Genomic DNA, 144,179 nt, shown 5'->3' on the forward strand with positions numbered 1-144,179 from the left:
GATCAGGAGCTACTGAATGGGACACAGCATGGAGAATGATCCTTGCTGCCAAATAAAATACATTTTGAATGTTAATGAAACTCCAGAGTTTCTGCTGAGGATTTCTGAGCCAAATTCCATGTTTGAAATAAGACTTCATCGACCAAAGCAAAACGCCTTTGGCCATTGAAGAGGCCTCAGTGGGTCCATGAGAAAGAAGAAGAGGTTGACATTCACCAGTGACACCGATCTCTGGTTGTTATCACATTATATTTGGATTAATGAATTAGGCTTCAGGTAAACGAAGGACAACTGAGTATCTTCAAATGTCAAGAGGCTAGACACTTTAAATCCCACCAGGCAACTAATTTCAAGGTCCCCATTCCTGACAAGGCACTCTCAACTTTGGGACACAGATCTCACAGGACCACAGGATTGTTATGACCCAGAAGGAGGCCATTCAGCCCATGAGTCCTAGTGCAACAATCCTGACTATCCCCCGTTCTTTCTCCATAGCCCTGCACGTGAGTCTCTCCAATTGATTTCAGACAACAGTGAAAGACTCTCCTTCCTAATGCCTGCCCCAATCCCTCCCTCCCTCCCTCCCTCCCTCCCTCCCTCCCTCCCTCCATCCTTTATCCCTCTCTATGGGAATCAGGGATGAATTAAGTTTGAAAAGTAAGAGCCTTGTTTTTTATTCACTGATGGGGCATGGGAATCCCTGGCCATGCTCAATGTTCAACTCTAGCTGGGACGTTTTGGAGGCCAGTTAAGAATCAAACACATTCTACCAGGTTTGGAGTCACATTTGGACCAGACTCGGTAAGGTTGGCAGATTTAGAGCCACAGAGTCATACAGCACGGAAACAGGCCCTTCGGCCCAACTTGTCCATGCCGACCAAGATGCCCACCTAAGCTAGTCCCATCTGCCTGCATTTGGTCCATATTCCTCCAAACCTTTCCTATCCATGGACCTGTCCAAGTGTCTTTTAAATGTTGTTATTGTATCTGTATTGTATATACTACATTGTATCTCACCACTTCCTCTGGCAGCTCGTTCCACGTACCCACCACCCTCTGTGTGAAGAAGTTGCCCCTCAGGTTCCTTTTAAATCTTTCCCCTCTCACCTTAAACCTGTGATCTCTAGTTTTTGATTTTCTTTCTCTGAGAAAAAGATGGTGCGCATTCACCCTGTCGATGCCCCTCGTGATTTTTATACATCCCTACAAGATCACCTCTCAGTCTCTTACGCTTCAGTGAATGAAGTCCAAGCCTGCCCAACCTCTCCCTAAAACTCAGGCCCTTGAGTCCTGGCAATAATGTCATAAATCTTTGCACTCCTTCCAGCTTAATGATGTCTATCTTATAACAGGGTAACCAAAATTGAACACAGTACTCCAAGTGCGGCCTCACCAACATCTTGTAAAACTGCAAACATAATGTCCCAATGCCCTGACCGATGAAGGCCAGCGTGCCAAAAGCCTTCTTCACCACCCTCTCTACCTGTGACACCACTTCCTGTCTTGCATGACGCTTATTGAAAACAGACTGAGACTATATTTTTTAAATCCAGATTTATTTAATTAAATTAACTTAATTGCCCATCTGTTGCTGTCGGAGTTAAACTCCGGTTTTCAGGTCATCGGTCCTGGGCTTCAGTCCGGTGACCACTGTCACTGGGAGTAGATTTATCAGATTGATCCCAGTTCCAGGAATGATGATCTGGAAGTGTAGGTTTAAATCCCACAGTAATAGCTCAGCAATTAAATTAATTTAATTGAATAACTCTGGAATATAAAAAACAGCCTCAGTAATGGCAACTGTGAAACCCAGTAGTTTGTAAAAACTGATCTGGTTCAAGAAAATGTTGTTTACAGAAGGAAATGTGCCAACCTTAACATGTCCGGTCCATATGTGACTCCAAACCCCAGCGATTCACACAACTTGAAGCAAGGCCATTCAGCCCACAATGCTAGCAGCACCAATTAGTCCTGTTCCCTCCTCTTTCCCCAATGACCGTTACATTTTCCTCCTTTAGGTATTTAACCTGCTCCCTTTGGGAGTTCCCTCTGAACCTGATTCCACTGCCCTCCCGTTGCAGATCACAACAACCCGCTGTGTAAAAAGAAATCTCATCTTGACTCTCTGACATTTCTGCAAAAGACCTTAAACCTTTGGGAGCAGATGAAATAGTTTCATCTTATTTACTCTAAAAAAACCCAACATCAAATCTCCTCTCAATCTGCTCCAATTCCAGCTTCTCCAGTCTCCCACGTTCTGCTGTGTTTGGTAAATAATAGGTAAATCGGTTTATTATTGTCACATGTACCGAGGTACAGTGAAAAACTTTGTTTTACATGCCATCCATACAGATCATTTCATCACATTGGTACACTGAGGTAGTACAAGGGAAAACAATAACAGAATGCAGAATGAAGTGTTACAGTTACAGAGAAAGTGCAGTGCAGGCAGACAATAAGGTGTAAGGCCATAATGAGGTAGATCAAGAGTCCATTTTACCATACTAGGGAACCGTCCAATAGTCTTAAAACAGCGGGATAGGAACTGTTCTTGAGCCTGGTGGTACGTGCTTTCAGGCTTTTGTATCTTCTGCCCAATGGGAGGGGGGAGAAGAGAGAATGTCCGGGGTGGGTGGGGTCTTTGATTATATTGGCTGCTTTACCAAGGCAGCAAGAAGTGTAGACAGAGTCCATGGAAGGGAGGCTGGTTTCCATGATGTGCTGGGCTGTGTCCACAACTCTCTGCAGTTTCTTGCGGTCACGGGCAGGGTCGTTGCTGTACCAAGCTGTGATGCATCTGGATAGGATGTTTTCTGTGGTGCATCAATAAAAATTGGTGATGGTCAACGGGGACATGCTGAATTTCTGCGGGAGGAACTCAGTGGGTTGAGCAGCATCTGTGAAGGGAAAGAATTGTCAACATTTCAGGCCAAAATCCTGCATCAGGACCCGAACCTTCCAGCAGATTGTTTGTTGTTCCAAGCTTTGCTTGATGTTGGTCCTGTGACAGTGGTATATAAATGCAGGTTTGTGCATCCAGATCAGGACACGAGCAGCTAACTGAACCTCTGGCTGTTTCTGCAGAGCAGTCCATGCATTCTGTTGGTGGTGGGGGTGGAGGGGGCAGGGGTGAGGGGCTGTGTGGTTTGCACATTCTCCCTGTGACCCTGTAGGGTCTGACCCAAGGCCATGCGGGATGGTTGGTTAATTGGCCACTCTAAATTACCCCTGGTGTAAGTGGCAACCGGATCAAAGGGGATTTGGTGAGCACGTGAGGGGGAATAAAGTGCCACGGAGCTAAAGAGAAGGGGAGTGAGGTTCACGGGACGACACTGCTGGGAGCTAGCATTGACTTCAAGGAGAGAATGGCCTCATCTTGTGTCTCAATAAGCAAAGCCAGCTGCTATGCAAATTGCAAATCGAGTGTCAGTCACTGTGGTCAGAGGAACTTTGCTGCTTTGGTCACGAAAAACTGAGCTCCTGAAGGACCATCTGTAACGCACAAATGATCAGGTTCTCTGTTGGAGGAATCTGGCTGGAGGTACCTGCTGTTTCATTTCCATCACAATTACTGTCAGCAGAGACTGCTGTAGGTTTGTGGATCTGTTGAACTCTGCCTCATGTTGAACGGTGTCACAACAAGCATGGGCTCCTACATTCTGAATCATTTTTGCTGGCAATTTCCCTTCAGGTGTTACCTTTAATGAGAAAGCCTCTGATTCACATGGCCCGTCTTCTTTGGAAGCAAGTGATTTATGACATGCACGCAAATTGGGTTGGACAGAGGTCAAGCTGGTGATAACAGGTATAATGACAAAGGTGGCAGTGTTTGGTCAAAGGTCATGATTTCAAAGGGAGCCATTGGTTCTGAGTTGCTTGAGGCTGCTTTATCTCAGCAACGACTGTCAGGAGCAGGACACGGACCAGCTGAGCTGTAAACTGCCACCATTGATCCACGGGGATGTGCTGTTATGACCTGTCAGCTCAGCCACACAGACCTCAGTAACGTGGCACTGTCATTGATGAGCACCACACAATGTTATACCAACACCTCAGGCCTGAACAAGCACCGAGAAAGAACCTGCATTTCTAAAGCGCCTTAGTGCCATTTCTATATCCCTTATAGGGGATCGGCGGTGGAGAGAGCCAGCAGGTTTAAGTTCCTGGGCCTTAACATATTGGATGTCCTGTCCTGGGCCCTGCACATAGGTACAATCACAAGGAAAATGTGTCAACGTCTTTACTTTCTTAGGAGGTTAAGGAGGTTCGGTTTGTCACTGAACACTCTAACAAACTTCTACAGATGTACTGTTGAAAGTGTCCTGACTGGTTGCATCACGGTCTGGGACGGCAATTCAAATGCACGAGAACAAAAGAAGCCGCAGAGAGTAGTGGACTCAGCCCGATACATCATGGGCACATCCCTCCCCACCATCGGGAGTATCTACAGGAGGCGCTGCCTCAAGAAGGCAACATCCATCATCAAAGATCCCCACCATCCGGGCCATGCCATCTTCTTGCAGCTACCATCGGGCAAGAGGTACAGAAGCCTGAAGTCCCACACCACCAGGTTCAGGAACAGCTACTTCCCTTCAAACATTTGGTTCTTGAACCAACCAGCACAACCCTAATCACTAGAGTTTAGCAACACTGTGGCCACTTTTTTTTTGTTGTAATTATGTTATTTCTTGTAAAAATTGTGCATAAATTGTTTTTATTTATTTATTTTATAATTTAATTTAAGTTTTTCTTGTGAATGCTGCTTATCTGATGCTATGTGCCTGTGATGCTGCTGCAAGTAAGTTTTTCATTGCACCTGTGAACACATGGACTTGAGCATCTGACAATAAACTCAACTTTGACTTTTGTGACCTCAGTGCATTGCAGTGGTCCAAGAAGGCAGCTCACCGCCACCTTCCCCAGGGCAGTTAGAGAGGGCCAATGAATGTTGGCCTTGCCAATGAAACCCTCAGCTTGTAACACAAATGTGGCAGCTAATTTGTACACAGTAAGATCTCATGAACAGGAAGTGAAGATGACAAGATAAGCTGGTCTTTGATGACATCAAGGGCTAACTATTGACCTTGGTGGACATCTCAAGCCACTGGAGGGATGCCATCAATTCTGTCTCCACAAAACCCTACAAATTCACTAGAAGAACCAGTGAGCAGATCAGTATGAATGTCCTCCCCCAGCCCAACGTCTGTTGAGGCTCTGGTTTTACTCACTCAGCTCCATTGGGCTGACCACATCGTTTGCACGTCCAACATCTGTCTCCCGAAACAGACCCTCTATTCCCAGCTCTGTCACGGGAAAAGCTCAATGATTGGATAGAACAAAAGAGTCAGGGGATGTGCTCAAAGCCTCCTCGAAAGCAATGCAACATTCCCGCTGTGAATCTCCAGCCCATGACCACGCGACATGGAGAACGAGTACCTAGAGTCGCATTGAGACCTTTGGTCCACGAGTCGGATGTGCACAGAAACCTGGAGTAAATGACGGAGGGAGTGCATCATCTCACAGACTCCCCACCTGCTCCATCAGTTACCTCCTGCCCCATCTGTGGAAGAGTCTGTGGTTCCCACATTAACCTCATCAGCCACCTCCAAACCCACAAAACCAGAGTGGAACCAAATCATCCTCGATCCTGGAAGATTGAATTTGAAGGCAGAATACCAGGTTAATGGCAGGGCTCTTAGCAGTGTGGAGGAACAGAGGGATCTTGGGGTCCACGTCCATAGATCCCTCAAGGTTGCTGCGCAGGTCGATAGGGTTGTTAAGAAGGCGTATGGTGTGTTGGCCTTCATTAGTTGGGGTATGGAGTTCAAGAGCTGCGAGGTGATGAACTCCGGTTAGACCACATTTGAAGTACTGTGTTCAGTTCCGGTCGCCTCATTATAGGAAGGATGTGGAAGCTTTAGAGAGGGTACAGAGGAAATTTACCAGGATGCTGCCTGGATTGGAGAGCATGTCTTAAGAGGATAGGTTGAGTGAGCTAGGGCTTTTCTCTGTGGAGAGAAGGATGATGAGAGGTGACTTGATAGAGGTGTACAAGATGATAAGGGGCATAGATCGAGTGGACAGTCAGAGACTTTTTCCCCGGGCGACAATGGCTAACACGTGGGGACATAATTTTAAGGTGATTGGAGGAAGGTATAAGGGGGATGTCAGGGGTAAGTTTTTTTACACAGAGAGTGGTGGGTGTGTGGAACGCACTGCTAGCAGGGGTTGTAGGGGCAGATACATTCGGAACATTTAAGAGACTCTTAGATAGACACATGAATGATAGAGAAATGGGGGGCTATGTGGGAGGGAAGGGTTAGATAGATCTTAGAGCAGGATAAAATGTCGGCACAACATTGTGGGCCGAAGGGCCTGTACTGTGCTGTAATGTTCTATGTTCTATGATTCCACGGGGCTGCTGAAGAAGAATTGACTGGGACTGGTAAGAAACACTGGACTCTTCTTCCAACTGGTGCTCTGGGACCCTTGTCCGTTGCCCAAGACAGTAATCATTCATAGGAGATGTTAAACCAAAGCATTGCTATAAGTATCAGCCACCGACTGGTGTAATGCAACAACAACTTCCAATAACATTGCACCTGTTGAAGGCTCTTTACTGGAGTACTATCAAAGAAAGATTGATGCTAGGCCAAAACTTTTTATTTATCTATTTTTATTTGTTCAAGAGATGTGGGCTCCACAGGCTGATCCAGCATTTAATTGTCCATCCTTAGCTCCCCCTGAGAAGGTGATGGTGAGCTGTCTTCTTGACCGCTGCAGTCCTTGAGGTGTGGGTGTACCCACAGACCTGTTCAGGAGGGCATTCCAGGACTTGGACCCAGCGACGGTGAAGGAACGGTGATATATTTCCAAGTCAGGACGGTGTGTGTGGACTGGGGGGCAACTCCCAGGGGGTGATGTTCCCTGTGCTCTTGCCGCCCTTGTCCTTCTAGCTGGTAGAGGTGGTGGGTTTGGAAGGTGCTGTCTGAGGAGTCTTGGTGAGTTGCTGCAGTGCGTCCTGTAGATGGTACACACTGTTGCTACCGTGTGTCGGTGGTGGAGTGAGTGAGTGGTTGTGGATGGGGTGCCGATCAAGTGGACTGTTCTGTCATGTACGGTGTCGAGCTTCCTGAGTGTTGTTGAAGCTGCACTCACCCAGGCAAGTGGTGAGTGTTCCCTCACACCCCTGACTTCAGCTTTGTAGATGGTGGACAGACTTTGGGGAGTGAGGAGGTGAGTTACTCACCGCAGGATTCCCAGCCCCTGACCTTTTCTTGCAGCCACGTTGTGTACATGGCTGCTCCCAATAACCTCTACTTATCAACGAGGTAAGGTTTGAGAAAGCTCGAAGGGGCGAAGTGATGTTAATGGAGGGAATTTCAAGAGCAGAGGACCCAGACAGCTGGAGCTATGCTCACCAATGGTGCAGTGATTCAATTCAGGGACGATCGACAGACCAGAATTGGAGAACACAGAGTCCAGATGTATAGGTTTGTCCTAAGTTTGAAATATTTAAATGTTATGAAAACTCCTGAGCTCAGTACATGGGGCAGTGGTCCAAATGGTTAGTGCCCAGAGCGTCCAGGGCAAGTTGGTAAGTTGGATCCAAAACTGACTTCATTTGAGGAGGCAGCAGGTGATGGTGGAGGCCTGTGACTGTGATATATCACAGGGATCGGTGCTGGGACCCTCACTGCTTGTTACGTATGCTAACAGGTTGGCTACGAATAGTTTGTCTACAGGTGAGATGAAAGTTGGTGGTGTAATCAATAGTGAGGAGGGTAGCTGTAGCTTATAGGGTGATATTGATCAGTTGGTAAGATGGACAGATGGAATTTAGTCCAGATAAGTGTGAGGCATTGGATTTCGGGTGGACTAATAGGGTAGGACACACACAATGAATGGTTGTACCCTGGGGAGTATTAATGAACAGAGGGATCTTAGTGTATGTTTATCGATCCATGAAGGCTGGAGCACAGGTAGAGACGGTGATGAAGAATTCATATGGGATACCTACCTACATTACCTGCTGCAGAGAAAATAGGAGCATTGGTTAGGCCACAGCTGGGATGAAAGCTCACCAGCTCCTCTACTTCCTCAGGAGGCTAAAGAAATTTGGCATGTCCCCTTTGACCCTCACCAACTTTTATCAATGCTCCATAGAAAGCATCCTATCTGGATGCATCACGGCTTGGTACAGCAACTGCTCTGCCCAGGACCTCAAGAAACTGCAGAGTGTGGACACAGCTCAGCACATCATGGGCACCAGCCTCCCCTCCATGGACTCTGTCTACACTTCTCGCTGCCTTGGGAAAGCAGCCGACATAATCAAAGACCCCACCCACCCTGGACATTCTCTCTTCTCCCGTCTCCCATTGGACAGAAGATACAACAGCTTGAAAGCACGTACCACCAGGCTCAAGGACAGATTCTATCTGTTATAAGACTATTGAATGGTTCCCTAGTACAATAATATGGACTCTTGACCTCACAATCTACCTCATTATGACCTTGCACCTTACTGTCTACCTGCACTGCTCTGCACTTTCTCTGTAACTGTTATACCTTATTCTACGTTCTGTTATCGCTTTAGCTTGTACTACCTCAATGCACCGTTGTAATGAAATTATTTAAAAAAAGACAAGATTTTCACTGTACCTCGGTACAAGTGACAATAATAAACCAATTTACCAATTTACAGTTCTGGTCATCACACTAAAAGAAGGACATGGTTGCACTGTAGAAGGTGCAGAGGGATTTGTCAGGATGTTCCCTGGAATGGAATGCTTCAGTGATGAGAAAAGACTGGACAGACTGGATCTGTTTTCCTTGGTGCAGAGCAGGCCGAGGGGGAGGGTAGTTAAGCTTATGAGGTGTTCGCTTTCATAAGTCGTGGGATCGAGTTTAAGAGCCGCGAGGTAATGATGCAGCTCTACAAAACTCTAGTTAGACCACACTTGGAGTACTGTGTCCAGTTCTGGTCGCCTCATTATAGGAAGGATGTGGAGGCGTTGGAAAGGGTACAGAGGAGATTTACCAGAATGCTGCCTGGTTTAGAGAGTATGCATTACTAGGAGAGACTAAAGGAGCTGGGGCTTTACTCTTTGGAGAGAAGGAGGATGAGAGGAGACATGATAGAGGTGTACAAAATATTAAGGGGAATAGATAGAGTGGACAGCCAGCGCCTCTTTCCCAGAGCACCAATGCTCAATACAAGAGGGCATGGCTTTAAGGTAATGGGTGGGAAGTTCACAGGACATATCAGAGGGAGGTTTTTCACCCAGAGAGTGGTTGGTGCATGGAATGCGCTGCCTGGGGTGGTGGTGGAGGCTGATAGGTTGGTCAAGTTCAAGAGATATGTTAGGTAAGCATATGGAGGAATTTAAAATAGAGAGATATGTGGGAGGAAGGGGTTAGATAGTCTTAGGCAAGGTTTAAAGGTCGGCACAACATTGTGGGCTGAAGGGCCTGTATTGTGCCATACTGTTCTATGGTTCTATTGTTCTATGGGACCAGATGGAGGTGTACAAAATTTTGAGGGGCATGGATTGGATGGATAGAAACTTCGCCATATGGCAGATCTGTCTAAAACTGGAGAGCATGGTTTGGGGTAAGTGATAAAAGGATTAGAACATATAGAACATAGAATATTACAGCACAGCACAGGCCCTTCGGCCCACAATGTTGTGCCAACATTTTATCCTGCTCTAAGATCCATCTAACCCTTCCCTCCCACATAGCCCTCCATTTCTCTATCGTTCATGTGTCTATCTAAGAGTCTCTTAAATGTCCCTAATGTATCTGCCGCCACAACCTCTGCCAACAGTGTGTTCCAGGCACCCACCACTCTCTGTGTAAATAACTTACCCCTGACGTCCCCCTTATACCTTCCTCCAATCACCTTAAAATTATGCACCCTCATGTTAGCCATTGTCGCCCTTGGAAAAAGTCTGACTGTCCATTTGATCTATGCCTCTTAGCATCTTGTACACCTCTATCAAGTCACCTCTCATCTTCCTTGTCTCCAGAGAGAAAAGCCCTAGCTCACTCAACCTGTCCTCATAAGACATGCTCTCCAATCCAGGCAGCATCCTGGTAAGTCTCCTCCGCACCGTCTCTAAAGCTTCCACATCCTTCCTATAATGAGGTGACCAGAACTGGACACAATACTCCAAGTGTGGTCTGACCAGAGTTCTAACCAGAGGGGATCTGAAGAATAATCTTTTCACCGGGGATGGTTGGAAACTGGAACACACTGCCTGAGGGGGTGGTGGAGGCAGAGACTCTCACAGCATTGAAGAAGTATCTGGACAAGGACTTATCTTGCTCAGGTATTGAAGGCCTGGGCTGTGAAATGGGATTGTCCTGGATAAGTACTCAGTGGTGGGCATGAACATGGTGTGCTGAAGGGCCTGTTTCTACGCTGCAAGACTCCGCGACTCTGTGAGTACTTCCCAACCCTCATTCTCCAGCTATCTGATAGCTTAAGTTGGGGAAAGTGATGCTGTGAGGTTCTCGACCTGAAACATCAAGACCCCCTTCCTCCACGGATGCTGCTCGACCCACTGAGTTCCTCCAGTGGTTTGTGTTTTGCTGAAAGTGATGACGTATCTGGGTTTAACACCCCTGTCCCTGCCGTAATCCCAGTCTCGTCAGAACAGACATCCTTACATCAACTTTTCCCAGGATCTGCCTTGGCCGTCGTTCCCCCCACTCATTAAGTCTGCTAATTAGCCATAAATTGGAGGTGGCATCGTGCCATGGTTTCAGATTCAGTGAACAAGGTTCTTCCTGTTCAAACCTGTTCCTCATTGCACACTTCACAGCTCGTGGAGAAGTGGAGATACCAGAGGCTGCTGCTTCTTTGGTCTCAGTGGGATCTGAGCCAAGCTCTGGAATGTTGGAGGACAGTGCACCCATCCAGCAGAGTGGGACCTTTCACCAGTAACATGATCATTGCAGGAAATGGTTTCCAAGTAACCTTAACTGTGAGATAGAATATAGAACATACAACATAGAACATACAACAGTACAGAACAGGAACAGGCCCTTTGGCCAGTGATGTTGTCTGGACTAATTAGTAACTAGTAATTAAACGCCTAACTTAATTAATCCCTTCTGCCTACACAACGTCCGTATCCCTCCATTCTCTGCACATTCATGTGCTTGTCTAAGATCCTCTTAAATGCCTCTATCGTATCTGCCTCCACCACCACCCCTGGCAGCACATTCCAGACATCCAACACTCTCTGTGTAAACAAACTCGCCCCTCACATCTCCACAACTTACCTCCTCTCACCTTAAATATATACCCTCTGGTATTAGACAGATACTGGCTGTCTACTCTGTCCATACTTCACATAACCTCTATCAGATCTCCCCTCAGCCTCTGCCACTCTAGAGAAAACAACCCAAGTCTGTCCAACCTAATGTTATAGCACGTGCTCTCTCATCCAGGCGGCATCCTGGTAAACCTCTTCTACACCCTCTCCAAAGCTTCCACACAGATACATTGCAGGAAAGAGTCAATATCTCTTCCATGAAATTATATGGGTAGAAGGATTAAATCCTGGATTCCTTATTGGATTTATTATGATGCATTATATTTACCATGCTCAGAAACATGATTACAGTTATCTAGCCACCTCACATAGACTTGTACAGCGCAGAACCAGGTCCTTCAGCCCACCATATCCAAGCTGCCCATTTTGCCCATGAGGGGTTGTAGTGTGAAAACTGATTGCCTTGGTGTGACGTTACAACATGTTCCATTTCGTAAGTGCTTCATTGGCAGAGGGGACCCTGAGGTTGTGACAGGAGCTACAGAAATGCAAGTGGGACTTTGATTCAGTTTTGGTCGCCCTGTTATAGGAAAGGCGTTGTTAAACTGGAAAGAGTGCAGGGAAGATTTACGAGGATGTTGCCAGGACTCGAGGGCCTGAGTTATAGGGAGAGGTCGGACAGGCTAGGACTTTATTCCTTGGAGCGCAGGAGACCGAGAGGTGATCTTATAGAAGTGTATAAAATAATGACGGGCATAGATGGGGTGAACGCACTCAATCTTTTTCCCAGGGAAGGGGAGCTAAAAACTATAAGGCATAGTTTTAAGGTGAGACTGGAAATATTTAAAAGGGACCTGAAGGGCAACTTCTTCACACAGAGGGTGGTGTGTATATGGAACGAGCTGCCAGAGGAAGTGGGTGAGTTGGGTACATTAACAACATTCAAAAGACAGTTGGATAAGTACCTGGAAAGGAGGGGTTTAGAGGGATATGGGTCAAACATGGGTAATGGGATTAGCTTAGATGGGCATCTTGGTTGGCATGGATGAGTTGGGCCGAATGACCTGTTTCCATGCTGTATTACTCTATTAAAATGGCAATTTATCTATCCACCTCACACAGAGTCGTACAGCACAGAAACAGGCCCTTCGGCCCACTACGTCCATGCCTACCTTTTTGCCCATGAGGGGTTGTAGTATGAAAACTGATCACCTTGGTGTGATGTTACAACACGTTCCATTTCGTAAGTGCTTCATTGGCAGAGGGGACCCTGAGGTTGTGACAGGAGCAACAGAACTGCAAGTCTGTCCGTCACCAATGGAGAATAATTAAGGAGAAACTCCGTACTGTTCTCTCTCTCTCGGAGTGGGACTTTGATTCAGAGTGACCACCAACACTCACTCTCAGCTCACACCTTGCTCAAACTGGTCACCATTCAATCAATGTGCACAAATGCCATTTTACACTGATATATTCATGTGGATAATTACAACTGATTAAGAGGCCGATAGACTGTGTTTGCAGAATACTGTCAATGTGAAGAGAAAAACACTTCAAGAAATCACACAATGACAAAATGAATGACTTTGCCCCTGAATGAACTGTTGTCAGATGGACGTTGGTTGCAGTTGTAGGAGATTTTGTGGACAATAGTCCTTTGTCAGTGTGGACTGAGTTATACCTTGCTGATAGCGTGTTGTCAGCCATCGAATTCTGAGCTCAGCCCTTTGAATACCAGTGAATTAGTGCAGCCCTTGAGTATAATCTGTGGTTTGGCTACAGAGCAGACTTTTACTCTAGTAATTGGCTCTCTTAAGTCACTACATTTTAAAATGTGTCAGTTATGTCAAGCCATGTGTTCTTCTCTCTGTAGGTGAGTTGTTGAGGCAGCCAATTCCAGAGGCCATCATCTTGAGTGAAATGTTGCACCAGGAAGCCTCACAGTATGGTCAGGGATACCTGCCACCCCGGCCGTTCCCTTTTCTCTCTTCTACCTTCTGGGATAAGATACAGGATTTTGAACGCCTGGACGTCCAGACTCAAGAACAGCTTCTCCCCCACTGCGAGCAGAGTCCTGAACCATCACCTCTCTCACATCCACGTTCTCAGACTCTTAACTCTACCTCTCTCGGTTATTCCATTATTGTCACTTTAACATAGAACATTGAACATTACAGCACAGTACAGGCCCTTTGGCCCACAATGTTGTGTCGACATTTTATCCTGCTCTAAGATCTATCTAACCCTTTCCTCCCACATAGCCCCCCATTTCTCTATCATTCATGTGGCTATCTAGAGTCTCTTAAATGTCCCTAATGTATCTGCCCCCACAACCTCTGCCAGCAGTGCGTTTCACGCACCCACCACTCTCTGTGTAAAAAACTTACCCCTGACATCCCCCTTATACCTTCCTCCAATTACCTTAAAATTATGTCCCCTCGTGTTAGCCATTGTCACCCTGGGAAAAAGTCTCTGAGTGTCCACTCGATCTATGCCTCTTATCATCTTGTACACCTCTTCAGTATTTCTATTTGCACTACTTCAGATTGCACTACTATACTTTGCACCATTCTTTGTTTTTGCACATCACTGCATTTATTGCTGTATTTGTTAGTACCATGGACACTGTTTACTCTTGTGAGCTTCACACGAGCAGGGAATTTCATTGCACCTTGGTGTATATGACAATAAACTAATCTGATCTGATTAGTTTGGAGCATCTGAGCAGCAGGTCAGCTTCGCTGCACATACCCCTGGAGGTTTTATTTTCAGGTCACAGAGACCTGATCCGGGCAGAGTGAACATACGAACAGGTGATGCTCTGGGCAACAGGCGACGTGCTTGGCAACTCCAGTACATGTGTTTGAATGGAATCTCAATTCACAAATGCTCAGCTGAATAGACTGTGTGTAGACAGGAATGTGTTCATCACTTTTCCAGTTATCAAGGATACGGTGTTACTGTACTCTGGCAGTGAGGGAAGAAGACAAGTATTTATACTAAAATTTGTCTGGAAAAGTTCATATCTTTGAGACCAATTCACTGACAACAGTAAAATATAAGTAAATACATTTTTATTTATATATTACATGAATATAAGTAAATATATATACAAAACAAAAAAACGAAGTCCATTTAGTGCAAAGTGGTCAAAATGGTCACAGTTTTGCTAAACCGTAGTGATTGGGGTTGTGCCGGTTGGTTCAAGAACCGAATGGTTGAAGGGAAGTCGCTGCTCTTGAAGGTATGAGACCATATCACTTTGCACATCAATGGATTTTTTGTTAATCAACACATTTACTTGAAAGTCTGTTTGTTGCCATCACTGCGTGTAGAATAGACACTTCATCCTCCTTGTGTCCAAATGAATCTTGAAATTCTGAAATCCTTTTCATTGTCATTTTGAAATCTCATTGAAATTGCTTTTGTTGCCTGTCTTTGCAATGGATCTGCAGGTTGCTGAAATCTGATCTTTTGGTGACTGAAACATTTAGAAACATAGAAAACCTACAGCATGATTTAGGCCCTTTGGCCCACAAAGCTGTGCCGAACATGTCCCTACCTCAGAAATTACTAGGCTTATCCATAACCCTCTATTTTTCTAAGCTCCATGTACCTATCCAACAGTCTCTTAAAAGACCCTATCGTATCTGCCTCCACCACCGTTTCCCGCAGCCCATTCCACGCACTCACCACTCTCTGAGTAAAAAACTTACCCCTGACATCTCCTCTGTACCTACTCCCCTGCACCTTAAACCTGTGTCCTCTTGTGGCCACCATTTCAGCCCTGGGGAAAAGCCTCTGACTATCCACACGATCAATGCCTCTCATCATCTTATACACCTCTATCAGGTGCCCCCTCATCCTCCGTCATTCCAAGGAGAAAAGGCTGAGTTCCCTCAACCTGTTTTCATAAGGCATGCTCCCCAATCCAGGCAGCATCCTTGTAAATCTCCTCTGCACCCTTCCTATGGCTTCCACATCTTTCCTGTAGTGAGGCAACCAGAACTGAGCACAGTACTCCAAGTGGGGTCTGACCAGGGTCCTATATAGCTGCAACATTACCTCTTGGCTCCTAAATTCAATTCCATGATTGATGAAGGACAATACACTGTATGCCTTCTTAACCACAGAGTCAACCTGTGCAAACTGCTTTGAGCGTTCTATGGACTTGGACCCCAAGACCCCAAGATCTGGCTGTGTTCTAAGCTGTTAAGACTATGGTGAATTACGACCATTGCACCTCTAGCAGCTAACTGAGATGTTCTTACCACAACACCTTTCAGACTTTGTTTCACAGTCTTGGATCTCATTACACTTCTTTGACCACGGACTGCAGTGGTAGAAGATAATCCTTTTGCATTCTTGGCTACCAGTTCCATTGACTGCAACTTCATATCCAAGTGCAAAGATCAGATTTTGCATGTTCAACCGTTCATTCACCTGCCCTCACACCAAGTAATTGTGTAGCAGGGCCCTGCAAGCTAATTAGCTTAACACTTGTCATGGGGAAAGTATTAGAAGCCAGTATATATAAATGACCTGGATGAAAACGTGGATCGGTGGGTTAGTAAGTTTGCAGATGATTCAAAGATTGGTGGTGTTGTGGATAGTGTAGAAGATTGCCAAAGGATACATCGGGATATAGAGCAGCTTCAGACATGGGCGGAGAAATGGCAGATGGAGTTTAATCTGACCAAGTGTGAGGTGTTGCACTTTGGGAGATCAAATGTAAAGGGAGAGTACACAGTTAATGGCAGGACCCTTAACACAGAACAGTGGGATCTTGGGGTCCAAGTCCATAGCTCCCTGAAAGTGGCTGCACACATTGATTGGGTGGTAAAGAAGGCATATCACATACACATTTACGCACCAGTGGTGGTGGTTTGTAGATGGTGTGTATGTGTGTGTGAGATACACATCTACACACACACATACACACCATCTACAAACCATTGCCATTACTGATGCTAGTTTTACCCTTCAATATTTATTAAAACTCCATCGCCAGCTGAGATGGTAATCAAACCTTTGTAAATTAATAATGCAGAGCACAGTTAAACCTCTGGATAACTAGCCCAGTAACATAACCTCCAAATCCGACAGGGCCGATTAACATTTCAACAAAGGAACCTTATACAGTATGTAGTCACAAGAGGAGGTCAGAGGCTGGGAATCCTGTGGTGAATAACTCACCTCCTCACTCCCTAAAGCCTGTCCACCATCTACAAAGCTCAAGTCAGGGGTGTGAGGGAACACTCTCCACTTGCCTGGATGAGTGCAGCTTCAACAACACTCAGGAAGCTCAACACCGTACAAGACATAGCAGCCTGCTTGATCGGCACCCCATCCACAACCACTCACTCACTCCACCACCGACACACAGTAGCAGCAGTTTGTACCGTCTACAGGATGCACTGCAGCAACTCAACAAGGCTCATTAGACAGCAGAATCAGATCAGGTTTACTATCACTGACATATGTTGTGAAAGTTGTTTTGTGGCAGCAGTACAGTGCACGACATAATAATTACTATAAGTTACAAAAACAAATAAATAATGCAAAAGAGGAATAACGAGGTAGTGTTCATGGGTTCACGGACTGTTCAGAAATCTGATGGCGGAGGGGAAGAAGCCGTTCCTGAATCGTTGAGTGTGGGTCTTCAGGCTCCTGTACCTCCTCCCCGATGGTAGTAACGAGAAGAGGGCATGTCCCAAATGATGAGGGGTTTTAGTGATGGATGCCGCCTTCTTGAGGCACCGCCTCTTGAAGATGTCCTCGATGGTGGGGAGGGTTGTGCCCACGATGGAGTTGGCTGAGTCTACAACACTCTGCAGCCTCTTTCGATCTTGCACATTGGAGCCTCCATACCAGGCGGTGATGCAACCAGTCAGAATGCTCTCCACCGTACATCTGTAGAAATTTGCAAGAGTCTTTGGTGATGTACCAAATCTCCTCAAACTCCCAATGAAGTAGAGCCGCTGGCGTGCCTTCTTTGTGATTGCATCAATGTGTTGGGCCCAGGATAGATCCTCTGAGTTGTTGACACCCAGGAACTCAAAGCTGCTCACCCTTTCCACCGCTGACCCCTCAATGAGGACTGGTGTGTGTTCTCCCGACTTCCCCTTCCTGAAGTCCACAATCAGTTCCTTGGTCTTGCTGACGTTGAGCGCGAGGTTGTTGTTGTGAGACCACTCAACCAGCCGATCTATCTCCCTCCTGTACGCCTCCTCATCGCCATTTGAGATTCTGCCAATGACAGTGATGTCATCGGCGAATTTATAAATGGCATTTGAGCTGTGCCGAGCCACACATTCGTGAGTGTAGAGAGAGTAGAGCAGTGGGCAAAGCACGCATAAAAACCCATGACCTCTACCACCTAGAAGAACAAGGGCAGCAAAAGCCCAGGGAACCCCACCCCCTGCAAGTTGCCCTCCGAGCCACACACCGTCCCGACTTGGAAATATATCGCCGTTCCTTCACCGTCACCGGGTCAAAGTCCTGGAACTCCCTCCCTAACAGCGCTGTGGGTACACCCACACGTCGACTGCAGCAGTTCAAGAAGGCAGCTCACCACCACCTTCTCAAGGGCAACTAGGGGTGAGCAATTAAATGCTGGCTCAGCCTGCGAAGCCCACGTCCCTTGAATGAATGAAAAAATGCAAAGCTCGTCATTTTATTAATCCACAGAATGGAAACATCATTGACAAGGCCAACATTTATTGCCAAGTCTAATGACCATCAACTGTGTGGGCTTGCTTGGTCATTGGAGAGGGTAGTTACGAAGCAACCACAGCACCATTGGTCTGGAGTCACATATAGCAAGACTAACAGGATGGTAGATCTCCTCAAAGTCAAAGTCAAAGCTGAGTTTATTGTCATCTGCACAAGTCCATGTGTGCACAGGTCCAATGAAAAACTTACTTGCAGCAGCATCACAAGCACATAGCATCGGATAAGCAGCATTCACAAGAAAAACATAAATTAAACATAAATTATACACAAATTATACAAGAAAGAACACAATTAGAACAAAAAAAAGCCCATTTTAGTGCAAAGTGACCAAAGCGGTCACAATGTTTCTATACTGAGGTAGTGATTAGGGTTGTGCCGGTTGGTTCAAGAACCGAATGGTTGAAGGGAAGTAGCTGTTCCTGAACTTGGTGGTGTGGGACTTCAGGCTTCTGTACCTCCTACCCGATGGGAGCTGCGCGAAGATGGCATGGCCCGGATGGTGGGGATCTTTGATGATGGATGTTGCCTTCTTGAGGCAGCGCCTCCTGTAGATACTACTGATGGTGGGGAGGGATGTGCCCGTGATGTATTGGGCAGCTTCTTATGTCCCTGTGCATTCGAATTGCCGTTCCAGACCGTGATGCAACCAGTCAGGACACTTTCAATGGATCGTTATGACAAACCATCACCCTTACTGATGCTAGTTTTATCCTTCAATGTTTATTAAAACTCCAAAGCCAGCGGAGATGGTAATCAAACCTTTGTAAATTAATAATGCAGAGCACTAGTTAAAGCCTCTGGATTACTAACCCAGTAACATAGCCACCAGATCCTACAAAGCCAACTAACATTTTAACAAACAAAGGAACCTCATCACCTGCCCTCCAGGTGTGTTGCTGGTGTGGCAGGCAACCCTCTGCCGCTCAGAACCATTGATCAGTGACAATCAGTGGCCCCTTTCACTTGTAGCTGGGGCTCTGCAGAGAAATGAGATTACGCTGCAATTAAAGCCATTTCAGTCGCTCTGATGAACTTTTCTTGGGATCCAGATGGCTGCCTGCCAGATTCAAAAGCCTCACTTCTGTCAAATTAAAGTCACAGGTCCTTGTGTTTAATGTAGCTACAGCTGCCGGCAGGTAAACTCCTTCAGTCACCCTGAAACCAGTGGAGGACTTCACGGGAACTGAGTCACTGCTGTAATGTGGGAATTGAGGCAGCTAATTTGGAAATAGCCAGGTCCGCCAAAGTGCAGTGAGATGAAAGAGGAGGTAATCAGTTTTAGCAAATGATAAACATCGGCCAGGAACTGCAGGAGCAGTGGCCTGGAATTCTTCACAAGATCTGTCCTGGGGTTTGAACTCAAAGCCTCCGAGGACACTTGCTCAGCTCTGAGGGCGGGGCGGTGAGCAGGGGCAAAAATGTGACCTTCTACCACATGTCAGGGGTGTGTGGAGAGATCCACAGCAATAGTGTACATTTATATCTGTATTTTTTTTATTGGAACATAGGAGAATGGTGGGTGACCTTATAGAGATGTATAAAATCATGAGGGGCATCGATAGGGTGAATGTGCACAGTCTTTTTCCCGGGGTTGGGGAATCAAGAACTAGAAGGCATAGGTTTAGGGTGAGAGGCGAGAGATTTAATACGAACCTGAGGGGCAACTTTTTCACCCAGAGGGTGGTCAGTATATGGAATGAGCTCCAGAGGAAGTGGTTGAGGCAGGTACATTAACAACGTATAAAAGGCACTCGGACAGGTCCATGGGTAGGAAAGGTTTAGTGGGATGTGGTGCTAAAATGCAGGCAAGTGGGACTGGCTCAGATGGGGATCTTGGTCGGCCAGGACCAGTTGGGCTGAAGGGCCTGTTTCCATGCTGTGTGACTCTATATAGCACCTTCAGAATCCTGAGGCGTTTCACAGGAGCTGTGAACAAAATGTGCCACCAAGTTATGTGGAGAGAGAGGTGAGGAGTCCCTCAACTCAGCCGATGATTCAGGATTTGAGGATGAAGGGAGAGGTAAAGCGAGGAAGGTGATTGGGGAGAGAATTCCAGAACTCAGGGTTCAGACTGAACACAGCCACTGGGAAGGTGATTGGAGAGAAGTCTGGGCCTTGGTGGTGAGTCAGGGGCTAGAATTGGAGGAGATGGTGAAGGGTTTTGAGAAGGAGGAGGTTAAAGAGATGAGGCAAGTGCGAGGGATGAGAATCTTAACACTCAAAGCACTGCAGGACTGTGATCCCAGTGGGTAAACGGGACGGTGCCAGTTCAGAGACAGCAGAGCTTGGGGTGGGGGTGAAGTTTGCGGAGAGAGTCCCCTCCCTCTGAGGATCTCCTGCTGCCCAGGGGAAACAAGTAGTTCTGTTTTACCACCACATTGTTTCATTCGGGCAGCTAGGAGAGCCACTGTCACACAGTTCAACTCCAACCTCTGGTGCTGACCGCGTGGAGTTGCATGTTCTCCCTGTGATCGCGTGCGTTTCCTCCGGGTGGTCTGGTTTCCTCCCAGTTCCTAAAGAGGTGCAGGTTGGTAAGTTAATCAGCCACTGTAAGTTGCCCCTGGTGCGCAGGTGAGTGTTGGAATCCGGGGAAAGTTGACGGGAATGTGGGGAGAATAAAAAGAAGGGATTAATGCAGGATGGGTGGTTGATGGATAGCACAGACGATGGGCCGAAGACCTGTTTCCGTGTTGTATCTCTATTTGACTCTATACAAGGTCTCTATCAATGCTTTGTGAGGAAAGTCTCGTATCTACTATTATCTTGTAAGGATGGAATGGCTAATCCATCCTACCAAAGAAATACTTCTGCAAGGTAGTCATTGCTACAGTGTAAACCTGTGCAAGGTTGCACCAACCATAATGCAATAAATGACCAGTGCAATGAATGGAGAAACTCAACACAAACTGGGGGACTGCTTTGACAAGGTCCACCCTGTGCTTTCAGTTGCCGGTCACTTTAATTTTCCAACATATAACCAACCTAACCCATCTATCTGTAGCCTCTTATGTTCCTGAGGTCCAACGTAACCTTGAGGAACAGCATTACATCTTCCTTCAGACATATGACAGCACTGAGATTCAACAATGAATTCAACAATTTTAGGTAATTTCTGCAGTAACTTTATTCTCCTGTGAGAGTTACTCAGTTTTACTCAGTCCACAGACATTGCCTGATCTGCTGGCCTTTTTCTGCATTCTCTGCTTGGTTTCTGCAATAGCTCCAACCTGCAGTTCACAACTTTCACCTGTACCTTTATTTGTGTTTTCTCTCTCTCTAACTGCCATCGTTAATCTATTAACCAGATGGCTTCACGGACATTGGGAAACCTAGGCAGTCCCCTGGCCTCAGTTTATCAGCTTCGCCCCCACTCTGTGACTTAAAGCTAGCTGTTTCCCCACTGTCCCAGTTCTACAGATGTTGCCCCAACCACTGAATGTTTCAGTGTTTTCTGCTTTTATTAAATAACCAGATAATCTGTTTTAAATGATGTTTGCCTTTGGAGAACACAGCTCAAAAATTGTTTCAGGTGATCTTTTATATTGGTAAATTAAATTGGTAAATTGATTTACTCTTGTCACATGTACTGAGGTACAGGGAAAAACTTTGTTTTGCCTGCCGTCCATACAGATCATTTCATCACATCAGTGCATTGAGTTAGTACAAGGGAAAACAATAACAGAACGCAGAATAAAGTGTTACAGTTACAGAGAAAGTGCAGACAGACAATAAGGTGCAAGGGCCATGATGAGGTAGATTGTGATGTCAAGAGATGTACAAGAACATGGAACATAGAACAGTGCAGCACAGAACAGGCCCTTCGGCCCACAATGTTGTGCCGACATAGCTAACCCCTCCTACCTACGGAACGCCCATATCCCTCCATTTTCCTCTTACTCGTGTCCATCCAAGCCCCTCTAAAAAGCCCCCATTGAGTTTGCCTCCACCACCCTATCAGGCAATGCATTCCAGGCATCCACCACTCTCTGGATGTCTGTTCAATAGTGTTATAACTGTAGGGATAGAAGCTGTCCTTGAGCCTGGTGATACGTACTTTCAGGCTTTTGTATCTTCTGCCTGACGGGAGCGGGGAGAAGAGAGAATGTCCGGGGTGGGGGTCTTTGATTATGTTGACTGCTTTACCGAGGCAGCGAGAAGTGTAGACAGAGTCCATGGAGGAGAGGCTGGTTTCTGTGATGTGCTGAGCTGTGTCCACAACTTTCTGTGGTCTCAGGCAGAGCAGTTGCTGTACCAAGCCGTGATGCATCTGGCCAGGGTCTGTACCGGGGTCTATAGGGTCTGTACAGGGGTTGGGTGGTCAGCTGTGTTCATGGCTAAACTCTCATGATGTGGGTGTCCTCCAAGGATGCATCCCTGCAGCTGGTGGTGTTGGGAGTCAGGACACATGAGGGAGAGCCCGATCCCCGGACTCTGTGGGAGAATGCCCAGGGTCACAAAGCAACAAGGCACAGTGGGGGTGGCTGAGGGGAAGCGCCCAATCATCACCCAGGGTCTGGCTTCTGTGTAGGAAGAAGTTCAATGACCACAAGGGAAGAGCGAAGGTGAGTGGAACTCTTCATCTCTCTCCCCGACAACCAACCGCACTCCGTCCACCCAGTTTATCACCAGTCTCAAAAATGCACAGGGTCATGGGATCAGGAGCTGGTCACTCAGTCCGTCAAACCTGTTCCACCAACGGGATCTGTACCTCAACTTAATTTAGCCTCCAGTGGACACCAGACTGCTCTGTATGGCTGGAGATCTCTGCTACATTCAAGTTCAAGTTTGCTGAGGTGGAAGACCATGGCTAAAGAGGATATTCCCAGGTGAGTTACCACTAGACGTTCTCTGACCTTGGACTTCAGTGTCAGCTGTGCCTCAGTGGACAGCAGTAGATCACTCCGGGGATGTCGACACTAAACTTTAAGTGTGGTGCTAATTTCTTTGACAATGTTAATCTGAAGTCCTTCTCTTCTGTTAGTTAGATGAAAAGAATCCCATGATACTCATTCAGAGAAGTGCAGGGGCATTCTCCCTGGTGACTTGGCCCATGTTTATTCCTAAAATAGATTTCCTTAATCAGTATTATATTACCAATGTGGGAGCTTGCTGTGCCCACATTGATTGTTGTGTTGTCTTCATTGTAATAAAGATCCACTTCAATATAAGCGCTACATGGTACAGCCTGGGCGTTGTGAAAAGGACAATTTAATTCTAAGTGGAATTGGTTTATTATTGTCACAGAGGCACAGTGAAAAACTTGTCTTGCATGCTGTTTGTACAATCAATTCATTACAACGTTGCATTGAGGTAGTACAGGGTAAAACAATAACAGAATGCAGAATAAAGTAATAGCTACAGAGAAAGTGCAGTGCAGGCAGACAATAAGGTGCAAGGTCATAACGAGGTAGATTGTGAGGTCAAGAGTCCATTTTATTGTAAGATAAGATAAGATATCTTTATTAGTCACATGTACCTTGAAACACTCAGTGAAATGCATCTTTTGTGCAAAGTGTTCTGGGGCAAGGTACTCTTAATGCGAGGTATTAAAGAGTTCTTCATGAATGGATAATCTATCAGGTTTGCAAATGTTGGAATTATGTTCAGACAAAGCTCCTGAAAGACAAAGAAAATAATTTAACTTGGCACACAGTTAAGGTCATTGCAGAAATTACTGTTTAATTTTAAATGCGTCCTAATTAGAAAAATAGATAGATGGATATTAGTCATGTGTTCATCGAAACGCACAGTGAAATGCATCTTTTTGCATTACTGAGAATGTGCTAGGGGGCAGCCCGCAAGTGTCACCACTCTTCCGGCGCCAACATAGCATGCCCATAACTTCCTAACCTGTACGTCTTTGGAATGTGGGAGGAAACCGAAGCACCCGGAGGAAACCTATGCAGTCAGGAGGAGAACGGACAAATTCCTTACAGACAGCGGTGGGAATTGAACCCGGGAGGGGGAGAAGAGAGAATGTCTGGTGGGGTGGGGGTGAGGACTTTGATTATGTTGGCTGCTTTACCGAGGCAGTGAGAAGTGTAGACAGAGTCCATGGAGGGGAGGCTGGTTTCCATGATGGACTGAGCTGGTATGCAAACTCCGATTCACAGGAACACAAGAGGCTACAGAGAGTGTTGGGACTCAGCCAGTTCCATCACGGGTACAGCTCTCCCCACCATCCAGGACATCTACAACAGGCGATGTCTCAGGAAGGCGACGTCCATCGTCAGGGACCCCCACCATCTGGGCCGTGCCCTCTTCTCAATGCTGCCGTCAGGCAGGAGGTACAGGAGCCTGAGGACCCACACCTCAAGATTCAACAACAGCTTCTTCCCCACTGCTGTCAGGTTCTTGAACCCACCTGAAAAACCTTCACGCTACCTCAGACTATATTTTTCTCTCCCACTAGTGCCATTATGTTTATTTGGCACACATGCAAGGTATGTATAATTTATGTTAATTCAAGTTTACGTCAACATATTTGTCCTCATCTTGTAATGTGCTGTGCTGCTGCTGCAGAGAGCTCATTTTCATGGTATTTATACCCTGGGTATGTATGCCTGTGACAACAATAAACCTGAACTTTCCATTTTCATTTAATACCTTTAGGCATTCAGAAAGTTCCCTCTGGGTAGACCCTCATGTATGGCCAAGAGGGCATGGTGGAAGCCAACTGTTAGACCAGGTGTCTTTGAGCAGCTACATTTGGAGCAGAAATTGGGCCACAGCGTTTCTGACAGTGGAGGGGAGGGTCCAGATGTTGTAAAGTCCAGGGTTCGGGAAAGGATACACAGGCAGATGTTGCGGAGGAGAGAGTTGGGGTGCAAGGTTCTGGAGCAGTATGTAGGCAGATATTGTGGGGCAGAGCTGGAGTGCAGAGTTACAGAGGGGGTATGCGGACAGATGTACTGGAGGAGAGAGCGTTGAGGCGCAGGGTTAAGGAATGGGTATGCAGACAGATGTGGGGCAGATGTTGGGGTGCAGGGTTAGGGAGGGGGGTATGCACTTCCCCAAGTTTGGCTGCAGTGATGGTGATCACCTCAACTCAAACTGACCTGAATAGAACAAGGTCCCAAACAGATGTAGTCAGACATGCAAAGGGAGCTAACAGCTGCTTCAGGCTTCGGTAAAGGACAACATATGTTGTGTTTTCCCACTGTACAGGAAGTTTTCTGGTTGGGAATGTGTACAAGCTGCCACAGAGAGAGGTTTGGGAGTACTTAATCACACAGTTCACCAGCACCTCTACTTCCTCAGGAAGCTAAAGAAATTTGGTATGTCCCCATCAACCCTTACCAATTTTTATCGAGGCACCATAGTAAGTTTCCTATCTGGATGCATCATGGCTTGGTATGGCAACTGCTCTGTCCGTGACTGCAATGAACTGCAGAGAGTTATGGACACAGCCCAGCACAGCACAGAAACCAGATACAAAAAGACGGACTCTTGACCCCACAATCTACCTGGTTATGCCCTTGCACCTTATTGTCTACCTGCACTGCACTTTCTCTGTAGCTGTAACACTATATTCTGCATTCAGTTGTTCCTTTTCCCTTGTACGATCTGTGTGGACGGCATGCAAAGCAAAGTTTCTCACTGTAACTCAGTACATGTGACAATAATAAACCAATTTACCAATTGCCTGTCTAAATGCCTCTTGAACATTACTATCTTATCTGCTCCCACCACTTCCCCGAATGCAAGACCCTAGCCCGATGTGTGAGGAAGTAGTTGCTGTCCTATACTGTACATGTGAAGCTCCTACAACACTGAACGAGCTCGGCACCATCCAGAACTAACCAACCCGGACCCCAATTTGCCAGCCTACGTATTCCCTCCCTCCGTGGCTGGAGCTTGTGGCTGCTGCATCTACAAAAGTCACGGCATTGGGGCATTGATTTCCCGTGAGTTCTCCAACAGCCCCTCCCAAAACTGTGACCAAAGGAGTTGTCGGCTCATAGGTTCCCCTCCGGGTTATCCTCATTTGAAGGTGCATCATTGGTCTTTCATCCGCACTGGAATCCTGAAACTTCCCATCCACTGTGGGAGAACCTTCGCCATGTGAACTCCACTGGCGTCTCCTCAGGGGCAGTTAGGGATGGGTAGTAAATGCTGGCCTTACCAGTGAAGTTCACAATTGCTGAAACAATACGTAGAAATTCCCATTAGTTCCCTGTAATATCGTGTAAACCTGGAACAAATCTCACTTAAACAACTAAACTCCAGAGGTTTGGACTGTGTTTTCAATGCACTGGTCTTATCTCTTAAATAAATGGTGTGCATTTTCTGTTTGGAGTTCAGATTACTGTGTTTGCAGTTGTTATTTAGTTGTCCTTAAGACAACTTCAGCAACACATTGCGATAGGGCTAATGTTCCACTGTCTTTAAGGGTTCTGAGGTTGGTTATTTCGGATCTAGACGTGTTAACAGGAGCTCACACTAATGTGCATTTAGTTAGTACTGGGCCGCTTGAGAAAAGTCCGCACGGTGGCACAGCGGGTAGAGCTGCTGCCTCACAGCTCCTGAGACCCGGGTTCAATCCTGACCTTGGGTGCTGTCTGTGTGGAGTTTGCACCTTCTCCCTGTGACCTTGTGGGTTTCCCCAGGTGCTCCGGTTTCCTCCCACATCCCAAAGATGTGCGGATCGGTGGGTTAATTAGAACATAGAGCATTACAGCACAGTACAGGCCCTTCCGCCCACAATGTTGTGCTGACATTTTATCCTGCTCTAAGATCTCTCTAACCCTTCCCTCCCACATCGCCTTCCATTTCAGTATCATTCATGTGTCTATCTAAGAGTCTCTTAAATGTCCCTAATGTATCTGTCCCCACAATCTCTGCCAGCAGAGCGTTCCACGCACCCACCACTCTCTGTGTAAAAAAAAAACTTACCCCTGACATCCCCCTTATATCTTCCTCCGATCACCTTAAAATTATGTCCCCTCATGTTAGCCCTGGGAAAAAGTCTCTGAATGTCCACTCAATCTATGCCTCTTATCATCTTGTACACCTCTATCAAATCACCTCTCATCCTCCTCCTCTCCAAAGAGAAAAGCCGTAGCTCGCTCAACCTATCCTCATAAGACATGCTCTCCAAACCAGGCAACATCCTAGTAAATCTCCTCTGCACCCTCTCTAAAGCTTCCACATCCTTCCCATAATGAGGTGACCAGAACTGAACACAGTACTCCGTGTGGTCTAACCAGGGTTCTATAGAGCTCACTATTCCAATTGTCCCTAGTGTGTAGGTGAGTGGTAGAATCTTGTGGGGAGTTGATGAGAATGGGATTGGTTGACGGTTGGCATGGACCTAATGGGCCGAAGGGCCTATTTTCCATTCTGTGTGACTCCATGAAAGCTTTATAGCAGTGAGCAGACATAGATTTTTCAGCATGTTAGGAGAGATACCCAGTTGACTTGCACTGCGATGATGCTCCCCCATTCATTGTGTCCCCGGTAACCCTCTTCCTGCCTAACGTGGTTTCCCTCTCTCTAGTGTAACCTCTGATTTGTCTAATCCCTGCAACCCTGTTGCCACAGCAACAGTCCAGACAAGCAGGTGATGCATTGACAGATAGCAGATGGTACTCCTGTGGAGGAAGCACAATGAAACCACGTCGATGACGGTGATGCCCTTCCTTAGACCTGTGAACCTCGGAGCGGTTTCTAAACCCCCTCGTGCTGGCAGCTTGTGCGTCTCGCTTCACACCCTGAGGCATCTCCCTATGTGGGAGTGCAGGAAGGGGAGGGGGGAATCTGGCATTCCCCATTCACCCTGCGTGAAGCAAGTTGCGGGAATGCCACAACACACCAGTGGCACAGATCCCTGATTTACACTCACTCCATAAGCTGTTGGCCGGATTCATTGCCTAGGCAGGGGTGGGTGGACGCTGTGTTTCATTTCAGTGTCTGCGCAGGTGTCTCAGAGCACCCAGCCACAGTAACTCAGGGGCAGAGGCAAACCTCCCCCCTCTGTCCGTGGTGAGAGATCGAGGGCTCTTTTAACTTGTGAATAATCTGCAGACAATGTGGTGTTACAAAGCTGTCCAAACTAATGTCATAGCTCTGCCTCATCCCACCCCACAGACCACCTTCCCGTCCCTGCCCACTTTATGAAGAACAGCTTCTTCCCCTCCGCCATCAGATTTCTGAACGGTCCATGAACACTGCCTTGTTGTTCCTCTCTTGCACTACTTAGTTATTTTTGTAACTGCTAGTAATTTTTACATCTTGCACTGTACTGCTGTTGCAAAACAACTAATTTCACGACAAATGTCAATAAGATTTTTTACACAGAGAGTGGTGGGTGTGTGGAACACACTGCCGGCAGAGGTTGTAGGGGCAGATACATTAGGGACATTTAAGAGACTCTTAGATAGACACATGAATGAAAGAGGTATTGGTATTGGTTTATTATTGTCACTTGTACCGAAGTACAGTGGAAAACTTGTCTTGCATACCGTTCATACAGATCAATTCATTACACATAGTGCAGATACATTGAATTAGTACAGGGGAGGGTTATGTGGGAGGGAAGGGAGAGATAGATCTTAGAGCAGGATAAAATTTCAGCACAACATTGTGGGCCGAGGGGCTGTACTGTGCTGTGATGTTCGATGTTCTATAATAAACCTGATTCTGATTCAGTTACTGCAGCCTGGATGTTTCCAGCAGCTCTGTCCTGCAATAAATCTCACTTGACTCGTTCTCTTGTGCTTCATACAACATGGAAATGCAGGACACTGTTGACAAACTCTACCCGGTATCTTAATAATCTTACCTGTCTTTCTCTTGACTCTGTTGTGGACCTGTAACACAGCAAAGACACAAGGCCATTTTAATGGAGCCTAAAATGGCTCTGTCCTGTTTCAACAAGGCTGCTGTTCAAGGGAGAGGGGCTGGGCCAAAGCAGAGACAAGTTATAACTCACTCATCCTCCTTCGTGAATGCTCAGTGGGGACTAATGAAGAAATGCGCAAGCCATATTGTGCTGAATGTTTGATCAGCCAAGTGACAGATTAAAAGGAAATACAAATAGCAACAGTCTCAGTGGTGGCTGAGTGCTGAGGCTGTGTGATTGGCTGAGGGGAGACTTCGCTATGTTTGCACAGGGGTAGCTGTGCCTCATTCTGGCATAGGGCAGCCCAGGTCAATGCCCTTTTGTTTCCCATTTCCATAGGAAGAAATTGTCTCCTCAATAGGGGTTGGCATTTTTTTTCAGAACTATGCAGCTTCCCTGCTTGAGGCGGGGGTTTGATACTGCCCTACCTTTCTGTGTAGCAATCCCTTGGCACATCCTGACACATAACAAATGTGTTATCGAGGCTTTGGAAAGGGTGAAGAAGAGGTTCACCAGGATGCTGCCTGGATTAGTAGGTACAACCTTTAAGGAGAGGTTGGACAAACTCAGGTTGTTTTCTCTGGAGCGGTGGAGGCTGAGGGGAGACCTGATAGAGGTTTATAAGATTATGAGAGGCATAGATAGGGTAGGCAGTCAGAATCTTTTTCCCAGGGTAGAAATGTCATGTAGTAGAGGACATGCATTTAAGGTGAGAGGGGGAAAGTTTAAAGGAGATGTGTGGGGCAAGGTGTGGTGGGTGCCTGGAACAGGCTGCCAGGGGTGGTGGTGGAAGCAAATACGATAGTGGCGTATAAGAGGCTGTCAGTTAGACACATGAATATGCAGGGATGGAGGGATGTGGATCGTGTGCAGGCAGAAATGATTTAGTTAAATTCAGCATCATGTTCGGCACAGACATTGTGGGCTGTACTGTTCGATGTTCTATGTTCACAGTGAATTTCACCTTTTGCATAGTGTTCTGGGGGCAGCCCGCAAGTGTCGCCACACTTCCGGCGCCAACACAGCATGCCCACAACTTCCTAACCTGTACGTCTTTGGAATGTAAGAGGAAACCGGAGCACCCGGAGGAAACCCACGCAGACATGGGGAGAACGTACAAACTCCTTACAGACAGTGGCGGGAATTGAACCCGGGTCGCTGGCGCTGTAATAGTGTTACGTTAACTGCTATGCTTGAGAGGTCTGTTCAAGAGTCTGATAACAGCAGGATAGAAGCTGTCCTTGATCCTGGTGGTACATGCTCTCAAGCTTTTGTATCTTCTGCCCGACAGGAGACGGGAGAAGGGACAATGACCAGGGTGATTATATAAGCTGCTTTTCCAAGGACGCAAGAAGTGTAGACAGACTCAGTGGAGGGGAGGCTGGTTTGCGTGATGGTCTGGGCTGAGTTCACAATTTTCTGCAATTTCTTGTGTTCTCAGGCAGAGCAGTTGTCATACCAAGCTGTGATGCATCTGGATTGGATGCTTTCTATGGTGCATCTGCTAAAATTGGTTGTCATTGACGACATGCTGAATATCCTTAGCCTTCTGAGGAAGTAGAGGTGTTCTCAAGGGTCAATCAGGGATCGGAATTGGAATTGTTTTATCATTGTCACATGAACCGAGGAACAGTGAAAAACTTGTCTTGAATACCATTCATACAGATCAATTCATCACATCAGTTCATTGAGGTAGTACAGGGTAAAACAATAACAGAATGCAGAATAAAGTGTTACAGTTACAGAAAAAGTGCAGTGCAGGTAGGCAGTAAGGTGCAAGGCCATAACAAGGTGGATTGTGAGGTCAAGAGTCCATCTTATTGACCTGAAATGTTGACCACCTGCTTTTCTCCACGGATGCTGCCTGGCCTGCTGAGTTCCTCCAGCATCGTCGTGTTTTTCATCTAGATTCCAGCATCTGCAGTCCTTTATTTCTCTAGTCCATCTTATTGTACTAGGGAACCATTCAATAGTCTTATAACAGCAGGATAGAAGCTGTCCTTGAGCCTGGCAGTACGTGCTTTCAGGCTTTTGTATCTTCTGCCTGATGGGAGGGGGGAGAAGAGAGAATGTCAGGGGTGGGTCGCTGCTTTACTGAGGCAGCGAGAAGTGTAGACAGAGTCCAGGGAGGGGAGGCTGGTTTCTGTGATGTGCTGGGCTGTGTCCACAACTCTCTGCAGTTTATTGCAGTCACGGGCAGAGCAGTTGCCATACCAAACTGTGATGCATCCAGATAGGATGCTTTCTATGCTGCATCGTCAAAAATTGGTGAGGGTCAAAGGGGACATGCCAAATTTCTTTAGCCTCCTGAGGAAGTAGAGGAGCTGGTGAGCTTTCTTGGCCATGGTGTCTACATGGTTGGACTAGGACAGGATATTGGTGATTTTCACTCCTAGGAACTTGAAGCTCTCAGCCCTCTTGACCTCAGCACTGTTGATGTAGATAGCTGCATGTGCTCTGCCCCCCTTTCCTGAAGTCAATGACCAGCTCTGACATTGAGGGAAAAGTTGTTGTCATGACACCATGTCACTAAGCTCTCTATCTCCTTCCTGTACTCTGACTCATCGTGATTTGAGATACGGCCTAGTCTGGTGGCATCATGTGCAAACTTGTAGATGGAGTTAGAGCAGAATCTGGCCACGCAGTCGTGAGTGTATAGGGATAGGTAATAAATGATGACGCGAGAGACTGTAGAGCAAAACACAAGCTGCAAGAGGAACTCAGCAGGTCAGACAGCATCTGCGGAGGCAAAGGGATAGTTGACGTTTCGAGTCAAGACCATAATCAGGACTGAGAGTGTAAACGGGAGATGGGCAGTACAAAGGATGAGGGGGCAGGGTGAGGCAGGAGCTGGCAGGTGATAGGTGAATGCAGGTGAGGAAGGGTTGATGGGCAGATGAAGCCGGGGCCATGTCAGAAATGGGAGTCTGTCACCATACGTGAAAGGCAATAAGTGTAATGCCCAGATCCCAAAGAATAAATTAAGTCTCATCTGAAGCATAACCAGCAGACCCAGTTTCTGTTCTGTACATCTGTGGGTCCTTATAGTGCACTAATTGATGCTTAATACAGCCATCGAACCATACAGAACAGAAACAGGCCCTTCGGCCCATTGAGTCCATGCCGACCATCAACAACCCATTTATACTCATCCCATTTTATTCTACTGATCATCTCTACCCTGATTCTATCAGTCATTTGCACCAATAGGGGACAATTTACCACATCACATCAGTGCCTGCACTTCAAGAAGTATTTTGTTGGCTGTCAAGGGCTCTGGGATATCCTGAGGTTGAACAATAGGTTAGAGTTTAATTCGGATAAGTGCGAGATGTTGCATTTTGAGAAGGCAAATGAGGGTAGGACTTTCACAGTGAACAATAGTGCCCTGGGGAGTGTTGTAGATCAGAGGGACCTAGGAGTACAGGTACATGGTTCCTTGAAAGTGGCATTGCAAGTGGACAGGGTGGTGTAGAAGGCTTTTGGCATGCTGGCCTTTATCAGTCAGGGCACTGAGTATGGAAGTTGGAACGTTATGTCGCAGTTGTACAAGACATCGGTGAGGCCACATTTGAAATATTGTGTTCAGTTTTGGTCACCCTGCTATAGGAAAGATGCCATTAAACTGGAAAGATTTCAGAGGAGATTTACAGGGATGTTGCTGGGACTCGAGGGACTGAGTTATGTAGAGAGCTTGAGTAGGTTGGGACTTTTATCATTGGAGCATAGGAGACTGAGAAGTGATCTTATAGAGGTGTATAAAATCATGAAGGGCATAGGTAGTGTGAATGCACACAGTCTTTTTCCCAGGTTTGGGGAATCAAGAACTAGAGGGCATAGGTTTAAGGTGAAAGGGAAGAGATTTAATAGGAACCTAAGGGGCAACTTTTTCATCCAGGTGGTGGTCATTACATGGAACGAGCTGCCAGAGGAAGTGGTTGAGGCAGGTGCATTAACAACATTTAAAAGGCACTTGTACATGGATGGGAAAGGTTTATGGGCCAAACGCAGGTAAATGGGACCAGCTTAGATGGGAATCTTGGACCAGTTGGACAGAAGGGCCTGTTTCCATGCTGTATGACTTTATAACTTTTCTGAATTAAAAATCCATTTTTAAGTTCTTGCCTGCCCTACTTCTCTTACTTTAATTTTTCCATGTTCACTGGCTCACTTCTCTTCGACACCCCTACTGGGACTGGCATGTGGCTTTAGTTGGCAGGACTGTGGATCCTGCACCCCACCGCCTCCCACACGCCTTGGCATCCCTCGACAACCAAGCTTGAGCGACGTCAGACGAAACAACAAACCCAGCCGCCAGGCTCGAGGCTTCTGACTGCTACTGGACAATGAAAGGACATGCATTATTTGGCCGCTGTGTTGCCAATGGTTACGGCGGGCCCTAGCAGTTTCCTTTTATTTTAATTAAAAAGAGAGAGCTCGTTAATATTTACCATTGAGAAGTTTTTGTGATAACAAGCAGAACTTAAAATGCCCACCGAAGGAAGAGAGGGAACAGAATGAAAACACTTATCTTGATGATTTGATTGAAACGTCTGATAAGTTGTGCTGTTTCCATAGTTCCCTCCTTAGATTCCCCCTTTAATGTAATTAGTCCTGAAGATTTATGAATGCAATTGTTGATTCATGATCATTTTCAACTGTTGAGCTGAAAGGTCTCATTCCAGATGTCTCTGTTTACACCATTTAAACGTCTAGTGAAGGGACAAGGCGCAGTCACACTTGTTAATTCTTGATGAGGGACACTCCGCAGAGGTCTTGGCTTTGACCTCAGATGCCAAAGGACAAGGTTCACCAGCCAAAGTATCTCAATGACTGCAGGAGTGACCCTTGACCAACCCTAGGACTATATTCTACTTTGTGGGTATTTGCGTTTAAATACAAGTCAATCCTTGATATAATTCCCTCTTTTTTTTAAAATCTCAGTCCGGACATTGAGAGAAAAGGATGTCTGTGACCAGACGTGAAAGGAAAACATGCATATTGATCAAGAGTTCTGGTATCGTGGCAACAGCCGAGATGTGTTATGTTCTGGGAGGTGGGTGGAGAGAGAGGCAAGCGATTAGTTGCTGAGGCCCTCTCCCTCCACTTCACCCCCACCAGGGCTGGAAGATGCGCTGGATTTTGTTCAAGTTGTCACGGTTGCTCCTTTGGAGGCATCTCTTGATCTCCCATCCAAAACCGCTGACCGCAGCCTCCTCCCTGTGGCACAATTCTACCTTCTGTCCGACCTCTGTACTTGTGTGATTCACTGTGCTGTTCCCTGACCCACTGCAATGACATATCGATCGGCTGAATTTCAGTGTACCCTGTCCTACCTGGGGTGGGTGGGTGAATTTCTTGGTTATTGTGATCCATGTCAGCTGGTGTTCAGGTTCTGGGTTCAAGTCCCGCCCCAGAGACCTGAGCAGAGGAAATACTAGGTTAATTCTCCCAGTGCAGTGCTGAGGGAGAGCCACACTGCTGTTAATTTCCATGACTTAGAATGAGGCTATTTCGGCCCATCAACTCTCTGCCGGCTCACAGTCCCACTGTCACATTCCCCATTTCCCCCTGTAACCTATTCTCCCCACATTCCCATTAGGTGCCCCCGGATTCTGCCACCCATCTACACGGTAGGGACAATTTACAGCGACCAATTAACCCACCAACCCGCAAGTCTTTGGGATGTGGGAGGAAACCGGAGCACCCGGAGGAAATCTACTGCGTCACAGGGAGAACGTGCAAACTCCACACAGACAGCAGCGGAGGTCAAGGATCGAACCCAGGTCTCTGGCGCTGTGAGGAAGCGGCTCTACTAGCTGTGCCACTGTACCGTCCCCATGCATTGGTTCAGCAGCTAGTTACACCAAGTCCCTGTCAGCCATCAAAGGTGGATAGGTACACTCCTATGACACTGCTGTTTGTGGGATCTTGCTGTGTAGAAATCACCCCTCCTGTCTCCAACATTGCAGCACTGACTTCTTCAGCTATAAAGAGACATCTCGAGGTTGTGAAAGGTGCTATAGGAATGAAAGTACCTTTTAATCTTTTATCTTTTGTGTTTATTTCTGACTGAAACTTTTCAATCAACAGAATGAGAAGGAGCCATTGACTGGACATATCGACCCTGGGAAAAAGCTACCGGCTGTCCACCCTATCTGTGCCTCTCACAATCTTATAAACTTCTATCAGGTTGTCTCTCAACCTCCGACGCTCCAGAGAAAACAACCCAAGTTTGTCCAACCTCTCCTTATAGCTCATACTTTTGTTCAACCTTTCCTTATAGCTCACATTCTTGATTGCAGACAGTCTAATTCCCCCTGAATTCCCAATGGCCTCTCAAATATTTCCCTGTAATCTATTCTCCCTCACAGTCCTATCGTCTCCTGCAGCCTCACCCGCCTACACACTGAGGACTATTTACACTAAACAACTAACTCACCAGCTTGCCCATCCTTGGAGCGTGGGAGGAGACCAGAGCACCAGAGAATGAGTTGAGCCAAAGGTTTCCGTACTGTATAACACAATGGCAGAATGACTCTATGACACTCAAGGGGGTTGGGGGGACAACCACAGGGTGAACGTGCAAACTCCGCACAGACAGCACCAGAGGTCAGGATTGAACACAGGTCGCTGGAGCTGTGAGGCAGCGGCACTAACTGCCGCCTGTTTTTCCTGTATAATGTCCTGAGCGATGTCCAGGTGAACTGTCTCTGAAACCTCACTCTCCCTCCTACGGGGTGGGTTCTGGCAATTTTAAAAACAATTCCAGCAATCACCTTCCTTTATGTTAAAAAAACATTGAAAAAGACTCTAAAAGAACTAAGATAATTTACTGTAAGAGTACAGGGCGTGGTGGTTAAGTTATGGATGAGCAGCCATAGTTCTGGATCATTGATCTAGAGGCATGAGTTCGAATCCCACCAGAGCAGCTGGGGATTTACATTCAAATGATTAAATAATAAAAACTAATCCTAGTAACATTAACCGTGAAATGACTGGATTGTGGTAAAGTATTATTTGGGTCACTAATGTCCTTCTTGGGAAGAAATCTGCCACCCTTACCCATCGATGCACCACAGAAAGCATCCTATCCGAATGCATCATGGCTTGGACACAGCTCAGCACATCATGGAAACCAGCCTCCCCTCCATGGACTCTGTCTACACTTCTCGCTGCCTCTGTAAAGCAGACAACATAATCAGAGAACCCCTCCCACCCCGGACATTCTCTCTTCTCCCCCCTCCCATTGGGCAGAAGATACAAAAGCCTGAAAGCATGTACCACCAGGCTCAAGGACAGCTTTTATGCTGCTGTTATAAGACTATTGAACAGTTCCCTAGTACGATAAGATGGACTCTTAACCTGACAATCTATCTCGTTATGACCTTGCACCTTATTGTCTGCCTGCACTGCACTTTCTCTGTAACTGTAACACGTTATTCTGCATTCTTTTATTGTTTTCCCTTGTACTACCTCAAGGCACTGTGTAATGAATTGATCTGTATGGACGGTGTGCAAGACAAGTTTTTCGCTGTACCTTGGTACATGTGACAATAATAAATCAATTTCAATTATTACGTGACTCCAGACCAACTAACTTGGTTCATTGTTAAACTACCTTTTCAGTTACAGATGTTTTATAAATGTTTCTTATGACTTCCTGACTCTTTTTTTATATACTATAAGATATCTTTATTAGTCACATGTACATCTAAACACACAGTGAAATGCATCTTTTGCGTAGAGTGTTCTGGGGGCAGCCCGCAAGTGTCGCCACGCTTCCGGCACCAACATAGCATGCCCACAACTTCCTAACCCGCACGCCTTTGGAATGTGGGAGGAAACCGGAGCACCCGGAGGAAACCCACACAGACACGGGGAGAACGTACAAACTCCTTACAGACAGTGGCCGGGATTGAATCCGGGTCGCTGACGCTGTAATAGCGTTATGCTAACCACTACACTACCGTGCCCTATTCTATGTTTCTGTACTCCATGTTTCTGTTTAACATGCCCACGATCCCAGAATCTTTTGACCCAGTTGTCCAGTCTGTCTGACCATTACAATTAGTTACATTAGCATGTTACAGTTACATGTTGACATTATCAGCAATGTCCACACGTTGTGAATGAATAAAAAAAAGTCAGGTTGATGTAACCAGATGTCTTCCTTGCCTTTGATTGTTTTTTCGTAATTGACCCGCTATATTAATTATTCCTAACCAGGATTTCAAAGCCCATTGAAATTGGTAATTGGTAATTGATTTATTATTGTCACATGTACAGAGATACAGTGAAAAACTTTGTTTTGCATGCCATCCAGACAGATCATTCCAAGCATCAAGGTAGTACAAAGGGAAAACAATAACAGAATGCAGAATAAAGTGTTCCAGTTACAGAGAAAGTGCAGTGCAGGCAGACAATAAGGTGCAAGGGCCATGGCAAGGTAGATTGTGAGGTCAAGAGTTCATCTTTAGCGTATCAGAGGTCCGTCCAAGAATCTGATAACAGCAGGATAAAAGCTGTCCTTGAACCTGGTGGTACGTGCTTTCAGGCTTTTGTATCTTCTGCCTGACTGGGGGGTGGGGGGGGAGAAGAGAGAATGACTGGGGTGATTATGTTGTCTGCCTTCCCGACTCTCTGCAATTTCTTGCAGTCCCGGACAGAACGGTTACCACACCGAGCTGCGATGCATCCAGATAGGGTGCTTTCTATGGTGCATCTGTAAAAATTGGTTAAGGTCATTGGGGACATGTGGAATATCCTTAGCCTTCTGAGGAAGCAGAGGTGTCCTCAAGGGACAATCAAAAGCAATAACAGAATGCAGAATATAGTGTTACCATCACAGAGAAAATACAGTGCAGGTAGACAAATAAAGTGCAAGGGCCATGACAAGGTAGATTGTGAGATCAAGAGTTCATCTTTAGCGTACAAGAGGTCCATTCAAGAGTCTTATAAAACCACACAAAGTAGATACAAGGGCAGACCCAGACTTTGTCCATGAAGACTTCCAATATCCTCCATCCCATGACCCAGTGCAGTGCTGAGGGTGTGCTTCGCTGCTGGAGGAGTTATTCCTTGGATGAGATGTCAAATTGAGGCCCCTTTCAGTGAAAGGTTCCTCGGGCAATTTTTGGGGAATTCTGACAAGGATCTAACCTTCAACCAATGACTAGGAAGAGGTTTATCTGCTGGATACAATGGTGTCCATACAATGCATGGGCCCATTCTGGAGGAGACGGCCACCCATCTCTTTGCAGACTATGGATTTGCTCAGAGGGTGTGGAGACCGATGCAAGGATCCGTGTCCTGGTTCATCCCCAGCAGCTGTGTGACAGAGGACTCTCTGATCTATGGGCTGTTCCCAGAGATACACACTGAGACAGACATCAAGTGCTCCTGGAAGGCCATCAACACGGTGAAAGATGGCTCTTTGGTGTGTCTGAAACTTGTTGGTCTTCCAGTACAGCGAGATGTCCGTAGGGGAATGCTGCCGACTGGCGCATTCCAGGCTGCAGGAGTACGTGCTGTGGGACGCACTGAAGCTCGGCGCAGCCAATGCAAAAGCTCTGTGGGGAAGGACCATAGTCTGGGGTCCGTCTGCTACCGCACGTGGAGGGGCTGAGTCTGGTGGGAAAGCCCCTCAAACAATGAAAGAGTGCATCACCCCAGGGGGACACACGATTGGCAATGGTGCTGTGGTTAAAAAAATTGTGTTAACACTACTGAATGTATTGACCAAATGACACTAAGAACGTACAGGGTTTTGCATTGTGTTTATTCCTTTTGCGTATATATATATATAATTCTGAATGGTTTATTTTTGAAATAAAAGTAATTGTCCCCAGATGAGTAGCCCTGGTTCCTACAGTAATTCATTGGGTATAAAACACTTCAGAGCTTTCTTGAGATTTTGAAGAATGCCATAGAAATGCAAGTTTTTTTCTGTATCCTATATTTATCCTGCCATCTCTACTATTCCTCCAACTGTACATTTTATATCATTGGGTATTTCCTGAACTGAGGTGTATTAATGTGTTACATTCTGCAATGGTCTGATTCTTGCTCTTTGACCTCTGTCAATGATCTGCATTCCTCCGCAGTTTAACATTTACAGACTGATCTAAGAAGAGAGATTGCAGGTGATGACTCGATCACCCAGTTGAATGACTTTGGCTGAGTCAGCTCATGAGCTCCTCTCCTCTCCCTCTCTCGGTTTCCCTGCATCTCTGCAAATGTCTGCTCTTCATCCTCCTGAGAACAGAGATGAGACCACGCAGCTTGGGATGTCCACCAATCCCTCCCCGCCAATGGGCACCCGGAGACAGGTCCAACACCAAGAAAGGAAGTGTTCGCCGACGTGTTTGGGGAAGCTCCCAGCACCTTCTGAGTCCGGGTCCGGGGAAAAATGAGACATGGGTCTGTGGGAGACAACACGTGAAACTACCCCAGCCTCGCACACACGGCAAACATTTTAAACGGCCCAGGTACAGCTCAACGCAGGTCTGCACATTCAAGGTATGTGCAAAGTACCCTCTGCGACTGAACCCTGTGTGTGTGTGTGCGTGTGTGTTTGTGTGCGTGTGTGTATCTGTGAATGTGTCTGTGAAGGTGTGGGTGTGGGTATGTATGTGCATGTGTGTGTGTGTGTGTGTGAGGCTATGTGTGTGTATGGATGTGGGTGTAACTGGGTATGTGTGAGAGTGTATATGTGAGGCTATGTGTGTACACGCTTCTGTGTAGGCGTGTGGTGTGTGTGTGTGTCTGTGTAACTAACTTTAGGTGTGTGTGTGTGTGTGTGTGTGTGTGTGTGTGTGTGTGTGTGTGTGTGTGTGTGTGTGTGTGTGTGTGTGTGTGGAGGGGAGACACTGGGAAGCAAGGATCTCTAGAACACATCTGTAAGTCTTTGAAATGAATACTAAGTAGTTGTTCAGTTATTTATGGTTGTGAATGAGGCTGCGTCCCATTGTACACAAGTTCTTCAGTGAGCACAACCTCTCTTTTTGTGCTTTCTCTTTTGGTTTAAGCTCCTTTCAGGGCCAGTTCAAGGATCTGTAACATAACATTTATTCAACCTCATCTCCCTTCCCCCCCCCCCCCCCCCCCCCCCCCCTCCACCACCCAAATGTGCCCACGGTGCTGATTGCTATCAAGTTAAAGCTGAAAGGAGTGAGGGCAAATGTAGAAAACCATCCCAGGCAGCAGGGTTACTCCACCATTTAGAGTTTGCTTTGAGGTCAGAGACCCATTGTTAGGCATCTGACCTCCGATAATCTCGACTGGGCCACAATGGCCAGTCTCTCTCTGGAAGAACTTAATTAAAGACAATTGAATTTTCTTGCTTACATTTGTTTTTGAAAAGCCCTGTGTTTTACTGCTGGTGTTATTGGCCAGAAGGAATGGAGGAGCCTTTGTTGGGACTGAAAAGTTATAGCAACTCTGAAGGCTTATTTGTGGCATTCCTGATTCATTGCCCCACTGCCGGGATTCTTGCCTTCTATGGTGGAGGACACTTCTGACAGGTTTTCAACAAGGGCAGTTAATCATTGGACCTCACATACTGAGGAAAACACCATAGACCCAGCAATCGTAGAGAACCTTTCTTGCCTCTGGAACTTAAGGTCCTTCCGAGGGCTGTAGCCGATTAAAGTTGGGAATGGGGAGATGACAATGAGTGTCTCCAGAACACAACGAACATCACCATATGGATCTTAGTCTCTCTGAAGCTCTTTAAAGAAAGTATTTCTTACTTTGCCATTGTGTCAGAGAGATATGCTCAGTATTTTATGTAGAGGGCGCTAAAAGGGGAGCAGGAAAGTTTGGGGGTACACCTGTGTCAATTGTTGACAGTGGTCAGACAGACTGGACAATTGGGTCAAAAGATTCCGAGATCGTGGAACAGAAACGTGGAGTACAGAAACATAGAACAGGGCATAGTAGTGTAGCGGTTAGCGTAATGCTATTACAGAGCCAGCAACTCAGGTTCAATTCCGGCCGTGTCACATTCCAAAGACGTACAGGTTAGGAAGTTGTGGGCATGCTATGTTGGCACCGGAAGCGTGGCGACACTTGCGGGCTGCCCCCAGAACACTCTACGCAAAGATGCATTTCACTGTGTGTTTCGATGTACATGTGACTAATAAAGAAATCTTATATAAAAAAAATGAGTGAGGAAGTCATAAGAAACATTTATAAAACAGCTGGACAATTGTGTCTCGTTCTGGGCAACAGACTTTAGGAAAGATTTTAGGATTTTGAGAGAGTGCAGAAGAGAACTATCAGAATGATCCCAGGAACAAGAGGTTTTAGTTCTGTGGATGGGCTGGTGAAGCTGGGGTTGTTCTCTCCTTGGAACAGAGGTGGTTAAGAGGTGTTCGGATTTAAAGCCAAGTTGAGTTTATTATCATGTGCACAAGTACGGTGAGGTACAGGTACAATGAAAAACTTGCTGGCAGCAGCATCACAGGCACATAGGTACAGGCAACATATAGAGCATAAGTTATATGTAAGGCAGGCACGGTAGGGTAGTGGTCAGCATAACACTATTACAGTGCCAGCGATCGGTGTTCAATTCCCGCCGCTGTCTGTAAGGAGTTTGTACGTTCTCCCTGTGTCTACGTGGGTTTCCTCTGGGTGCTCCGGTTTCCTCCAACATTCCAAAGACGTATGGGTTAGTCAGTTAACATGGGTGTAATTGGGCGGCGTGGGCTCATTGGACCGGAAGGCCCTGTTACCATGCTGTGTAAATAAAGTTTCAAAGTTTTTATAAAAGGATATAGTCTGAGTAGATAGAGAGAAGCTGTTAGCTTTGATGCAAAGATCAGGAACCAGGGAATATGGAATGAAGGTGATTGGCAAAAGAACCAAAAGTGACATGAAGAAAAGCTTTTCTTTCCAAGCCAGTGGATGGGGTCTGTGGGCAGGAGTGAGGGCAGATTTAGTTGTGATGTTTTAAAGATGGATAAGAGTCTGAAAGGCTGGGCTTGTTTCCCCTGGAGCAAAGGAGGCTGACGGGCTACCTGAGAGGAGTGTATAAAATTATAAAGGCATAGATAGGGTAGACAGTGAAAAACTTTTTCCCATGGTAAGGCTACCAAAAACAGGAGGGCATGGGTTTAAGGAGCTTTAAAGGGGGTTTGAGGGGAAAGTTCTTTACATGCAGAGAGTGGTTGGTATCTGGAACGCGCTGCCAGAGGAGGCAGTGGAATCAGATACAATCGCTATGTTTAAGAGGAATTTAGACAGACAATTAAATAGGCAAGGCATGGAAGGAAATGGTTCCAATGTAGTCAAATGGAATTGGTGTAGATGGGCAAAAAGTTTGGCATGGATGTCGTGGGCCGAATGGCCTGTTTCTGTGCTGTACGTCTTTATGACTCTATGAGGTGTGTGTGCTTGGGGAGAACAGGAATGTTTGATGGACAACTGCGAATACTTCAGTATATCTCGGTAGAAGAATTGTCATTAATCTTGTGGTATCCCACATTCACAGACCGCACAAGTATTCTGCCTCTGATTGTGAGAGATATGAGCTTGCCTATAGAAATGAAATTTTGCTTTGAAATTTAATAAATGGAATTGGGAGATGCTCCACATTGTAACAGCACTTCAAATTATTTTTGAAAGCAAGCACTAATTACCTTTGCAATTTTGAATAATTGCAGCCCCATGCTTATAATCAGTGCTGTAAGTACACTGAAGCTTGCCTCATTTTATTAGTTCCCATGTACTTGCCCTCTGTCACTAAGAATGCAAGTATCTTGCATTACCACTTATGCATTTTAATGCTCTAATGAGAGATGCTTCAGACTAAATAAGAGATTCTACTTTAGGCTTTTAATCTGGGCATAGGCTTTTGTTTTCCCAGCCAGTTAGAGGCTCTGCAACAGGCTTGGCGCCGAGTTCTTGCAGAGCATGTTCTGAACTGGGCAGTAATATTGAGAGGGACAACTGTGCTAAGGTAGTGTTGGATCAAGCAATAGCATTGGATCCTATAGCCCAAAACACAGGCTGAGACTGCCAGTACAATACTGCAGAAGTGCTGCACTGTCAACAGTGTCATCTTTCTGACAGAATGCTAAATTTAGACCCCACCCGATCTCACAATCGGACGAAAAATGACAGTGTTATCTAGGAGAAGAGAGGGCCGCTTTCTCTTCTGTTCTGGCCAATATTTATCCCTCAAGGAAAGTCACTAAAAAACAAATAATTGGGTCACAATCATGATGCTACTTGTGAGTTTTTCTGTTCTACTGTATGGTCTGGATCACAACCGTTGCACACTTCAAATGTTCCTTCGCTGAGGTGAAGAATTTGAGGACAATTTGAGGTCTTCTTTCTGTTCTTCCGATTCTTCCATCTATTCTTTCTTCTTCCTATTTCTCTGAAAGTCAGGCTGTTCTTCCATGAATAAATGAGTTCCATCTATTTTGTACGATGGCCATTTGGTGTCATCAATTGAACCTCTAGACAGACACATTGGTCTTCCCCAGCAACGCCACAGGTGACTGAACTGTAAGTGAACAGCAGGCACATAATCCATCTGATTATCTTTGTGAGATCGGCAAGGTCAGATTCACTTCACACAATGGGCATAATCATTAAATTAGATTTATGTTTCTGAGGAGTAAACTTAGAGATGGAAGTTTTCCAACAACGTCTTGATTTGATGGGGAGCACACTTCCTTCTGTAAGAATCATGGTTCAAGTTCTGCTTCAGAGACCCGAGACACTCCCAGTGCAGCGCTGAGGGGGTTCAACATTGTCAGAAGTGCTACAGCTTGCACTCTGACAGAGAATTGTCAAATTCTTCCACACATGCTCGGAGGGACATTTTGAAGAAGAGCAGACAGGTTTCTGTGGTGACGAGGCTAATACGTGTCTCTCGTTCAGAAAGAGATTATCTGGTCATTATCACATGGCTGTTTGTGGATGTTGTGCAAAATAGCAACTGAGGAACTTAAAACTATAACTGAACCCAGGTCTCACGGTTCCAGAGACCTAGGGTCAATCCTGACCTTGAGTGCTGTCTAGGTGGAGTTTGCACGCTCTCCTTGTGACCGTGGATTTCCTCTGGGTGCTCCAGTTTACCCCCCCACATCCCAACAATGTGCAAGTTAGTAGGTTAATTGGCCACTGTAAAATGCCCCTAGTGTGTGGGTGAGGGACAGAATCTGGGAAGAGTTGATGGCAATGGGGGGAGAATAAAATATGGGGTTAATGTAGGATTGGTGTAAACTGGTGTTTGATGATCGGTGTGGACATGGTAGGCCATAGAGTATAGCACAGAAACAGGTCCCTTGGCTCAACTGGTCCACATCGATCCAAGCTAGTCCCATTTGCCTGCATTTGGCCCATATCCCTCTAAACCCTTTCTATCCATGGACCTATCTGAATGTCTTTTAAATGTTGTCATTGTACCCATCTCTACCATTTCCTCTTGCAGCTCGTTCCATATCTCCACCACCCTCTGTATGAACAAGTTGCCCCTCAGGTCCCCTCTAAATCTTTCCCCTCTCACCTTAAACCTCTTAGACTCCCCTACCCTGGGGAAAATAAGGGCCTGTTTCTGTACTGCATCCCTTTATCACTATGACTCTGACTCTACAACTCCAGACCCTGAGATTGTCAGTGGTCCTTTGTAAAAATCTTCTTTTCTTGTAAGTCTTTAGAACAAAGTGTGCAGAACAGAACAATACAGCACAGGAACAGGCCCTTCGGCCCACCATGTCTGTGCTGAACATGACGCTGAATTAAACTAAATCCCTTCTGCCTGCACATGATCCATATTCCTCCATGCCCTGCATATTCATGTGTCTGTCTAAAATCTTCTTAAACACCTCTATCGTATCTGCCTCCACCACCACCCCTGGCAGCCCGTTCCAGGCACCCAGTGCTCTCTGTGTAAAAAAGATGCCCCACACATCTCCTTTGAACTTTCCCCCTCTCACCTTAAATATATGTCCTCTAGTACTTGACGTTCCTACCCTGGGAAAAGGATTCTGACTGTCTACCCTACCTAGGCCTCAAATAATTATATAAACTTCTGTCAGGTCTCCCCTCAGTAGTTTGTAAGGTGCAGACCCTAATAAAACCGTTGTGTTTGCTGGAATTATTCTGGCCCTTGTACCTTTATAGTCAGGGAAGTGGTGGTATCCAAATGGTTAAACGTTACTAATGACCCGAGATTTAGATTACATTTAGTTCCCGTTGTTTAGTTTTGCTGGTGGATTTAATCACTGTGCACCTAATCTCACAAACATAGTCAGCCAGAAAGCGAGAGTGTCCGAGTCTGACTCTAAGCATCCTGTTACATCTCTGATTGTCGAGCACTCTGCAGTGAGCTGCTAGACAATCTCCCCTTGAGCTTTTTGGTGCCTTCATGTATTGTAGCAGACTACTTGTGCATGCTTTTGTAGAGGGCTCAAAATCATTAACCCCTTCCCATTACAAGCCATCTGCCATCACCCTAACTAGAGCCATGCACGCTATCTACCCCCAGCAACCTTCTCTGAGCCTTTGTTTATGAAGAAGAGGCTCTGTGCTTCACTGGAGATTCCTCCTGTTTGATTAGCTGCTTTCCATTAGCATTACACTTGTTATTTTCCCCCAGCATAGCTGTTTCTTATCTATCTGTCACTGTATATCTTCTCCCTGTGTGATGTCTGTTCCAAATGCACTTGGTTTTGCCTCCAGCAGCTGATTAGCTCCAGCGAGGTAATTGTTTTCCCAAGTACCCACAATTTGATGTTTAATTCACTCTCGTCTATCAGCTTCCATTAATGGGCCATCGTTCACACACGCTAAATAATTATGATTAATTTATAATGCCATATTTGGATGAATTAAGGAACAATCATTTGGATGAACAACTGTGACCCCCGGTCATTGAAATGATGGCCAATCACAGGGCTCTCAGCAAAGTCTGATTAAGACTTACCTTTGGCCCTTGAAGGACAAATCAGTATTTATGTAGCTTGTTCTCACTCTCATGGTAGATGGTAGAACATAGCACAGTACAGGCCCTTTGGCCCACAATGTTGTGCCGACATTTTATCCTGCTCTAATATCTATCTAACCCTTCCCTCCCACATAGCCCTCCATTTCTCCATCATTCATGTGGCTATCTAAGAGTCTCTTAAATGTCCCTAATGTATCTGCCCCCACAACCTCTGCCAGCAGTGCGTCCCACGCACCCACCACTCTCTGTGTAAAAAACTTACATCTGACATTCCCCCTTATACCATCCTCCAATCACCTTAAAATTATGTCCCCTCGTGTTAGCCATTGTCACCCTGGGAAAAAGTCTTTGACTGTCCACTTGATCAATGCCTCTTATCATCTTGTATATCAAGTCACCTCTCATCCTCCTTCTCTCCAAAGAGAAAAGCCCTAGCTCACTCAACCTATCCTCATAAGACAGTGGTGCCTTCAATACAATAATTCCAAGCAAGCTTGTCACCAAACTCCGAGACCTAAGACTCAACACCTCCCTCTGTAACTGGATCCTTGACTTTCTAACAAACAGACCGCAATCAGTGAGGATAGGCAGCAATACCTCCGCCACGATTATTCTCAACACTGGTGCCCCACAAGGCTGCATCCTCAGCCCTCTACTCTACTCCCTATACACTCATGACTGTGTGGCCAGATTCTGCCCTAACTCCATGTACAAGTTTGCAGATGATACCACCGTTGTAGGCCATATCTCCAACAGCGATGAGTCGGAGTACAGGAAGGAGATAGAGAGTTTAGTGGAATGGTGTCATGACAACAACCTTTCCCTCAATGTCAGCAAAACAAAAGAGCTGGTCATTGACTTCAGGAAAGGGGGCGGTGCACATGCACCTGTCTACATCAATGGTGCTGAGGTCGAGAGGGTTGGGAGCTTCAAGTTCCTGGGTGTGAACATCACCAACTGCCTGTCCTGGTCAAATCACGTAGATGATTTGTAGAAACTTTGTAGTACCTCAATGCACTGTGTAATGAATTGATTGTACAAATGGTATGCAAGACAAGTTTTTCACTGTGCCTCTGTGACAATAATAAGCCAATTCCAATTAGAATCAAATGACATCTTCGATGTATCGATGTATATTTTGATGTTTCGATGTACATGTGACTAATAAAAATCTTATCTTATCTTATCTATGAATCTGTTATTTGCTTTTAATGATTTTGGTTGAGGGATAAATATTGGTGCAAGGAGAATTCGCAGGATGAGAACTATTGTGGTGTCTGGTGAATTAGGAGCAGGAGTTTGGTTATTCCAGTCTGTTCCAACTTTTAATATCATGGCTGATCAGATTGTACACACAGCCCCACATCCTGTCTACCCCCAGTAACCTCTCACCTCCTAATATCTATGTATCACACCCTTCAAAATATTGCTTCCACCTCCCTTTGAGGCAGATACTTTGAAAGAAAAGCTTCGCCTCATCTTGGTTTTAAATGGGTAACTATTTAAGCATTAACTCCTACTTCTGGATTCTCCCAAGAGGAAATATCCTCTCCACACCCACCCTATCCAACACCTTCAGGATCTTGTATCTTCAATGAGTCTTCTCACTCTCCTCTCTCACCCTTCTAAACTCTCACAGATATAAGCCGAGTCTGTCCAACATTTTTCATGAGAGGACCTACCCGTTCCAGATATTGATCTAGTAAGATAAGATAAGATCTTTATTAGTCACATGTACAGCGAAACACACAGTGAAATGCATCTTTTGCGTAGAGTGTTCTGGGGGCAGCCTGCAAGTGTCGCCACACTTCCGGCGCCAACATAGCATGCCCACAATTTCCTAACCCGTACGTCTTTGGAATGTGGGAGGAAACCGGAGCACCCGGAGGAAACCCACGCAGACACGGGGAGAATTTACAAACTCCTTACAGAAAGAGGCCGGAATTGAACCCGGGTCGCTGGTTCCGTAATAGTATTAAGCTAACCACCACACTACCGTGCCTGCCCAATCTATCCAATTTGGTTGCCTCATTATCTGGTTGGATCAAGTCAGGTATCAAAAGAATTCTAATTTGTTGGTGTGTTTGGAATTGGTTTGGTTCAGTTTGTGTGTTAATCTTATACCCATGTCGATCTCTAGTGGGAATAAGTGGTAAGGTTATTGATGTGGTAAAGGAGGAGGTGTCTATTAATGTTACCAGTGGATTGAGAACACAGACAGTGCTCTGTAGTTCCTATCCATTGGAGACCGATTCAGGTAGAGTTTGCAAAGGTATGGCATTGAATTCAGCAGATGCAGTGGGGCTTGTCTCCTTCCAGAGTTATATCTCAGACGATGAGACATTAGAACCATGGCTCAGGTGGGCATAAAACTATTTTGAAGGGTCCAACAGTTCTCCCCAACATTTCTCTCTCAATCAACGTCACTAAAACAGATTTATCACGTTGCAAGTTGTGGGAGCTTGCTGTGTATAAACTGATTGCAACATTTCCTAAATTAACACAGTGACTTCACTTGAAAAAGTTCTTCTTTGGTTGCAAGGCACAAGAAAGACTCCAGATGCTGGAAATCTAGAGCGACACAGAAAAAGTGCTGGGGGAAGTCAGCAGGTCAGACAGCATCAGTAGAGGGAAATAAACCGTCGACGTTTCGGGCCGAGACCCTTCATCAGGACTGGAAGGAAGAGGCAGAAGCCAGAATAAAAGGGTGGGAGGGGGAGGAGCACACGCAGGCAGGAGATGGGTGAGTCTAGGTGAGAGGGGGAAGGTAGGTGGGTGGAGGAGGGGGGATGAGGCTGGGAGGTGATACGTGGAAGAGGTAAAGGGCTGAAGAAGATGGAATCTGACAGGAGAGGACAGTGGACCATGGGATAAAGGGAAGGTGGTGGGGAGCTGGAGGGAGGGAGGCTCTTTGGTTGTAAAGAACTTTGTGAAGTTCTGCGGTATCCTGCAAGGTGCCACAGAAATGTAAGCTCATTCTTTTTTACACCACATACTCCTCAGCCTTTTCTCAGAATGTGGCCTCATGTTACGAGAAAACACAGGCCAAAGATCAATGATCAACAATGAGGGGATCTGTACCTCGAACAAGTGGCAGGAAAGGTTGCTCTTTGGAAATTTACATTCAGGGAATACTTGAAGAGTGACTATTGTGTGCAATAACTTTAACCAATGGCTTTGGTGCTAATTTATCGTAGGTTATTAAAGATGTTCTGCCTGTAGTATAGATCTTTAGTGGGAACGGGCAGGTTTGTTTAGTTGGTTCCAAGGGCAGACATAGTGATAGTGGATTGAAGTGAAATTAATAAAAAAAGTGGAATTAATACAGGATTTACACTGGGTGGTTGATGGTCCACACAGACTCAGTGGGCTGAAGGGCCTGTTTCCATAGAAGGCCCACAACGTCTGTGCTGATCATGCTGATTTAAACTAGTCCCATATCCCTCCATTCTCTGCCTGTCTCTCTAAATGCCTCTTAAACGTTGCTGTTGTACCTGCCTCCACCACCTCCCCTGGCAGCCCGTTCCAGGCACCCACCACTCTCTGTGTAAAATATTTGCCTCGTAAATCTCCTTTAAGCTTTCCCCCTCTGTATTTCTCTATGCCTCTACGAAATGCAGAGGAACTAGCTTATCAACAGAGACAATTTCAAAGCTGTCAGAATGGACATAAGAGGTCACACTGGAATTGTCTGTAGCAATAGTGTGGCCACAGCTACGGTTCTAGTCACCCCACGGTAGGAAGGAAGTGAAGGTGCGGAGAGCTTCATGAGGACATTGGCTTGGTTGGGGATTTATAGTCACGAGGAGAGATCTTCCAGGCTGGGATTCCTCCCTTGTCAACAACAGAGGCAAAGGGGAGTTGATTTCAGGTGTCTACAGACCTTTTGGCTCACAGAGTCTGTGCCGACCATCAACCACCCATTTACACTGGAGACACAGAGACTACAGATGCTGGAACAACCACGCAATCTGCTGGAGGAACTCAATGGGTTGAGCAGCATCAGTGGGGGAAAAGGATCTGTCGACATTTCTGGTTGAAACCCTGCATCAGGACCGCTCGACCCACTAAGTTCCTCCAGCTGGTTATTTGTTGACTGATCTACCCTAATCTCATTTTATTCTCCCCACATTGCCATTAACTCACCCCCAACATTCTACCACATTCCTATACACCAGAGGCAATTTAAACTGATCAATTAGCCGACCCACCCACACACTGTAAGGATGTGGGAGAACTCAGAGGAAACCCACACAGTCACAGGGAGAATGTGCAAACTCCACACAGACAGCACTGGAGGTCAGGATTGAACCTGGGTCTCCGGCACTGTGAGGTAAAGACTCTCCAACCCATCTTCGCTCTGCTTTCACACCAGACTCTCTCTTGTAAAGTGACTGTGCTGCTCTGTGAATGTTGCACTTGGGCAGCTATAGGACTGAAGTAAAGTTGCCGGGAGCAGAGCATTCCAATGAGGCTTCATAAGCGTGCAGTTTGTTTCGGTGAGCTGGAATGTGAGACCTGTTTGATTTGTCTTTTGCAGGATCAACCGCGTTATTTTACCTTTGTGAGCAGAGTTAGACTGTGGGACCGAGGGCAGACTCACAACCACGTAAGTAAGACTAGATTTCTGCTCCCTTTCTCACACAGAATGATACATGGAAACACGATGGCGGGATATAAAATTATGAGGGGTTATAGATCAGGTAGACTGCAGGAAATCTTTCTCCACATCTTATTGTCTTATTTGCCTGCCTGCAGTGCACTTTCTCTGTAACTGTAACACTTCATACTGCATTCTATTGCTTTCCCTCGATGTACTGATGTGATGAAATGATCTGTATGGATGGCATGCAAAACAAAGTTTTTCGCTGTACCTCGGTACATGTGACAATAATAGACCAACTTACCAATTTTTACCAATTTACCAATATCAGAGGAGAGTAAAATTAGAGGACATAGATTTAGGGTAAGGGGGGGGGGAAAGAGATTTAGAGGGGATCTGAGGGGGACCTTTTTCACCCAGAGAGTGGTGGGTACCTGGAACACACTGCCTGAGAGAGTGGTGGAAGCAGAGTCACTGACAGCATTGAAGAAGTATCTAGATGAGCACTTGAATCGCCCAGGCACAGAAGGCTATGGATCAAGTGCTGGGAGATGGGAATTTGATGCCCCACTGAAGTCCCACACCACCAGGTCCAAGAACAGCTACTTCCCTTCAACCATTTGGTTCTTGAACCAACCCGCAACAACCCTAATCACTACCTCAGTATAGCAACACTATGACCACGTTGACCACTTTGCACTACAATGGACTTTGTATCTTTTATTCCAATTGTCTTCTTTTTTATATAATTTTGTATAATTTATGCTTAATTTATGTTTTTCTTGTGAAAGCTACTTATCTAATGCAATGTGCCTGTGCTGCTGTTTTTCATTGTCACTGTGCATACGTGCACCTATGCATATGGCAATAAACTTGACTTAGAACATGGAAAATGAACATAGAGCATAGAACAGTACAGCACAGAACAGGCCCTTCGCCCACAATGTTGTGCTGACATAGCTAATCCCCTCCTATCTACAGAATGCCCATATTCCTCCATTTTCCTCTCATTCATGTGCCCATCCAAGCCCCTCTTAAAAGCCCCCAATGAGTTTGCCTCCACCACCCTATCAGGCAACGCATTCCAGGCATCCACCACTCTCTGAGTAAAAAACATATCCCTCGCTTGATTGGCATTAACATGTGGGCCGAAAGGCCTGTTTCCGTGCTGTATGACTCTATGACCGGACTGGGTGTGAATGTGACATGTGAGTTGCTTGTGAGTGTCTGAGCGATGAGGAGACAGGCAGTCGTGGGAGGGTACAGGCGGACACGGGGAGGGTAGGAGGCAATGGTGGGCATTGTACAGGCAACGGTGAGGAGGGGAGAGGTGATGGTGAGAGGGTGTGTGTGTAGGCGGGGAGGTTCGGGATGGACGTGGGGAGGATCAGGTGTAGAGGGTTCAGGAGGGAGGGTGGTGTGTAGGCACAGGCAAAGAGTGTGCAGGGTGTAGGGAAAGGTGCTGGCCAGGGAGGTGAGGGTCTGTGTGCGACTATCCTTCAAACCGCACCCCCCTCCCTGCACTTCCCTCCTGCCCCTCCCTACAGCTTGTTAAGGAATATGTGGCTGGTCCAGTGATATCACTGGCGTGAGAATCCCAAATTTTATGTTGCAGTTGTACAAGAAGTTGGTGAGGTCACATTTTGAACATTGTGTTCAGTTTTGGTCACCCTGCTGTAGGAAAGGTGCCACGAAGCTGGAAAGAGTGCAGAGGAGGTTTATGAGGATGTTGCTGGGACTCGAGGGGCTGAGCTATGGAGAGAGGTTGAGCAGGTTGGGACTTTATTCACTGGAGCGTAGGAGAGTGAGGGATGATCTTATAGAGGTGTATAAAATCATGAGGGGCGTAGATAGGGTGAATGCACACTGTCTTTTTCCCAAGGTTGGGGAATCAAGAACTAGGGGGCATAGGTTTAAGGGAGAGGTTTAGTATGAACCCGAGGGGCAACTTTTTCACTCAGTGGGTGGTCTGTACATGGAATGAGCTGCCAGCAGAAGTTTGGTGCAGATTATGCTCTGTGTTTGTGTTGCTAATAGCAGGCTATGGGACATCAGAACCATTTTCCTGCACTAACCCTGTATCCCCCGCGATCCCCTCAGTTTTCTTAGGAGGATGGGATGCTCAACCTGTGGAAAACTGGAGCTCTGTCCCACAATTTTATCTACATAATGAAGCAATCTTTTGGCAATGCCGTGGTTAACTCACTGCTCCAAGCAATCCAGAAGGTCTTAACAATGATCAGAGTTCAAATCCCACCAGAGTAGCTTGGGAATTTATGTCCAGTTAGTGAGATAAATCTGAAATGAAACATCTATCTCAGTAATGGTGACACTGAGATTGTCAGATTGTTGTATAAACCCAACAACCAAGATGATTTAATCTTGTTTGTTGCCATGAGGGGGTACAGGAGCCTGAAGACCCACGGTCTACATTTAGGAACAGCTTCGTTCCCTCGCCATCAGATTACTGAACAGCCCATGAACCATGAACACCACCTTATTATTCCTCTTTCGCACTATTTATTTATCTACCTATCTATTTATTTTGTGACTTATGGTAATTTTTATGTCTTGCACTGTACAGCTGCTGCAAAACAACACATTTCACAACATATGTCAGTGATAATAAACCTGATTCTGAGATGCTCCAGCATTTTGTGTCTCTGTTGTACAAATCCAACCTGTTTTACTAATATCTTTTTGGGAAGGAATCTTCCATCCCATCCTAACCTGGTTCTGGCCTCTGTGGTGACTCCAAACCCTGAGCAAGGCAGACTGTTAACTGCCTCTGAAATGGTCCAGGCAGCTACCTCGCTGTAATCACATGGGAGATGTCAGAGGCACTCGTATCGTAATTGAAATACAATGTTAGTGAATCTTGGTAATTAGTCATTGCCATTTAATTAGGACACTTCAAATCATTTACAGAATATGCAAATCAGCTGCTGTAAACTGAGTTTTTTTGGCAAGGGACAAATGGAATAAAATGTAGGAAGTGGATATTTATTGGATTCAAACAGCTTACAAGGCTGGAATGGTAATTACAGGGTGTTTTCACTGCAGCCATTAAGTAAATTGCTTCCCCATGTATCTCCCCTGCACTGAGTCATGGTGAAGGCTTCCGCTTTGGGGCTCAGGATGTGCCTGTAACTGAAAGGTTTTTACACAAGAGAGCGGTAGGTGTGTGGAACGAGATGCCAGAGGAAGTGCGAGAGGTGAGTTCAATCACAACGTTTAAAAGACATTTGGACAGGTACATGGATAGGAAAGGTTCAGAGGGAGATGGGTCAAACAAATGGGACTAGCTCAGTGGGCACCTTGGTTGGCATGGACGTGGAGGGCCAAAGGACAGGGTGCTCCAACTGTGGGATGATCCGTGCCCAATTCCTACTGCTCCCACTGGAACCTGTGAGGAGAGGCAGGATACCATCAGTCGGAATCCCAGGCAACTGGTGGCAAATTATGAAGGGTGTTTCATTTGCGATGTGCCGCCCCAGTGGAGTGGAGCAGTGCCTCCACTCCCTCCCACCATTGGTCCACAAACCTCTTCCCTCCTATCCTCTCCTCTCTCCCACTCTTCCCTCCCCTGCCGCTCATGGTCGTATTACACCCACTGTGTGAAGTTGGTAACGCAGCAGCCAGTTTGGACACAGCAAGATCCCACAAGCACACAAAATGAAGATATTGACCTGATTGTCTGTTTTTGCTAACTTTGAGTTGAGGCATAATGTTACATTACTTCCACATGATGACTTTTACTCATTGGTACACTCCAGGAAGGCCAGCAGTTATTGCTCATCTTTAACAACCCCTGTGGAAGGTGGTGAAGAGCTGCTTCCTGAGCCACTGCAGTCCTTCTGGTTGAAGTGCTGTGGGACAGGGAGTTCCAAGGCTTAGACCCAGTGAAGATTGGTAATTGGTTTATTATTGTCACATGTACTGAGATACAGTGAAAAGCTTTTGTTTGTGTGCCAATGGTGCTGAGGTCAAGATGGTTGAGAGCTTCAAGTTCCTGGGATTGAACATCACCAGTAGTCTGTGCTGGTCCAACCACGTAGACTTCATGGCCAAGAAAGCTCACCAGCGCCTCTACTTCCTCAGTAGGCTAAAGAAATTTGGCATGTCCCCTTTGACACTCACCAATTTTTTTCAATGCACCATTCTATCTGGCAACTGCTCTGCCCGGGATAGCAAGAAACTGCAGACAGTTGTGGGTGCAGCGCATCACGGAAACCAGTGTCCCCTCCACGGACCTTGTCTATATCTCTCACTGCTTCGGTGAAGCAGCCAGCATAATCAAAGACCCCACCCACCTGGGGCATTCTCTCTTCTCTTCTCTTCCATCGGGTAGAAGATACAGGAGCCTGAGGGCACATACCACCAGGCTCAAGGACAGCTTCTATCCCACTGTGATAAGACTATTGAACGGTTCCCTTATATGATGAGATGGACTGTTGACCTCACAATCAATCTTGTTTGACCTTGCATCTTACTGTCTACCTGCAACGCACTTCCCTGTAGCTGTGACACTTTACTCTGTATTCTGTTATTGTTTTTACTCTGTACTACCTCAATGCACTGTGTAATGAATTGATCTGTACGAACAGTATACAAGACAAGTTTTCCACTGTACCTTGGTACAAGTGACAATAATAAACCAATACCAATACCTATACCAATACCATCCAGGCAGATCATTCCATACATAATTACATTGTGGTAATAAAAAGAAAACAGAATGCAGAATTTAGTGTTGCAGTTACAGAGGAAGTGCAGTGCTGGTAGACAAATAAAGTGCAAGGGCCACAATGAAGTAGATTGGGAGATCAAGAGTTCATATTTTAATGTATGAGAGGTCTGTTCAAGAGTTTGATAACAGGGGGGTAGAAGCTGTCCTTGAGCCTGATGGTTTCTGTTCTCAGGCTTTTGTATCTACTGTCATTTCTCCTCGACTGTCTTAAATATCTTGCCCCTTCTCTTTAGACTGTGACCCTTGGTCCTGTACTGTCCAGTTATTGGGGATCTCCTTCCTGTATCTTGGTGCTGACCTGTTTAAATCTTTGTAGGTTTCTATGAGATCCCCTCTCATTCTTCTAAACTCCAGTGAATATAAGCCTAATTGATCCAATTTGTCATACATCAGTCCCACTATCCCATGAATCAGGCTGCTGAACAGTTCATTAGCAATGCAAGTTTTCTCTGGAGCGTCAGAGGCTGAGGGGAGACCTGGTAGAGGTTAATAAAATTTTGAGAGGCATAGAAAGGGTGGGCAGTCATAATCTTTTTCCCAGGGTAGAAATGTCAAGTACTGGAGGTCGTGCATTTAATGTGAGAGGGGGAAAGTTTAAAGGAGATGTGCGAGGCAAGGTGTGGTGGGTGCCTGGAACAGGCTGCCAGGGGTGGTGGTGGAAGCAGATACGATAGTGGCATATAAGAGGCTGTTAGATAGACGCATGAATATGCAGGGAATGGAGGGATATGGATTGTGTGCAAGCAGAAGTGATATACTTAAATTCAGCATCATGTTCGGCACAGACATTGTGGGCTGAAGGGCCTGTTCCTGTGCTGTTCGGTTCGAAGTTTGATGTTCTATGTTCTATCATCTTTAAATAAAGAGACCAATACTGTAGACAGTACTCCAGACGTGGCCTCAGCAAAGCAAATGCCTAATGGACTTTAACTTTGTAGTTGGCCAACTTGGCAGGTGAAGCATAACCAGAGCTCTCTGTACCAGCAGTATGACCTCCTTCTTGTGATTCTTAAAAGGTTTTTAATTAAACTTTGGAGCCTTCTATTAGTTTTTTGGTGATAGAACGTAGAACAGTACAGCACAGAACAGGCCCTTCGGCCCACAATGTTGTGCTGACATAGCTAATCCCTCCGACCTACAGAATGCCCATATCCCTCCATGTTCCTCTCATTCATGTGCCCATCCAAGCCCCTCTTAAAAGCCCCCAATGAATTTGCTTCCACCACCCTATCAGGCAACGTATTCCAGGCATCCACCACTCTCTCAGTAAAAAATGTACCCCTCACATCTGTTCTGAACCTACCCCCCTCACCTTAAATGCATGCCCTCTGGTACTGGATCGCTCAATAATGGGAAAAAGATATTGCTTGTCCACCCTATCTATGCCCCTCATAATTTATACACCTCCAACAGATCACCCCTCAGTCCCCGCCGCACCAGAGAAAAGAGCCCAAGTTTGTCCAGCCTCTCCTGATAGCACATGCCCTCTAATCCAGGCAGCATCCTAGTAACCCTCCTCTGCACCCTCTCTAAAGCCTCGACATCCTTCCTGTAGTGAGGTGACCAAATTGCACGCAATACTCTAAATGCGGCCTAACCAGAGTTCTGTAGAGATGCATCATAACTTGTTGACTCCTGTACTCAATACCTCAATTAATGAAAGCAAGCATTCCATAAGCCTTCTTAACCACCCCATCTACCTGTGTAGCCACTTTCAGTGAGCCATGGACTTGCACCCCAAGGTCTCTCTGCTCTTCTACATTGTTGAGGGTCTTGCCCTTTAGAGTTTACTGCCTTTTGACATTAGTCCCACCAAGGTGTAACACCTCACATTTATCCGGGTTAAACTCCACCTGCCATTCTCTGCCCACATCGGCAGCTGATCTATATCATACTGTATCCGTCGCTGATCTTCTACACTATTCACAGCTCCACCAATCTTGGTATCGTCTGCAAACTTACTAACCTACCCATCAACATACTCATCTATGTCATTTATGTACATCACAAACAGCAGAGATCCCAGTACAGATCCCTGCAGAACACCACTACTCACAGGCCTCCAGCCTGAATAAGTCCCTTCAACCACCACCCTCTGTCTTCTACAGGCAAGCCAGTTGTGGATCCACACAGCCAATTCTCTGCTGCCCCCAGGCATCTGAACTTTCTTGATTAACTGATGATACTTGTACTTGGATCCTGAAATCTGTCTACTTAAACAAAGCTCCAGGCTTTGAGGAAAATTTGTGGGTCTGGAGAGAAGGTGATGTCACTAGTGGTGGGTCAACAACTGGGGGACATAAATTTAATGTCAAGGGCAGAGGACAGGACATAGAACAGTACAGCACAGGAACAGGCCCTTTGCCCCACAATGTCTATGCTGAACACGATGCCCAATTAAACTAAATCTCTTCTGCCTACACATGGTCCATATCCCTCCATTTCCTGCATATTCATTGTGTCTACCTAGCAGTCTCTTGATACTGCTTGTTGTATCTGCCTCCACCACCACCCCTGACAGCCTGTTCCAGGCACCCACCACTCTCTGTGTAAAAAAACTTGCCCCACACATCTCCTTTAAACTTTCCCCTTGACATCCCTACCCTGGAGAAAAGATTCTGACTCTCTACTCTAATTATGCCTCTCAGAATTTTATAAACCTCTATCAGGTCTCCCCTCCGCCTCCGACGCTCCAAAGAAAACAACCCAAGTTTGTCCAACCTCTCCTTATAGCTCATACTCTCTAATTCAGGCAGCATCCTGGTGAACCTCTTCTGCACCCTCTCCAAAGCCTCCACATCCTTCCTGTAATGGGGCGACGGGAACTGCACACAATAGTCCCAAGGGGAGGATGTGAGCCAAAACATTTTACCCAGGAGTGATGATGATCTGAAACTACTTCCTGGAAGAGTGGTGCAAACAAAGTCAGTCGGACCTTTCAAACGGGAATTGGATAGGCACAGGAGGGGAAAAAAAAACAGGATAATGAGGAACTAGGGTGCACTTAAGGCAGGGATTCATAGGTTCTTGATTGGTAAGGGGGGGGGTGAAGGGCTACAGGGAAAAGGCGGGAGAATGGGGTTGTAAAAAAAATCAGCCGTGACTGAATGGTGGAGCAAACTCGATGGGCTGAATGGCCTAATTCTGCCCCAATATCTTATGGTCTTTTGGAATGGGGCAGGAACAATTATTCTACAGTAAGCCAGCATTGATCTGATGGTGCGAACGGCCTCTTTCAGGGCTATAATAAGGCTGATGAGAGGTCAGCAATGTGAAACAGTAACACCGTTTCTCTCAGATGCTGCTGGAACAACATTCAACGTTTTCATTTCAAATTTTAATTGTGTTTTTTTGCTCTAGATTTCTATTAGTTGTTGTATTCATTAGTTATCCGTGCGCTAATTTATCTTTGTAATTCAGTAATTATCCATGTAGTAATTCCCTACACAGTAATTATCTACACAATAGTTATCCATGCAGTAATTATCTATGCAATGTGATAAATATCTGTGCAGTACAAAAATTATCCATTTATTTTGGTAATTATCCATGTTATATAGCAATTATCGATGTAATTCAGTAATTATCCATGCAATAATTATTCATGTAAAGTCATGATTATTCATGAGGCAATGCTAAACTAATAAGTTAATTATACATGTGGTAATTAACCATGTGGCAATGTTCCACGTGCCAATTACCAGTATGATAATTTCCTGCCTGATTTCTCTGGTCAACCCTGACATTTATGACCTTTATTTCAAGTTTTCGTTTGTGACTCACCCTCCTCTCTCTCAAAGCTTAAACCAAATTCTGTTGTGTTGTGATTACTGTTGGCTAAGTGCTCCCTGAGTTATAATTGGCCCATTACATATCACTAAATCGAAGCCCTCTGCTGACTTGTTGGCTGAAGAAAATACTTCTCCCAAAAACTGTACTGAATACCCTTGAGAAATTCAGGAGTATTATCCTGGTCCCACCTGTAGCCTCTGGTAGTTTATGAGGGTTCCAGTGACTTCAACTGAATGCAAGACCAGCTCAGGCTTTGGATATGCACTCCCACTAGTCCTATATGCACCTAATCCAGTCTTGGGCATGTGTACCAGAATCTAGGCCTGCATACAGCTCTATCCAGGTCTACGTACTCTCAAACTCAACGAGTGTACGCCTGAAGCCAGGCTTGTGTGTGCTTACCCTAACATGGGCCTGGATGCACTTGAATGAATGAGCCTGACCAGATGAAGTTTCAGTGGGGGAGCATCTTGTGAGTAGTGACCATAACTCTGTGGGTTTTAGTGATGGATAAGGACAAGACTGGGCCTTGGGTGAAAGTGCTAAATTGGGGAAAGGCTAATTACAAGAGCATGAGGCCGAGAATGGGGAAGTAGATCCCACCTTTGGGAGACTTTTAAAGGCTGAGACGCAAGAGATGGCAGATGCTAGAATCTGGAGCAACAAACAATCTGCTGGAAGATCTCAGAGGTTCGAGCAGCATCTGTGGGAGGAAAGAAATTGTCAGCGTTTCGGGTCGAATCCCAACGCAGGGTGTCAACCTGAAACGTTGACTTCCTTTCCTCCCACAGATGCTGCTCGACCCGCTGAGATCTTCCAGCAGATTGTTTGTTGCTGACTTCTAAAGGTCAGTTGATTAGAGTTCAGGACGAACATCTTCCTGTAAGGACATAAGATAAGGATGGCAAGGTTCGGGAACATTGAGTGACAAGAGATATTGTAAGTTTAGTTGAAAAGAAAAGGAAAGCATGTGTAAGGTTTAGGAAGATGAAATCAGACAAGGCCCTTGAGGAACAGAAAGGAACCAGGAAAGAACTTAAACAAGAAGTTAGGAGGACTAAAAGGGACCATGAAAAATCTTTGGCAAGTATGATTAAGGGGAACTTCAAGGCATTTTATTCATATATTTGGAGTAAAGTAGCCAGGGAAAGGGTAGGTTCACCTAGGAACAAAGGAGGAGATTTATCCATGGGAGTGGGTGAGCTTCTTAATGAATACTTTGCATCAGCACTGACCAACGAGAAGGGCGTGGATGATGTTTAGATTAGGGAGGGATTTGTAGATATTCTAGAGCATGCCGATACGAAGAAAGATGATGCATTGGTTGTCTTGAAAAACATTAAGATGGATAAGTCCTTGATGGGATCTATCCCAAGATACTGAGGGAAGAAAACGAGAACATTGGTGGGCCCTTGACAGAGATCTTTGTATTCTCTTTAGCCATGGGAGAGGTGCCAGAGGAATGGAGAAGAGTCAGTGTTGTTCTTTTGTTTAAGAAGGACAAGAGGGACAAACCAGGAAACCACAGGCTGGTGAGCGTTACAATAGTTGTAGGGAAATTACTGGAGAGATTCTTAAGGAGAGAATTTACTGGTATTTGGTAAAACATGGACCTGTCAGGCATAGCGTGCAGGGAAGATCATGTCTCACAAACTTGATTGAGTTTTTGGAGGAAGTGACAAAGTTGATTGATGAGGGTAGGTCAGTGGATGCTGTCTACATGGACTTTTGTAAAACATTTGTCATGGCCCCTCATGGTAGGCTGGTCCAGACAATAAAAGCACATGGGATCCATGGTGAGTTGGATCTAAAATTGTCTTACGTAGAAGGCGAAGGGTAGGGGTGTTATCCTAACCGGAGGTTTGTGACCAGTGGTGTCCTACAGGGATCACTGCTACGCCCTCTGTTATTTGTAATATTTAGATAATTGATTTGGATGAAAATGTATATGGTCTGATCGGTAAGTTTGCAGATGACACAAAAATTGGCAGAGCTCTGGATAGTGAGGGTACCATAGGATATAGATTAGTTGGAAATATGGGCAAAGAAATGGCAGATGGAGTTTAATCTGAACAAAAGTGAGGTAATGCATTGTAGGAGGTCAATTGCAAGAGGAAAGCATACAGTAAATGGCAGGACCCTTAGGAGAACTGGTGTACAGATGGATCTTGGGGTGCAAGTCTATAGCTCCCTGAAAGTAGATAGGGTGGTAAAGAAAGCTCACGGCATGCTTGCCTTTTTCAGTCAAGGCAATGAGTATAAACGTTTGGAAGTTATAAAGCTTCAGTTAGGTCACATTTGGAGTGTTGTGTGCAGTTCTGGTCACCACACCATAGGAAGGATGTGGAGGCTTCAGAGAGGGTACGGAAGAGGTTCACCAGGATGTTGCCTGGATTAGAGAGTATTAACTATAAGGAGAGGTTGGACAAACTAGGATTGTTTTCTCAGGAACGTCAGAGGCTGGAGGGGAGATGATGGAAATATATAAAATTATGAGAGGCATAGAGAGGGTAGATAGAGCTTTTTTTCCCTGGGAGGAAATGTCAAATACTAGAGAGCATGAGATTAAGGTGAGAGAGGGGGTTTAAAGGAGATTTGTGAGGCAGGTTTTTTTACACAGAGAGTGGTGGGTACCTGGAACGTGCTGCCAGGGGAGGTGGTGGAAGCAGATACAACAGTGGTGTTTAAGAGGCATTTAGACAGACACGTGAACAGGCAGGGAATGAGGGACATGGACCTTGTGCAGGCAGATGGGATTAGTTCAGACTGACATCATGGTTCCTTTACTGTACTGTTCTATGTTCTATGAACACATGTGTACGCACACACCTGAATCCAGGTGCACACACCTGAATCCAGGTGCACGCACACCTGAGGCCAGGTTGGATACTTGCCCCTTACCTGGGTCTGCATATATGCAAACCCATACCTATGTGCATGGATCCAAAACTGGCCTGGATACACCAGATCCCAGGTCTGCAGACACCCAAAGCCAGGCTTGTGTATACGCGTACACATACCTGAACCTTTCAGGCTGCAGATTGACACTGCAGTCCGTGCAATGTCAGGGGAGCCCCAGGGGTCTCAGGATGAGCCCTGCGGAAAGGTTCCCAGGTGCGGTCACGAGGGCAGGAATATATCCCTGGTCGATAATGTCTATCTGATGTGATGGTGTCAGGTGCCAGTCCCAAGGCAGTCCCGAGAACTGTCTGTAACCTGAACTGTCCGTGTCGGAAGTGAACAACAACGGTGTGTGGGGAAGAGGGTCACAGAAACAGCCGTGCTGGGGGAGAGAGCAGGTGCGGGGAGAGTGGCCGCCAGCCGGCCTCACTGACTCAGGGAGTGAGTCTGCTCAGCGCTCCCGGCCCTGCTCTGCTCCACCCAGCCCCCCGATCGTTGGGGCTCGGGGGGAGGTGGGGGGAGAAGGCGCGGGGGAGTGCCCCGCTCCCACCCGGCAGAAGATACCTGCAGCCCCGCAGCAGCCGGCAAATCCGTCCCCATCCATCCCGCCGGTCTCCCAAACACTTGTGCCCATGTACAAGGAGTCCATAAGTCAGATGTTCATAACCCGGGGAGGACCTGTGGTTCTCAATCTGAGCAGCAGCCAATGCCCCATGAACCTGATTATCGCTTTGTCACTGCTGCAGAAATCCCCTTCCATCATCACGCACCCCGCCCAGCCTGTGAGAAGTTTGAAGCCTCCTGTATTAACTATTTTGCCTTTGCAATAAACTTCCCTGTGTTGTCACTTGAACATATTTGTCTATTGACTCACCTCTGGCAGATGTACACTGGAACGCCCTTCATTGCTGCAATTAATTTACCATTGTTGTGTGGGCATTGAATATGAAAAATTGATGACAAATTGGAAGCAGCTGTTTAAATAGATATGTGTTTCAGCATTTCATTGTTGATTCCAAACATTGAGAAAGCTCTGAAAGAAGAGAGAAGGGAATCAATGTTTTATTTATTTGTTTTCGGGATTTGAGTAACACTGGTAGAATTGCTTTAACGGCTCGTTCTTCGTTGCCATAGGGGACATTGGAGTCAGATCAAAGATGTGTGATTGGTGTTGGGGTTAGGCCAGAGTGCACGATAACTCCTGTAACTCCTGTCAAACAGTTAATGCAACAGTCTTGTCACACCTTCCCACTATCCCAGACCGGGTGCTCCGGTTTCCTCCCACATTCCAAAGACGTACGGGTTAGGAAGTTGTGGGCATGCTATGTTGGTGCCGGAAGCGTGGCGACACTTGTGGGCTGCCCCCAGAACACTACACAAAAGATGCATTTCACTGTGTGTTTCGATGTACATGTGACTAATAAAGATATCTTATCTTATCTTATCTAATTACCAAATTTACTGACTTCACAAAGCAGCTTGTTTGAACTTTATTACTGTTCTTTCACTGGATGTGAATGTTTCGGGAAAACTGTTTATTTCCTATTTCCAATCACCCTTTGAATGGGTAACTTGATGGGCCACTTCAGGGGCAGATAAATGCCCACATAATGGTAGGTCTGTAGTCATGATAGTTAGATTTACCAGGATGTTGCCTGGACTTGGGGGTCTGAGTATAAGGAGAGGTTCCATAGACTAGGACTTTATTCCCTGGAACGTAGGAGATTGAGGGGTGACCTGATAGAGGTGTATAAGATCATGATGAGGCATAGACAGGGTGAAAACACATGTTTTTTTTCCCAGGGAGGGGATGCTAAGAACAAGAGGGCAAGGTTTAAGGTCAGAGGCGAGAGATTTAAAAGGGACATCAAGGGCAGCTTCTTCACACAAACGGTGGTGCGTATTTGGAATGAGCTGCCAGAAATAGTGGTTGAGGCGGGCACATTAGTAATATTTAAAAGCCATCTGTATAAGTACATGGATAGTAGAGGTTTAGAGGGCTATGGGCCAAACGCAGGCAGATGGGACTAGCTCGTTGGGCAACACAGTTGGCATGGACGAGTTGGGCTGAAGGGCCTGTTTCTGTGCTGTATAACTCTATGTAGAGACCAGACAGATAAGGACTGCAGATTTCCTTCCCCGGAGAGCTTTAATAAATCGGATGAGTTTCAGTGACAGTCTGGTAGCTTTACATTCACCTTTACTACACTGGTCCTTTTATCCCAGAAGGTTTAGTTAACGGGATTTAAACTCTGCAGCAGTTATGGTGGGACTTGAACTCATTACTCTGCAGCATTAGCAGAAGCCTCGGATTTGCCAGTAACATAACCACGATGCTGCAGTATCCCTGCCAACTGAGGACCTTTGGGTTGCTGCTCTACAGCCTGATCTGGAAGCCAAGTGTTTTTTTTAATTTCAAAAATAAACTTTATTGATAATACAAAATATATACAGAAGAATAAACACAGTGCAAAACATTTTACGTTCATGGTTATTATATTCAGTAGTGTTAACTTTTTTTTAACCATAGCACTATTGCCATTCATGTGGTCCCCTGGGGTGATGCACCCTTCCATTATTTCAGGGTCTTCCCCACCAGACTCAGCCCCTCCGTGTGTGGTAACGGACGGACCCCAGACTATGGTCGTTCCCCACAGAGACTTTGCATTGGCTGCACCGAGCTTCAGTGCGTCCCTCAGCACGTACCCCTGCAGCCTGGACTATGCCAGTCAGCAGCATTCCCTCACGGACGTCTCGCTGTGCTGGAAGACCTTTCACTGAGTTGATGACCTTCCACCAGCACTTGATGTCTGTCTCAGTGTGTGTCCCCAGGAACAGTCCGTAGATCAGAGAGTCCTCTGTTACGCAGCTGCTGGGGACGAACCAGGACACGGACCCTTGCATCCGTCTCCACACCCCCTTAGCAAATCCACACTCTGCAAAGAGGTGGGTGACCGTCTCTTCCCCACCGCAGCTCTCCCAAGGGCAGTGTGCACTGGGGATGATATTTCACCTGTACAGGAACGATCTGACTGTGAGAGCCCCTTTCACCGCCACCCAAGCGAGGTCTTAGTGCTTGTTGGTGAGTTCTGGCGACGAAGCATTCTGTCAGATGACTTGGGCAGTTTGCTCAGAGAACCACCCCACCGTATCCATAATGTCCCTGTCCTGCAGTGTCTGTAGTACATTCCACGTTGGCCACTGCCTGATGGACTTGTGTTCAAAGGTGTTTGCTTGGAAGAACTCTTCCACAAAGGGCAGGTAGTCCAGCAACGCCCAGCTTACTGGGACGTTGTGCGGCAATGTGGCTTGATCCATCCTCCACAGCGCCAGTGGTAGGTCCTTCTCAAAGTGGCCTCATCGTTGGTGTTGATGCCAAAAACCCATTGTGAAGGTGATACCCCCAACACACATTATATTAAGGGAAGGCAATAAAAATCACCACAGTTTTAATTGGCTAGGAAAGTTGCCTAGGAAGAGTCATCACTCAGTTTGATTGGCTGGAGAAGAATGGATGCTTTGAAATGCAGAATAGGCAAAACTCACCTGTCTTCTTGTCTCTCAATACCTCTGCCCTCTTCTTTTCTCAAGATACTCTTTGACATGTACATTGGTGACCAAGCTTTTGTTCCCTCACCTCAGCCAATATCTGATGTCTCACCAGTGGATCGCACTCCCAAACCACATTATTTTACCATGTTAGTGGAGCTGCATAAACAGTATGTGCACTATTCTGCACCGTTCACACAGAAATATAAACTCGACATTTGCTTGAAGGACCATCCAAGGAAAGCAAACGCGTTTCACTGATCAAAGTTACCGTTAATCAAACTTAACACAAGAAAATATGAGCAGGAGTAGGCTACTCGGCCCCTTAATCCTGCCCCAGCATTCAATACAGTCGGTATCCTTTCCCCAGGGTGGAAATGTCTAATACCAGAGGGCACGCATTCAAGGTGAGAGGGGGAAAGTTCAAAGGAGATGTGCGGGGCAAGTTTTTTACACAGAGAGTGGTGGGTGCCTGGAATGTGCTGCCGGGGGTGGTGGTGGAGGCAGATACGATAGAGGTGTTTAAGAGGTTCTTAGACAGGCACATGAATATGCAGAGAATGGAGGGATGTGGACCACGTGCAGGCAGAAGGGATTAGGCATCAGTAGTTTAATTAGTTCGGCACAACATTGTGGACCAAAGGGCCCGTTCCTGTGCTGTACTGTTCTATGTTCTATCATCATGGCTGATTTTCACTTGACTCAACTTCTCTTCTGTGCTAGTTCCCCATAGCTCTAATTCCCCGATCTTTCAAAAATGTATCTACCTCCACCTTGAATATGTTCAATGATCTAGTCTCCTGTCTCTGGAGTAGAAAGTTCCAGAGATTCATCATCTTCTGTGAAAAGAAATGTCTACGCACATTTTATCTTAAATAACCAGTCTCTAATCTTGTAACCATTCATATAGTTACAGAGTCATAGAGCCATACAGCACAGAAACAGACCATTTGGCCCATCACGTCCACACTGACCAATGGACACCGATCCATATTAATACATATTCCGGCACTTGGCCCATAGCCTTCTATGCCTTGGCAATTCAGGGGCTCGTCAAGACACTTAAACGCTGTCAGTGTTTCCACCTTTCTCTCAGGGAGTGAATTCCAGAGATTACCACTCATTGGGATTAATTCCAATAATCAATGCTCAAAAATAAAATCGTATTGTTTCCAAAGCAGGAGAGGTATCGGCTGCTCAAAGGGTTAAGTGTGCTTGTGTCTATTTAAAATCTACAGAAGTGAAGACAAAATCGCATTGTGCTGCTGAATACAAATCCCTTATTAGATCACTCCGGGTTCATTGTTCCCCGTCCCACAGAGTCACAGAGCAAACCTTGAGCCAGCATTGAGTAGGAATCTTTGTGTACTATGGCAGTGCATTCTTTTTACACTAATTAGACTGAAATTGTTTCCAATTAACTTTAAGATTAAGACTTCTTACTGTCTCCAGCACAGTTTTATTAAGATGCCACAATTCCTCAATCTGTCAGCGCACAGATTTTGCCTTCTAGTCGTCAACCTCTTTCAAAGCACCTGGCGGCATTGTACAATTTTGAGGGACAGTTGTGACTGGGAGCAGCTTTAAACGATCCGAGACCCTTCCGACTGAATGGGGAGCCACTGTGCTTAATTTCATGAAATGTACCAAAGAAAGTGTTTAACCAGATTCTGTGAAGTGGCTGGGAATGAGTTCGAAGGGCTGAATGGCCTCACTCTTGCTCCTATTTTCTATGCTTTTATTAATGTCAGTCACAGCTCAATGGATAACAGTTTCAGCTTGGATTCAGTGGGTTTAAGTCCCATTGGGGTTATCATTCCATCTGTGATACAGGCGTGCTTCACTATCAGAGTCCAGTCACTTGAACTGAGTCCCTGAATGCCTTCTCAGATAGATGTAGAAAACCTATGGCATTATTCTGAAGAAAAGTGAGGTGCTTCCATTACTTGGAGACACCAGAGACTGCAGATGTGGAATCTGGAGCAAAAAACAAGATGCTGGAGGAACTCAGAGGGTCAGGCAGCATCTGTGGAGGCAAATGGACAGTCAACGTTTTGGGTTGAGACCCTTCACCTGGACTGTAAGATAAGAGGGGAGATGGCCAGTATAAAGAGGTGGAGGGAAGGGATGGGGCAAGAACTGTCAGGTGACAGGTGGATCTGGGTGGGGGGGGGAGTGATAGGGAGATGGAGAAGAAGAGGTGATAGGTGGAGATCTGGTGGTGATGGAATCTGATAGGTGAGGAAGGTGGATCATGGAATCAAGGGATGGAGGTGGGGAGGGGACATGGGAATAGTGGGGGGAGGGGACCCAGTGGGAGGGGTGTGTGGGTGATGGGCAGATGGGGTGGGCAGAGGAGGGGAAAGAGAGGGTGATGGGGACTGGGGTGGGGGTAGGGGGAACTGGGTGGATCAGGAGGAGAGAGGAAAGGGACAGAGGGGACACTGGAGAACTCAATGTTCATGCCACTGGGTTGCAGACTACCCAGGGGGAATATGAGTGTTGTTCCCGGGGAGAGGTGGGGGTGAATGAGATGGGATTAGTGTGGGATTGGTATAAATAGGCGTTTGATAGTTGGTACAGACTCGATGGGCCGAAGGACCTGTTTCTGTGCTGTATGACTTTATGACTATGACAAAACCTTCAACTTACATTTCAATACAGAGGGTGTCCCAAAGAGTTGGGGGAGGTGCAGTTTTTGGATGAGATGTTAAATCAAGGCTCCCAAGTGGACATAAAAGATTCCCTGGCGTGATTTTAAAGAACAAGAGAGCTCTCCACAGTGCCCTGGTCAGTACTCATCTCATTTCCAGAACAGGTTATCTGGATATTATTACACTGTGGGATCTTGCTGTGCACAGGCTAGCTGCAAAACATTTTGGGACATCCACAAATGATGGGAAGTGGGAGAGGACGGAAATCTTGTCTTGTTGAAATGGAGTTGTTTGTTGGGCCAGGATTATTCATCAGGAACAGAACTCTTTAATTAGCCGAGGTAACTTGGAGTCCTGCGATACAGCAGCGTTTATGTGTGGACAGCAGACTGAGCAGATACTAAGCTGCATTATGGCCCCGTTTCTGACACAGGCTGCTAATCAGATTTTCCTGCTCAAAGACCCAGCTCCCTGACAATACTCTCCTCTGTCTGAGGTCCCTGATAGCACTAATTAGAAGGAACAGATCTCAATGATTAAACATCCAATCTGTTGTTATGGTCATTCTTTGGGATTTAACCAGGTTAGAGTTGAGCCTGATTCTACCAGCCCATGTGAGGATGATACCAAGTGAGATATCATTCAGGGCTTTACAGAAATTGGTATTAAATTGGATTGTGTCTGAAATGCCCCAATCTCACTGAGCAGAGAATTTTTTAAATCCACATTTAAACACAATACAGAACAAATATTTGGCATGTCCCCTTTGACCCTCACCAGTTTTTATCAATGCACCACAGAAAACATCCTATCCAGATGCATCACAGCTTGGTATGGCAACCGCTTTGTCCGTGACAGCAAGAAACTGCAGAGAGTTGTGGACACAGCCCAGCACATCACGGAAACCAGCCTCCCCTCCATGGACTCCGTCTACACTTTTCGCTGCCTCGGTAAAGCAGCCAATATAATCAAAGACCCCACCCAGCCCAGACATTCTCTCTTCTCCCATCTTCCATTTGGCAGATGATACAAAAGCCTGAAAGCACGTACCACCAGGCTCAAGGACAGCTTCTATCCCGCTGTTATAAGACTATTGAACAGTTCCCTAGTATGATAAAATGGACTCTTGGTCTCACAATCTACCTTGTTGTGACCTTGCACCTTATTGTCTGCCTGCACTGCACTTTCTCTGTAACTGTAACACTTTATTTTGCATTCTGTTATTGTTTTTACCCTGTACTACCTCAATGCACTGTGTAATGAATTGAACTGTATGGACGGTATGTAAGACAAGTTTTTCACTGTATCTCGGTACATGTGACAATAATAAACCAATACCAATCTCAATCAATACATGGAGCTTTACTGGTAATGCCAGTGTTCATTGCCCATTCTTAATTGAAGGTAGGGATGAGCTGCCTCCTTGAACCGCTAAAGTCTTTCTGGTAAATTTTAAATTTAAATTAAACTTTTTAAAAATTTTATTTACAGTGTGGTAACAGGCCCTTCCGGCTCAACGAGTCCACCCGGCCCATTTTAAAACCCAAATTAACCTACCCGTACGTCTTTGGAATGTGGGAGGAAACCGGAGCACCCGGAGGAAACCCACGCAGACACGGGAGAACGTACAAACTCACAAGATCACAAGACAAGGGAGCAGAAGCAGGCCATTCGGCCCATCAAGTCTGCTCCAAGGAAAAGGGAAAAAAGAAATGAGAAATGGGGGAGAAAACACCTATTCTAATCCCAATTTCCGGCCTTATCCCCATATCCCTTGATATCCTGACTATTTAGATATCTATCTATCTCCTCCTTGAACGCCCCCACTGATCTGGCCTCCACTGCTGTACGTGGCAAGGAGTTCTACAAATTCATCACCCTCTGGCTAAAGAAATTTCTCCTCATCTCTGTTTTGAAACTGTACCCTCTAATTCTAAGATTGTGCCCTCTGGTCCTGGACTCATGCACCAAGGGAAACAGTCTAGCCACATCTACTCTGTCCTTTCCTATCAACATTTTAAATGTCGCTATGAGGTCCCCTCTCATTCTCCTGTACTCCAGTGAGTACAGTCCAAGAGCCGACAAACGCTCATCATACGTAAGCCCTTTCATTCCTGGAATCATCCTCGTAAATCTCCTCTGAACCCTCTCCAACATCAGCACATCCTTCCTAAGATGTGGGGCCCAAAACTGCGCACAATATTCCAAATGAGGCCTCACTAGTGCCCCGTAGAGCCTCATCAACACTTCCTTACTTTTATACACTATACCTCTCAAAATGAATGCCAACATAGCATTCGCTTTCTTTACCACCAATCCGACCTGGTGGTTAATCTTTAAGGTATCCTGCATGAGTATCCCCAAGTCCTTTTGTACTTCTGTACTTTGAATCTTCTCTCCTTCTAGATAATAATCTGCCTGCTTATTTCTGCTTCCAAAGTGTACAACTGCACATTTCTCAACATTGAATCTCACCTGCCATTTCCTTGCCCATTCTCCTAAACTGTCTAGGTCCCTCTGCAACCTTCCTGTCTCCTCAATACTCCCTACTCCTCCACCTATCTTGGTGTCATCCGCAAACTTAGCCACGAAACCATTTATTCCATTATCCAAATCGTTAATGTACAAGGTAAGAAGGAGCGGTCCCAACACCGACCCCTGCGGCACACCACTAGTAACCGGTAACCAACCAGAATGAGATCCTTTTATTTCCACTCTTTGCTTCCTGCCAACCAGCCAATGCTCCACCCATTCTGTTATCCTACCCGTAATTCCATGACCTCTCATCTTATTAATCAGTCTCTTGTGAGGCACCTTATCAAAGGCCTTTTGAAAGTCTAAATACACAACATCTACCGCCTCTCCCTTATCCACCCTACCTGTGATTTCTTCAAAAAACTCCAATAGGTTGGTCAGGCAGGATCTTCCCTTCACAAAACCATGTTGGCTAGGACCTATCTTGCCTTGCGCCTCTAGGTATTCCGTAACCCCATCCTTGAGGATAGATTCCAATAATTTTCCCACCACTGACGTCAGACTAATAGGTCTGTAATTTCCTTTATGCTGCCTCCCACCTTTCTTATACAACGGAACTACATTTGCAACCCTCCAGTCCTCCGGAACCATGCCAGAATCTATTGATTCCTGGAAAATTATCACCAATGCCTCCGCTATCTCTAAAGCCACCTCCTTCAGAACCCGGGGATGCACCTCATCTGGTCCGGGAGACTTATCAGTCCTTAGTCCATTTAGTTTTCCTAGCACCTTCTCCCTAGTAATCTTAACTGAACTCAGTTCCATTTCGTGAGACTCCTGACTAACCGGCACATTGCTGATGTCCTCCACGGTGAAGACCGATGCAAAATATTCATTCAATTCCTCTGCCATCTCTCTATCGTCCATTATAATATCTCCTGCACCGTTATCAATTGGTCCTATATCAACCCGTGTCTCTCTTTTACTCCTTATGTATTTAAAAAAACTCTTAGTATCCTTTCGAATGTTATCTGCCAACTTCCTTTCATAATTCATCTTTTCTTTCCTAATGACCTTCTTAGTTTCTCTCTGCAGGTTTTTAAAAGCTTCCCAGTCTTCTGTTTTCCCACTAATTTTTGCTTTTTTGTACACCTCCCCTTTTGTTTTTATTTTAGCCTTCACCTCTCTCGTTATCCACATTTGTGCCTTTTTTCCATTAAAAACCTTTTTTTCTTGGAATATATCTATCCTGCATTTTCCTTATTTCCTGTAGAAATTCCTTCCATTTCTCCTCCGCCGTCCCTCCAGCAAGCTTACTCTTCCAATCAATTAGGGCCAACTCCTCTCTCATACCATTGTAATTTCCTTTGTTCCACTGAAATATCGATACACCAGTTATCAGCTTCTCCTTCTCAAACTTGAAACTGAACTCAATCATATTGTGATCACTGGTTCCCAGTGGTTCCTTTACCTTTAGTTCCCTAATCACCTCCGGTTCATTACACAGCACCCGATCCCCTTCAACAAGTTGCTCCAGAAAAATGTCCCTCAGACATTCCACAAACTCACTCTCCTGAGTTCTACTGCCTTCCTGTCCATTTCTTTAAGCCTTAGTGCTGCTCGTTCCAAGCTTTCCGTCTCTGTAGCAACAATGAGCGTAAAGATCCCATGGTTTTGTTTTAAAGAGCAGGGAGCTCTGCTCACTGTCCTGACCAATAGTTAACCCTTGATTGATATCTGAAATCACACTAATTGGTAACACAAGAAATTCTGCAGATGCTGGAAATCTGGAGCAATATACAGCAAAGTGCTGGAGCAACTCAGCAGGTCAGGCAGCATCCATGGAGGGAAATAAACGGTTGATGTTTCGGGTCGAGACCCTTCATCAGCACTGGAAAGGAAGAGGGAAGAAGGCAGAATAGGAAGGTGGGGGGAGGGGGAGGAGCACACGCAGGCAGGGGATAGGTGAGTCCAGGTGAGAGGGGGAAGGTAGGTGGGTGGGGGGGGGGGGGTGGGGGGAAGAAAAAGAAGGGGAGGGGCTACCGGAAGTTCGAGAAATCAACGTTGAGGCCGTCAGGTTGGAAATTCCCAAGGCGGAATATGAGGTGTTGTTCCTCCAACCTGTGTCTGGGCTAATTAGTAACTGGTTTATTATTGTCACATGTACTGAGGTACAGTGAAAAACTTTGTTTTGAATGTCATCTGTACAGATCATTTCATCACGTCAGTACATTGAGGTGGTACAAGGGAAAAACAATAACAGAATGCAGAATAAAGTGTTACAGTTACAGAGAAAATGCAGTGCAGGCAGACAATAAGGTGCAAGCCCATGACGAGATAGATTGTGAGGTCAGAAGTCCATCTTACTGTACTAGGGGACTGTTCAGTAGTCTTAGAACAGCAAGGTAGAAGCTGAATTTGAGCCTGGTGGTACGTGCTTTCAGGCTTTTGTATCTTCTGCCCAGTGGGAGGGGGGAGAAGAGAGAATGTCTGGGATGAGTGAGGTCATTGATTATGTTGGCTGTGTTCCTGAGGCAGCAGGAAGTGTAGACAAGAGTCCATGGAGGGGAGGCTGGTTTCTGTGATGCACTGGGCTGTGTCCACAACTCTCTGCAGTTTCTTGCGGTCCTGGGCAGAGCAGTAACCATACCAAGCCATGATGCATCTGGATAGGATGCTTTCTATGGTACATCTATAAAAATCGGTGAGGATCAGCGGGGACATGATGATTTTTCTTGGCCTCCTGAGGAAGTAGAGGTGCTGGTGAGCTTTCTTGGTCATGGTGTCTACATGGTTGGATCAGGACAAACCAGATCAGTGTAAATTAGATTAGTGTAAATGCATATTTCAGAATCAGAATCAGAATCAGGTTTATTATCACTGACATATGTCGTGAAGTTTGTTGTTCTGTGGCAGCAGTACAGTGCACGACATAAAAATTACGATAAATTACAAAAATAAATAAATAGTACAAAAGAGGAATAACGAGGTAGTGTTCATGGGTTCAGGGACCGTTCAGAAATCTGATGGCGGAGGGGAAGAAGCTGTTCCTGAAATGTTGAGTGTGGATCCTCAGACATTTTGGGCTGAAGGGTCTGTTTCTGTGCTGTATGAATCTATGACTCAATGTCCACCCAAAGGTCAGCTGGGTTACTTGTAGAATGGTGTGGTTATTTTGGGTGCTGTCTTTGGAGTTAATATTAAAGGCTTTCTGATGACATTTCTCTGTCAGTCTCACCTACAGTCAGATCCAGATGGGCCATCACTGCCTTGTCCCAGATTCGTTGCCCACATGAATACTTCATCTGGCAGTCTACAGTTGCCATGGAATTTCACCAGGAGGCCCCGGACTCTCTACCCTGGAGCCATGGACCCAGAGTCATGCACTTCCACCAGAGAAATCTGGAAGTCTGCAGGTAATCCCAGGCTTAGCAGCAATGTATATTGCTACTCATTTCTGAAAATGTCGTCAATGCAAACATAGTTGACGAAACGTCAAGCACATAGTCTGTGACACAGGAGATCGCCACGAGCTGGAGGAAAGCATCTTGGAATGACATAAGGGTTATAGAGTCACAGAGTCATACAGCACGGAAAAAGGCCCTTCAGCCTAACTCATTCATGCTGACCAAGATTCCCATCTAAGCTAGTCCCATTTGCCTGCATTTGGCCCATATTCCTCTCAACCATGTACCTGTCCAAGTGCCTTTTAAATGTTGTTAATGTACCTGCCTCAACCACTGAAATGGACCACCCGATGGATGAAAAAGTTACCCCTCAGGTTCCTATTAAATCTCTCCCCTCTCACCTTAAACCTATGCCCTCTGGTTCTTGATTCCCCAGAGCTGGGAAAAAGACTGTGTGCATTCACCCTGTCTATGCCCCTCATGATATTATACACCTCTGTAAGATCACTTCTCATTCTCCTATGCTCCATTCTCCTATGCTCCATTGAATAAAGTCCCAACCTGCTCAACCTCTCCTTATTACTCAGGCCCTCGAGTCCTAGCAAAATCCTTGTAAATCGCGCACTTAATGCAGGGAAACGTCTCCAGTTAGCTCTGAGGAATGTCATAGAACATAGAACAGTACAGCACAATACAGGCCCTTCAGCCCACAATGTTGTGCCGACCTTTAAACCTCGCCTAAGACTATCTAACCCCTTCCTCCCACATATCCCTCTATTTTAAATTCCTCCATATACTTATCTAGTAATCTCTTGAATTTGACCAATGTACCTGCCTCCACCACCGCCCCAACCACTCTCTGGGTAAAAAACCTTCCTCTGATATCTCCCTCGAACTTCCCACCCAATACTTTAAAGCCATGCCCTCTTGTATTGAGCTTTGGTGCCCTGGGAAAGAGGTGCTGGCTGTCCACTCTATCTATTCCTCTTAATGTTTTGTACACCTCTATCATGTCTCCTCTCATCCTCCCAAAGTTTGATACTGAGCCAAGTAAGGAGATCACAGAATCATAGAAGGATGACATTCGGCCCATTGTTTACTCCATCTCTGTCCTATCAGTTCCAACCACCCAAGCTGGGGAGGGAAGGATGGAGATGAGAGAGGTGACGAGGTCGAGGGAAGGAGTTGGGGAGCTTATGGTATCATCAGCATTGAAGCATTGATAACGGGGACTCAGATTAAGATTAATTGACGAAGAATTCGTGGAGGAACATGACAATTTTGTTCTATACCTGGAAGGGTGGTAGAGGCAGGTTCAACAGGAACTTCCAAAAGGGAATTGGAAAAGGACTTGGAGGGGAAGAATCCGCAGTGCCCTGGGAAAAGAAGAGTGATCCTGGAGCAAACAAATAACCTGCTGGAGGAACTCGGCAGCTTGAGCAGCGTCTGTAGGGAGAAAGGGATTCTGGAATCAGAATCAGGTTTATTATCACCGACGTATGATGTGAAGTTTGTTGTTTTGTGGCAGCCGTACACTGCAAGACATAAAAATTGCTATAAGTTACAAAAATAAATAAATAGTACAAAAAGAGGAATAACGAGGTAGTGTTCATGGGTTCATGGACCGTTCAGAAATCTGATGGCGGAGGGGAAGAAGCTGTTCCTGAAATGTTGAGTGTGGGTCTTCAGGCTCCTGTACCTCCTCCCTGATGGTGGTAATGAGAAGAGGGCATGTCCTGGGCGGTGAGGGTCCTTAGTGATGGATGCCACCTTCTTGAGGCACCGCCTCTTGAAGATGTCCTCGATGGTGGGGAGACCATAAGACGTGAAGCAGAATTAGGCCATTTGGCCCATCGAGTCTGCTCTGCCATCTGATTATGGCTTATTTATTTTTCCCTCTTGACCCTATTCTCCTGCCTTCTCCCTGTAACCTTTGACGCCCTCACTAATCAAGAACCTATCAACCTCTGCTTTAAGTACACCCAATAACTTGGTCTCCACAGCTGTCTGTGGCAATAAGTTCCACAGATTCACTGCCCTCTGGCTAAAGAAATTCCTCCTCATCTCTGTTCTAACGGGACATCCTTTTATTCTGAGGCTGTGCCCTCTGGTCCTGGACTCTCCCACTGCTGGAAACATCCTCTCCGCGTCCACTCTATCCAGGCCTTTCAATATTCGGTAGGTTTCAGTGAGACCCCACCACCCTGCCCCCCCCCCCCCCCCCCATCCTTCTAAACTCCAGAGAGTACAGGCCCAGATCCCTCAAATACTCCTCATACATTAACCCTTTCAACCACGGGGTCATTCTCGTAAACCTTCTCTGGACCCTCTCCAATGCCAGCACATCCTTCCTTAGACATGGGGCCCAAAACTGCTCACAATACTCCAAATGTGGTCTGACCGATGCCTTATAAAGCAGAGTTGTGCCCATGATGGAGCTGGCTGAGTCTACAACCTTCTGCAGCTTCTTACGATCCTGCGCATTGGAGCCTCCATACGAGGCGGTGTTGCAACCAGTCAGAATGCTCTCCGCCGTACATCTGTAGAAATTTGCAAGAGTCTTTGGTGACGTACCAAATCTCCTCAAACTCCTAACGAAGTAGAGCTGCTGGTGTGCCTTCTTCGTGATTGCATCAATGTCGACATTTTGGTTGGCAACCCTGCATTAGGCCAAATGGACTGCGGGAGTTCCTCCAGCAGATTGTTTGTTGCTCCAGGTTCCAGCATCTGCAGTCTCTGGTGTCTCCAGAGGAGTGAGACTGTTCGGTAGGACTTTCCACAGCTAGCACAGGCACAATGGGCAGATTGGTCTCCGACTGTACTGTGTGATTCCATGACCCAGTCATTTAAGCAAGGACAATAAGGCAAATCCTGTTTAATAAACTGGTAAACTGCTCCTGTACAATAGGAATCTTGTTCAAACAACGTGTTAGCCAAATACTTGTCGAGCTGAATGGCTTCATTGGTGAAGCTTGTTTTAGTCGAACACACAGGCATTTATGAGGGGCCCTTCATCAGAGATGGTGCCTGAAATTCTGTGAACGTCACCACAGTTGCTCACCATATGGTGGCTGGTGTATGTATATCTGTAGCCAAAGAAAAGGGCTAGTTAATTTCTTTGGGCCATTTACACAGCTATGACTCTCTTGACACATGCCATTCAAGTCCTTTCTGCAGAACAGATGGGACGTGGCTGGGAATTGTACAGGGATCACCATGTAAACCTACATCCCGAGCCATCCGTTTATTCCTCGGAGCGACTCTGGTCATGTGGTGCATGGGGCTGACAATCAGGGATTGTCCTCCGAGGATCTGCCGATTCCTTGGTAAAAGGCCTGGTTCAGTTTTGACCTCTCTGTTTATTTACTGAAAGGCTCAAGGTCTGAGGTGGCAGGAGGGGGGGCATTGGAAAGGTGAAGAGGGGACTGCACAGGGCCCTCTTCCAGCAGTGACACTCTGGCGTCTATCTCAGGGCCTGCTGTTGGAGGTGACAAGGAGGAAGAGGGAAAAGATTGCTGGAGAGCCTGCAGTGTTATGGAATACACTGTGACTTTCTGACTTGCCGGATGAATCAGAATTAACCCTTGCAAGAGCAAAGCACAGTCACAGCACCAGCAGGTGTTAACTTGCAACATCGACCTCTGCTGAAGTCGTAGAATCTGACAACATTGACTTGTTGGTCATTGACTTCGGGGGGGGGGGGCGGGTGGTGCACACACTACTGTTTACATCAATGGTGCTGAGGTCAAGAGGGTTGAGAGCTTCAAGTTCCTAGGGGTGAACATCACCAATAGCCTGTCCTGGTCCAACCATGTAGACACCATGGTCAAGAAAGCTCACCAGCACCTCTACTTCCTCAGGAGGCTAAAGAAATTTGGCATGTCCCCTTTGCCACTCACCAGTGCACCGTAGAAAGCATCCCATCTGGATGCATCATGGCTTGGTATGACAACTGCTCTGCCCAGGACTGCAAGAAACTGCAGAGAGTTGTGGACACAGCCCAGCACATTACGGAAACCAGCCTCCCCTCCATGGACTCTGTCTACTCTTCTCGCTGCCTCGGTAAAGCAGCCGACATAATCAAAGTCCCCACCCACCACAGACAAAAGCCTGAAAGCACGTACCACCAGGCTCAAGGACAGCTTCTATCTCACTGTTATAAGATGAACAGTTCCCTAGTATGATAAAATGGACTCTTAACCTCACAATCTACCTCATTATGGCCTTGCATCTTATTGTCTGCCTGCACTGCACTTTCTCTGTAACTGTAACACTTCATTCTGCATTCTGTTATTGTTTTCCCTTGTACTACCTCAATGCACTGATGCGATGAAATGATCTGCAAGTTTTTCACTGTACCTCAGTACAAGTGACAATAATAAACCAAGTTACCAATTTTACATAGAAGGAAGCAGTTTGGCCTATTGTGTCCACATTGTTTCATCACTTTACTTACTCATAGGATGCAGGCAAGGCTGGTTTTAGTTGTCCAGGCAACCCTCGAGAAAGTGGTGGTGAGACGTCTTCTTGATAATGCTGCTGAACTCATCAGGACGGTGAAGTGGTTTATTAGGCTGTTTCAGCAAACAATCTGCTGGAGGAACTCAGCGGGTTGAGCAGCATCTGTGAGAGGAAAGGAATTGTCGATGTTTCGGTTCGAAACCCTGCATCAGTTGACAGTTCCTTTCCCCCCAACAGATGCTGTTCGACCCACTGAGTTCCTCCAGCAGATTGTGTGTTGCTCCAGATCCCAGCGTCTGCCGTCTCTGGTGTCTCCGTTGTACTTGGGTGTTTCAGAGGGCAATCAAGAGTCAATCACGTTACAATGTACCTGGAGTCCTAGGCTGGAGTGTGGTGCTGAACTTCCTTCCCTGAAGGACATTAATCAAACAAACAGTCAGGCGATTTTATGAGAGTTGATAGCAACGTTTCATTCTAGGTTAATCTTATTTAATTTCATTAACTGAATTTAATTTCCCCACCAGCTATGAACTTGTATCCCTGGATTATTACTCCAAGCCTCTGGATCATGAGCTAAAGTCCCTCATTATCTGTTGGATTTGTGCTGGGATTTTTTTCCTTCAGAGTGCACCCTTCTTTGGTTCCAAACATCTGGTCAGTGTGTCTTGGAGACGACCTTCACCCCGCACTCTTGCACTGCTTCCCGAAAAGTCCTTCATTGTGATTTTGCCCCTGACAAGAAAGCAGCCTAGCATGCCGATATGGCCCCCCCTCCCTCACATCCCACCCCCAGCCCTTGGAATCAAAGGCCGTTTCTGATTGGAGGTGAAGAAATGTCGCACACCATTGATATTAATGACACAAAAGATGAATGAAGTCAGCAAAGATCACCGACCAACCTCTGCGAGCTCCACAAAACGCGCTGTGACCCCAATACTTTCCCTGTGTTCAGTCAATGGCGCACCAGCCACAGGCAACATATTGCAGAGGAAAAATCCTTCCCTCACAGTGATTGCTTGCATTGGGAAGGCCGCAATACATCATTCTGTTAGCTCCAGGAGGCTACAGAAGTGCTGTCTGTCCAATTTGCAAACAATGGGCACTGACAGATGAACAGATCATAAAGAAAATAGCTCTAGGAAGCATTTAAGATGCATTGGTATTGCGCACTGAGTCACTACCATGGGAGTGTGTGGGAATTTTGATCTGATTACTTTTGGAGGGGTAAATTAAACATACAGTACATGTTGTAGACTATATGCCAGGCATTATTGGGGCATGATCGTTGGGGCAGGGAAGGAGTGGGAGAGGGAGAGAGAGAGGGAGAGAGATGGAGACAGAGGGAGAGAGAGAGGGAGAGAGATGGAGACAGAGGGAGAGAGAGAGGGAGAGGGAGAGAGAGAGAAAGGAGAGAGATGGAGAGAGAGGAGACGGAGAGAGATGGAGACAGAGGGAGAGAGAGAGGGAGAGGGAGAGAGGAGAGAAAGGAGAGAGATGGAGAGAGAGGAGAGGGAGAGGGGAGAGAGAGAGGGAGAGGGAGAGGGAGAGAGAGAGAAAGAGAGGAGAAGGAGGGGAGGAGAAGAGAGGGAGAGGGGAGGGGGAGGGAGAGGGAGAGAGAGGAGAGGGAGAGGGAGAGGAGGAGAGAGGGAGAGGGGGAGAGGGAGGAGAGTGAGGATGTATAACTGTGGCAGCACAGATGTGCAGCTAGTAAGAGCTACTGCCTCACAGCTCCAGTGACGCGGGTTCAATCCTGACTTCTGGCGCTGTCTGTGTGGAGTTTGCATGTTCTCCCTGTGACTGCCTGGGTTTCCTCTGGATTCCACCTACGTCCCAAAGGCATGCGGGTTGGTAGGTTAATTGGCTTCTGTAAATTGTCCCCAGTGTGTGGGTGAGGGGTAGAATCTGGGGGCAGTTGATGGGAATGTGGGGAGAATGAAGTCGAATGGGTGTAAATGGGTGGGTGATGGTCAGTGCAGACTCAGTGGCTCAAAGGGCCTGTTTCTGTGCTGTGTGGCCCTATGATTCTATGAAAAACCCCTCTCTCTGCTGGCTCTCTGCACGTGCCCTTGATCACTTGACTAGCAAGTCAACAACTCTGTTAAATCTTAAAACCCAGAAGCTCCAGATTCCTTTGACTGTATTGAATGTGTTCTCCAAGGAGGGACCAATGAAGTCACAGAAAAATTGGCACCAGGAGCTTGGAAGATTTGATCCCTTTCTCTCTTTCCCCCTTTCACACACTCTCTCACTTTCTCTCTTTCACCCTTGCTCTGTCTCTCTCTCTCCCCTCCCCTCACTTTGACATCATGTTTGATTTCTTGAGCTAATGGGTAATCCCCAGCGGAGTAAGGGTCTTTGACTGCAATGGGCTTGCCACGTTGGGATGTAGAAGCAGCTATCGTTGTCACTTATCAAGAATTAGTAAATACTGATTGGCTGTGCTTCAGTAAAATGACAGCTCTGAGCTTAATGATGCGAGTAACTCTGGCCTTGATTCCCTGAGATCACATCTTGTGTGGAGTTCTGCTCTGAGCTTAATGATGCGAGTAACTCTGGCCTTGATTCCCTGAGATCACATCTTGTGTGGAGTTCCTGCAACAGACTGCCTGGAAGCTTCCCAAAGGTGATAGTTTTCGAAGTTTGAACACTTGTCCATTTGCCATCTCTCCTCCTTGAGCACTCTCCTCGAAATTTAGACTGAACTTTCAGCAGGCACTCGTGCCAATGACTTCTTGGCGTTGTTGTCAGAGGCTTGTCTGATAAGGTACTGCGAAGAACACAGCAGCACTAGAGTGTTGTAAACACCAACTGTTGCTGGAGAACATTAAGAGAAGTGGAGAGGCTCACTGGCTAACAGACAGGGCGAAGCGACCCAGTTGACCAGAACTCCATCCATTGCCCTAAACATTCTTTCCCTCCACCACCGGCGCACAGTGGCTGTGGTGTTTACCATCTACAGAAGGCACTGAAGTTACCCACCCAGGCTACTCCAACAGCACCTCCCAAACCCGCAGCCTCCAGGACAAAGAACAAGATTCTGATTTATACACATACTCTCAGGTCCCTTTGTTGTTGCAGAGTCTTTAGGACAGTACCTGTTGGTCTTTGCTGTCGCTCATTCTTCACTTCAAGTCAAGTCAAGTTCATTGTCATCTGCACAAGTCCATGTGTGCACAGGTGCAATGAAAACCTTACTTGCAGCAGCATCACAGGCACATAACATCGGATGCACAACATTCACAAGAAAAACATAAATTAAACAGAAATTATACAAAATTATACAAGAAAGAACACAATTAGAACAAAAAAAAGTCCATTGTAGTGTGAAGTGATCAGAGTGTTGCTATACTGAGGTAGGGTTAGGGTTGTGCAGGTTGGTTCAAGAACTGAATGGTTGAAGGGAAGTAGCTGTTCCTGAACCTGGTGGTGTGGGACTTCAGGCTTCTGTACCTCCTGCCCGATGGGAGCTGTGAGAAGATGGCATGGCCTGGATGGTGGGGATCTTTGATGATGGATGTTGCCTTCTTGAGGCAGCGCCTCCTGTCGATACTACCGATGGTGGGGAGGGATGTGCCCGTAATGTATTGGGCTGAGTCCACTATGCAGCTTCTGATGTTGCTGTACATTCGAATTGCTGCACTTCACACTCTTACCTGTGTTATTATTTCTATCTCTCAGCACATTCCAAGCACCCAGCCAGATGGTATTGTCGCTTGCAGTTTAAACCCAGCTCAAAACCTCAGCCAAAATCATCCCCTCCAAGCGAAGTATCATCAGGAGAAGATGAGGTAAAGCTGTGCGCTGGCCACAGGAAGACCCCACCTGGAACCAGTGAGCAGAACCCAGCTGAGGTGTCAGGTGCACACAGAGGGCACGCTAGCTCTGAGGAGTTCTGGAGTGATGCAGAACTGGGGGATCCAGGGATGGAAGAGGTGGATGTCCTGGGGGAAAGCTTCAGCCCCCTTCAATCAAGAATGGAAAACACTACATCACATGACAGTGGACAGGCCTTGAATGTGAGCAGCCAGGGTTGTGGGTTCAGCCTTGACAGAGACAACAACGAGACAGGTAATGTTATTGTTTGACTCATCGCTCATTGCTTAGTTGTCTTGTGACCAATGTTTGTCTTTCAGAGAAATGCTAAGCTCTGTCATAGAATCACAGAGTTATACAGCACGGAAACAAGCCCTTCAGCCCAACTCATCCATGCTGACCAAGATATCTATCCGAGCTATTCTCATTCGCCCGCGTTTGGCCCATGACCCTCTAAAACTTTCTTATCCTTGCACCTGTTTAAATGTCTTTTAAACATTGTTATTGTACCCGCCTCAACCACTTCCTCTGGCAGCTCGTTCCATGTACCCACCACCCTCTGCGTGAAGAAGTTGCCCCTCAGGTCCCTTTTAAATCTTACCCTTCTCACCCTAAATCTATACACCCTGGTTTTGGACTCCCGTACCCTGAGGAAAAGACTGTCAAAACTTGCCTTACCCCAATTTAGGATGTTAACTTGTGGACCGGTCCTATCATTTTCCATAACTATTTTAAAACCAATAGAATTATGGTCACTGGTGCCAAAGTGCTCCCCCACTGACACTTCTGTCGCTTGCCCTGCCTCGTTTCCCAACAGAAAGTTGACTGTTGCGCTCTTTCTAGTGGGGCCTTTGTACAGATTGATGTCTGATAACTTTTTACTTGGATTAGAGGGAGGCTGAGGAAACAGACGTGCACCCAAAGCGAACTCACTGCAGGAACGGTTGGTGGAATGGTGCTAGAAGTTTGCTTCTAAAGAGCTGTAACTCACAGGGTTATGGACCGAGGACTGGGATCCAGATTAATCTTAATAAATGCATTGATCGCTCAAGTTCAAGTTCAAGTTTACGTTCAAAGGCACACATACCCAGGGTATAAATGGCATGAAAATTAGCTATTTGCTGCACAGCACAGTACATTACAAAGATGACAAACATTGACTTAAATCCCATGCTGTCTTTTCACAGCTCCCGTCGGGCAGGAGGTACTGAAGCCTGAAGTCCCACACCACCAGGTTCAGGAACAGCGACTTCCCTTCAACCATTTGGTTCTTAAGGGCATGGCTTTAAAGTAATGGGTGGAAAGTTCAAGGGAGATATCAGAGGAAGGTTTTTTACCCAGAGAGTGGTTGGGGCATGGAATGCGCTGCCTGGGGTGGTGGTGGAGGCAGGTACATTGGTCAGATTCAAGAGATTACTAGATAAGCAATTGGAGGAATTTAAAATAGGGGGATATGTGGGAGGAAGGGGTTAGATAGTTCTAGGCGAGGTTTAAAGGTTGGCACTACATTGTGGGCCGAAGGGCCTGTATTGTGCGGTACTGTTCTATGTTCTATGTTCAACCAGCACAACCCTAATCACTACCACACTATGACCACTTTGGTCACTTTGCACTAAAATGGACTTTATTTTTTCATTCTAATTGTGTTCTTTCTTGTAAAAATTGTGTATAATTTATGTTTAATTTATGTTTTCTTGTGAATGCTGCTTATCTGATGCTGTGTGCCTGTGATGCTGCTGCAGGATTTTCATTGCACTTGTGCAGATGAGAATAAAATCGACCTTGTCTTTGACATAAGGTACACCACAAAATAAACAAAAGTAGACACAATGGACCATAGATCTGTGATAAACCTGCCGCCCAGAAATCCAATAGGCAATTCAGAAGACGGGCAGTGAGAATGTGGGACTCGCTCCCATGGCAAGTGCTTGGGACAAGTAGTACAAAAGTATACTGATGACTGCTTCAGGAAACACTTCCGTTCAGTTTGCAAGGGTGGCCTTGAGCTTCCAGCTGACTGTCTCTTTAATTCTCTACCTCACTGTCACACTTACCTGTCTGACTTTGCCCCCCTTCCTCTGCTCCAGCAAAGCACAAGGAACAGCACACCGCAGCCTTCCGGACCCAACACTGAGTTCAACTACTGCAGATAATCGGCCATTCTAACCGTGCATTTCACATTTCAGTGTTGCTCTCTCTCCTCACTTTGTACCTTCTTTGTCTCCTGTGATTTGCACCCTTCACTGAGAAGCCTCCTGTTGTTGATCAGCCTTCCCCACCCTCTCCCAGCCGCTACCACCACCAACCATATCACCCAGTCTCTCCTGTTTTCTCCAGAGCCAGTTACTTTTGACCTCCCTGCCTCTTGCCCCTTTCTCTTCAACCTAAGATGCACTCCATTTGATGAAGGGCCGTTGATCTGAAACGTTCTTTCTCCCCACAGATGCTGCCTGACCTGCTGAGTGTTTTCGGCATTTTCTGTTTCTTTTCCCAGATTTCCAGCATCTGCAAGTTCTTGGTCTGGGGTCAGAGACACTTTGCTCTTTGTGGGATTTTGGTGTGTGCAGGTTTGCTGCTGCGTTTGCTTGCATTATAACAGTGAACACATTTCATTGGCTATGAGCCGAGAACGGAGGACTCCTGAGGTTATGAATGGTGCCACACAAGTGCAAACCCACTGATGTGATTGTTCCATTAGAAGACCTGGCTGATTCCTTTCTCATGCTCTTGACTTGTACCTCATTGAAACTTGCAATGTCCTTATTGGGTTCAGCACACTGGATGCAAGAAGGGTGTTTCCCTTGGTAAATTGGTACATTGGTTTATTATTGTCACATGTACCGAGGTGCGGTGAAAAACTTTGTTTTGCATGCCATCCATACAGATCATTTCATCACATCAGTACACCAAGCAATTACAGAATACAGAATAAAGTGTTACAGTTACAGAGAAAGTGCAGTGCAGGTAGACAATAAGGTGCAAGGGCCACGATGAGGTAGATTGTGAAGTCAAGAGTCCATCTTATTGTACTAGGGGACCGTTCAATAATCTTATAACAGTGGGATAGAAGTTGTCTTTGAGCCTGGTGGAACGTGCTTTCAGGCTTTTGTATCTTCTGCCCAATGGGAGGGGAGAGAAGAGGGAATGTCTGGGGTGGGAGGGGTCTTTGATTATGTTGGCTGCTTTACCGAGGCAGCAAGAAGTGTAGACAGAGTCCAAGGAGGGGAGGCCGGTTCCCATCATGTGCTGAGCTGTGTCCACAACTCTCTGCAGTTTCTTGTGGTCCTGGGCAAGTTGCCGTACCAACCCGTGATACATCCAGATAGGATGCTTTCTATGGTGCATCTGAGTCCAGAATCCAGGGACACAGTTTAAACCAAGGAATAGGCCATTTCAGACTGAAATTGGGAGAAATGTCTTCATTCAGAGGCTGTGAATCTTCAGAATTCTCTACCCTAGAGGGCCATGGATACTCAATCGTTCAGAAATGAGACTGATGGATTCCTGGAGAGTAAAGGGATCAAAAGATATCAAGTTTGCTCAAGTTTATTGTTGTCACAGACATACATATGCAGGGTATAAATACCAAGAACGTTAGCTTTTTGCAGCAGCAATACAGTACATTACAAGATAAGGACAAATATAAGTTAATAGAAACTTAAATTAACATAAATTACACATAACATGCTCATATGCAAAACTAACAACGAAATAAACAAATGACATTAGTGTAAGATTGTGAGAGGGAGAAAAAATATACAGTCCAAGGCAGCGTTAGGGTTTTTCAAGTGGGTTCAAGAACCTGACGGAGGTGGGGAAGAAGCTGTTGTTGAACCTTGAGGTGTGGGCCTTCAGGGTCCTGTACCTCCTGCCTGATGGCAGCATCGAGAAGAGGGCGTGGCCCGGATGGTGGGGGTCCCTGATGATGGATGTCGCCTTCCTGAGACATCGCCTCTTGTAGACGTCCTCGATGTTGGGGAGAGCTGTACCCGTGGTGGAACTGGCTGAGTGGATAGGGCAGGGAAGTGACGCTGAAGGAGCGCAACCATCATTTTGTTGAATGGTGCAGTGGAAGCAAGGGGTTGAAAAGCATTGTCCCCTTCTTCTTTCTTAGAAGCTTAAGAAGGTTTGGCATGCCGCAAAATAGTACAGAGGCACTGTAGAAAGCAGCCTCACTGGATGCATCATGGCCTGGTACGGCAATTCCAATGCATAGGAACACAAGAGGCTGCAGAGAGTAGTGGACACAGCCCGGTCCATCATGGACACAGCCCTCCCCACCACTGACAGCATCTACAGGAGGCGCTGCCTCAGGAAGATGGAATCCACCATCAAGGACCCCACCATCTGGGTCATGACCTCTTCTTGCTGTTACCATCAGGCTGGAGGTACAGGAGCCTGAAGACCCACACCTCGAGGTTCAACAACAATTCCTTCCCCACTGCCATCAGGTTCTTGAATTGGCCTGATAAACCTTAACACTACCTCAGACTATATTTTTTGTTTCGCTCTCTCAGTCTCGCACTAGTGTCGTTATGTTTATGTTGTTGTTGATCTTGCAGGTTCAGGAACTACTTTCCAACAACCATCAGGCCGACCTGCACAACCCTAACCCTACCTCAGCAACGGAACACTACGCGCCACTTCTTGCACTGCCACGGACTTGTCTTTGAATGTGTTTTTTTGCGCAAATGTCTTGCTTAGCACAGCCTTTCTCTTCACTGTCTTGTATGATTTATGTATAATTTATGGTCTGTGTGTGGTCTGTACCTACGTGTCCGTGATGCTGCTGCAAGCAAGTCTTTCACTGTACCTGTACCTCACCGTAATTGTCCACGTGACAATAAACTCGACTTGACGACTTGATTCCTCACATCCGTCTGCTCTCCTCCCGTGCTCTAGACGCCTGGGACAGACAGCCGAGCTCAGGAACAGGCAGCAGCACCGACCTATCCCAGCTCTGTTGCTCCTCATTCTCCTGGAACAGTCGGACTTCTACAGGCTCCAAGATGCAGGCAGGGAGCAGCGCCCAGCCTGACAGGACCCACCTCCGCAACGCCTCTCCGCTGGCGGTGAGCAGCCTCTACCAGAGCTCAGTGAACCTGGATCAGAGTGCGTGTGGTAGGCACAGCACTAGTGACCCACTCCACATGTCATCCTGTGCCGCAAGAGAGTCCCCCGCGGAGAGAACTCTGTCATTCGTGGAGATCTGGCATGACCGGCTTCTCAAACACTGGCCCGTTCTCCCTCCAATCTCACCACAAACAGGTTCGTTAGAACTTATGAAGAGCCGTAGACCTGAAACGTTAGCTCTGTTCAACTGATAGGTTGAGAGAGCTAGGGCTTTTCTCTTTGGAGAGGAGGAGGATGAGAGATGATAGAGGTGTACAAGATGATAAGAGGCATAGATCGAGTGGACAGTCAGAGACTTTTTCCCAGGGCAACAATGGCTAACACCAGGGTGCATAATTTTAAGGTGATAGGAGGAAGGTATAAGGGGGATGTCAGAGGTAAGTTTTTTACACAGAGAGTGGTGGGTGCATGGAACGCACTGCCGGCAGAGGTTGTGTGGGTAGATACTTTGGGGACATTTAAGAGACTCTGAGATAGCCACATGAATGATAGAGAAATGGAGGCTATGTGGGAGGGAAGGGTTAGATAGATCTAAGAGCAGGATAAAATGTCGGCACAACATTGTGGGCCGAAGGGCCTGTACAGTGCTGTAATGTTCTATATTCTATGTTTCTCTTCGTGCAGACGCTGCTCGACCCTCTGTGTATTTCCAGCATTGTCTGTTTTTATTTTATATTTCCTGCAGGTTTTTTTTTGATCTTCTACTTGCCGCTGTTTGTTCAGAGGGAGGGGATTCAGATTAGAGCAGTCTCAGCCGGAGGAGATCAGGAGTGGGGAGGGGCTTTGGCGCAGCACAGGACGTTGGTGGGTACTTTACGTAGCTTGCCAGCCCCTCAGCCAGCACTGCAGGAGTCCGAATCATTGTCATACAGTCACAGAGTCGTACAGCACCCAATCAGGCCCTTCAGCCCACCATGTCCATGCTGCCCGTTGTACCTATCTACATTAATCCCATTTACCCGCATTAGGTCCAGAGCCATCACCAGACGTGGGCTTCATTGTCATTTATTGCTCATCCCTAAATCCCAAGAGAATTGGCGGTGAGTCACCTCCTTGATCTGCTGTAGTCTGTGGTGTTTAACGACACCGGTCCCAAGGCAAAGTGGCCCCAGTTCCCCTGGAGCAACACACAACACGCTGTAGGAACTCACAGACGCTGCCTGACCGGCTGAGTTCCTCCAGCAGTTTGTGTATTGCTCCAGATTTCCAGCATCTGCAATCTCCACTTCCCTTGGAGTTCTCCAAGTGCAGTGATACACAAGAGGTGGAAGCCACACTTGGAGTATTGTGTTCAGTTTTGGTCACCCTGCTATAGGAAAGATGCCAATAAGCTGGAAAGAGTGCAGAGGAGATTCACAAGGATGTTGCCAGGACCCGAGGGACTATGTTATCGGCAGAGTTGGACAGGCTAGGACTTTATTCTTTGGAGCGTAGGAGACCGAGAGGTATAATGAGGTGTATAAAATCTTGAGGGGCATGGATAGGGTGAATGCACACAGTCTTTTCCCAGCGAAGGGGATCTAAAAACCAGAGGGCGTAGGTTTAAGGTGAGAGGGGAGAGATTTAATAGGAACCTGAGGGGCAACTTTTTCACCCAGAGGGTGGTCAGTATATGGAACGAGCTGCCAGAGGAAGAGGTTGAGGCAGGTACAATAACAATATTTAAAAAAACATTTGGACAGGTACGTGGATAGGAAAAGTTTAGAGGAACATGGGCCAAACACAGGTGAATGGGACTAGCTTAGATGGGGAACCTTGGTAAGCATGGACCAGTTGGGCCGAAGGGCCTGTTTCCCTGCTGTATGACTCTATGACAGAATCGTTGTCATCACTTCGAACCCACACTTGGGTCGGGGGGAATGTCCCAAGTGAAAGAAAACACCCAGTAATGGTCAGTGTTACAAGCAGACGGGTCCGCTTCCAATCGCAAAACCCAAAATAAAAATACATCACATAATTGAATTTCCACGATGTGCTGAGTACAGTCAATGCGGGTGCTTTGACTAAAGATGAACTTATCCCATCAAATGTGTCCTAATTCAACTGTGGGACACATTTGTGAATTCAGGTACATAGAACATAGAACAGCACAGCATAGGAACAGGCCCTTCGGCCCACAATGTTGTGCTGAACTAATTAAGCTAATGACACCTCATTAAACCAATTCCTTTCTGCCCGCACATGGTCCATATCCCGCCATACCCTGCATATTCAGGTGCTTATCTAAACACTTCTATCATATCTGCCTCCACTACCACCTCAGTCAGCACATTCCAAGCACCGACCACTCTCTGTGTATAAAACTTGCCCTGCACATCTCTTTTGAACTTTTCCCCTCTCACCTTAAATGCAGACCTTCTAGTATTTAACATTTTGACCCTTGAAAAAGATACCAGCTGTCTACTCTATCTATGCCTCTCATAGTTTTATAAACTTCTATCAGGTGTCCCCTCAGTCTCCACTGCTCCAGAGAAAACATTAGCTTGTCCAACCTCTCTTTATAGCACGTGCCCTCTAATCCAGGCAGCATCCTGGTAAACCTCTTCTGCACCCTCTCCAAAACCTCCACATCCTAATGGGGTAACCAGAATTGAATGCAGTACTCTAGATGTGGCCTAACCAGAGCTTTATAAACTAGTGGGGTATCTTGAAATGTCTCTATTTTTATATGAAGCACCTGATTAGTTCATTTGTTTTGGGCTCGCTGCATTGCTTATGCATGTTAGAAATTAGTAGCAGACTTAAGTTGACCCCTTCTCCATCTGCCCTGGCCTTGTTGAGACTTACAGATGGACAACTCTATTGTGGCTATTTGACTTTCCTTTCAGATCTCTGTTCCAGGACTAAACAATCACTAGCTGACCCACTTTAACCCTTCTGAGCATCATCTTCAAAGTGCAACTGTCATTGACAATGAAGGAGACCTTCCCATTGTCCAGTTCGTCCATTGATATTCTGGGCCCAAGTCAACAGACTTTTTAAGTGGCTACAGGAAAAGACAAAGTGGCTTGCTGTTTCCAAATGACTTCACTTGAACTTCCCTTTCATTGGTTGCTGTGTTTGGAATAATGTACTCAGACAGAAGATGATGGGAAGGCTGACAGCCACAATATGCTTTGAAGTGTCCTGTCAAATAATTTCTTCTGTGCTAATTGTTCCAGAACACCAGAGGCAGCCCAGTCCAAGTGTTTCCTTGTCGCACCGAGAGAAAATTCATAGGGCAATCATGATGTAAATGAGGCAGGTCTTGGCCCTACATTCTGGCATTGTCAGTCATGTGATCTCCAGCCTCCAACTGTCCTGCCTCCACTCTCCCACAATTGGATACCCGACCTGTCCATCCTCAGGGTGCCTTACCTTTCTCAATGGTAATTGGAAAAGAGCAGATTTGTTTGTTACCTGATTGGCAGGCAAGAGTTATCCAATGTGATGTGTCATCCTTGGTGAGGCCGCACTTGGAGTATTGTGGTCAGTTTTGGTCACTCTGCTATAGGAAAAATGTTATTGAACTGGAAAGAGTTCAGAAAAGATTTACAAGGATGTTACCAGGACTTGAGGGACTGGGTTATAGGGAGAGGTTGGACCGGTTAGGACTTTATTCCTTGGAGCGTAGGAAAATGAGGTGTATAAAAACATGAGGGGCACATATAGGGTGAATGCACACAGTCTTTTTCCCAGGGTTGGGGAATCAAGAACTAGAAGGCATAGGTTTAAATTGAGAGGGGAACGATTTAGTAGGAATCTGAGGGGCAACTTTTTATCCAGAGGTTTGTCAGTATATGGAACGTTCCATTTGAGGAAATGGTTGAGACATTAACAACATTTAAAAGACACTTGGACAGGTACATGGATAGGAAAGGTTTAGAAGATTATGGGCCAAACACGGGCAAATGGGACTAGCTTGGATGGGGCATCATGGTCAGCATGGACCAGTGGGGCCGAAGGGCCTGTTTCCATGCTATATGACTCTATGACTTGTCCACGCCTATTTACACTCATTCTACACTAATCCCAGTCCTGATGCAGGGTTTCCACCTGAAACGTCAACAATTCCTTTCCCCCTACAGATGCTGTTGACCCACTGAGTTCGTCCAACAAATTGTGTGTTGTTCCTCATTCCCATAAACTCCGTCCGGATTTTATCACACAACTACTCACCAAGGGCAATTTAATCATCCATTGTAGGCTCTTTCAAACTGGTGACTAGGGATTCACACCCTAGAGAGCATCCTGAATCTGTTGGAGAGGATTAGTATGGGTGGGCATAAAGGTCGGCATGGACATGATGGGCCAAAGGGCCTGTATCTGTGCTGTGCGACTCTATAACTACCTGTCACGGCTGTCGAGGCACACACAGGAGTGACTGTCCCTTCTGCATCTCCTGCCCGTGAAGGCGAGCTGCTCCGTGAACAGGGTGCCGTCCATTCTCTCCGTGGGTTTGTTCCTCCCCTGCTCACAGCATCTGCCACCCTTCATTTTTAGACACCTTCAAGTCAAGCTGACTTTATTGTCATGTGCACCAGTACGATGAGGTACAGGTACAATGAAAAACTTGCTTGCAGCAGCATCACAGGCACGTAGGTACAGACAGCACACAGAAGATGTTATACATAAATTATACCAGACAGTGAAAACAAAAGTGTGCAAAACGAGACCTTAGTGCAAAAAAAAGATACAATCAGAGACAAGTCCACGGTAGTGCAAGAGGTGGTCCGTAGTGTTCCGTTGCTGAGGTAGGATTAAGGTTCAAGAATGTAATGGTTGAAGGGAAGTAGCTGTTCCTGAACCTGGTGGTGTGGGACTTCAGGCTTCTGTACCTCCTGCCCAATGGTAACTGTGAGAAGATGCCATGGCCCGGATGGTGGGGATCTTTGATGATAGGTGCTGCCTTCTTGAGGCAGAGCCTCCTGTAGATGTTGTTGATAGTGGGGAGGCCTGTGCCCGTGATGGACTGGGCTGTGTCCACTACTCTCTGCAGTCCCTTACATTCTTGTGCAGTGGAATTGCTGTACCAGACTGTGATGCAACCAGTCAGGATAAGATAAGATTTCTTTATTAGTAACATGTACATAGAAACACACAGTGAAAGGCATCTTTTGCGTAGAGTGTTCTGGGGGCAGCCCGCAAGTGTCGCCACATTTCCGGCGCCAACATAGCATGCCCACAACTTCCTAACCCGTATGTCTTTGGAATGTGGGAGGAAACCGGAGAACCCGGAGGAAACCCACGCAGACACGGGGAGAACGTACAAACTCCTTACAGACAGCGGCCGGAATTGAACCCAGGTCGTTGGCGGTGTAATGGCGTTACACTAACCGCTACACTACTGCTATACTTTCAACAGTGCATCTGTAGAAGTTAATTAGTGATTCCATTGACTGGGATCCTAAGCAGCTCCTTGTGACTTACTCACATATAGTATATGTCCATTGCCTTATAGCTGTCTTTAATCAAACAATAACTGAGAACTGTCATATTTTAATGCCCCTGAGCATTTTCTCTTCTGGCTGACATTCCTGCAGGATCGGCAGTGTGAGCCTGCATCTTGGGTCAGGAGGTCATCTTGAAATTGGGCCGTGAGCCTCGTCTTTGAGGTCACATGCCTGCTATTAGCTCGGCTCTTTGACTGGCATGTTTCGTCAATGGGGAGTCACTCTCACTCCACCCTGCTCCACGGATAAGGCTCCTGTAAAACGGAATGTGCATCTGTAGTGACAGAGCACGTTAGGCTCAGCACCTGCCTCTCCCTCGGGAAATGTGGTCGACGTTTGCCCCCAGTCAGTACGGTAAAAGTGTATTTTTTTATCCTTTGACAAGATGAAGGGATCTGTAAAAGACAAGCAGAACATGGGTATTGCTGGCAAGGCCAACATCTATTGCTTATTCCAAAAGTGTCACCTCAATTGTTGCAGAGAAGCCCCCTACACTCCCATGCACCCTACCCTTGTTGCATCTGGACTCAGGTGGAACTGGGCGATGCAATCTGCCCAAACACTTGAAACACCTCCTCCCGTTGGTGGGTTTTATGCTGTCCTCAGCACAACCTCAGAGAGTTCTATCCAACCTCAGCGAATCCTAATACATCTCTCCTTTTCTCTGACCACCACAGGAAGTTTGGAAGCTTGCTCGTATGGGAGTGACAGTGGAGCGATGCACAGCTACAGTGAGCTCAGTGCGTATGAAGAGCTGGATGAGATTATCCCATGCACTGGGTCTTCCTTGTCTCATCACATTCTGGGCGATACAGCTGAAGAGATGTCGGAATCAGGTTAGGTCATGTCCCTCATTTCACCAAATGTAACAGCTCCTCTTCCAACTCGACTCACAGAGTCATATAGCACTACAGCACAGAAACAGGCCCTTCGGCCCACCTAGTCCATGCCGGCCTGGTTTCCTGCCTAGTTTCATCTACCTGCACTCGGACTATAGCCCTCCAGACCTCTCCCATCCAAGCATCTATCCAAGCACCTAAACGGCAGCTCTTAAATGGCAGCTCGTTTCACACTCGCACCACCCTCTGAGTGAAGAAGTTCCCCCTCAGGTTCCCCTTAAATATTTCACCTGTCACCCTAAACCTATAGTTCTAGTCTCATCCAACCTGAGGGGAAAAAGCCTGCATGCATTCACCCTATCTATACCCATCATAATTTTGTGCTGTTTAAATTTGCTCTGCACTCTTTCAAGCTTTCAAGCTTCAACATAACATCCCAACTCCTGTACTCAGTGCCCTGATTTACGAAGGCCAATGTGCCAAAAACTCTCTTTACAACCCCATCTACCTGTGATGCCACTTTCAAGGAATTATGGATCTGTATTCCCAAATCCCAATCCAACAAGAACCGCACTGGTACTTCCGCAAAAAGTTTGACCCTGCTCTCACTTTCAAATTAGAGTAAATGAAGAGAGAGTACTCGTCAAATGCTTTATAAACTCTGCAATTTATCACCCCGCCCCGGACATTCTGTCTTCTCCCCCCTCCCATTGAGCAGAAGATACAAAAGCCTGAAAGCACGTACCACCAGGCTCAAGGACAGCTTCTATCCCGCTGTTATAAGACTATTGAACGGTTCCCTAGTACGATAAGATGGACTCTTGACCTCACAATCTACCTCGTTCTGACCTTGCACCTTATTGTCTGCCTGCACTGCACTTTCTCTGTAACTGTAACACTTCATTCTGCATTTTGTTATTGTTTTACCCTGTACTACCTCAATGCACTGTGTAATGAATTGATCTGTATGAACCATATGCAAGCAAGTTTTTCACTGTACCTCGGTACATGTGATAATGATAAACCAATTTACCAATTTACCTCCTCTCGCAGCTTGTTCTACCTTGGTATTTGGTTTAATGTTGCCGTATGTACCAAGAAACAGAGAAAAACTTTGTTTTGCATGCTATGCATACAGATCATTTCACAACATCAGTACGTCAAGATAGTACAAGAGAAAAGCAACAACAGAATGCAGAATAGAGTGTTACAGTTACAGAGAAAGTGCAGTGCAGGCAGACAAATAAGGCGAAAGGGCCACAATGAGGTAGATTGGGAGATCAAGAGTTGATTTTTCATACCAGTGATCCATTCAATAGAAATATAACAGCGGGATAGAAACTGTCCTTGAGCCTGGTGGCACACCCCTCCCTCTGTGTGAAAAACTTACCCCTCAGATCCCCTTTAAATTTCACCCCTCTCAACTTAACACTGTGCCCTCTAGTTCTAGCTTCCCTGGGAGAAAGATTCTATCTGCCGTATCTATGCCTTTCATAATTTTATAAACTTCTATAATGTCACCCCTTAGCCTCCTACGCTCCAGTGAGAATAAACCCAGCCTGCCCAATCTCTCCTTATAAGTACAGTCCTCCGTAATTCTGTTATGCATCTTGGAACGGTTAACTATGAGAGAGGTGGTCTATATCTGGAAGTTTGTGCTGTTGTTGTCTCACTGACAATGTGCCCCACTCTTACTCTGCAGATCTGACCGGGAGATCACCTGTTTCTCAGACACCCTCGACCTCGGCCGCTGATAGGACACTGGCTGAGGCCAGGTTGGCACTGTTAGACCACCAGGGCTTCGATCAAGGCCGTGATATCAACCTGCTTGAGGAGCTATTGGCTCAGGCTACAATAGCAGAGAGCATGGAGTCAATGGCCAGAGGGGAGAGAGAGGTGGAAGGTGGCAGGTCCAAGATTAATGGTGGGTACAATACTCGGATTACACCAGCTGTTCATAAAATCTTGGAATCTGTTGAGGAGGCCCATGAAGTGCTGTAAAAGTCCCATCAGTTTACCAATGTTCTATGGGGAGGAAAATGAAGAAGGCATTCTGTCCTTTGAGCCATTCAGTTAGATGATGACTGATTTGGTTCTGAACTCTATTAATTGCCTTGGACCCATAACCATAACATTTCCTGGCAGTCCCAGACTCCCTAGTAGTGGGAATAATTAGTCTCCATCAGTTCCACTGAATATCTTCAAGACTTTGATCAAATCACTCCCACACATTCTGCGCTGGAGAAATCCATTGGTCAGGAATTTCCTTCAAACTACTTTCTTTCCAGGACAGTAACTTAGCCAGAATTGTGATGTGCGCAACTTCTGCCAAACTGACAGCAAAGTTTCAGCAGCAAAGTGGGAGCAGATCCAAGCAAATCCTCAATCATCAGGTCTCATCCTCCACAGCACACCCAATGTCTGATTGTCCTGTGGAGGTTTCATGGAGTGTTCCACTTACTTCCCGCTCTTCCCCTGTAAACGTTCACTCTGTCCATTCATCAAATTCTCCAAATGAAGGGGATTTTGAACTTGCTTCTACCACTAGCCCAGAACTCTGGCTGCTAGCTGGGAATGTAACCACTGCACTACTGACAATACAATACCAACAACTGCACTGGTGGACTCAGGTGTGACAGTGAGAAATTTGATGCACCTGTTCAAGTCAAGTCGAGTTTATTGTCATGTACACAAGTCCAATGAGGTACAGGTACAATGAAAAACTTGCTTGCAGCAGCATCACAGGTACGTAGGTACAGACAGCACACAGAACATAGATTACACATAAATTATACAAGGCTGAAGAAAGAGATGGAAAAAGTCTGTACAAAAACAAGACAGTGCAAGAAACAAAAACAATGTTCTACACTTTTCGATTGGATCAGAACATGTGTCATATTGGACATTAGGATTGGATGAAGGGTCATTGATTTGAAACCCTGGTCCTGTTTCTATCTCCTCAGATGCTGCCTGACCTGCTGGGTGTTTCCTGATTTTGGCTCAGGTTGCCAGTATCTGCAGGACTTTTTGTGTCAGATTGACAGGTTGACATGGACAGATGATCCTTCTCTTACTGGATATCACTTCTCATTGGATAGAGTTAGAGTTTCTCACAAAGGAACAATTCTACAGATATTTGAAGCCAGACAGTTATGGAATATAACAGTTAGCCACCAGCAATAGCAAAATCATTAAATTTATCAAGCCCACATCTTTAGAATAAATCTTTTATTTACACCAGGCCTACACTAACATTCGGATCTCTCGCAACACTATTTTTACATGGAATTTCATGCTGATAACCCACTTTACAAAGACATGTATCTTGCTTTCTGGAGCTGGCTATCAATGTTTAAAATAATGGAAAACTTAGAATTTTTTTAGATTGGTAAATTTTGGATGCACCAATCTGCCAACCTGAAAACATCCCAGGCAAAGATGAAAAGAAACAGACTTTATAATCTTCTTCCTGCAGTAACAAGGTGATAAAGTTTTGGGGTTCAGTGCATTTTCGAGGCTGTGAACACTTTTTTTTCATTTCTTGGATCTGGTCATCACTGCCAAGGGCAGCAGTTATTGCCCATCCCTCATCGCCCCTGACAAGGTGGTGGTGAGCTTGAATTGTGGTGGTCCTACCGGTGAAGGTGCTCCCACAGTGGCTTGAGGAGGGAGTTCCACCATTCAGACCGAGTGATGGTGAAGGAATGGCGATATATTTCCAGGTCAGGATCCAGAAGGGAACCTGCAGGTGGTGGTGTTCTCCCATGTCTCGTCCTTCTCGATGGTAGAGGTCATGAGGTTGGGAGGTGCTGTCGCAGCAAATTGGTAAATTGGTTTACTATTGTCACATGTACAGAGGTACAGGGAAAAACTTTGTTTTGCATGCCGTCCATACAGATCATTTCATCACAACAGTGCATTGAGGTAGTACAAGGGAAAACAATAACAGAATGCAGAATAAAGTGTTACAGTGACAGAGAAAGTGCAGTGCAGGCAGACAATAAGGTGCAAGGTCATAATGAGGTAGATTGTGAAGTCAAGAGTCCATCTTATCGTACTAGTTCAATAGTCTTATAACAGTGGGATAGAAGCCGTCCTTGGGTCTGGTAGTACGTGCTTTCAGGCTTTTGTATCTTCTGCCTGATGGGAGGGGGGAGAATGTCCGGGGTGGGAGGGGTCTTTGATTATGTCGGCTGCTTTACCGAGGCAGCGAGAAGTGTAGACAGAGTCCATGGAGGGGAGGCTGGTCTCCGTGATGTGCTGGGCTGTGTCCACAACTCTCTGCAGTTTCTTGCAGTCACGGGCAGAGCAGTTGCCGTACCAGGCCATGATGCATCCAGATAGGATGCTTTCTATGGTATATTGATGAAAATTAGTGAGGGTCAAAGGAGATAGGTCAAATTTCTTTTGCCTCCTGAGGAAGTAGAGGCACTGGTGAGCTTCCTTGTCCGTGGCGTTTATGTCTGGGCAGGTATCCGCAGTGTATTCTGTAGCATTGCCAAACTGCCAGATCTATTGTGTCAGTGCCATAGACCAGTGCATGAGCAATATATCATCCTTTGTGGCAGGTTCACTGTCTCCTTGTCCACCTGACAATTTGTCAGAACGGAAGCCAGCTCCCACTCAGAGGCCTAACAAGGATGATGTGGATCTCGACTGTAACACGACGAACACCGATTGGTCATGCAAGGTAGGATGTGATCAGTATTTTTTCTGATGCAAGATAAGCACTCAACGTAAAACATTTAATGAAAACAGCATTTATGGGAACCTCATTGGTAGGTGGGAAGTTTAAAGACAACAGAAGGGGCAAGATTTTTACACAAAGAGTGGTAGGTGCCTGGAGTGGGTTACCGGAGGTAGTAGTGGAAACAGGCAGTGTGGTGGAGTTTAAGAGGCTGTTAGACAGACACATGAATGTGAAGGGAATGGACGGATATGGATGATACACAGGAGGAGGATGTTTAGTATAAATTGGCACCAAGATCGACACAACATCGTGGGGTGAATGGCCTGTCCAGTGCTGGACTATATTCCATGTTCTATGGTCTTTTTCAGCAAGATGCTTATCTAGAAGCTGTAATATTTGCACATACATTTCTTGGTTGTTTTGAGGACAGGGTTATTTTGCTTTAATAACATCCCGTACAATGAAAATGGCCGATTTAAACTCTTACCTCCTGTTAGTCCCTTCAGATCCACTTTTGTGAATCAGGAGCACTGATTGTGTGGATGTGCCTTGGTGGATCTCTGACCGCCCCCACACCGTTGCATCTCAGGGACTTGTGCAAGTGACAGGCTGATACCCCAGTGCCGTACTGAGGGAGACCTGCGACCTGCGCTGTCACTGATGGAGTCTTGTGGAGGAGATAGGGTTACAAAGTCATGCTATTGTGCAACTCGTTCCAACTTATCCATGCTGACCGTGATGTCTATCTACACTGATCCCATTCACCCTCATTAGACCCATGTCCCCTTACATCTTTCCCATCCCAAGTACCCATCCCAATTCCTTTTAAATGCTGTAATTGTACCAGCCTCCACCACCTCCTCTGGCAGCTTGTTCCAGATACTCACCACCCTCTGTGTAAAAAACCTGCCCTTCAGATCTCCTTTAAATTTCTCCCCTCTCACCATAAACCTGTGCCCTCTAGTTCTAGACTCCCCTTATTTGGGACAAAGACACTTGATTATCTACCCTATCTATTACCCTCATGACTTTATAAACCTCTGTAAGGTCTCCTCTCAGCATCCTATGTTCCTGTGAGAATAAACCCACACTAACTAATCTCCCGATGCAGGGTTTCAACCTGAAACATTGATAATTCTTTCCACCATAGATGCTCCTTGACCTGCTGAGTTCCTCCAGAAAATAGTTTGTGCTTGTCTAACCAATCTCTCCTTGTAACCACGTCCCTCCTTTCCAGGCAACGTCCTGGTGAATCTCTTCCGCACTCTCTCTAATGCTACCACATCCTTCCTGTATTGTGGTGACCAGAACTGTACACAATGCTCCAAGTACGATGCTAGATCATGGCCCTGGTAGTCTCTCAGGCAGATGTAAAAGAACCTTAACTGGTGTATGAACGATGAGTGCCTTTGGCGGGGTGAACTGTAAGGACCTCTATCTCTGCAGAGGTAGGGCAATAGCTCTTAATCAGAACTGATCATGCTCAGTGCTATGCTGGCAGTCCCGGGCTCTCTCAGTTCTGATGAAGGATTGCTGACCTGAAACAATTCTCTCCCCACAGATGCTGCTTGGCCTGATGAGTGTTTCCAGCATTTTCTGTTTTAATTTTGGATTTCCAGCATCTGCAGTATTTTGCTTTCGGGACATCTTTCCCTTGACAGAAGAGAAATCAGGGGCTGTAGATTTAAGTTAATAGAGTCATAGAGTAACACAGCATCGAAACAGACCCTTTGGCCCAACTGCTCCATGCTGACTGCGTTGCCCAGCAAGCTAGTCCCACCTGCCCACATTTGGCCCATAGCCCTCTAAACCTGTCCTATCCATGGACTTATCTAGATGGCTTTTAAACGTCACTATTGTGCCCACTTCAACCACTATTTCTGGCAGCTCTTTCCAAATACGTACCTCCCTTTGTGTGAAGAAGCTGTCTCTGATGTCCCTTTTAAATCTCCCACCTCTGATCTTGTTGTATCTGATTGCACCAGCTCCTTTGGAAGTGAGTTCCAGATGTCAACCTACCCTCAAATCCCCTTTAAATCTCCTCCCTCTTGCCTTAAACCTCTGCTTTCTTGTTTTTGATACCCCACCATGGGATGATACCCCAATATTTATTTAATTAATTTGTATTAAGCAGGTTCCAGCAAAATCGGAAGTCAATCGCGTGGTGCTGAGGGGGTGCTAACCATTGGGGGCAGCGCTGTGGGAGCACCACACTATCGGGGCAGTACTGAGGGAGATTCTCATTATCAGGGGGGCACTGCTGTGTTTAGGGAATCCTGAAGAGGGACAATCCTGTGGGAACAGGGTAGCAATGGCGGAGCAGTCCTGTTGGAGGGGAAATGCTGCGCTTTTGGATTGGCATTCTGAGGGAGTGCTGCACCGTTGGAGGGTAACGCTGAGGCAGCTCCCCTCTATTGGAGAAGTAGCTCTGAGGGAGCTTCTCATGATTGGAGGGTAATGAGGAGGGAGAACTGCACTGTTGGAGGGCCAGCACTGCTGCTCCGCTGTTGTATGTTAACCAATTGTTTGAGTGGAACAGCTCTGGTGCTGCTGTGGAATTCTGTCGATGTGCTACAGGCCACTATTCACAGAGTGACAGTGTCCAATGAATCACATTCCCATGGGCCGTCTCATTCATCCATCTGTTGTTGCATCCATCTGTCCGTTCAAGCACCCTGCCATACTCATTCTCTTGTGAGAGCCGTCCTTTTAGTTATTGTTACATTTCTTGGTTTCCTGATTGACACAAATGCAAACTCTCATGCACACACGGTGTGCATTCATCGATCCACAGAGATACACACCCCCACACACACACCCCCACACACACACTCACACACACACACATACGCACCCCCACACACACTCACACACACAAATACACACCCCCACACACACATACACCCCCCCACACACACACTCACACATACATGCGTGCACACCCCCGCACACACACTCACACACACACATACACACCCCCACACACACACTCACACACACAAGCATGCACACACACACACTCATCGCACTCACACAACCCCCACACACACAAACCCACATCCCCTCACACACACTCACATACTTACGCACACATGCACCCACACACCCAAACACACACGTGCACATCCACTCATCCACTCATGCACACACATGCACACACACACAAACACAAACACACACACACAAACACACACACATGCACACACACTCACACACAAACACACACCCATGCACAAACAAGCATACGTGCTAAAATGCATATATAGAACCGCATGCATACACATGCAAACATATATGCATACACACATTCACACACATGTGCCTACACACAAACACATGCACACACACACACATGTGCCACGCGTGCACACACACACACACACACACACACATTTCTTACTTTGAGTCATACAGTAATACAGCATGTAAAAAAGCCCTTCAGCCCAACTGTGTGAGATATAAAATTATGAGGGGTATAGATAGAGTGAAGTAACACACTTTTTCCCAGGGAAGGGGAACTAAAAACTAGAGGGCACAGGTTTAAGGTGAGGGGAAAGAGTTAAAAGGGACCTGAGGGGCAACTTCTTCACCCAGAGGGTGGTGGGTATGTGGAACGAGCTGCCAGAGGAAGTGGGTGAGGCAGGTAATATAACAACATTTAAAAGACATTTGGATAAGTACTTGGATAGGAAAAGTCTAGAGGGATGTGGGCCAAACACAGAGCACCATGGTCGGCATGGACCAGTTGGGCCGAAGGGCCTGTTTCCATGCTGTATGACTCTTATGAGTCAGTGCATGAGCAAAGGCCACCTTCACTGTGTCGGCCTGGGTGCAGCCTTGAACCCTCACCTCACGGCGCTGAGTGATCACACCGGCCCGTCCAACGCCAGCCCTCACAGGCAGCCTCTCCACCTGAGCCAGAGAGCAATTCACTGCTGGGGACCTCCAGGAGGGACAGGGGAATGCCAAGTACCCAATACAGCAGAGCACAGTGGACACCTACCTGTCAGTCTTCAGGCGATGGACCAAGGGTGTTATAACAAATCAGTGCTCCATGGATCTGCAGTGTACCAGTGTATGTCAAGAGTTAGGAAGAGATAAGATAAGATATCTTTATTAGTCACATGTACATCAAAACACACAGTGAAATGCACCTTTTGCGTAAAGTGTTCTGGGGGCAGCCCGCAAGTGTTGCCGCGCTTCCGGCGCCAACATAACATGCCCACAACTTCCTAACCCATACGTCTTTGGAATGTGGGAGGAAACCGGATCACCCGGAGGAAACCCATGCAGACACGGGGAGAACGTAAAAACTCCTTACAGACAGTGGCCGGAATTGAACCCGGGTCACTGGCACTGTAATAGCGTTATGCTAACCGCTACACTACCATGCCTGCTGTTATGACAATGTATGCTGAATGCATGTTAAGACAAATGTATGCTGAACTTTATTGCTGGGGATTTCTGACTGTAATTTTACAGAACCCCAGTGAGACTGCATCTGGAATATTGTGCACTCTCCTGCCTAAGGATAAACTTCAGTAGTAAGGGTGCAGAGAACATTCATCCAGTTGATACTGGGGATAGTGTTTTGTATGAGGAGAGATTAAGCAGACGAGCTCTTTATTCTCCTGAGTTCAGAAGATTAAGTAGTGATCTCATTGAAATGTACAGGATTCTTACAGGGCCTGACAGGGTAGGTGCAGGGAGAATGTTTCTCCTGGACAGGGTGTATGGAACCAGAGGTCACACTCAAAATCAGAGATCAGCCCTTCCGGACAGAGGTGAGAAGAAATGGCTTCACCTGGAAGGTGGTGAATCTTTGGAGTTCTCTGCCTGAGAGGGCTGTGGGGGCTCTCTCTCTCTCTCTTTCTCTCTCTCTCTCTCTCTCTCTCAATCTCTCTCTCTCTCACACACACACACACACACACACACACACACACGTCTCTCACACACCCTCTCTCACACACCCCCTCTCTCTCACTCTCTCTATCTCCCCCACACTCTCTCTAATTCTCTCTCTCTCTCACACACACGTTCACTCATTCTCTCACCCATTCTCCCTTTCCTTCTCACTCTCCATCTCTCTCACGCACACTGTCTCTCTCTCTCTCTCTCTCTCACGCTATCTTTCTCTCTCACTCTCTATCCCCCACACTATCTAATTTTCTCTTTCTGTCACTCCCTCGCTCACTCTCACTTTCCCTCACTCCCCCTTGCCCTCACTGTCTCTCTCATTCACTCTGTCTCTCTCTCACGTCTTTCTCTCTCTCACACCCAATGCGTGCAACACACCAGCAGCTGGTGAACCGTGAGCTGTCCTTCTGAGGGACGGTGAGTGTGAGGGAGGAGGCAGTGGAGTAGCAACATGAGGGGAAAGAACTGGTAAATGAATTTTTTCAGCTGTTGTTTTAGGGGGCACTTGTGTGACCTTCTTACTGTGGGCCAAAGAGAGGGTCTGAAGCTCAGAGAGAACAGAGAGATTAGGAACAAAATGCTGATTAGAAACTGACATGGCTGAATATTTATAAGACACCTGGATCAGATGGAATTAATCCAAGACCACTTCAGGGCATCAGGGACAGTGAGGGAACTGTTCATAAACATTCATCACACACAAGGATAGCACTGGATGAGTAAAATATTATAAGTGCTGCTCTGGTGTTGAATAAGCATCAAAGGTGCTTAAGAAATTGGAAATATAAGCGTTCACTTTCGGAGATTCACCAGGGGTGTCACCTGGATTGGAGCGTCACCGTTTTGAGGAGAGACGGCTCACTTGGGTTGGTTTTCCCTGGAGCAGAAGGAGGCTGAGGGGAGACCTGATGGAGGTTTATAAAATTGGTATTGGAATTGGAATTGATTTATTATTGTCACTTGTACCGAGGTACAGTGAAAAACTTGCCTTGCATACCGATCGTACAGATCAATTCATTACACAGTGCATTGAGGTAGTACAGGGTAAAAACAATAACTGAACACAGAGTAAAATGTCACAGCTACAGGGAAGTGCATTGCAGGTAGACAATAAGGTGCAAGGTCACAACGTAGATTGTGACATCAAGAGTCCGTCTCATTGTATAAGCCAACAGTTCAGTAAAAATAATGAGGGGGGTGGAAAGGGTAGACAGTAAAAATCTTTTTCCCATGGTGGGGGTGTGTAAGATGAAGGCATAGGTTTAAGGTGAGGGATAGGTGGTTTAGAGGGGACCTGAGGGGGAATATTTATCACACAGAGGGGGGCTAGAATCTGGAATGTGCTGCCCGAAGGCGTGATGGAGCCAGAGACTCTCACAGCATTTAAGAAGCACCGAGACAAGTATTTGAATTGCCAAGGTATAGAAGGCTGCAGACCTAATGCAGGTAAATGGGATTAGTGTAGTCAAGGGCGAAGTCGAGTTTATTGTCACAGGCGCAAGTCCATGTGTGCACAGCCACAATGAAAAACTTACTCGCAGCAGCATCACAGGCACAAGGCATCATATACACAACATTCACAAGAAAAACATAAATTAAACATAAATTATACACAATTTTTACATAATTGGGATGAAGAAATAGTCCATGTTAGTGCAAGGTGATCAAAATGGTCATAGTGTTGCTAATGGTGGACTTCAGGCTCCTCAAGTCAAAGATCTAGAACTGCTTGTCCAGTAACTAATCATTATACGACTGTATGCCCTTGAAGATCAGACGAAGATCAGTGCAAGGGAAGGTAAGTACTGAGATAGCTCAAGGTTCTGGCACAATTTCTTCCTAAACATGACAGGCAGTGAATATCCGAACTGACCAGATTAGATAGATCGGCAGAGGGATGGACATAAAAAGGAAAATAAGTAAATTATATAAAGGTTAAGGGAAGCACAGAGGCACAGCTGGTAGAGCTGCTGCCTCATAGCTGCAGGGTCCTCGGTTCAATCCTGACCTACGACGCTGCCTGTGTGGAGTTTGCATGTTCTCCCCGTGACCGCGTGGGTTTCCCCCGGGTGCTCCGGATCCCTCCCACGTCCCAAGACATGAAGGTTGGTGGGTTAATTGGCCGCTGTAAATTGTCCCTGGTGTGTAGGTGAGGGGTAGAATCTGGGGGGAATTGATGGGAATGTGGGGAGAATGAAAAAGTAGAATCAATCCAGGATTAGTGTAAGAACAGAGGGACCTAGGAGTACAAGTGCGTAGCCCATTGAAAGCGGCATCACAGGTAGACAGGGTAGTGAAGAAGGTGTTTGACATGCTGGGCTTCATCAGACAGGGCACTGAGTATAGGAGTTGGGACATTATGTTGCAGTTGTACACATCATTGGTGAGGCTGCACTTGGAGTACTGTGTATAGTTTTGGTCACCCTGTTATAGGAAAGACATGGTTAAACTAGAAAGAGCGCGGAGAAGATTTACAAGGATGTTGCCAGGACTCAAGGACCTGAGTTATAGGGAGAGGTTGGCCAGGATTTATTCCTTGGAAAGTAGAATGAGGGGCGACCTTATAGAAGTGTTTAAAATTATGAGAGGCATAGATAAGGTGGACGGTAACAGTCTTTTCCCCAGGGTAGGGGAGTCCAAAACTAGGGGGCATAGGTTTAGGGTGAGAAGGGAAAGATTTAAAAGGGATCTAAGGGGCAACCTTTTCACACAGAGGGTGGTGAGTGTATGGAACGAGCTGCCAGAGGAAGTGGGTGAGGCAGGTACAATAGTATCATTTAAGAAGCACTTGGATAGGTACATGGAGGGGCGGGGCTTGGAGGGATATGGTCCGAATGCAGGAAATTGGGACAAGCTGGGTGGGCACCGTGGTCAGCATGGACTGGTTGGGCTGAAGGGCCTGTATCCGTGCTGTATCTGTGTATTGATCCATGCCCAAGGTATAGGGACATGGAAAAATAAATAATCATTGATAAACCATTAAAAAAAGATGATTCATGATAGGTAGGTCAAGATGTGGAAGGTTTACAACAATAAATTTCATATTAGCAATAAATGATCTGTGGGAGGAGCTCTGCCGGTCAGGTAGCAGTTGTGGGAGGAAAGAAAGTGTTGATGATTTGGGTCATGGCCCTGCATCAGTTCCTTTTGCCTCTACAGATGCTGCTCGAGCTGCTGATTTCTCCAGCAGGTTTTTGTTCCAGGTTCCAACAAGATGTTAGGTTTTATAGTGCTAGGAATGTCCCCAGACCTTTCTGAAGAGCTTCATAGAACAGTGTATGACACTGAGTCTTGCAGAGACATACAGGCAGATGAGAGGTAGGTTCAAAGGAATGTCTTAACAAGAGAAGTGTGGCAGGGTGGGAAGGTTTTAGATTTCTTTATTAGTCACATGTACATCGAAACACACAGTGAAATGCATCTTTTGCGTGCAGTGTTCTGGGGGCAGCCCGCAAGTGTCGCCACGCTTTCGGTGCCAGCACAGCACGCCCACAACTTCCTAACCCGTACGTCTTTGGAATGTGGGAGGAAACCGGAGCACCCGGAGGAAACCCACGCAGACACGGGGAGAACGTACAAACTCCTTACAGACAGCAGCCGGATTTGAACCCGGGTTGCTGGTGCTGTAAAGTGTTATGCTAACCGCTACACTACCGTGCCTGCCCTATACCTATATCGGGGATACCTATCCCACTTGTGAGTGGTTCTGTCACCAGAGTAGGCAGACTTAAAATAATTAGCAAAAGAACTAGAAGGGAGAAATTATGTTTAATGCAGCAACTTGCTAGATATGGGATGCGCTGTCTGGAAGGGCAGTGGTCATAGATTCAGCTAGAGCTTTAAAAATATAGATAAATACTAAATATTAGTCCCGTCACTCTTTCCCGAGAGACCTTTGCAGGTGGGACTAACTATTACCCTTTCAAAGGCCAGCACAGGTAGAGTGAGCTGAATGGCTCACACACCTGTTAAATATCTGTGCTCACTAAAAAGTAGATAGTAATAGATTTTGATTATTCTCAAAAATGAGTAATCAAAGAATTACTTCTCATTTTGCAACACTACCGCTACACTACCGATTTCACAGCCAGGGGTTCTGATAGCTGAGATCTCAGCTGCCAGCGTTCATAGAGTCATACAGTCGTACAGCACAGAGACAGGCCCTTTGGCCCACATCATTCATACTGACCATTTTGCCCAATTATACTAATCTCACTTGCTCACAATAGGACATTATCCTTCTATGCCTTGCCTGTTTGAGTGTCTGTCTAAATACCTCTTAAATATAGTGAGTGTATCTGGTCCCACCACCTGCTCAGGCAGTGCATTCCAGTGCTTAAAGGTGAGGATGCAGAGGAGGCCAGACTTCATAGAACATAGAACAGTACAGCACAATACAGGCCCTTCGACCCACAATGTTGTGCCGACATTTAAACCTCACCTAAGACTATCTAACCCCTTCCTCCCACATATCCCTCTATTTTAAATCCCTCCATATGCTTATCTAGTAATCTCTTGAATTTGATCAATGTACCTGCCTCCACCACCACCCCAGGCAGCGCATTCCATGCCCCAACCATTCTCTGGGTGAACAACCTTTCTCTGATATCTCCCTTGAACTTCCCACCCATTACTTTAAAGCCATGCCCTCTTGTATTGAGCAATGGTGCCTTGGAGTTGGAGGATCTTGGAGGGGATCTTGAAGGGCTGTGGGGTTGGAGGAGGCCATCGAGGGATTTGAAAATGAGAATACAATTTGTAAAATGGAATTGTGACTGGTGTGCTGATGAATTGCAGATGACTGATAGAGATGGAAAGATCGAACAGATGGAAAGCTCAATAAATAGAAGGAGAAACAAGGGAAAGATAAAGAGAGTCAGATAAAGAGATAGATGGATAGAGAGTTGGAGACACATAGATAAGTGGAGAGGGAAATGGACAGATAGAAAAATAGTTGGAGGGAAAGACTGTGGCACATATGGATAGATAGATGGATTAACAATAACTAGACATCGGGATGGGGAGAGAGATGGATTGAGAGAGTGATAGGCATGGATGGGATACTCAATTCCTTTACATGACATGGAGTAAATTCCTTGCAATCTGCTTGATGCATGATTTTAGAGGTGCCAAATTGTGAAATGTTATCATCTCAAACAATGAAATGTGCCTTGCAGTAGGAATAACTTCTTGCTGTGTTTGCTTTGTCGAATTTTATACATCTCCACTTAGGCTGCACCACTGAGCAGGGCGATCCCATCACCAGGAGGAACCAGACGCCAGTGTTCCACTCCTGTAAAGCCCGAACCCCGGACTACAGCTCTCCCTGAGAAGGTCAACTCATCTGAAGTCACCCCCTCACCAAACGAGGAAGGGCAAGGCTCCCCTACACCACCAGTCGGTGCGTTTAAGACTTGTTTCTTTCTTATTTCATCTTTGCTTTGTGGATCCTGAGACCCTGCCTTTAAAATCCTGGTTTAAGCTTAATTGCTCAATGCTTTGGATCTTCCCGTTGTATGAAAAGCCCCACGCAAGAACTCCATCCCCTGGAGATGAATCATCTCCCAACTAACACTGGATTCAGGAGAGTTAGAGTCATAGAGTCAGACATTTCTGAAGGAAACAGGCCCTTCAGCCCAACTCATCCATGCTGACCAAGATTCATATTTAAGCTAGTTCCATTTGTCCGTGTTTGGTCCATATCCCTCTGAACCCTTCCTATCCATGTTCCTGTCCAAGTGTCGTTTAAATGTTGTTAATGTACCTGCCTGAACCACTTTCTCTGGCCGTTCGTTCCATATACCCACCACCCTGTACATAAAGAAGTTGCCCCTCAGGTCCCTTTTAAATCTTTCCCCTCTCACGTTAAACCTATACCCTCTAGTTTTTTGTTCCCTTTCCCTGGAAGGACTGTGTGCATTCACCCTATCTATACCCCTCATGATTTTATACACCTCTATAAGGTCACCCCTCATTCTCCTACGTTCCAAAGAATAAAGACCTCACCCACACAACCTCTCCCTATAACTCAGACCCTCAAGTCCTGGCAATATTCCCGTAAATCTTTGTTGCACTTTTTCCAGCTTTTCTTTGTATTGTCCCCTTTTGTGTGGTTTATTCCCTCACCCATCTGAAATACAAACAGAAAATGCTGGAAACACTCAGAAGGTCAGGCTGGGAACATGTTTGGAGCAGGAATATTTCATACCTGTTCCTCCATTCAATAAGATCACGGTGGCTCATTGATTTCGTCCACTCGATTCCCTTCCTACCCAAACCTGAACCACGAGTAACTTCAATAATTGAACATCTTCAGTGCCTCAGTGACTTCCAAAGATTCAGCTCTGTCTGAAATTATACTTCGTTTCATTCCTGAATTTAAAGACAAGCGTGGAACAAGATGTTTGCTGCGCTTCCTCCTGGGAGCAGTTCCCACAATTAAAGTGACCTCTTTAGCTTGGTTAAAGCATTGCAAGGTGCTTCTTAGGACCTTTGACAAATAGAATTTGACACCAAATCATACAAAGTATCAGGGCAAGAGTTTTAAAGAGAAAGGATCTGAGGAGCAGCTTAACAAAGAGGTGGGGAGGATTGGGGAGGATCTTCCCAATAGTTGAAGACTCTCCATATGGGGGTGGGCCACTCAAAACCAGGGAATCACCAGAAGGCAGAACTGAAGAGAGCTTGCAAGGTTGCAGAGTTGGGAGAAGTCATGGGGGAGAGGCAAAACCGAAAGACGAGGAAACAAAGATGTAAATTTTAACGCAAGAAACAATCTGCTGGAGGAACTCAGTGGGTCGAGCAGCATCTGTGGGAGGAAAGGAATTGTCGGCATCTTGGGTTGAAGGCCTGCATCAAGACAGTTAATTCTTTCCCCCCTCGTCCCCCCGTCCCACCAACAGATGCTGCTTGACCTGCTGAGTCCCTCCAGCAATTTGTTTGTTGCTCCAGGTTCCAGCATCTGCTGTCTTTTGTGTCTTCATGAGAGTTTTAAGATTGAGGTGTTCTGGTGAATGTGAAAGTGCCACCTCAACCGACAGCTGGTGGGCCTTGGAGAGCTTACGAGGCCTAGTGTCCAGCTCCAATGATTGGGCTTGGCATCGTCCTTCAGTGTTTTATTCACTGGTTTTGATTTGTTTGAATTTTGAGGATCAACAGGTTTGGAGAGAGCTATTATCCCACTGATATCCCACTGTGATAAGACTATTGAACGTTTCCCTTATACGATGAGATGGACTATGATCCCACGATCTACCTTGTTGTGACCTCGCACCTTATTGCACTGCACTTTCTCTGTAGCTGTGACACTTTACTCTGAACTGTTATTGTTTTTACCTGTACTACATCAATGGACTCTGTACTAACCCAATGACCTGTACAATCGGTACGCAAGACAAGTTTTTCACTGTACCTTGGTCCAAGTGACAATAATAAACCAATACCAATACCAATTAGAGCTATCATTGGTCAGGGTATTGAGTATAAGAGTCAGGAAGTTATGTTGTAGCTGTATAAAACTTTGGTTAGGCTGCATCTGGAGTATTGTGTGCAGTTCTAGTCGCCCCATTACAGGAAGGATGTGGACGCTTTGGAAAGGGTACAGAAGAGGTTCACTGGGATGCTGCTTGGATTGGAGGGTATGGGCTATAAGGAGAGGTTGGACAAACTTGGCTTGTTTCCTCTGGAGCATCAGAGGCTGAGCGAAGACCTGATAAAAGTTTATAAAATTATGAGAGGCACGGACAGGGTAGACGGTCAGAGTCTTTCCCAGGGTAGATATGTCAAATACTAGAGGATTTAAGTTGAGAAGGAGAAAGTTTAAAGGAGATGTGCAGGGCAAGTTGTTTTTTTTTACACGGAGAGTGGTGGGTGCCTGGAATGTGCTGCTGGGGGTGGTTGAAGCAGATGCGATGAGGCATTTAAGAGGATTTTAGATAGATATGAATATGCAGGGAATGGATCATGTGCAGGTAGATGAGAGTTAGTTTACCTGGCATTGTGGTCAACAGAGACGTCATGGGCCGAAGGGCCTGTTCCTGTGTTGTACTGTTCTATGTTCGATGTTAGCTCTCTACCCTAACATCAGCTGTGGTTCATCAGGTGAGATCATCAGAAGGTTCAGGTCCCATGTCAGACACTGACTTGGGGCTAATGAATTTGATTTATTCGCTGTGATAAATTTGCAGTGAGTGCAGTATCCAGACAAGGGTAAAAAGTTGTTGGTTTTATGCTAAAATTCCTGTGCCCAAAGATCGGGCTACTCTAAATGTGAGGATAATGAGGAGGCGTGCAGGAGTGAGACAGATCAGCTGGTTGAGTGGAGTCGCAACAACAACCTCGCACTTGACACCAGCAAGACCAAGGAATTGATTGTGGACTTCAGGAAGGGGAAGTCAGGAGAATACACACCAGTCCTCATTGAGGGGTCAGCGGTGGGAAGGGGAAGCAGCTTCAAGTTCCTGGGCATCATCATCTCACAGGATCTATCCTGGGCCCAACACATTGATGCAATCATGAAGAAGACATGCCAATGGCTCTACTTTGTTAGGGGTTTGAGGACATTTGGTACGTCACCAAAGATTCTTACAAATTTCTATAGATGTACGGTGAAGAGCATTCTGACTGGTTACATCACTGCCTGGTACGGAGGCTCCAATACACAGGATCAAAAGAGGCTGCAGAGGGTTGTAGACTCAGCCAGCTCCATCACGGGCACAACACTCCCCACCATCGAGGATATCTTCTTGAAGTGGTGCCTCAAGAGGGTGGCATCCATCACTAAGGACCCTCGCTATGCAGGACATGCCCTCTTCTCGTTACTAACATCGAGGAGGAGGTACAGGAGCCTGAAGACCCACACTCAATAATTCAGGAACAGCTTCTTCCCCTCTGCCATTAGTTTTCTAAATGGTCCATGAACCCATGAACATTACCTCGTTATTCTTTTTTTTGCACTATTTATTTATTTTTGTAATTTAGAGTAATTTTTATGCCTTTGCACTGTACTGCTGCCACAAAATAACAAATTTCATGTGTTATAAGTCAATGATAATAAACATGATTCTGATGTGAGTTAAAACTACAGTAAAACCCTGATAATCCGCTATCTGACTACAAAACTGTGTAATGTCTAAAACATTGAATTAAAAGTGTGTTGGATGTTAATAAGAAAATCCACCAATCCAGCACCACTTATGTTCTGAGTGTGCCAGGTTATTGGAGTTTTACCGTATTTGTGTTCGTGTTTTCCTTAAACCTTTGTCTGGAATTAATGTGGGCAAGTGGGCTTAGTATAGATGGGCATGATTGTTAAAATAGACACAATGGGCTGAAGGGCCTGTTTCTTTGCCCCTCATGATTTTACAAACCTCTACAAGGTCCGCCCTCAGCCTCCTGCGCTCCAGGGAAGACACTCCCAGCCTATCCAGCCTCTCCTTGTAACTCAAGCCCTCCAGTCCTGGCAACATCCTCGTGTATTTTTTCTGCACCCTTTCCAGCTTAATGACATCCTTCCTATGGTGTGGCAACCAGAACTGCTCACAATACTCCAGGCGTGGGCTCAAAAACCTCTTGCACAGCTGTAACTAGTAGCTCATCCTCTACTTGAATTTGTCTCAACTGTTCTCTGCCTTAACTGGATCAGCCCACGGGGGCATCCGCCTCTGATTGGCTTAACCTTAATCAATCGAATGATTGCAATGTAATACCATGTATTTACCATACAGATTTTAATGGAAGTAGGCTGTAGTCATGGTGGGGTGACTGTGATAAACCATTAACCACAGCTGGTTACTAATTGAGTTAAGCCGCAATGAGTTGTAATCTTTCCGGCCTGCTGTATCCTTAGGAGAGGCCGTTGCAGTGGGGAGTGCAGGGTCATCCATGTGACCCGAAGCCATCTCCCCTCTGGTGTCATTGAAACACTTTATCAGCATGGACAAGAGTGTGATTGTAGAACAGAGAGTTTAATGGGACACTCTGAAGGGGTTAACTCAGTTACCAAGAACTTGCAACACTCCTGTGGTTTAAAACAGAGCTGCTCCCTATTTGTAAATGCTGCAGGCTGATACAACAGCAACACTTAAGAGGCACATGAACAGGCAGGGTTGGACAGATACAGATCATGGGCGGGCAGGTGGAGGTTAGTTTAAACTGGCATCATGGTCGGCACAGACATGGTGTGCCCAAGGGCCTGTTCCTGTGCTGTACTGTTCTAGGTTCCATGTTGAGACATTACTGTTGACAGACCGAAGTCAGGAAGTGAACATGTTCCTCTGTGAGCTTATTAGATGTGGCTCAGTGGTAGCCCTGTTACCTCTGTGTCAAGAGTCTGCAGGTTGCCGTTCTGGAGAAATGAGCACAAGGTGCAGGTCAGCTCTGCCCTCCCACTTTTCACTCCCCCTGACAAATGAAAAAGTAAGGGGGGGGGGATTATTCTCTTGTCTATACCTGCCCATCAGATTCAGCCTCACTGAGAAACCCGGTTCTGATTGGCTCTGAGCCAGTTTGAGGAGTGTTGGTGACGCACGTGCCAGCTTGGATGAAGGACAACGCAAAGTAGTTGGAATTCAGAGGGAGCTGCACATTGGGGTGGGCAGGAGGGCAGTATCCCTGAGGGCTTCAGGTGACTCCCGGTCAACCACTGACCTGTGGACATTCAGTGTGGGACCAGGACTGGGTCTTTGTATGTTGGGACTGTCTGATCATGTTTGGGCAGATGGTCACCCTCGTGTCAGAGACACGGATGATGGTGAAGCAAAATCAATGACTTTGTGGAACTTGTAGTAAATGTACTACTTTCTTTTGTCAATGATCTTTTGTGCACAGAAGCATGGTTATATGGTAATTGATAATTGGTTTATTATTGTCATATGTACTGAGATACAGTGAAAAACTTAGTTTTGCAAGGGATCCATACAGGTCATTTCAAAACATAAGTACATCGAGGTGGTAAAAAGCAATAACAGAATGCAGAATATAGCGTTACAGTTACAGAGAAAGTGCAGTGCAGGTAGATAATAAGGTACAAGGTCATAACGAGGTAGATTGTGAGGTCAAGAGTTCACCTTTATCATACGAGATGTCTGTTCAAGAGTTTTATAGCAGTGGGATAGAAGCTGTCCTTGAGCCTGGTGGTACGTGCTTTCAAACTTTTGTATCTTCTGCCCAATGGGAGGGGGGAGAAGAGAGAATGTCTGGGGGGGGGGGGGTCTTTGACTATGTCGGCTGCTTTACCGAGGCAGCGAGAAGTGTAGACAGAGTCCGTGGAGGGGAGGCTGGTTTCCGTGATGTGCTGAGCTCTTGTCCACAACTCTCTGCAGTTTCTTGCAGTCTCAGGCAGAGCAGTTGCCGTACCAAGCCGTGATGTATCTGGATAGGATGCTTTCTGTGATGCATCGGTTAAAATTGGTTAGGGTCAGTGGGGACATGCTGAATTTCCCTAGCTTTCTGAGAAAGTAGAGGTGCAGACACGCTTTCTTGTCTATGGTGTCTATGTCCTTAGACCAGGACAACTATTGGTTATATTTACACCGAAGCTCTCAACCATCGCCACCTCAGCACACAGGACTTTGTGCTCTGCACCACTTCCTGAAATTATATAAATGAAAATCAAAAAGCTACAGATACTAGAAATCTGAAATAAAAACAAAAATTGCTGGAAACACTCAGCAGGTCAGGCAGAATCTGTGGAAAGAGAAACAAGGTTAACGACTCAGGTCCCAGACCATGGCTCGATGCAATTCAGTTTCCAAGCAAATAAATTTAACATAACTTCTCAGCTTTTCAGACCTATACCTGTGCAAAAGAATCTGATTGCTCATTAATCTGCAAGTGATGTGTGAGAGTGTACCCCTAGATCTCCTAGCTGTTGTCCGCTGACTGAGGAGCCATTCTGCAGGAGAAGATCCCCCCTCTTCACGTGTGCTAAATGCACAATGCAGGAATGGCTGAACTTTTTGTGTTTTATTTCTGAAATGTCATTCTGTTGACATCAACATAAGGATGAAATGAGAGGAGATTTTACTCAAATAGTTGTAAATATTTGCAGACATAAGAGCCAGCAGATCTGGAATCTGGAGCACAAAACGAGCTGCTGGAGGAACTCAGTGGGTGAGGCAGCAACGGTGGGGGGAAATGGACAGTCGACGTTTCGGGTCAAGACCCTTCAGCGGGACCGGAAGAGTAGAAGGGAGATAGCCTTCTACTAAATCTTCACCATTGTCTTGGGCTGTGGATGGTTGGTCACTGAGTATTATCAAACTGACAGATGTAGATAAATAAAGTATAACGTGGATAAATGTCAAGTTATCCAATTCGGTGAGAATAATAGAAGGACAGTGTAAGACTGGGAAGTGTTGATGTACGAAAAGACTTGAGTGTTCTTGTACACCAGTGTATGACAGCAAGCATGAAGGTGCAGAAATCAGATAAAGAAACCAAATGGTATATTGACCTCCATTTCCAGAGGATTTGAGTTCAGGAACAAGGATAACTTGCTACAATTATACAGGAGCAACACACACAAAGTGCTGGAGGAACTCAGCAGGTCGGGCAGCATCTATGGAGGGAAATGAACAGTTGACGTTTCGGGAGACCCAGAGTATTGTGTGTAATTTTGGATTTTTTACTGAAGAGAAGATATATTTGCCAGAGAGGGAGTGCAATAGAGATTCACCAACCTGACTCGTGGGATGGAGGGACTGTTGTATGAGGGGAGGTTGATTCGTAAAGAGCTGTACTAAAGAACTGTACGTAACTGTACCATAGAAAGCATCCTATCAGGATGTATCACGGCTTGGTACGGCAACTGCTCTGCCCAAGACCGCAAGAAGCTGCAGAGAGTTGTGGACACAGCCCAGCGTATCACGGACACCAGTCTCCCCTCCTTGGACTCTGTCTTTACCTCTCGTTGTCTTGGTGAAGCAGCCAGCATAATCAAAGCCCCCACCCACCCGGGACATTCTCTCTTCTCTCCCCTTCCATTGGGTAGAAGATACAGGAGCCTGAGGGCACGTACCACCAGACTTAAGGACAGCTTCTACCCCACTGTGATAAGACTATTGAACAGTTCCCTTACACGATGAGATGGACCCTGACCTCATGATCTACCTTGTTGTGACCTTGCACCTTATTGCCCTGCACTTTCTCTGTAGCTGTGACACTTTACTTTGTACTTTTTTTTACCTGTACTACATCAATGCACTCTGTACTAACTTGATGTAACTGCAGTGTGTAATGAATTGACCTGTAAGATCGGTTTGTAAGACTAGTTTTTCACTGGACCTCGGTACAAGTGACAATAATAAACCAATACCAATACCAAAGAACTGTATCAACTAGATTCATAAGGAGCTGTACAACACAGAAATAGGTCCTTTGGCATGACTCATCCATGTCGACAGAAATGCCTATCTACGCTAGTCCCTTTTTTTTACATTTGGCCCATGTCTCTCTAAACCTGCCCAAGTGCTTTTTAAACACTGTGATTGTACCTGTCGCCTACCGGCTCCTCTGGCAGCTCGGTCCATATCCCCACCACCCTCTGTGTGGAAAACCTGCCCCTCAGATCTCCAGTAAATCTCTCCCCCTTCACTTAGACCCATGTCCTCTAGTTTTAGACTCCGCTACCCTTGGATAAAGCCAGTGACCATCCACATTATCTATGCCCCTCATAAATTTATAAACCTGTATCAGGTCATCCATAAAGCCTCCTGCACTCCCGTGAGAATAATCCCAGCCTATCCAGTCTCTCCTTGTAACAAAAGCCCTCCATTCCAGGCAACATCCTCATCCATGCCGACCAAGGTGCCCACAGTAGGAGACTGAGGGGTGACCTTATAGAGGTGTGTAAAATCATGAAGGGCACAGATAGGGTGAATGTGCAATCTTTTTCCCAGGGAAAGGAAACCAAAAACTAGAGGGCATGGATTTAAGGTGAGAGGGGAAAGATTTAATAGGAACTTGAGGGGCAACTTTTTTACACAAAGGGCGGTATCTATGTGGAATGAGCTGCCAGAGGAAGTGGTTAAGGCAGGTACAATAACAACACTTAAAAGACCTTTGGAGAAGTACTTGGATAAGATAGGCTTAGAGGGAAATGGGCCAAATACAAGCAATTGGGATGAGCTTAGATGGGCACCTTGGTCGGCACAGATGAGTTGGGCCGAAGGGCCTGTTTCCATGCTGTATGACTCTATGAGGGAGTGGTAATAAGGTAGTGAGGTAGTGGATCAGCCCTGATCGTACAAAATGCTGGAGCAGGTTCGAAAGGCCTTCTCCTTCTGCTGGATTTTGGGCAAGAGGAGAATCTGGGAAAATGGGGAATGAAGGGAAAGTGGATCAGGTGATGGGGTTGCTACAACCTGTGCTTGCTTCTATTCTGTATGTCTGGTACATGCAGCCAGCAATGGGCTTCTGGTCCTTGGGTTACTCTTGAGGCACTTTTATATCAATGAAAAGACAATTACCAACTGAATTGAGTCATGCAACTTGTAATGAAGAGAATATAGAGTATAATCGCTGTATGGTTTCAGCAGATATTGCAGTTTCAGTAACCTTTCATACCACTGACAGATCAACAATAAAATAAAGATAACTTTTTTCTTACGTATACAACCAGACACAAAGGGAACCTTAATGATGCAGTGTCCTGCTATATGTATTTAGCATTCAGCTGTGTTTCTAGCTAAGCAGTGTGTAATGTTTAGAGGCGACCAGCTAATCATTGCAGAGTTTAATCTTTTGAGGGAGGTCTAAGATTTATTTAGAGAGTGATTATGTAAGTGCAGTAAATCCTGCGGGTGAATTGGACGGAGCGAGCGTTCTTTAGACCACACACTGTCCATCCCGGGTTTCAGAAATCCCTTACAACCCTTCCCCTTCTTGTGTTCCCCCCACCCACGCTACCATTCTTTCTCGGGGTCACTATGATTGGCATTTTGTCAGGATTGATAAAGAGACTGGTGATTGGTAAATAAAGGAAGGGTGGTCCCAATCAGCATAATGTCAATCACCGGGAGAATCCTTTCACCGGCTATTCAGAGCGGGGAGCGAGCTACATCTTGTGAATTTCGCTCTTGGCAGTAAACTTTCCAGTCCCTGGGAGCATTCTGCATGAACTTTCCAACAAGGACCCACCAGGAACACAGTGTATTTCTAACAGCTCCATCTGCCTGGATCCCCACCTCTGTCCAACGAGCCGTAGGCTCCCTACCAGTCAAATCCTCTGTCTAACGGGCCGTGGGGTTTGAGCTGAGCGCCAGTGAAACAGGGGGAGTGTGAAGTGTATGTTTAAACCCTGTCCAACCCCAGATCCAATTCCAGGTCTCCAGTAGAGAGGAGGAGAGTTCTCCCCACGGGTCCTGGACAAATTTTATCCCCTAGAATTGATGGGGCTGGTCGCACTGGAAGAGAATTTCTGAAGCAGAGTGTACCATGGAATCCAGACTCACTTTCTGCCCCAATATTTGGTGACTCATTGCTGGTCATGGAGTCATACAACATGGAAGCAGGCCCTTCAGCCCAGCTCGTCCATGCCGACCAAGGTGCCCACCTAAGCTAGTCCCATTTGCTCGCATTTGGCCCATATCCCTCTAAACCTTTCCTATCCATGTACCTGTCCAAATATCTTTTAAATGTTGTTATTGTACCTGCCTCAACCACTTCCTCTGGCAGCTCGTTCCAGACACCCACCACCCTCTGTGTGATAAAGTTGCCCCTCAGGTCCCCTTTGAAATCTCTCCCCTCTCACCTTAAACCTGTGCCCTGTAGTTTTTGATTCCCTTTCCCTGGGAAAAGGATTGTGTGCATTCACCCCGTCTATGCCCCTCATGCTAGTGGGACCTTGCTCTGCAGAAGTTGGCTGTCCCATTGTTTACGTTTCAACAATGACTACAAGTGTGTAAAGCACTTGGGGACCCATCATGAGGATGTGCAAATGTGCTTGCATTAGTTATAGAGTTCTACAGCACAGAAACAGGCCCTTCTGCTCAACTTGTCCATGCTGACCGAGGTGCATTCTCTCAGACTTTACCTCTTCACATTCTCAGGTGCAGCCACTGAACTGAAGCCAGATCTTGATCCAGCCTCCAACCGCCAGCATGCAAGGACACCGGGGGCCTGGGCAGGAAGGTGGGTGTCAAGAGGCACCTCGGGAGACCTTCCACCAGTGGAGACAGCTCGACCACTCCAGGAGACAAGGGCAGGCGGCATGCGCGCATTTGGGAAACGGTGGGCGGCAGAATCTCGCAGACAGTCCGGCCCAGTGGTCACCAGTGTCTCCAACGTTGAAGAGTGTGAGTACCTCCTCCTATTGTGACCAGCCCACTGCTCTTTCCAGCTCCTCTTTGACCCAAGGGGTTGGATCTTTCAACACCAGGCAGATCACCATCTGTCACCCAATGATGATGGCAAGGTGCAAGGGTACTCTCTGCAGTCCACCTGCATCTGCATAAAACGGCAGGAGTGTCCCCCAAAGAACATAAAGTCATACAGTCAAACAGTGCAGAAACAGGCCCTTCAGCCCAACTGGTCCATGCCGACCAAGATGCCCATCAAAGCTAGTCCCATTTGTCCGTGTTTGGCCCATATCCCTCTAAACCTTTCCTATCCACGTACCTGTCCAAATGTTTTTTAAGTGTTGTTATTGTACCTGCCTCAACCACTTCCTCTGGCAGCTCATTCCATATACACACACAGAGTCCATGGAGGGGTGGCTGGTTTCCATGATTTCCAGCTTTTTATTCCAGGTTTATTTAATATCTTGCCTGAAGGATGATCCCACTGACAGTCCCTTAGTATAGGGGTTGAATTCTCAGATGAGTTTGTCTCTGCATCCTTCAGACAGAGCCACTGATTACACCTAATTGTGCAGCCTGTCTCAATGGTCCCATATAGAACATAGAACAGTACAGCACAGGAACAGGCCCTTTGGCCCACCATGTTGTGCCAAACTAATTAAGCTAATGACACCTGATCCCTTCTGCCTGCACGTGATCCATATCCCTCCATTCCCTGCACATCCATGTGCCTCTCTAAGAGCCTCTTAAACACTACTATCATATCTGCCTCCACCACCACCCCTGACAGCCCGTTCCAGGCACCCACTACACCCTAAGTAAAAATCTTGCTCCACACATCTCCTTTGAACCTTCCCCCTCTCAGCTTAAATGCAGACTCTCTAGTATTAGACATCTTGACCCTGGGAAAAAGATATCAGCTGTCTATCTATGCCTCTCATAATCTTATAAACCTATCGGGTCTCCCCTCAGCCTCCACCGCTCCAGAGAAAACAGCCCAAGTTTGTCCAACCTCTCCTTTTAGCACATGCCCTCTAATCCAGGCAGCATCCTGGTAAACTCTTCTGCACCCTCTCCAAAACCTCCACACCTTTCCTGTAATGGGGCGACCAGAATTGAATGTAATACTCTAGAAGTAGCCTAACCAGAGCTTTATAAAGCTGTAGCATAGCTTTGTGACTCTTGAACTCAATGCCTTGGCTAATAAAGGCAAGCACGCCGTATGCCTTCTTTATCACCCTATTGACTTATGTGGTCACTTTCAGGGAGCTGTGGTCTTGGACCCCAAGATCCCTCTGTAGATATACTTGCCAAATTTCCTCTTACAGGTGAGTTAGAGTTTCTCCAGGTTCAGCACAAAACACATCCTAGGATGGAGAGGATCACTCAGTTGAAACATTGAGCATGCCTCAGTAAATGTTTCAATATTTAATCAATTCCGATTGCATGGATTAATTTTGAAGATCTTATATTGTCCTTTCTATGTTAAACCTTATCATACACTTAAAGCATATCTGTTTGCCTTCAGTGATAGCACATGGTTGCAAATGTGGCAGGCAATTAAATGAGCTGAGTTGATCCAGGAGATGGTCTCTCCCCTCTGTAAACCATTAGTGTGTTTGTAGATATTAGAGATAATTATTAGATCTGTAGTGGAAAGGCAAATAATATTTAGGTTGTGCAAACAACATTTGATCGGCCCCAGGTTAATAATCTTCCTGGGAGAATTAGATTGTTGAAGCAAGTAAGCTGGGAGCCAAGGTTATTGGTCGATTAGGAATGATCAGAGCTAAATACGTTGGGTAATTAATGAGCTGACAAAAGCAGAATAACCTGCAGCAACTTGAGGCCCACTTAAGAAAAAGTCCATTCTGGTTTTTCTTATGTAATCTATGACACTGACAGAGTCCATTCAGCCTATCTACTTGTGCTAGTTCTTGGAAAGAGTTCTCCAATTGGCTTCACTCCTCCTCTGCTCTGTCCCAGAGCCTCACTGATCTTCTCTCCTTCAAACCCGTATCTGATACCCCTTTGTAAGTCACGACTAAACCTGCATCCGATGCTCGTTCAGACATCAAGATCAGTTCTTCATGATTGTTTTTGTAATTGATCCTCTTTTGACTCCATGGGGAGAAGAATTCTGGAATTCTCACCCCAAATTACTATGAGGTCAGGGGTAAATTAGAGATTCCCAGAAAGGGATGGGTGGAATTTTGTTGGATAAAACTATTGAAGGATATAAAGTTGAGGTGAACGAAGTTGTAAGATAGACCAATGGACTCATCAATCATGCAACATGGAAACAGGCCCTTCGGCCCAACTTGTCCACGCCGACCAAGGTGCCCACCCAAGCTAGTCACATTTGCCTGCGTCTGACCCATATCCAGAATCAGAATCAGGTTTTTCCTATCCATGTACTTATCCAAATATTTTTCTAAAAGGTCAATATTGTACCCACCTCAACCACTTCCTCTGGCAGCTTGTTCCATATATTCACCACCCCCTGTGTGAAGAAGTTACCCCTCAGGTCCCTTTTAAATCTTTCACCTCTCACAAACCTATGGCCTCTAGTTTTTGGTTCCTTTTCTCCGGGAAAAAGACTGTGTGCATTCACCCTATCTATGCGCCTCATGATTTTATCCAACTCTATAAAGTCACTCCTCGGTCTCCTATGCTCCAAGGAATAAAGTCCTAGCCTCTCCAAACTCTCCCTATAACTCAGTCCTGGCAACATCCTTCTAAATTTTCTCTGCATTCTTTCCAGCCTAATGACATCTTTCCTATCTCAGGGTGACTAAAACAGAACACAATATTCAAGAGCGGTCTCACCAACATCGTGTACAACTGCAGTGTAACATCCCAATGTTTGACTGAGTGGCAGAGGTGGCTCCAGAGGCTAAACTGGCTCCTTCTTGCACCGTGCCCGTTCTCCTGAGTTTGACACTCGAATGATATCATTCCCATACCTGCATCACCTGTATTCCCACATCTTGTCACAGATATAACGCCCACAGTCCAGTGGCAGAAGATACCACGAGCTAAAGTGTCTCCCCTCCTACTCTTTGTAACAAGGCCCCCAAACACCTCCCGCCCATCTTTTTAAAACAGGTTGGTAAAAACCATTTGTATTAAATGCCTTTGACAAAGGCGGATTTATAAATCATGATATCACTCTAAGGCTTTCAGGCCTGAGTTGCTCCATAAAATTGTAGGTGATTTTAAAATATAAATATGTTTTACAGAGTCATTTTTTGCATGAACACCATCCATCAAGATATACCTTGCTGCTTACTGAAAACATTGCATCTAATGCGATGCAACGTGTGTCTGATGGTCCGATAATGACTTGTTCTGAAGCGGCTGCTGTGATTGATGTGGAGGTTTTTGTGGAGGGGAGGGAGGGAGTACTGTGGCAGCAGGGGTCTGAACTCTCCAGTGATCATTCTATAGCTGAAGGAAACCGATAACATAATGTGCCCCTCCAAAAGCAGTCAAGTTTAAATTCCCAACCTTGAGTGCAAGACATATAGAAAAGCAAAGTCCCAACTTTCACCCTCAATCTTCCTATCCTTTCACCCTCAACTTCCTCCTTGTCCTTTCTCACTCTCTCTTTTTTATCTCTTTTTCTCCTCTCTCTCTCTTCTGTCCTCTCTCACTTGCTTCTATCACTTCTTCCCTTTCCTCTGCCCTTCTGTTTAGAGTCATAGAGTCATACAGCATGGAAACAGGTCCTTCGGCCCAACTGGTCCATGCAGACCATGATGTCCATCTAAGTTAGTCCCATTTGACCGTGTTTGACCCATATCCCTCTATACCTTTCCTATCCATGGACCTGTCCAATTACCTTTTAAATGTTGTTAATAGAACTATCCCAACCATTTCCTCTAACAGCTCATTCCATGTACTGACCACTCTCTGGGTGAAAAAGTTGCCCCTCAGGTTCCTGGTAAATCTCTCCCCTCTGACCTTACACCTGTGCCCTCTAGTTCTTGATTCCCCAACCCTGGGAAAAAGACTCTTGTGCATTCACCCTATCGATGCACCTCATGAGATCACCCCTCATTCTCCTACACTCCAGTAAAATATGTCCAACCTGCTCAACCTCTCTCCATAACTCAGTCCTTCAAGTCCCAGCCACATCGTTGTAAATCTCCTCTGCACTCTTTCCAGCTTAATGGCATCTTTCCTATAGCGGGGTGACCAAAACTGAAGACAATATTCCAAATGCGGCCTCACCAACATCTTGTACACTGCAACATAACGTCCCAACTCCTGTACTCAGTGCCCTGACTCAATACCCTGAAGACCAGTGCGTCAACAGCACCACCAACTTTCAGGGAACTGTGTCTTGTACTCCTTGATCTCCCTGTTCTACAACACTCTGCAGAGCCCTCTCTGTTTCTCTCCCTCCCTCTTTCTCTCTCACCTTTCCCCTTCTCCCTCTCTCCGCTCCTATGTTCATTTTTTACCAACATCAGTGATGCCTGAGTTCAGATATCTGTGCATCTGTCCATTTGCACCTCATTGTCCTGCCTACGTCGGGGAGGGAAGCTGTTCACGAAGGCTACAATCCTACCAGTGTTACATTAGGTACAAAACATGCAGAAGGAAAATAAACAATTTGATCAAAGTGAAAATGGAAAGCCTTTCATTTTCAGTAGCGTATCAGAAATGTAAGTCTATGTTTTGGAGCATGGACTGGGCTATCACAAGCTGACAGGAGTAGAAACGATTAAAAGTGCCATTGAATTACAATTATAAAAGCAAACAAACAGCAACACATTGATCGGTGATTAATAAAGCAGCTGTTGTTTACTGTATTCTGTAAAAGAGCTCATTACATTAAGTGAACCTACGAGTCACCTTTCACAATGGCCCTTATTACTGGTATATTGTGCCAGATAATCACTGTAATATCAAAGAATAATAGCATGTAATCTGTTTGGTTTTCCTTATCAGTTTAAATCTGCTAGTCTGTACCCATTCAGGCTAAGAGTGGCCACGGATCAAACCACATACAATGTTAAAACTTGTTAGTGATTCTCACCTTTTTAAATTTTAAGGAAGGAAAGTGTTATTTTCATCCTTAAGGAAGCTCTCTCTTTCTCTCTCTCTCTCTCTCTCTCTCTCTCCCTCCCTCCCTCTCTCACTCTCTCCCTCTCTCTCTCACTCTCTCTCTCACTCTCTCTCCCTCAGTCTCACACACACTCTCACACACATACATTCACACTCTCTCACACACACTCACTCACACCCACACACACACAATCTCTCTCACACATACTCACACACACACATTCTCTCTCTCTCTTTCACACGCACACACACACACACACACACACGCACACGCGCACACGCGCGCGCGCGCACACACACACACACACACACACACACAAACACACACAGAGGCAGCTGTGATGTTAGCCCTCAGTGTACTGGTGATGGGACACTGACCCAGGGTCCAGTGTCTTGGGGTTGCAGTTTGGAGAGTGTGCGACCACAGGCCATGTGTTGGAGAAGGAAGAATGGAAAACTTGCCTTCATGAAGTTCCTTTTCAAACCACTGCAAGATAGGAAAGGCCTCAGCCCAAGTGCGTGAACAGACAGATTTCACAAAGTGTGACAATGACCATCTGTTCTTCTGATGGTGATTGAAGGATTAAATGTTAGTCCAAGTTCATGGGTAACTCTCCTGCACGGAGTCCTCTGTCATCATGTTAGAACATAGAACATAGAACAGTACAGCACAGGAACAGGCCTTTCAGCCCACGATGTTGTGCCGAACTAATTAAGATAACGACACCAAATCCCTTCTGTCTGTACGTGGTCCATATCCCTCCCTTCTCTGCACATGCATGTGCCTGTCTAAGAGGCTCTTAAATACCTCTATCTTATCTGCCTCCACCACTACTGTGAAGATGACAGTCATTAATTGGAGTATGTTACAAACAGGTTGGTGTATTGGCCAGATGCATGGCAGATGAAGGTTAATGCAGAGAAAAGTGAGGCAATGCATTCTGGTATAGAGTCATAGAGCAACGACATGGATACAGGCCCTTGGGTCCAACCAGTCCATGCCGACCACGGTGCCCACCCAGCTTGTCCCAATTTCCTGCGTTTGGCCCATATCCCTCCAAGCCCCGCCCCTCCATGTACCTATCCAACTGCTTCTTAAGTGAAACTACTGTACCTGCCTCACCCACTTCCTCTGGCAGCTCGTTCCATATACTCACCACCCTCTGTGTGAAAAAGTTGCACTCATGTCCCTTTTAAATCTTTCCCTTCTCACCCTAAACCTATGCCCCCCTAGTTTTGGACTCCCCTACCCTGGGGAAAAGACTGTTACCGTCCACTTTATCTATGCTGCTCCTAATTTTAAGCATTTCTATGGTCGCCCCTCATTCTCCTACGTTCCAAGGAATAAAGACCCAGCCTGGCCAACCTCTCCTTATAACTCAGGCCCTCTAGTCCTGGTACGAAGAATGAGCAGAGGCAATGAAGAATAAAGGACACCTTTCAGCAGAGGGACCTGGGCACTTTTGTGCTCAAAAGCAATGGAACAGGATGGGAAAGTGATGAATAAAGCTCAGATTTGTGTATGCTCTATCAATAGAGGCATAGAGTATAAAAGCAAGGAAGTTATGCTGAACCTTTATAATATACAAGTCCAGTCTCAACTGCAGTATTGTATTTGGTCTTATTGCCTGTTCACCCTCTCTGTGTAAAAAACTTGCCCCGCACACCTCCTTTGAACTTACCCCCTCTCACTTTAAAAGCAAGTCCTCTGATATTAGACATTTCGACCCTGGGAAAAAGATACCGGCTATCTTTGCCTCTCATAATCTTATAAATCTCTATCAGTTCTCTCCTCAGCCTCCGCCATTCCAGAGAAAAGAACCCAAGTTTGTTCAGCCTCTCCTTATAGCACATGCCCTCTAATCCAGGCAGCATTCTGGTGAACCTCTTCTGCACCCTCTCCAAAGCCTTCACATCCTATAATGGGGCGACCAGAACTGAATGCAATACTCCAGATGTGGCCTAACCAAAGCCTTGTAAAACTGTAACATAACTTCCTGACTCTTGAACGCAATGTCTCGACTAATAAAGGTAGATAAACAAGGGAATGAGTGATTACCAGGGTTAGATAGGAATGTGGATTTGAGGTTACAATCTGATTAGCAATGATCTTATTGGATGTTGGAACATGTTTGAGGGGCCGAGTGGCCTTCTTTGCCCCTAATTTGTAAATTTGAGCATACTGTCACAAAGGAGAACACATTGCAAGGTGCAACCAAAGGCATGGTCAATAAAGGAGGTCTGAAGGAGCAGAGCAGACAACGAGAGGTGGGAGACTTTTAGGAATGACCTCAGGACTTGGAAAGTTGAAGGCATGGCTGTCAATGGCAGAGCGATGAACATCAGGGATACATCAGAGGGCAGCATTGGAGGAGTGCAGAGGGCTCGGAGAATTGGAGGGCCGGGGAGCAGGAGTCATAGAGTGATAGTCATACAACAGGGAAACAGGCTCTTCGGCCCATCGAGTCCACGCCAACCACCAGGCAACCAATGCTATACTAATCCCATTTTATTCTCCCCATCCTCCCATCAACCTTCCCCAGGCTCTACCACCCACCTACACACTGGGGGCAATTTACAGCAGCCAATTAACCTACCAACCTGCACGTCTTTGGGATGTGGGAGGAAACCGGAGCACCCGGGGGAAACCCATGCGGTCAAAGGGAGAACGTGCAAACTCCACACAGACAGCGCTGGAGGTCGGGATTGAACCCTAGTCTCTGGTGTTGTGAACAGGGAGCTGTGTAGATAAGGCTGAGAATTTTAACATCTGTGCTTGGTCAGATTAGCAAATGCAGGGATTACAGGTAAACAGGAGATGGTGCAAATCGGCATACCAGAGTTTCAGATCAACTTGAGTTAAAGACTGGAAGCTGGCCATGGGGAACTTTGAAATAATTGAACATGGAATTAACATAAGCTTGGTAAAGGATTTCAATCAGATTACTAAAAAGTTTCCAAAATAATTAAAGTTATTTACACCATGCTGCTTTCTCTGAGACCCTGCACAGAATAGCAAAGTGATTTGAAATTTGGGTAGAGAGCCCAAGCCAGGTACTGACACCCAATCAGACCAAATATATCCAACTCTTTGTTGTACAGATTTATGTATTTCGAAAAAACCACAAGCTTTGAAAGTTGCTTTTGCAAATATTAGAAATGTGAAGACAGATGCTTATGTGTCCTCTACTGAACTGGCTTTATTAAGACAACGTCCTGTAAAGGTATGTTTGAAAATGCAAAACCTACAATTAGTAAACTTCATACCAAGAGTGGTCTCCAAGTACAAAGCTTGTCACCGTCAGTGTAAGCCTAGAACAGGGGGACAATGTTATAGGAATTCTAAAGAGATGAAAGGTGATACAAGGAATTAATTTCAGAAAAGTCCATAGAGGCAATTCTAGGCTATGAGGCGGCATTGATTGATGCATTTTGATTTCTGCTGTGCTTTGACAAAAAGGTCCCTCTTTTATAAAAAAACAAAAAGAATGGTTATAAATACTGTGCTTCACAAAAGGTGCTTCTTGCTTATTGTTGTAGTTCCTGGCTGTGATGTTCTTTAAATGCTGTGCCAAATAAATTAAACAACTACTGTAAGTGGGTATGGAAGGCAAAGGTATCCAGCTATTCACCGTGTCTGAGTAACATCTTCCTCAAAATACTGTAGGTTTCACTCCTACTCTAATGCTCTGCATACAGAAATCTGGGATGTAATATTTGGTCAGCATGGATGTGTTGGGCTGAAGGGCCTGTTACTGTGCTGTGTATCTCCACTGCTCCATTGAAGGTCTGGTCCCTTTAATGTCTACCTGAAGATTTGATTTAACCAAGTAAGGTTAAATTGAATCTTCAGGTAGACATAAAAGTTACCATGTTGTACATTAGTAAGTTGGTTTATTATTGTCATATGTACCGAGGTACAGTGAAAAACGTCTTGCATACCGTTCATACAGATCTCAATTCATTACACAATGCATTGACGTAGGGAAAACAATAACAGAATGCAGAATAAAGTGTTACAGTTACAGAGAAAGTGCAGTGCAGGCAGACAATAAGGTGCAAGGTCATAACAAGGTAGATTATGAGATCGAGTCCATCTTATCGTACTAGGAAACCATTCAATAGTCTTATAACAGTGGGATAGAAGCTGTCCTTGAGCCTGGTGGTACGTGCCTTCAGGCTTTTGTATCTTCTGCCTAATGGGAGGGGGGAGAAGAGAGAATGTCTGGGGTGGGTGGGGTCTTTGATTATGGTTGGCTGCTTTACTGAGGCAGCGAGAAGTGTAGACAGAGCCCATGGAGGGGAGGCTGGTGCTACTTGTACAAGTGGCCACCAAGATTCAGCAGCCCTGAGACTGACACCAAAATGTTGTAGTTTGAAGAAGACAATCCCTCCTAGTTGTCCTAATATTTACCCTTAATCAATATGACTAAAAACTGATCAGTAGAACCTGCTCAACAAGATCATGGATGTTCTGATCTTCGCTTCAGATCCATTTTTTTACCTGTTCCTGTAATCCTTCGCTGTCCCCACCACAGACCAAAAATCTATCTCAGTTTTGAGAATTGTAATCCTCCACAGCTCCCTGGAAAGGAGATTTTGAAAGATTTATGATTCTCTCCTTATCTCCATTCTAATTGAGTAACCCATTATTCTCGTTCTAGGTCTCCCCAGGGAGGGAAACATCTTCTCAGTAATACAGGCCTCTCAGTATCTTGTACAGAACACAGAACATAGAACAGCACAGCACAGGAACAGGACCTTTGGCCAACAAATGTCTGTGCCCACATGATGCCGAATTAAACTAAATCTCTTCTGCCTGCACATGATCCGCATCCCTCCACTCCCTGCACATTCATGCATCCAAGAGCCTCTTAAACACCACTATTGTATCTGCTTCCACCACCACCCCTGGCAGCCTGTTCCGGGCACCCACCGCCCTCTGAGTAAAAAAACTTGCCCCGCACATCTCCTTTAAACTTTCCCCCTCTAAGTTTAAATGCATGTCCTCTAGTATTTGATGTTTCTACCCTGGGAAATAGATTCTGATTGAATACCCTATCTATGCCTCACATAATTTTATATACTCCCATCAGGTCTCCCTTCCTGATAGAAATTTCAATAAGATTACCCTTCTTTCTTCTGAACTCTGACGATTATAGGCCCAACCTGAGTCATAGAGACATACAGCACAGAAGCAGGCCCTTCGGCTCAACTCATCTATGCTGACTAAGATGCCCATCCTAATTAGACAACTTCTGCAGTCCAGGAATCAATTTGGTGTACCTTCTCTAAAATTATTCCACTGCTAGTATATTCCAGAAAGTCTGTGTACTCCAGGTGTGGCCTTATACCCTGAATAGCTACAGCAAAACATCCCCAGTTACATCAGTGTGGAACACTAAAGGAACACATATTTCTATAGTGCTTTTCATGGCTTCGTGTTGTACTGAATGCAAAGCCTTTGGTAAATTAGTTTATTATTATCACATGTACCGAGGTACAGTGAAAAACTTTGTTTAGCATGCCATCCATACAGATCATTTCATCACATCAGTGCATTGAGGTAGTACAAGGGAAAAGCAATAACTGAATGCAGAATAAAGTGTTACAGTTACAGAGAAAGTGCAGTGCAGGCAGACAATAAGGTGCAAGGTCATGATGAAGTAGATTGTGAGGTCAAGAGTCCATCTTATTGTACTAGAGAACTGTTCAATAGTCTTATAACAGTGGGTTAGAAGTTGTCCTTGAGCCTGGTGGTACGTGCTTTCAGGCTTTTGTATCTTCTGCCCGATGGGAGGGGAGAGAAGAGAGAATGGTAGCCAATGAAGTAATTTTGAAATACAGATTTAATATAGGAAACTCAGTAGCCAATTTCTACACAGCAAGATTCCACAAATGGTAATATGGTAATGTCAAGATAATCAGTTTTCATGATATTGGTTAAGGGTCGAGGACACTTCAACCTACAACCATCTCCTCTTAATAATTTGAAAAGTATAATTAAATCACCTTTCAACTTTCTAAATTCCAGGCAATACAGCCCAAGTTTTTGTAGTTTTACTTCTTGAGTTATTTCCATTGTTCTATATGAGGGTATTTACATGATCAGCACAAGTACAAGAGATGGCATTCCACTTTGCAACAATATCATGAGATTCTGCTCCTGATGATCTGAGCAAGCGGACAAGGCCCCAGTTTAACATTTCAGCAGGCTTCTTTTTCTGTAATATTTTTGAGAAGATAATTCAACAATTTCAGAGCCACCTTTTCTAATATTTGGACTTCTCGTTGCCTTGGTAAAGCAGCCAATGTAATCAAAGACCCTACCCATCCAAGACATTCTCTCTTTTCCCCTCTCTCATCGCCCAAAAGCCTGAAAGTACGTACCACCAGGCTCAAGGACAGCTTCTTTCCTGCTGTTATAAGACTATTGAATGGTTCCCTAGTACGATAAGATGGACTCTTGACCTCACAATTTACTTTGTTATGGCCTTTGCACCTTATTGTCTGCCTGCATTGCACTTTCTCTGTAACTGTAACACTTTATTCTGCATTCTGTTATTGTTTTCCTGTGTACGACCTCAATGCACTGTGCAGTGAAATGATCTGTATGGATGGTATACAAGTTTTTCACTGTACTGTGGTACATTTGACAATAATAAACCAATTTACCATTTTACCAATTATTTTTAACTGAATTCAGATCCTCAACAACTGCAGTAAGGTTTACATTTTCATTTGCTGGACCAGTAACATAGCTGCTACACCTGACAACATAATATTTGTCACAAGAGCCTGACAAGGAGAAATTAAGAGTGTTAGTCTTGTCACAGCTCTCATGCAATGAACCTCCCTTCATTTCCCACCCCACTGCCTCTTTTGTCTGGCTAATTTCCCACTGGGTTCACTCAGCATTCTAACCAAGAGTTGATGAGCATCTTTGCTTGTAAGCTTATTTTCACTGGGCTTGGAACATCTGCAATAAATCCACGAGGATTTGCAAGCAAAGACAGAAAGATAAAAACTAGCCGGGTGAACAGATAAGGTTGCCGGCCCCAGGAACAAAAAAAAAGCTTCTTATTAGTGAAAGAGATGGAGTCAGTGACTCTCAATTGATTGCAAACAGTTTGATCGCCCTTTGCCAGCTGTCTCCGAACTAAGAACAGGGGACGGGAGGGGGAGGGGAATTAAATTTAAAGTCAAGAGACAGCTTAAGTTCCAGCTGAACATGACTCAATAAAAAAAACAGACTTTTCGGAAGTTGTGTCGTTATCCTGCTTTTTAAAGGGGGCATACTTTAAAGTTGCAGCATCCATTTTGTGCTTGGGAGATTGTTTCAATGAGGAGATAACTCCAAGCACCTTTTTAGAGAAAGCACGTTGGTCTAATAGGATAGGTGATGGTTAATTAGAAGCTAATGGGTTCAGACCTGCCAGGATTAGGAGGCTACAGGATAGGGAGCAAGTAAGAGAAGAACTAATGGAGACAGTGTGGAAGGTCAAAAACTAGATGGAAAACGTTGGGAGTCAATAGGATATAAAACCTACAAAGGCAGCCATTAGGATCAAGAACCAACCTGGGAAGCTAGCAGGAGAGAAACTAATATAGGGAATCGATGGAATGGGAGACAATAGTATAGGGCACCAATGGGATTGGGAACCAATGGAATAGAGAACAGAAAGAATATGGAGTTACTAGAATAGGGAGCCAATCATATACGGAGCCAATATATTGGGCCTATAGGACAGGGAGCAGGTAGGATGGGGACCCAATAGGGTAGAGAGACAAAGGGATAGAGAACCAATAGGACAGAGAGCCAATAGGATATGGGGCCAATAGGTTAGAGAGCCAATTGGATATGGAGTCAATATAATAGGCCACAAGAGGACACAGGTTTAAGGTGCTGGGGAGAAGGTACAGAGGAGATGTCAGGGGTAAGTTTTTTACTCAGAGAGTGGTGAGTGCGGGGAATGGGCTGCCGGCAACGGTGGTGGAGGCAGATACGACAGGGTCTTTCAAGAGACTGTTAGGTAGGTACATGGAGCTGAGTAAAATAGAGGGCTATGGGTAAGCCTAGTAATTTCTAGGGTAGGGACATGTTCGGCACAGCTTTGTGGGCCGAAGGGCCTGAATTGTGCTGTAATTGTTCTACGTTCTATGTTCTAATAGTGAGCCAATAGGATAGAGAGCCAATAGGATAGACAACCAATAGGACAGAGAGCCAATAGGATATGGGGCCAATATAACAAGGAGCAAATAGGACAGGGGACGAAAAGGATATGGAGCCAATAGGATAGAGGGCCAATAGGATAGAAAGCCAATACAGACAGTCAGTAGGATAGATACGTAATACAGGGAGGACGTAGGATAGAAAGCCAAGACAGGGAGCCAATCAAAATCTCTTAATTTTGTGATAAACATTACTCTTGGTGATTTAAAAGTTTTGTAGCCAGACTCCTGGTCCAACTTAGAAGCTAGTATTGTGATATCGGACACTTTCATCTCCTGTTCTTGCATCCACCTGGTTGAAGGTTTAGATTCAGGTAAATCAGAATAAGATTGGCAGGAGACTTGGGCACAACCCGTCACTGGCAGAATTGTTGCTGTAAAGTTAATCCCCGCAGAAAGTTACAGAAAACTTCAATGTCATAACTGGTTTTGTTAAGGTAATTGGTGCCGGAGGATTGGTAATCAAAGGAAACACATTAACAGTATTTGGTGAAGGAAACCAAAACGATAGGATGACATTTCTTTTACCTCTCTGGATACGTTGCCTGAAAGACATTGAAAGCAGATTTAGAAGTTAGAATCAGAATCAGGTTTATTATACTGACACATGACGTGAAATGTGTTGTTTTATGGCAGCCGTACAGTGCAAGACATGAAAATTATTACAAGTCACAAAAATAAATAAATAATGCAAAAGCGGAATAATGAGGCAGTGTTCATGGACCGTTCAGAAATCTGATGGCGGAGGGGAAGAAGCTGTTCCTGAATCATTGAGTGTAGGTCTTCAGGCTCCTGTACCTCCTCCCTGACGGTAGTAACGAGAAGAGGGCACGTCCCAGGTGGTGAGGGTCCTGGGTGATGGATGCCGCCTTTCAAAAAGGAATTGGATAAGTAGTTGCAAAAAGAGAAACTTGCTGGGCAATGGACGAGTAGAAAGACTGGGATGATTTGGAGAAGTTTTGCCAACAGTTGGCACAGCTGTGATGGGCTGAAGGATCTCCCTCAATGGTGGATCATTCTAAGATTCTACAACCGAGTGTTTCTTTGAGATGGACCATTAACTGGGCCTCAAGGAGGAGACTGCAGATCTCTCATCGTAGTCGCTGAACATGGGTTATGACAGCCCTTTCGGGAACACCATTATAGCCTTTCCCCATTCTCAGAGCATCATAGAACAGTGACAACACATGTTGAGGCTATTTGGTCATCGAGTTGTACAGCTCAGAAACAGGCCCTTCGGCCCATCATGTCTATGCCGACCATCATGCCTATCTATACTAATCCCATCTGCCTGCATTAATTCCATATGCCTCTATGCTCTGCTCATTCCTGTCCAGTTGCCTCTGAAATGTTCCTGTCCTTTCCTCCACCACCTCCTCTGGCAGCTCATTCCTGATATCAACTACTCAGATTTACCCCTCAGATCCCCTTTAAACCTTTTCCCTCTCACCTTAAACCTATGCCGTCTTGTTTTAGCCACTGCTACCATGGGAAATCGACACTGGCTATCTACCCTGTCTATGCCTCTCATAAGTTTATATTTTTAGATTCTTTGAGTCTGTGTCCCACTGCAAGAACAAATCAGCACACCCATTTCATTCTCCCGCCCTTTCCCAGTAGGTCTACAATCTGCTTTCAAATACTTATCCAATTCCATTTAGAAAGCCCAGTTTCAATCTGCCTCCTTCTCTGTATCAGGCATTGCATGCCAGAGATTAACCACTCACTTGGTGTAAAAGGTTCGTTCATACAGGGGTTGGTTCTTCTGCCTATCAACTGAATCTCACGTCCTCTGGTTCCTCCATGGAAGTGTACACCAACAATGTGAGAATCATCGTTCACCAACATTGGGGCACACCAAAGTGCTCTTACTCTTTGCAATGAAGCAGCCTTTTGAAAGTCATGGTATCAAAAAGTCATAGAGTCGTACTGCACAGAAACAGGCCCTTTGGCCCATCATTCCATGCTGACTTTTTTGCCTATCTACACCAATCCCATTTGCCTGCGTTAGGACCATACCCTTTTATGCCTTATTATTTAAGTGTCTGCTAAATGCCCGCTGCTGTCTGTAAGGAGTTTGTACGCCCTCCCTGTGTCTGCGTGGGTTTCCTCTGGGTGCTCCGGTTTCCTCTCACATTCCAAAAAGACGTACAGGTTAGGAGCTGTGGGCACGCTGTGTTGGCGCCGGAAGCGTGGCGACACTTGCGGGCTGCCCCCAGCACATTCCTAGCAACGCAAAAAGACGTATTTCACTACGTGTTTTGATGTACATGTGACTAATAAATAAATATCTTATCTTATCTTAATAGTATCTGGTTCCGGCACCTCCTCTGGCAGCACATTCCAGATATCAAACATTCTCTGGGTAAAAAAAACTTACCCCTCAGATCCCCTTCAAATCTCCTGTCACTCACCATAAAAGGCACGCTGGTCTTCATCGGTCAGGGCATTGAGTATCAAAGTTGGGAGGCATGGTGCGGTTGTACAGGACACTTGTGAGGCTGCACTTGGAGTATTGTGTTCGATTTTGGTCGCCCTGCTATAAGAAAGATGCTATTAAACTGGAAAGAGTGCAGAAAAGATTTACAAGGATTTTGCCAGGACTCGAGGGACTGAGTTATAGGGAGAGGTTGGACAGGCTAGGACTTTATTCCTTGGAGCGTAGGAGACTGAGAGGTGATCTTAATGAGGTGTATAAAATCTTGAGGGCATGGATAGGGTGAATACACTCAGATTTATTTCCGTGGTTGGGGAATCAAAACTAGAGGGCATAGGTTTAAGGTGAGAGGGGACAGGTTTAATAGGAATCCGAGGGGCAACATTTTTACACAAAGGGTGGTATCTATGTGGAACGAGCTGCCAGGTGGTTTGAGGCGGGTACAATGGCAACTTTTAAAAGACAATTGGACAGGTAGGTGGATAGGAAAGGTTTAGAGGGATATGGGCCAGATGCAAGCAAATGGGACTAGCTTGGCTGGGGCATCTAGGTCATCATGGACCAGTTGGGCCGAAGGGCCTGTTTCCATGCTGTATGACTCTATGACTCTATAAAACTAAGCCCTCTTGATCTGGATACCCCTACTATAGGAAGAAGATTTTGACTACCAACAGTCTACCTTTCTAGTCTCTGAGTAACTGTATGGTTAAAGCGTGCTGAGATTGGTTTCTGGGTCGATTGTGATTTCCACAGCTAATGCTATGTTTCCCTTCTCTCCTTCTCTCTCTCTCTTTCATTTGCAGTCAACTTTCTGGAGAAATATTGCATCTTTAATCGAGATGATCTGGCACTATACAAGAAAAAGTTCCAGGAGGTAGGTATTTACTTATGGAGCAATTTGTTCTCCTCACACAACTGCAGACCAATGCCCTGAAAAAATATCAATAGTTCGATTTTGAGTGCTTTCAGGTCATGTGCACAGAAGAAACTTATATTTACATAGTACCTTCAACATCCCAGGATGCTAATCAGTGACATAATCAAAAGAGGTTTGACATCTAATGAGACTGAAGCCATAAAGACCAATAGGGCAAGTGACTGAAACGTGGTCTGAGAGGTGGATTTCAAGGGAATTCTGAGAGGATGGAGGGGTGCAGAGAGGGAATTTCACAGATTAGAGCCTTCACAGCCAAAGACACAATGCTATAGGAAAGATGTGTTGGTGCTGGAGAGGGTACAGAGGAGATTCACCAGGATTTCGAGGGGATCTGAGGCTGACTTTCTTCACCCAGTGATAAGTACATGGAACACACTGCCTGAGAGAGTGGTGGAAGCCGGGTCGCTGACAGTGTCTGAACGAGCACATGAATTGCTCAGGCACAGAAGGGTCGTGCTGGAGGATGGGAGTAACACAGAAGGGTGCCCATTGGTCGGTGTGGATATTGTGGGCTGAATAGCCTGTTTTCAGGCTGTATGACTCTACAAGAGACAGCAAAAGATGGAGCAAGGGAAATCAATAATGTACAATATTGTTTATACAGAATGTACATATATTGATACATGTGGTATGACTTTTGATGCATTGTTGTATCAGTCACTGCTGTTAATAGAATGTTGTTCACCTTCAGTTAATAACGGTTGCTTAGAACATTTGGTCACACAGGTTAATGGGTGGTAAGGAAGGCATGTCTGCCTTTATTAGTCAAGGCATTGAGTTCAAGAGTCAGGAAGTTATGTCGCAGCTTTATAAAACTCTGGTTAGGCCACATTTGGAGTATTGCATTCAATTCTGGTTGCCCCATTGTAGGAAGGATGTGGAGGCTTTGGAGAGGGTGCAGAAGAGGTTCACCAGGGTGCTGCCTGGATTAGAGGGCATGTGCTATAAGGAGAGGTTGGACAAACTTGGGTTGTTTTCTCTTTGAGCAGTGGAGACTGAGGGGAGACCTGATACATGTTTATAAAATCATGAGAGTCATAGATAGAGTAGACAGCCGGTATCTTGTTCTCAGGTTCGAAATGTCTAACACTAAGATACATGCCTTTAAGGTGAGGGGGGAAAGTTCAAAGGAGATGTGTGGGGCAAGTTTTTTACACAGAGAGTGGTGGGTGCCTGGAATGTGCTGCCAAGGGTGGTGGTGGAGGCAGATACGACGAGACATTTAGGAGGCTCTCAGATAGGCACACGAATATGTGCAGGCAGAAGGTATTAGTTGAATTAGGTGTTTTTAGTTTAATTCGTTTGGCACAACAGCGTGGGCTGAAGGTCCTGTTCCTGTGCTGTACTGTTCTGTGTTCTATGTGAGCCAATTCAAGTACAGCAATGACCGATATAACAATACATCAGAAGTCATACCACATGGTATGCATAGTTCTTAAAGGTATACACACACTCCACACACTGTATACAATATTGCACATTATTGATGCCTCTTGCTCCATCTTTATTACTTGCCTCACTAAACAGCATTATAGAATAACCTAGGGACTCAACATGCAAGAGGGCAGAACTGGAAGAGATCTTGGAGGGTTGTAGGGCTGCAGGACGTCACAGAGATCAAAAAGAGTGAAGCCATAGAGGGATGTAAAACGACAAGAATTTCAAAACCAAGCATTTGCCAGACCCGTAAGTAGATCAGCATACGACAGGCAATAACAGCAAATATTGGAAGCACTCAGCAGGTCAGGTGACATCAGTGAGGCGAGAAGAAGAACTGATGTTTTGTGTCAAGGATCCTTTATTGGAACTGGAAAAGTGAGAAGACAAATGTCTTTTAAGTGGCAGAGAAGAGGGATGTCACAGTGGCACAGCGGGCAGAGCCGCTGCCTCACAGCTCCAGAGACCCAGGTTCAATCCTGATCTTGGGTGCTGTCTGTGCGGAGTTTACAACTTCTCCCTGTAATTGCTTAGGTTTCCTCCCATATCTTAAAGACCTGTGAGGTGGTAGGTTAACTGGCCGCTGGCAGCTTGCTCCAAATACCCACCACCATCTGTGTGAGAAAGTTGCCCCTCAAGCCCCTTCTCACCTTAAACCTATGCCCTCTAGGTTTAGACTCCCTTATCCTGGGAAAAAGACTGCATTCACCTCATCTGGACCCCTCATGATTTTATAAACCTCTGTAAGGTCACCCCTCAGCCTCCTGTGCTCCAGAGGATACAGTCCCAGCCTGTCCAGTCTCTCCTTATAACTCAAGCCCTCCAGTCCCGGTAACTTCCTTGTGAATCTTCTCTGCACCCTTTCCAGAATGACATCCTTCCTATAGTGGGGCGACCAGAACTGCACACAATACTCCATGTGTGGTCTCACCAGCAACTTGTACAGTCCTTGGGTGAGCACTTAAAGGGCGGGGACCTGCAGGGCTATGGACAGAAAGTGCGAGTAACCTGAGGTACATTTCTGGTCGGCATGGGCCTGATGGGCAGAACAGCCTCTCTCTCTGCTGTAGCCTTCTACAGTGTGACAATTTCAGAGAGGGAATGGTTGACGTGAGTAGCAAAGGTGCAGCACTGAGGAAGGAGAGTTAGAAGGCTGTTGCCGGGACTCAAGGGACTGAGTTCCTTATTAGTCACATGTACATCGAAACACACAGTGAAATGCATCTTTTGCGTAGAGTGTTCTGGGGGCAGCCCGCAAGTGTCGCCACGCTTCTGGCGCCAACATAGCATGCCCACAACTTCCTAACCTGTATGTCTTTGGAATGTGAGAGGAAACCGGAGCACCCGGAAGAAACCCACGCAGACACGGGGAGAACGTACAAAGTCCTTACAGACAGCTGCGGGTATTGAACCCGGGCCACTGGTGCTGTAATAGCATTATGCTAACTGCTACACTGCCGTGCACAGGATCGGACTTTATTCCTTGGAGTGTAGGAGACTGAGGGATGGCCTTTTAGAGGTGTATAAAATCATGATGGACGATGATAAGGTGGATGCACACAGTCTTTTTCCCAGGGTTGGGGAATCAAGAACTAGAGGGCATAGGTTTAAGGTGAGAGGGGAGAGATTTAATAGGAACCCGAGGGGCAACTTTTTCACCCAGAAGGTGGTCAGCATATGAATCGAGCTGCCAGAGGAAGTGGTTGAGGCAGGTATATTAACAACATTTAAAAGGTACTTAGGCAGGTACATGGATAGGAAAAGGTTTAGAGGGATATGGGTCAAATGCAGGCAAATGGGACGAGCTTAGATGGGCATTTTGGTCGGCATGGACCAGTAAGGCTGAAGGGCCTGTTTCTGTGCTGTATAACTCCGTAAGAATGAAGACAGGAGGGGGAGAGGAACAGCAGAAAATATTGATGGAGACAGGCTCATGTGGTGTGTAAATAGCTGTGTAACTGCTCGGGATGAATGCTGTGTCTCTGTGCTCTAAACTGGATGTAATTAAACTCAAAGTAGCCCTTCTCTTGCACTCTGTGCAGAATACCTGGTCTGTTCTTTGTGCCTAGTTCAAACTCCTTAACGTCAGCTTTGTCTGTTCCCAATTGGCTTTCAGGTGGATAACAACAATGATGGCTACTTATCTTGTGCCGAGCTGGTTAGAGCATTGAAAGAAATGGTTCCATTGGGAGCACTCACCGATTCTGAAGAAACTTATATCTACAGGGTAATTGTATTAAGACAGCTGCTGGGAGGCATTTTGTTTTTGTAATCACACAGCCCTTCACCCCACACTCGCACTCCTTCCCCCAGTCCTTTTATGCAGAATTGTACTTTTCAAGACCCTACCTGGGTCTGGCTCACATTAGGGGAAGGATTCGCTTTGTCTTCTTCCAACTAACTGCAGGTGCTGTGGGTCACTGGGTCAACACACGTTTAAGGAAAAGCTTGTCATTCAAGCCACTTATAAAGAGCGACAACTAAACTAGAGTGAGCTCCGTGATGTAACATGACAGCACAAGTTTCACCTTGCGGTTATTTTTTATGTGTTTATCCCTCGACTAGCTTTGCCAATACGTTGGGTATTTTGGAAAAACTCTGCTGGTGTAACAGGGTGAAGATACTACTTGACAAAATTCACTCAGTCATGATAAAGCTGCATTTTTGTAGCACCTTAGAGAGTCATAAAGCAATACAGCATGGATACAGGCCCTTTGGACCAACCAGTCCATGCTGAGCATGGTGTGCACCCATCTAGTCCCAATTTCCTGCGTTCGGCCCATATCCCTCCAAGCCCTGCCCCTCCATGTACCTAACCAAGTGCTTCTTAAATGATACTGTTGTACCTGCCTCACCCACTTCCTCTGGCAGCTCGTTCCATACACTCACCACCCTCTGCATGAAAAAGTTGCCCCTCAGGTCCATGTTAAATATTCCCCTCTCACCCTAAACCTATGCCCCCTAGTTCCATAGTTACCATCCACCTTTCATAAGTTTTCTATAAGGTCATTCCTCATTCTCCTACGTTCCAAGGAATAAAGACTCAGCCTGGCCAACCTCTCCCTATAACTCAGGCCCTCAAGTCCTGGCAAAATCCTTATAAATCTTTTCTGCACTCTCTCCAGTTTAACCACATCTTTCCTATAACAGGGCGACCAAAACTGTGCACAGTGCTCCAAGGTGTGGCCTCATCAACGACTTATACAACTGCAACATAAAGCCCAACTCCTGTACTCAGTGCCCTGACTGATGCTGAACGAGTTTTTCACCACTCTATCTGCAACGCTGCCTTCAATGAACTATGCACTTGTACTTCTTCCAGAACCTCACAAAGTGCTTCATGGCCACTGAAGTACAATTGAAGTGAGGTACTGTCATAGAGTCACGGAACCAGGCCCTTCGGCCCATCTAGTCCATGCCGGCCTGCCTAGTCTCATCTACCTGCACCTGGACTACAGCCCTCCATACCTCTCTCATCCATGCACTTATCCAAACTTCTCTTAAATGTTCCAATTGAACCCGCATCCATCACTTCTGCTGGCAGTTCATTCCACACTCGCACCACCCTCTGAGTGAAGAAGTTCCCCCTCAGATTCCCCTTAAATATTTCACCGTTCACCCTAAACCTATGACCTCTAGTTCTAGTCTCATCCAACCCCAGGGGAAAAAGACTGCATGCATTCACCCTATCTATACCCCTCATAATTTTGTATACCTCTATAAGATCTCCCCTCATTCTCCTGCGCTCCAGGGAATAAAGTCCTAAACTATTCAACCTTTCCCTATAACTCAAGCCCTCAAGTCCCGGCAACATCCGTGTAAGTTTTCTCTGCACTCCTTCAAGCTTATTGACCAGAACTGCTCACAATACTCTAAATTTGGCCTCACCAACGTCTTATACAACATCAGCATAACATCCCAACTCCTGTGCCCTGATTTATGAAGGTCAAAGTGCCAAAAGTTTTCTTTACGACCATATCTAGCTGCCATGCCACTTTCAAGGAATAATGGACCTGTATTCCCAGGTCCCTTTATTCTACCGCACACCTCAGTGCCCTGGTTTGTCCTTCCAAAGTGCATCACCTCACACTTGTCTGCATTAAATTCCATCTGCCATTTTTCAGCCCATTTTCCCAGCTGGTCCAGATCACCTTGCAAGCTTTGATGCCTTCTTCGCTGTTCACTACGCCCCCAATCTCAGTGTCATCCGCAAATTTGCTGATCCAGTTTACCACATTATCATCTAAGTCATTAATATAGATGACAAATAACAACAGGCCCAGTATTGATCACTGCGGTACACCACTAGTCACGGGCCTCCAATCAGAGAGACAACCATCTATTACCACTCTCTGGCTTCTCCCGCTAAGCCAACATTGAATCCAGTTGACCACTTCATCCTGAGTGCCAAGTGACTTAACCTTCTGGAGCAGCCTCCCATGTGGGACCCTCCCAAAGGCCTCGCTAATGTCCATGTAGACAACAACCACTGCCTTCCCCTGATCAACCTTCCTAGTAACCTCCTTAAAAAACTCAATAAGATTGGTTGGACATGACCTGCCAAGCACAAAGCCGTGTTGACTATCCCTAATCAGGCCCTGTATATCCAAATACTTATATATCCTGTCCCTCAGAATACCTTCCAATAATTTACCCACTACTGATGTCAGGCTTACCGGCCTATAACTTCCCGGCTTATTCTTAGATTCTTTCTTAAACATTGGAACAACATTAGCTATCCTCCAGTCCCCCGGCACCTCACCTGTGGCTAAGGATGTTTTAAATATCTCTGCCAGGGCCCCTGCAATTTCTGCACTAGCCTCCCACAAGGTCCAAGGGGACACCTCTTTAGGCCCTGAGGATTTATGAACCCTAATTCGCCTCAAAACAGCAAGCACCTCCTCTTCCGTAATCTGGATACGGTCCATGTCCTCACTACTCTTTTTCCTCAGTTCTATAGACTCTGTGTCTGTCTCTCAAGTAAATACAGATGCAAAATTTCATTTAAGATCTCCTCATCTCTTTCAGCTCCAGGCATAGGTGACCACGCTGATCTTCAAGAGGACTAATTTTGTTCCTTACTATCCTTTTGCTCTTACTATAGTTATAGAAACCCTTTGGATTCTCTTTCACCCTGTCTGCCAGAGCAACCTCATGTCCTGTTTTAGCCCTCCTGATTTCTCTCCTCAGTGTTCTCTTGCATTTCTTATACTCCCCAATTGCCTCATTTGATCCTAACTGCCTATACCTGATATCCGCCTCCTTTTTCTTTATCAGAGCTTCAACATCCTTCAATAACCAAGGTTCCCTAAACCTGTTAGCCTTGCCTTTTATTCTAACAGGAACATACAAATTCTGCACTCTTAATATTTCACTTTTGAAAGCCTTCCACTTACCAAGCATCTCTTTGCTGGGAAACAACCTATCCCAATACACGCCTGCCAGATCCCTTCTGATGCCCTCAAAATTGGCCTCCCTCCAGTTTAGAATCTTAACCCTAGGACCAGTCCTATCCTTCTCCATGACCTCAATGGTGAAGCTGGCAAAGACTCAATTGGCTGAAATGGTGTAGTGAAAAGGTGTAGTGATTTAAGGAACATGCCAGCCAATTTGTACAGAGCAAGTTCTGGACAATGTCCGTGTTGTTAGTGAGCTGGTCAAAGGTATAAATATTGGGCAAGGCACTGCTGGAGAACCCTCCATCCTTAATAATGGAGTCACAGGATATATTGGGTCCCTTTAACAGAGTATTTCATCTGAAAGGTAGGATTTTCCACAGAACTCCTCAATACTACTTTGACATTCACGTAGACTGAATCTTCAAGGATGGATAGGGTTTTGCAGGATGTAAAAATTATCATTGATTTTAGGTAGCTTACAGAGTCATAGAGAGACATGGCATGGAAACAAGCCCTTCAAGTTATTGTCATGTGCACAAGTACAGTGAGGTACAGGTACAATGAAAAACTTGCTTTTCGCAGCGTCACAGGCATGCAGACAACACACAGAAGTCCACACTAACCATTAACCACCCAGTTCCACTAATCCTAGATTAATCCCCACAGTTATATTCATCTCTGACACTGGTGCATTTAAAAAATGAATAAAGTTGAAAAAATTGGAGAGGGATTTGAACGCATTGCTTTTGGCTCAGATGTGAGCAGGTTTCTAACTGTGCTGCCGTTCAAAGTCAAAAATTCCAAGTTACTGGTTCAAAGTGATCTGAAATATCTCCTTACTGCTTCAGCCCATTGAGTCTTTGCCAACTTCATCAAAGTGATAAGAACAGCCTTTACTGACCCTCCAGTCCATTAATATCCAGTGGAATAAACTGGAAGGTAAACAAGACTGACATCCTTGGAGAATGAGGTGGAAAACCTGGAGCTCTTGAGGTTGTGTAGCCAATGGATTATAGTTTGGAGAAAATAAGAAATAGGGATAGGAGAAAGGCTTAGCGCATGTGGAGTGTTTGATGCCCCTGGGCCTGTACTCGATGGAGTTCAGAAGGATGAGGGGGGAT

The 144,179-nt window shown here is 45.9% G+C and overlaps 1 protein-coding gene across 1 annotated transcript; it reads left to right on the forward strand.

The window, feature by feature from the left end:
- The first annotated feature begins 39,309 nt into the window (after positions 1–39,309).
- Positions 39,310–113,130, forward strand: LOC127578582 (uncharacterized). Its single transcript, XM_052030731.1, has 10 exons — positions 39,310–39,384; positions 50,367–50,435; positions 73,783–73,966; positions 82,097–82,486; positions 87,134–87,499; positions 93,474–93,632; positions 95,338–95,559; positions 98,204–98,325; positions 108,475–108,643; positions 113,090–113,130. The coding sequence occupies exons 3-10, from the start codon at positions 73,843–73,845 to the stop codon at positions 113,128–113,130; spliced, it is 1,593 nt and encodes a 530-aa protein (XP_051886691.1). The 5' UTR covers positions 39,310–39,384; positions 50,367–50,435; positions 73,783–73,842.
- The last annotated feature ends 31,049 nt before the right edge of the window (positions 113,131–144,179 follow it).

The sequence above is a fragment of the Pristis pectinata genome, chromosome 15, assembly GCF_009764475.1.
Source record: "Pristis pectinata isolate sPriPec2 chromosome 15, sPriPec2.1.pri, whole genome shotgun sequence".
Lineage (NCBI taxonomy): Eukaryota > Metazoa > Chordata > Chondrichthyes > Rhinopristiformes > Pristidae > Pristis > Pristis pectinata.

Excerpts from the sequence above, each read along its gene's own strand:
- LOC127578582 (XM_052030731.1), top strand. The coding sequence starts at position 73,843 with ATGAATACTTCATCTGGCAGTCTACAGTTGCCATGGAATTTCACCAGG. Across the intron at positions 82,487-87,133 it reads CAGAGACAACAACGAGACAG|ACGCCTGGGACAGACAGCCG; the intron begins GTAATGTTATTG and ends CCCGTGCTCTAG. Across the intron at positions 98,326-108,474 it reads ACACCGATTGGTCATGCAAG|GCTGCACCACTGAGCAGGGC; the intron begins GTAGGATGTGAT and ends ATCTCCACTTAG.